Raw genomic sequence first — 144,179 nt, 5'->3', positions numbered from 1 at the left:
TTGTTTTAATTAATGCTTCCTTAGGTTCTCTTTGCGATGAAGGATGATCCAGTAGCAAAATAATTCAGTACAAAATGTCGAATTGTATCTCCTATTGGACTAAGTACTTTTCTTCTAGAGAGTATTAGTGAAAATCAGATTGTAAAGGAGTATTATTGAATTTTGGTTGCTCTTTTTTCTGATTTACAATTTCCTCAATTTGGTTTTCTTTAACTTTGTTGCCTTGAAAATGAAATAGTTATTGGTTACGTTAAGACTTTTAATCGTTTATTGAAAAATGCAGAATTTTCAATATGCTGATGTTATTTATAGCTACTTTGTATTCTTGTTTGAAAGGACTTCCTTCGTTCCTATTGTCATAAAGTTAGCTGTACTTTCACCTGTTTTTGATTTCTTATGACTGTAACCATTTGAAATTGCTGGATTATAATTTCTGTTTTGTTCGTATTATAATTGTGCCAGTGTATCTACTTAATTTTGTGGGAATTACGATGTGTCCATTAGAATCTTCACCTTTACGCTTTTTCCCATGAAGAGGTACCTTGATTAGTTTATTAAGTTGTTGTTTACTACAATTTATCTGACCATTATCCAATTTAGAATTGTCTGAATTCCTATTATTTCAACTATTTGCACAGTTGAGCTGTTGCAAAAGAGGAAGCCTAATTAGATGTATGCTGTATTTTGGCAATCAATCAGTTTGTTTTATTAAAAGATATACGTAAAGTGGCCTTTTTTTTTTTTTGGTATGATTTGTTTTTGTCTCATCCTTTCCGCAAGTTCCAATGAATTTACTTTTGTGTTGTTACCCGGAGTAATAGTGTTTGCTCTTATTCTTGCAAACTTCTACATTATGTTTTCCACTATATTTTTTTGACCCATTTATCCTTATATTTGCATTTGGAAAATGAATGATGTAGAAAAAAAAATTCTTGCATATTTTAATAGATGGTATATGTGGACTAACCGATAATTTTGACTAGTATAATTTGACATGTTTTGGCAACGATTGTGCAAGAGTTTGATTGTGACAAAATTTGCAAATGTACATTCTCTCATTGATTATTTTTCGATGATTTCATTCGATGTATTTTTTGAACCGAAATAATCAGTTTATCACATTCTAGATCTTGTACAAGGTCTTCCATGGATAGGTCCATGTCGATTATTGTAAAAGAAAGATCAGAATATTTTTTACTTTACTCATTTAGTTTTATTAAGGTTCAGACCAAGTTCTATTTACGCAGCTTACGTTGCTAATTGAAATCGTGGATACTTTGAATAGTTAAATTAACAAACATAATAGTATTCAAATAATAAACATTGAAACTCCAATAAACATTATAAAATGTGCGTTAACCCTTTAACGCTTGTCTAAATTGTTATGCTGACAGAAATGGTGGGGGCATTACGTTTTATTAACAAAATTTTCATATTTAGTAAAAAGTCTTTATATTCTGTACTTGTCGAAACTGTTTTCTAATTCCGTTGATATCAGCGACTTCGTAACACCTTCAAGAATAAGCGCATGTCTCTTGTCACATTCACAATGGGAGCTCCTTTACCAGATTAACAGCTATGGACCGAAGCCCACTTCCCAGTTATAGAATATCTATTGTTGGAGGGAACTGCCCTAGTAAATGATAGTGTACCAGCATCTCCAGTGTTGGAGGAGGAGCGTTTTAAGACACGCTAACATCCCCTTTTTTTGTGCCAGGAGTGTCCCATCACAAGGTACTGAAGCTCACGGTGTGACCACAACCTACCAAAAGTCCAACATATGTATCCCTGAAACTACGAAGGGCTACAATTTCAGGCCTACCTACCTCAGATTAGAGCTTAGGTACTACCTGCACTGTTGGAACCTATGACTCGTGCAATCCTTTCATTTGGGACTGGATCAAACTTCTCTACGGTATCTCTTCACATTTGGCCCACTTTACTGCATGAGGAAGATAATACCAGCGTAGGATTTATTTGTACCTACAACGTATTTAAATTTAAAAATTTTACTCTATTACATTTCACAAGGGACAGAACTCGTATGACGTTAACGTAAATCTGGGGAACTGAAGTGGTGATAGTTGAATATTTGTAGGTTTCTGTCCCTTTGTTATTCTCATTGTATCGTAGTGAAATTAAAATATTTTTTCGGTTTTACGTCCCACCTTTATGACCTGTAGGCTAAAGACGGATGATCAATGAAAATATATTATGAAAAATTGGAAAATGAGAATGTGGAAGGAAACGGGTAAACTTGGAAAATCCTACGGACACGACGATCTCCATCGTGAACTCCCATGGCTTGAGATCGAACCAGGAACCTCTAGTACCAGAGTTCAGAGCTCAATCACTAAGCTACTATTTTCCCTATGTATGTTATGCATCCTTTAAGGTATAGTGTAGATATTAAAACGCCTGTTGTTATTAGTGAGCTTTTATTATTGAACCTAGGAGCGTGTGTCCATTCTTCACATGGGAAAAATAAGATGTAATAAATATAAAACCGAAAACTGCTCCCTTTTCCTCCTGCAAAAGCAGAATTTTCGAACATTAAAACATACGTACGTTCGGTCATTTTTAACTCCTTCTGAATTCTCGATTCAACTTAAACGAATTCCACACTGGTCACTTCCTGACTAAAGAAACAAATTTAATTGTTATGGAAATTTTCTACTTCAGAAACAGAATTTCAGAATTCGATAAAATTTATGTTCTCTTTTCTAAAAGTAAGGGATATGATCGAATTTCACATCTCCAATTTAAGCAACTCGTCACCTCCGCCACTTTCTGAATAACGAAAAAGAAATTTGATTATAGAAACGATTCCCAGTTTTCTCTTTAGGAGGGAAATTTATGAAAACGTTTAATACGTATTCCCTTATTCATCGATTACAGTTCATATACTGAATTTCACACCCCCAACTTACGCAAACCCTCACATTCGGCATTTTATGAAAGGAGAAAGGGAAATGGGGATATTATAGATTAATTAAGAGTCTATACACAACATTTCACATCTCTAATTTAAGTAGATCCTCACATTTGGTACTTTCTAAGTAAAGAAAGGGAAAAAGTTCAGTATTATAGAAATGTCTTCCTTCCCCGCTCTACCCTTAGAAGGAAATTTTCGAAAATGCGCAAATATCTGCTCCCTTATTTTTAATTAAGAGTTAATGCATCGAATTTCATATATATAACAAATGAATCCTTATATTCAGCAGTTCTGAATAAAGAAAAAGGAATGTGAATATTATAGAAATTGTGTCCCTTAGGAGTGGGATTTTGGAAACGCTAAAATATGTATTTCCTTGGTTTTAATTTAGAGTCTATATGTTACACATCCAACTTAAGCGAACCTTTACATCGCACACTTTCTGAATAAAGAAAGGAAAATTTATTACCGAGTGTCCCAGAAGTACTGACTCACTTGTTGTTAGGTGCGGTAGGTTAGGCTGTATGATTGATGTTTGTTTCTTGTTTTGTTTGTGATGTGGTATATAATGTTTTTTCTTTGTTTGTTTGTTTGTTTGTTTTCTTTCTTTTTGATGGTGCTCCAACACACTTTGCCCGGATTGTCCACGACTTTTTGAACAACATTTTTCCCGGGCGATGGACTGGTCGTCGGGAACAGTGGAGTGGCCGTCACGGTCACCAGTTCTCACTCCTCCTGCTTCTTCCTGTGGGGACATTTGAAAGACAAGGTATATGCAACACCTATAAACAGTGTTGCAGAATTGACAGCGCGAATCACCGAGGAATTCAACATCATTCCGGTTCAGATGTGCCGACATGCGTGCAGAAATGTGCCGTCTCCGGATGCAGGCATGCATCGATGTTAATGGCCACCAGATGGACCTTCAAATGAAGAACAGGGATTAGATACTGTAAAGCACTTGACTTTTACATCATCCCTCTGTACCTAGAATTTTGTTTCATGCCATTCTTGTTTATAATAAAAATTTACTCATAACTTAAAAGTTAGTCACTACTTCTGGTATACCCCGTATTATAAATATATCACTTTACTCCACCTTAGAAGGTGAATTTCCGAAAATATTTACACACACTTACTTCATTTTTAATAGAGAGCTTATATGCCCAGTTTTCTCTAACTACAGGTCTTCGTGAGATACATCTTTCTTTGCAGAAAATCTGACCCCCCCCCCCTTTTAATTCCCTAGAATAATGTTTCAAAAAATGGCCAATCCATCTGAGGTGGTCCAAACAGGCACGTAACCAAGGGGTGGGTCCGGATCCCCCCCCCTTTAGAACCAGAAATTTAAAAAATTAAGGAAGGATGAAACAATAAGAAACGAGAAAAAGAAGAATCAGCGTTAAAAATATAAAGCTACAGCAAGCGTATGGTTACTCTTTCTTATGAGGAGCTTTGTGTAAAGGAAACTGTATGTGGGGGGGGGGATCAAGTTGAAAATTATTATTATTTTAACGGAGCATTCCAAATTCCATCTAGCTCCATGCTAACCCTGTGGACAACAAATGAGACCGAGAAACCGGTTCGATCAGATAGACTCTAAGAACAACTTAAGAAACTCGGAATACATCTTTTTCAATATTTTTTTTTAATATTCTTTTACTCGATAGATAGTTCGTTATTGAAATACTTACTAGCATATCCTCATTTTATTGTCCTAACAAACCAATATACGTGTTGCCACTAAAATAGTTTAGATTGATCGAGCCCCTGGTGTGTAACCAGAGTATTTCATGTTATCTCCCCCCCCCCCCCCCGCAGCATTAGGAAATCCTGGCTAAACGAACCAATATATGTTTACAGTAAAATAGTTCAGAGTGATCGAGCCCCTGGCGTGATAACCGCAATATTTCGTCACTGACTCCCCCCCCCCCTATTACGAAATCCTAGCTACGTGCCTGGTCCAAAGATGGCGAAAATGGTTGCTCGACCATCTCCGAAAATTACAGAAATTAGAGTGTGATGAACCTTATGTATGACAAGGTCAATAACATCATTCACATTATGTACAACTGTTCCTGAATGGCGGCCATCTTTGTTGTCGTTGGGGTGCCATTTTTTGTATTTGCAAGCGTTTACGAAAACTACATTTGCTGAGAACATACGAATCAAACAAACACCAAACAAACACGAATCTTTACAGGAGAGACAGAGGTATACGGAGAATATATACTTTTGCTTCTATATAAATATGCAGGGTTGCAGACCAATACATGAAATCACTAGAAAAATTACACAAAATTACACTTTTAAAGGGGCTGTATTTTGGAAAGGCATAAAGTGGGAGGTTCATAAGTTTTGTGTTGAATACTGTTGGATGTAAAGAGTCTGCAGAAGTATCCACACCTATGATACTACTGACACCAAAGATTTATAGGGATCCGAAACTTGAAGTTTGTGATTTTGATGCCATGTTTGGGGCGTAATATCTCAGGAGGGCAAAGTACTTAAAAAAGAGCTGCTCAGGCCACAAAGTAATTCTGTATGTGAATAAACTATTGCAAAAAATTCATGACTAATATTACATGGGGAAAAAAGTGAGGACATGTAAAAATGCGAAGAAAGTACGAGCATGACGATGGTCATAGTCCGGAAAAATTGAAATGTTTTGATATGTTTCATGCTAGATCTCAAAACCTACGCATGGTTCAGCAATTAGGTCCGCTTTTGTTTGTGTTCAGTTGTGCAAAAGCTTGCGAGTGGCCTTTGTTCCGTCTTTCTAGTTTTTTGATCATTGCCACGTCTAAATGGTAAGGGGGTTGGCTCCCCCTTGCACCCATGACACCCATTGTCGAACTGGACCGCGGTATTAAGACACTTAATGTATCAGCAAAGTATCATTGAAATCCAATCCCAGTTACGGAAGTTAATGTGTTCACAAGGTTGCTTTACATCTGTCTATCCTATCCTGCTGAAAATGGTGTATTTGTGGAAAATATTTAAAATGACTATTGTTTCCATTCTCTTCTATAGCATTAGGCTACAGCAATAGCTTTTAGTAGCTGTAATTACAACAAGTTCTCGCAATTACACGTTTTAAGCCGTGTTGCAAACTTCAGCAATGTTTATCATATCTCCGGAATGGTTTGAGATATCGAAGTGCTGTAAGCGGCAAAGTAATTTAGACGTCCATTACAAACCATACAAGTAACTATATATGATAGTTATCTCAGTATTTTTCGAAATAAAGGCTTTAAAGAACTAAAATTTTCAAGCCCTGGTAACTTCGATTCTATTCATTCAAAACAAGTCATACCATGACCATGGTATCCAACGCTAAGATACTTTAGATGTGCACTATTCTGTCCATCTCCGTTAGGCTTCCGAACTTTGGATGTTTGTGATACTATAACATCCTTAGTTTGCAACACTAAATAATAAAAGTGATACTTGAAGTTTACGTTTGACACGTTGATTTGAAGTATGTAATAATCTAACGTAGTGCCATTTGAAAAATATAACTTTATATTGGGTTGGCAACACTGTTTGTTGGGTTTTCCTGTTTCATACATATACAAACGTCCCCCTCCTTATATTTGCTTCGTGCAAACTTTCGCTTTTCTCTCTCTTTTGGTTTGTCCGTTATAGCGGATGGTCAAGATAAATTGTCCACCCGGTAGACGTGTCAATGATCATGGAGCTAGAAAGATGGAAAAACGCCAACCGCAAGCTTTTGCACAACTGAACACAAACAAAAGCGGACCTAATTGCTGAACCATGCGTAGGTTTTGAGATCTAGCATGAAACATTTAAATTTTTCCGGGCTATAACCATCGTCACACGCGTGCTTTCTTCGCATTTTTACCATGTCCTCACTTTTTTCTCCATTTAATATCAGTCATGATTTTTATGCAATAGTTTATTCACTGTCACAGCCGTACATCTTTTAATTGTATTTTTCTTTTTTTTTTTCTTTAACTGAATATTATGTGATTGTTATTGTTGGTCAATCATATTTAATTATGCTATGGGATGTTAAAAGGACGGCCGATCTCCCCTTCTTAATTGAGAAGTTACCATTTGTTTATATTGTATATATATGTCTGTTTCGTTTATTTCATCTGTTCAATATGTGTGTTTTGTGTGTTCTTAAATCCAAATGATAGGATATTCTCAATGGAAAATTCCTATTAACAGTGGATATTGTAGAAGAGACTTCAAGGGTGAGACAAAGTCAAAGGGGGAATTCAGAACAGGATATGAAAGGTTTTTGGAGATGTTTGTTAGAAAATGGTCACCAGGCCTTACACGTGATGAGGACTTAAGCACTGAATATTAATGTGTCAATTTTTTTTTAATATAACAAAAAATGTGTACGAAAAGGGAAAATACTTAGAGACTATGTGCGCACGCAGCTCTAGTGTTGGGTGCACAAAAGGGTGTATATGGAAAGTTAACATTGGTGACCAAAGTACAAAATAGTCATAAGATCTGATGTAAGTTGCAGAAACTTGTCACGTTTTTAGTATTTACTATAAAGGTGATGTGTCTCCAAAAACTGTTGTAACTTGGTACACACACGTCGTACTGTATAGCTCGGGAGTCCGTCGGTCAATCTCTTTTTCGGCAATTGTAACTCTAAATTAACCGACGGACTTCAACTGTAACTTTACTTTTTCTTTTTAACAATAAACTTGGCAAGATAATTCGTCTCTATTATTCAAAGTGTACTTGCACCCCCGGATCTGTCTGCAGCTAAAGATTAAGAGAGTTAATATGTTTGTTGTTTATTCACGTGTGACCACTCGCATACTGTTAATCCTGAAGTTGAAATTATAAAGTACGTTCCGCTCGCGTACTGGAGCTGCGACATCACATACAGAATTGCTTTATGCAATAAACAGCAATTTTTAGCACTTTGCTCTCCTGAGATATTACGCCCCAAAAATGGCATCAAAATCACAAACTTCAACTTTCGGACTCCCATAAATCTATGGTGCCAGTAGTACCATAGGTGTGGATATTTCTGCAGACTCTTTACATCTGGAGCTGCGACAGATCAATAATGGTGTCAGGTGTGGGGTCCACTTGTGGGGTGGCCTGTGTTGTCACTTATGGACTGGCCTGTTGTGGTAGTCCAGGGAACAACTCGTGAGTTGTTTGTGAAGTATTCCGACAGTCCTGAGAAGATCGAGATGCAAGTCCTGTGGCGTAAATGCAGGAGTCCAGTGGTTCAGATCCGAGCGGAGTACCGAGCAAGTGCGGAGACGAGAAAGCCAATGAATTAGTTGAACATCAGATGCTGAACTGTTACAAATTGGAGGAGAGTATGGAACACAGGAGACACATGCAGCGCAGAGCAGTAACTCCCACCTTGTGAGTTATTTCACAGTGCATCGAAGCAATAGACTGGATAGTGGTTAGTGTTTTGATTTTCACAACAAAGTTCTCTTGTGTGGAAGGAAATTCCTATAGGACTAACATCTCAGCGCCCTGCCACGGAGAGAACCATAGTACATCTTTCTACAGCGGACAGTTATGTGAGTACAATCTTTTTCAATTTACTGTTAGAAAGAAATCTCTGTGTGTGTCCCCGTAAGATTGAACTGTATTTCACCTCCCCGGGTATTAACGTACAGGTGAAACAATAGAAGCCATTTTATATCACGGATTGTGTATAAATTGGTCAGGAAAAATTTGTATCACAGATTGTGTACAAATTGGGAGTGTTTTTTAATCCATACAATTTATGCCTTATATAGGGGAAATAACGTTTTATTTCTGATTAAAGAACAATATTGAAAGGGCAACTTGTAATAGTTCACAAAGGTAGAGTCACGATTGAGGAGCAGTAAGATTGAAATTCTTTAAATGTGTAAAATTAGAATAACGAGCCGAGCTAAGTTAAAGATATTAATTGTGTGGCAAGTTAGATAGTTTAAAATATTATCACTACAGCCTATCTGTCGGCTATTATGTTTGTCAGTAGGAAAAAAGGCAAAAGTGTTGCCAACTGAGCATGTAGGAAATAACCTTTTTAAATTTGACGAGAAACAAGTAAAATTCAAAGGTAAAACATTAAATTGTTTGCATTACTTGAAAGGGCAAAAAGGCAAGGCCCTACATTAGAAATTAATTCATGATGCTCATTCCTACTAACATAGTTAACCATTAGATGTGTGTAAATAAGTTGCAGTAATGTAAGTGCTCGTTGTTGCACGTTGTGTTCTGTAGATGAATCCCAGGTTGACTCGGGAATAGGTTCACGAGTCGAAGGGTAGAAACCCTTGGTAATCACTTCTGTGACTAGACGGAGAGATAGGTCCGTAAGTCGAAGGGAAGAGCCCCTTAACGATCTCGTCATGAAATGTAGCCAGGTAGGAAGTGATTGCGGTAGTTGTTTGGCGAGAGACAACTAAGGAGGAGGGAACAGAGAACCCTCAGTAAGTTAAGAGATAGGTATACCTAGAGAAGAAAGTGGGGACAAAGATTGTGTCTCCGAGAGTAGTGAGTCGGGAGGAGGACTCACTGGGAAAACGGAATCTGTGGGGACGAAGGTATAGTGTCATCTTATACTAGGGAGTCTGCAAGAAGACTCGAGGCAAAAATGGCGCCAGATTCCGTTGAAAATGGGAAGTCAATGCCAAGTAGAGTAAAGAAGGTGGAAAGGCTACTGCCACCTCGGGACATGGTGATCCCATGCAGGAGGGAAAGACAGTGTCCTAATTATTTTTGAATACAAGAAAGTTAGTAAATAATTCGGGAAATTGTTTCAAAGTGTAGGTACAGTAGATGAGTACCTCAATTACTGGACGGCCTCGCCAAGAAAAAGGTTGAAAACACATACAGACAATTTATTTCGTCAAAGGAGGAGTTAAAACGTTTCTGCATTTTGTTATAGAAAGAAGTTCATTACACATGAGTGCATAGATACTTCGTTACTTGTGAAGAAAATGCATGTATAAATATCTCCATTGGTGGTCTGGGTTGCTGTCACGTAAGAAAAATAAAATTAGCAGAAACAACTTTTAAATTCAGTAGAATGGCCAATGCAGTAGTGACCAGTCGAAACGTGATTGAGCTTATTTTAAATATCAATATGTAAAGGTACGTTCAAAAGTATTGATAGGTGAAAGTAAATTCGAAAACTCTAAGTTTGTTAGGGACACACTTCCTTTTTACATACCAATGTGTCTTTAAAAATCTCTATCCTTCTTCTTCCTTCGTAGTTTGTAACCCTACTTCTCACTGTTAGAGAAAAAAAATCCGAAGAGAGTTCAGGGGAGGTCACAGATATCCTCTGACACTCCCATCCTTTCGTCCGTACACGGTCGTGTTGTAGACAAACATTGAGTTATATGTCTTAAAAAAAAAAAAAGAAAGAAAGAAAAAGAAAAACAGAGAGAGAGAGAAAGAGAGAAAAAAGAAAGAAACTATCGTCAAGTTTCCAGAAGTAATGCCCGTTAGGTCACAGGAAATTTGTTAACTTATGTATCTGTTTTAAAGGAAAAAGAGAAAGAAACAGTAAACAAACTTTTTCAAAAAAAGGAGTATTTTAGGAAATTGTGTCACTGGAGCAAATAGTTATCAGTGTCCTTGTCCTAATTTACAGATACACTTAAAAATATGTAATTCTTTAACCCTTGGCCTTAGTACCTTTAGAAGACTGAGATAATGTTCCTGAAAAATGATTTTGAAGTTTTGCAAAGGTATTCTGACAGTAGCAAGTAAAAGAGCTTCCTTTTTTGACTTAATACTTAAGTTAGAACAGTCACATCTCAGCGAAAAATAATTAACTATTGCCAGTAATAACTTAACGACTTGAGTTTCACTATCTGCTAGGCGATAAGTTAAATTGTATTAATAGCTAGCGCAGAAGACGAGCTGTTCGAGATTTCATCCAAACATGAACGCGAAGTGGTAGACCGTTTATGTAGGTTGTCATACTCACAGTAACAATATTTAAAGACAAGTTCGATAATTATTAGAGCAGTATATATAATTGAATTACACGCCAGTGTATCGAATACTCTTCTTTCTTTGTAAATGAGAATCTGGAGTGCCAAGTGTCGATAAGTATAGTCTTGTAATTTAGACCGTAAACGAACATTCAGTTCCTATACGGTTCCCATTAGTAAACATGTAAAAATTAATTACACAGTTGGGATACTACAATAGTTCATTATCTTAATGTCAGCGGTTCGACTTCCAGGTGCAATCAGGTCGACCAATAAAAGATATCAATTTAAGGTATAATAAATACCAATGTGTATATTTATTTGTTTGCAGTGAAAGTTAGTTTTCTTAAATTCATTTTTTAAGCATCTTCAAAATAAAATTGAATTTGTATCCTTGAAGTTCAATGACAACTAATTACTTAGTGCACAGAGAAAGTTATATTATAAAATAATATAATGCAAAAGTAACTCTGGTTGTACAAACAAAGAATCCGGATTGATTCAGTTTTTAGGTACATACCTTACAAGGTTTTATTGTAGAAATGTTTGTATTAAACTTCCAAGGCAGACGCTAGCGAAAATTTCAGTTCTGGTCTTCTAGTAAAACAAAGAAGCCGCTAGAAGCAAAATCATTTAGTATTAATGCAGATGACTGATTCATTTCAATTAATGAATCTGGAAGGCTCCAAAAATAAATAAAGTAATAGTAATAACATAAATTATAGACTTATAGCATGGTGCTTTCTACTTAGGCATTGAATGAGCAAAATTAGGGAAACTGATGTCCGATTAATTGAAATGATCCCCAACTACCCCTTTTCCTAAAGAAGAGACAAAAGCAACGATATTTAGAGTTGCCTCATAGTTATGGTTGTCTCATAAAAAAAGAAAGGTACAGTACCATTATAGTCCCTTTGAAAGAAAAAGATAAAATTTACATAAACTATAAACGTCAATTAGTTTTGTTACCTTAAAGTGAAAACTGACTTCTATTAAGGCCTGCACTGTTAAGATATGTATTGCAATTGCAATTTGCAATATAGTTTTGCGACAGCGTTCGGCATTACCGATGCTACTTAACCGGCATATTACCACAAGAAAAGAATAATAAATACCTCCCTGTTTATTACTTTAACAGAGTATTTAACTAGTGAATTAAAGCTACTGATAACAGTAAAAAGAAAATCGCCGTTGTATTTGCAATAAATAGATCTAGGCTGTGCACTATTATGATATTGCGTTCAAGTTGGTTAGAGACTTGTAGATATCTTACATACCTATATCAAATTGGAAATTCTATCTCTAAATTAGTAAAATTGAAATTACCTTTCTAAAAACAGACTTGATTGCATTATAGTATTTAAAGGAGATTAAATAATTACATAAATAAACACATAAACGTGTCTTGAATAAAATGTTCCCTATAAACAACGGCACAATAAGGAAGATATAATATGCACACTAGAGCATAGGTATTAGAGTGGACGATTAGAAGTAGATTAACCACAAGCTATTTTATATGAATTTCACACCAACCCCTTACATGATCGCTAGTTGGAGACAAATCACAATAAGATAAGTTTATTTACGATTCTTGGTAGCTCGAATTCTTGGTACAAACTAAAGAAAAATTGCAACAGTAAGAGATCCTCTTATTCTCGTCAGTGAAATAAAAACACTGATGATAAGTAAAAATGCGGATAGTTATATTCGATACTTCACCGCGCTATTTAAAAAGAATGTGTATCTTAAATATAATGGGAATTCTTTCCGACAATGTCAATGGAAACATGTTTATTCACAGGCAAAATCATTTGTCGTAGTGTCCTGTAGTAGTCACTCCCTTGTCTAAAGAGGACGGTGAGACTGTCGCTTGAGGTTTGAAGATCATGTAGTAAACTAATCTTTGACAAATGACTCAATAATTGTAATACAAATTACCATAATAAAATTAGAACGTAATAAATTACTAGGCATGGAGAAATAACCTGACTAGGAGTAAAGATGCTCTTGAATGTAGTTATACCTTTTTAGTTCAGTTTCGTTGACATTGCGTATTGGCGTACCAATGAATAAAGTATGCCGTATTTGTGCATGAAGTGATTATGCACAATCCCATTTCCTATATTCACTCGAAATATTGTTTGCGAGAGTTGCAAGTATTCCAGGATTATTGCAAATAATTCTTATTGGAAGAGCATTGCGCGTATGGAAATGTTATCAAGATTTTAGGGAGCAAAATATAAGAAATACACTCTAACGATTGAAAACCATTGGTTCAGTCCAGTGGAAGGATCATGTAATTCTTATCTGGTTCAACTTAATTGTTTTTAATGACATAGTACATGGAGTACTTAAAAACGTCAGGTTCTTTTGGCATGGTCCGTATACAGTTTTAGAATTTGAACTGCGTAATTTAAAGAAAAGGCAAGAAGCGAAAGGCTTAAATGATATAATAATAATAATACTGATTTAATGAGAATTTGAGTACTTTAAATAGATGAAAACTGTCTTTCTATTTCGTATAGTCGCCATTTTCGTGTGTTCTACAAAAAGGAATTTTAAGAGGGGAATTCAACTACAGAACTAGGACAATTTTGCAGAGATTTATTAAGATTGTAAGAAAAATATTCAGAATGTTCCTATGTAAATCTTACTGCCCTCGATCAAGTGTTTGAATTGGTGCAATACATGGTGCTTAAACTGAAATTGTCGTCCTTGTGAAATAAGCCTTGTTAATTAAACAAATCATAACATATATGGCAAGTAAATAATTATGTTGGCAAAATGGATAAGTGAAATTTGCCCAAATGAGGTAATTCTAGTAGTATCGACGGACTTGCAGTAAGAGAAAAACTGTTTAGTTTGAATGGAGATGTGAATAAGGTATTGTTTGATATCCTAGATAAAGGGGATGTTTAATAATACAATAGTAAAATAAGTAGTAGGACCAAAAAAGTTTGATTGTTAAAAACTGAGAAAAGAACAAGTGGTTCTAGTAAACTTATCTTGTTTACCTTAAATATCATTTTCGAATGTTGCTCAGAATAAAAAAATTTTGAAACAAAAATAGTTTCGAGAAGGTTGCTGATTTCTTTAATTTCAATTGAAACAGAATATTACAGATTAATCGAATTTGGAAACTAACTTAAAGATATTATTCTTTCCTTCAAAATGTATTTGAGAGAATTGTTTCTAAAGTACAAAGTTTGTTAAAAGCGGTTCTAAAGATAAAAGAAAGTAATTTAACAACAGATAACTAGCATTAAAGATGTATTGAAACAGTCCATGAATAATTATATTCCAGTATACTTAGAGTAGAATTATTGTTGCTATTTGCATCCAGATATGATTATGGATTTTTTTTTATGTTAAAGATATTGCATTTGGAGGTAGTAGCTTATTGTATGTAATTAAACTATCTTCAACTGCTTCGTTTTGTTTATTCTACCTTCAAAGTAATACGTGGTTTTGAAATCAGTTGAGGTAACCTTCTGCTGAGCTAGGTAAAAGTAATATGAATAGCGTGTTTCTACAACGTATTATCGGTTTGATAGTAAATTGAATCTTTCCTTTATAGTCAAACGTTTACATCAGATTGCGAAGCTAAATTACTAAAGAATTTGACAATTCACCAAGTTGTAACACAATGCGGTTAACTGATGAATTTTGTTTCACTCTGAAATATAATGAACTGTCATATGTTACTTCTAAAGTCGTAAAAGGAATCGCAGTTCATACAGCGTATGAACAGTACTATGTGATTGTAGTTAGTACTGGAATATTGAAATTAAATGTGGATCGTATAGTTTACGAAATGATTACTGTGCAAAAGGTTTCCAAATATTCCATACTACTAATATAACAGAAAGACAAATATATTCATAATATAGTAATCCGGCTTTAGACGTAAAGCTTACTAGTTACCAAAATATAACAAACAGAAAAATTAAGAAACTGATCAACAGTGTAAGATATTATACGCGGGTGTAATTATTCCACTTTTGGTGACTTACTGGTGGCTAGGAGTACTTTGATTGATTTTATTGTATTATTTTTGCCTCAATGGCGTCTTATTTGAAAAATTGTCGATTATTGCCATAGATATATATGCAATCATCCATAATAAGTGAGTTTAGTCCTCATAATGAGTTAAGGCATATCAGTGCATATGCGAAAAGTTAAGTACTGCATATAATTGAGTAAGATGCTTCAAACATTAATGTTGCACCATTTCAAACTGAAAAGGTAAATTATCAAGTATGAAAGGAAGAATAAACCTGAATAAAACGATATTGTCTACGGAAATTTGTACAGATAACAAATTTCCTCAATTAAGGGGGGAGGGAGATGTCAAAGCCGTACATCTTATTATTGTATTTTTCTTTTTTTTTCTTTAACTGAATATTATGTGATTGTTATTGTTGGTCAATCATATTTAATTATGCTATGGGATGTTAAAAGGACGGCCGATCTCCCCTTCTTAATTGAGAAGTTACCATTTGTTTATATTGTATATATATGTCTGTTTCGTTTATTTCATCTGTTCAATATGTGTGTTTTGTGTGTTCTTAAATCCAAATGATAGGATATTCTCAATGGAAAATTCCTATTAACAGTGGATATTGTAGAAGAGACTTCAAGGGTGAGACAAAGTCAAAGGGGGAATTCAGAACAGGATATGAAAGGTTTTTGGAGATGTTTGTTAGAAAATGGTCACCAGGCCTTACACGTGATGAGGACTTAAGCACTGAATATTAATGTGTCAATTTTTTTTTAATATAACAAAAAATGTGTACAAAAAGGGAAAATACTTAGAGACTATGTGCGCACGCAGCTCTAGTGTTGGGTGCACAAAAGCGTGTATATGGAAAGTTAACATTGGTGACCAAAGTACAAAATAGTCATAAGATCTGACGTAAGTTGCAGAAACTTGTCACGTTTTTAGTATTTACTATAAAAGTGATGTGTCTCCAAAAACTGTTGTAACTTGGTACACACACGTCGTACTGTATAGCTCGGGAGTCCGTCGGTCAATCTCTTTTTCGGCAATTGTAACTCTAAATTAACCGACGGACTTCAACTGTAACTTTACTTTTTCTTTTTAACAATAAACTTGGCAAGATAATTCGTCTCTATTATTCAAAGTGTACTTGCACCCCCGGATCTGTCTGCAGCTAAAGATTAAGAGAGTTAATATGTTTGTTGTTTATTCACGTGTGACCACTCGCATACTGTTAATCCTGAAGTTGAAATTATAAAGTACGTTCCGCTCGCGTACTGGAGCTGCGACATCACATACAGAATTGCTTTATGCAATAAACAGCAATTTTTAGCACTTTGCTCTCCTGAGATATTACGCCCCAAAAATGGCATCAAAATCACAAACTTCAACTTTCGGACTCCCATAAATCTATGGTGCCAGTAGTACCATAGGTGTGGATATTTCTGCAGACTCTTTACATCCAACTAAAATATTGAAAAAAAAAGCTAAAGCAAGATATATTAGGTTTTTAAAATAAAAATGAGTGGCCCCATTTAAAAATGCAAATTATTATTGATTTGTATAGAAGAAAATAAAATTTTTAAATTGCATGTATAGAAGAAAATAAAATTTTTAAATTTGCAAGTATAGCATAGTGGGTTGCGTGCCACTTAGGAGACTTACACCCACAATGATAAATGATTTGTTACATGCCAGATGGCAGAGTTTTTGCTGATTTTTTTTTATTTATTTATTTATTTTATTTTATTTTTTTTTTTTTTTTAAGTGGAAAGGGATATTGTAGTAAAGAAAGGATACTTATAAAGTACAAGCTCCAAGCTCAATGGCTGCTTTTTGAAGTTTTGACCCAAACAACCTTAACCATATTATTATTTTTTAATTACTGTGTACAAAAATGTACACTAAAATATAATTTTAATTTAAAAAAAAAAAATTATGCATTTTTAGGTGCCAAGTATTATATAACACAACAGTATTCAGCACAAAACTTATGAACCTCCCATTTTATGCCTTTCGAAAATACAGCACCTTTAAAAGTGTAATTTTCTGTACTTTTTAAAATGATTTCATGTATTGGTTTGCAACCTGCATATTTATTTAGAAGCAAGAGTGTATGTTCTCCGTGTACCTCTGTCTCTCCTGTAAACATTCATGTTTGTTTGGTGTTCGTCTGATACGTGTCCTCACCAACTGTAGTTTTCGTAAACGCTTGCAAATGTAAAAAAAAAAAAAAGATAGCACTCCACCGACAACAAGGATGGCCGTCTTCAGGAACACTTGTACGTACGACAACGTGAATGATATTATTGACCTTCTCATAACCACTTCGTATGGACTGACCCAAAAATCCTTTCTTATCTCTTGTTTACGTGACAAAACAAGCGTTCCAACTAAATTTCACGTTTCTACTTGTGGGCGAAGTCACTTCTACCCTTTTCTGTGTATAGTAATGTGTATATATATATATATATATATATATATATATATATATATATATATATATATATATATAGATATAGATAATGGTGTAAACCTACGCCTGATAAACTTGAAAAAGGTTAATGAATACATGAAATAAAAATTCGACGATATATAAAGTAACCATCTACAAACCATATCATTAACTTTTCATATTTTGGACTATAAATTTTCATATTTTCTTTTCTTCCTACTTTGCCTCTCCTTCGTTATTTTTTCTGACATCACTACGACTCCTTTATTTGAGGGCGATATCATTATTTGGACCTCTTTATCAAGATTCTACTTTAAATTCTGGTGAAACGAAGAAATACATCACATTTTAAATTCAATATTTCAAGTTTTACACTATCAGTAAAAAAACAGATTATTCTTCCACTCAGGGTTGGCAAAAACCATGGTTTTTCTTTAAAAACCAAGAAAAAAAGTTTTTTGGTTTAAACCAGTTTTTTTTGTTTGTTTGTTTGTTTTTGTTTAAATAATTTGGTCTATGTATTTATATCACATATGGATAGAAATAAGTTTGTTTCGGGTTGGTGTTATTATGCAACAACCGGGTTATGTTGGAAGGGGTTACATAACGCTTAAAGCGGAATCCAACCGCTTCTCGGCTTACATCCGAGGGAAATTGTCCTTCATTTGGACTCAAAACCGGGACTAATTGGCCACAACTGAGATACGTCTGCTGACTCACTCACGAAAGACTCCTGATAAAAATACGTTGTACTGATCTTTACATACTTGTTAACAGGGTTGGCTGGTTTAAACCAAGGTGGTTTAAACCAGGCTTTTTTTTTTTTTTTTTCAAAAAACGAACTGGTTTAAACCAAATAAAAATAAGAACGAAAAATGCTTTAAATCGTGTGAACTTCATGGTAACGTCTCCACATATGAAACCATCTGCATTACGTTTATATACTTTTCACCTTTTAATCAAGAGGTCCCGTGTTCAATTCTCGGTCGAACCACAATCCATCTTTCAAGTGTAAACCAAGTAGCGATTCGAGGTGTTCCTTTACGCGAAAGTCTTCTCCGTGATAACCTTGGTATTTCATAAGGATGTTAAGCCTAAACATACGAAACGAGTTTAAATATATTGATAGAAATTGGCAAAATTTATCAACTGCCTACGCAGCTTCAAACATCAGCTTGGATTTGACTTTGCTTTAATCTTATTGAATGATATCTACATACCAAATTTGTAATTTAATACCTCAGTTTTCGCGTAGTGATTATGATACATTGACCTTAAAATTTTATATACAAATACATTTAAAGTAATAACAGGATTTTCCCAATGGCTAAGGTGGGAGTTTCCCGATTTACATATAATTGTATAATGTTTTTACTTGTGTACCTGTTTATCTGTTTGTCCTTCTGAAATGACTCTTGACAATTATATTAACAACTAGGCCTATGTAAAGATCAGTACAACGTATTTTTATCACGAGTCCTTCGTGAGTGAGTCGGCAAACGCATTTGTGACCAATTAGTCCCGGTTTCGTGTCGAAATGGACAATTTTTCTTGGATGAAGCCGAGAAGCGGTTTGGATTCCGCTTTAAGCTTATGTGACCCCTTCCAGCATAACCTTGTTGTTACATAATAACACCAAGGCGAAACAAACTAATTTCTGTCCATATCTAATATAAATACATAGAGTAAATTATTTAAACCAAAAAAAAAAAAAAACGGGTTTAAACCAAAAAAAAATTAGTTTTTTGTTCTTTTCTCAATAAAAACCATGGTTTTGCCAACCCTGCTTGTTAATATAATAGTCAAGAATCATTTCAGAAGGACAAAAAGATAAAATAGTTGAACAAGTGAAACCATTATACAGATCTACATATGGACAATTTCAAAATACTGCAGAGTACAGAACTACTTTAGTCCAAGTTAGTTCACTACAACTTTTATTAGTCCGCGTTAAAGAACTACAACGACTTAATTGGCGTATCAGTACGAAAAGTGAATAAAGATACGAATTATTTGAGTCCACTTTGACCCATTTATACATAAATAGATATCAAAGATACTTATGATTTCAATAAATGCCTCTCTTGTCCCCCCCCCCCCCCCAAAAAAAAAAACGTACGGCATTTCGATGTTTTTTATCAATAGTAAACATTATTAGAACGAAACAATATTTAGAATTTTTCTTTGGTTGCAAATGCAAAAAGTTGCTTTTGTAGTATAATCCCTTTGAGTAATGAATGGGGAATTGAGGTATGAATATAATACGAATAATATACGGGAGTGAAACGTGATAACCGATAAATGTATGTCCATCAAGATTTTACGAACACACTTTTACGAACATTTTTCGCTTTTGGGTTTAAACTTTTTTTTTTTTTTTTTTTTTTTTTTTAACAGCTGGTTTAAACCAGCCTACTCTGCTTCCACTGTAAACAGACCCTAAGTGTAAAGTCTTATTTTCGTTGTAACGGCTAGTGTTGTAAAGTTCGCGTACGAATTGATTTTTTAACCGAACTAGTACAAAACATAATTTTCTGCTACATGTCCGCAGCCCCAATTATTATTCAGAAAAGGGGAAACGAACACAAATGTTCAACTGCAAACTAGACGCGCGCGAACTGAAAGTGCTTTTGTTCCGAGTGAAGAATTTTACAGAAAGTCAACTCACCTAAGAACTGTTATGAACACGCTAATACGTCCCTACGGAGTGCAAGGTACGTCTTGCGACCTTGCTGGTATAAGATTTAAATATTAGTGATAAAAATTAAATATTGCTTAATTAAATAATTGTGTTTATTTATAAGGTAGATATTTAGGCCTGGAGTATGTTAATTTATAGGTATATATCTATTCATATATTTTATTATCAATAGTGTAAGGTAATATTTATTCAATTTATGTTGTATATTTATGTATATATATTAGAGCAGTATTCCCCCATTACTTAAGAATTAATCATATTATTATTTACAGTTTAGCTAGTGCTAACATTGATTTTCCATGCTAACTTTTCTTTTTAGAAGCCTGTCGAGGAGGCTAGCAGTGAAATCCATTGTATTCAGTCTCCTTTGCTGGGAATTTTCCATTCGTGTAGTTGGCGCTAAAAAACCTTCAAAAGATTTTTTTTTTTTTTTTTTTTTTTTTTTTTTAGCAGGCCAAAACACATAAAAAGCTGCCTGCCCCATCTTCGGCGCTGTGCGTTTTAAGGAATCCTGAGTGTAGGATCTTGGCCAGCCAGTCCGCTGCACTGGAAGCGAATAGTGCAGTTTGGAGAGAGACACCTCTAGATAGTTACTGTATGTAGTCAGATTAGAGATTCTACTACAACACAGCTGTCCGCTAAAGCACCATGAATTTTTTGCAAGGTAAAGATCTATGTTTACTTCTGCGAGGAAATCAGCACCAAGCACTAATTCGATAGAAGCGTGAGAAAGTGCATAGCATTTATGCGTAAATCTTCTTCTTATAATGAAGAAAGTTGGCATAACCACAAGACTACAGTTAGCTTCACCTGTAGCTAACGAAATCTTTTCATCTAATTTTTCCGACTTCACTTCTTTCTCTTTCAATTTTTTTTTTTTTCGGTCTTAATATCAATTAATGAAATAACGATCCACTGTCCAAGTAACAGTCCTTAATCTGTCCGTAAAATCTCCCAAAAAGATAAGGAGGTGCATCTTTCCCTCTAGCAAATTTTCTAGGAAATCTAGTGACCGTAGCTGCAATATTTTCTCTTTTACCGTGGTTCTCAACCTTTTTTCTTGCTGGGGCAAACATAGCTTTTGTGCCCAAATCCTCAACATGCATGACATTTTATTTCAGCTTTACTTCTTCCCTCTTGCTTACTTTCTCTCTCTTCATTTGTTTGCCTACTAAAATATGCTAAATTTAATGCTTGCGGCCTAATCGGGGGACTGACTCAGTGCCTATTTCTCTACTACTCACTGCAGCCATTTGGATAGTTTCTTCCTTCCCTGCGCTATGTTGCTTACCTTTCCCCAATAACCAATGGAGAAAGGTAAGTAGGAAGCTTGAGTGCATATAGGGGCGGAGTGGCGTCCTGAGTTAAAGTTATTACCCTTCCTATTAATTAGAGTATTTATCTTTGTAAATAAACTATCAATCTCCAATTTGATTTCTCGATTCTTTCATTTAATATTCTTGATATGAGCCAAAAAAAAAAAAAAAAAAAAAAAACTAGACGTAACGAGCAGGTACTTATGAGAGGACGTATATAGGAAGATATATAAATATTATAGAGCTGATAGTTGTTATCACGAATTATACGTAAATAATATTCATACTTGGAAGAAAAATACGATAGAGCGAAAGCGAATAATAAGAATAACAAAATATTTTTTTTCTTCCAGGAGAATAATAGGGCCACTTAACTATTAATTACGAATTCATACCGTGTGCATCTTTGTTTGGGATATGGAGACGAGAGAGCAGGTTACTTCTTTCAGAAACTTGCTTTAAGTGCAGTGCATTCGTATCCTCGTTGCCTATCGAAAGATTTTTCTGTAGATCTACCAGTTTCCATTGCAATATGCATGTACATTAGGGTGATCCTTATTTCTACTATACTTTTTTAAGTCTCACTCCCGTAAAATAGTTCCATATCAGACCAAGGTAGGCTATGAAAGAAAATAGCTTAACTGAATATCTAATGGTGTTCCAAGCGACCTGAAGTTTTGACTGCATTTACAGTATACAATATGAGCAACAACACAGGGTGTCCACTCTCAAAACGTTTTGAAATTCCCGGTTAATTCCCGGTTTTCCCGGTTCTACTAGATAAATTCCCGGTTAATTCCCGGTTTTCCCGGCTCTACTAGATACATTCCCGGTTATAACGGGCACTAAAAGACGAATATTTTACGAAAGAGGCGGAAGGATTATTTTTAGTTCCCACCCGAACAACATAAAATTATGCTATCGAAATAAATTATATTTTCTTAACTGTTTTCGTTACTTCCCGATAAGTGCATTGATTTTTTCTTCTGGAAGAGCAGCTTCTTTTTTTGCCTCAGCAATTACCTTTGCTTTTTTAGCTTCCAATTCCAGTGTTTCTCGCGTTACACGTTTTCTCTCTCTCTTTCCCTTTTTTTTTTTTTTCCTTTTCACTCAAATCCTTCGCCTTTTTCTTCAAATGTTCAGTATATCGAGCATGTGTATTTCTGGCCGCATGTATCATATCTTCGCTGATTTTAATTGACTCCAATCCACCTAATGCACTCACCATCATACAATTGTCTCATGGCAATAAGGCTCTCCTGTTTGATTCTCAAAAATGCATTCAGAATTCACAGAAAATCTTCTCTCTACTTATGCATTTCCGTGTGACAGTATCAAAATACATTGTATAAAATCATTGAGTTCTTGTACACTGTCCTCACTGAATACGCTAAGTTTAACATAAAATGCATCCAGACGCTTCTCCTTTCTTTTAAACGTTTTGCAGTGATTAATAGATTCAGGTGACGAAAATACCTTCCGATATTGCCCCATAATTTTACCTGCTTTGCTTCCCGTAAACCATCGTTTAGCTACCATCTCCTCCAAAGATAATGTCAAACGCTTCTCCGCTAGTGTCAGGTTGTGACCAAAAGCACAGGATCGAGACACGAAATAGCTCGAGTAAGTTCGTATTTCAATGGTGACCTATCCATTATTTTACTAATCATCGCTGCGATAGCTTCTCTGCACGTTCGTCGCAGTGTTAACGTGTCTAGATCCGTTATTTCCTTGATTCCACGCATGGCATCCCTAATTGCAAAGCCTATGTCCACATCTTTAGCAGGAAGAAGATTGTTTGGATCTGATATCTATTTTTTGAATAGATGCACCTGCTGTATTAAGAACATCACCCTTCACTATTTTTTCCATTAATCTTTGTACGAGAGAAGTGAGCTCTTCATGCAAAAACCGTTCCATGGGTTGGTCTATTTGAAATTCGGTCAGAAATGGTTCCACCATTGAAGCAATAGTTGAGAAAAATGCTAATTTTGGTGCTAGCATTTTGTCGTGAATTTTTTTCTCTACAACTAAGAACGTTGTCGAGCTAAGTGTTTTCTTGTCCTTCTTGACACACGCAATATATTTTTTTAAAATGAGGTACATCATTAATAAGGCTCGAGATGCAACGTCACTGTAAAATAATAACTACTGCTAACTTATCTGGTGGTTAAAGATATCAGGAGATTGCAGAACCAGACCTACTACTAAACAAGCAATCATAACTGCCAACTAGACAATCTCATTCCCGCCATTTACTGCTCGCATTCATCTTTACATTGCTATTCATTTTAAACAGAAATAACACTAAAGAATGTATCAAAGAAACAATTCGTGCTATGAAATACTTAAAGTTGAATTATAGTTAAATAATTATCCATATTTTTTTCTTAAAAGACCAAGGCCAAAATAAAAGACCGCACACATGATTGTTGACTACAACATAACGCTCTTTCAGGTTTCAAACCCCCCCCCCCTCCCTTCCCTTTGACGCATCACTACTCTATTCTTTTTTCTAAATACAAAAATAACATGGTCGATAAGCGAACCTCAACATAGGATTCAAGCGATCGCCTGTTTTACGGTCGCCACGTTCACTTGCGATTCATCATTGATGCTGAATTCGGACGCCCCAAACGGTGGATACCGACAGGATGACGCTAGATCCGACCCACAGGATCATGAATTCAGAAGCGCCGAGTGACTTATCGGTAGAAAACAATTGAGCTAAGCCTTTCGTTTTTAACTTTCGGCCTTCTTCGGCTGTTATCGTTGTGTTTCCCGGTTCTTTGGAGAAATTCACGGCTTATTCCCGTTTTTTTTCCAGGTTCATGAAATTCCCGGCTATTTCTCGGTTTTTCCCGGTAGGTGGACATCCTGCAACAGGAAGCCAACAGCTCCTTCATTTAATTAAGCAGTAGGAACGTACGTGAAAATGCAAAGTCTCGTGAGTGATGTCATTTCGGTTTGTAGTTGGAACCAAACATTGAAACGAACTTTGATACTCATTAGTAAGTTAGGAAACAATTATTCTTAGAAATTACACTAACGTTTTCCTGAGTGAAACCCTTAGACTTACTTTCAGTATCCGTACTGCAGAAATGAAAAGTTAATATCCTGATGTTTGGCCTCATGCTCAGCAACACAACTAGGCTAGTTGTCGCCCGGTGCAAAAACTCTCTTCCCCCCCCCCCCTCGACCAACCAAACCAAAATGCTTCCCGACTACACTTGATATTAGCATCACATAGTAATTCTCCTATTTCATTTTTTTCTTCAAGCGGTAAAGCTTAATTTCAAAACTTAATTTAAGCTTGTAATTTAGCTTGTAAGCACGATTTAATTTTTAGTATTTGCCAAATAATCTGGGAGTAGCATGCTTGACACACTCTTATAGTCTTATCATAACTGCAAATCACGAAGTTTTAGGAATTATATCGGGATGTGCATGTGTGTAGAATGAATCAACAGCTCGGGATGCGTTAGAACATTTAATAATGAGAGTCAAGCTGTTGTCTTGAGTGTTATACTCGGACATTTTGCAAGTCTCATAAATCGAAATAAGTTAAATGAAAACAAAATCTGGAACTAAAATTTAACTTTGTGGGCTCTCTTGACTGTAAAGGTTTTTACAATGTCCTCAAAAGAGTTTTGAAGCTAACTTATGCTCTATGAATATGGTCCTAAGGTGAGTCCTTGTTGCCCTGTTAAGTTTCTGAAGTAATTTTATTGGTCTTTAGTTTTCTAAAACTCCTTTTCTTGCCTTATATTGAAAATAAATATTTGCCCAGTTTTGCATCCTCTTCAATCAGGCACCCGGGGCAATACTACAGGAGATGAACGATAAATATCTAGACTGGGAATACTATGAGATAAGTCTATACATAGCGTGTGTGTCAATTAAAACACACATTATTCTAAAAGGTTCGAACTCTTTTTGTCACTGTAGCACAACGAGAATCCATTTCCCCATATAAATAAATACAGTTAACGTAAAAACTGTGGAGTAAGTAGTAAACTATTTTATCAATGGGTCATAGACTAATTTTTTTCTATATTAAAGCAAAAGCAAATTAAATAGAAAACCATTTAGAATAATCAAATTTATTCCTCACACAATATCTTTTATCTGCGTTGTACTTCAGCATTCATCTAGTTATAATTGTACATTCATCATAAATGTGTGCAAAATGTTGAAATCACCTACACGAACAATATATATATACTTTTCTTTTAAAATATCTTGCTTATTTTTGTACAGTAGTTATCGCTATATTTTTCCTCTTGCTTGTTAAATGATCTGCTGAAATTTGTCACACTGAATTCATTCACGTAAGAAAATATATTCATTACAGAACAAATATTAATTAAATTCGAAAATGGACATCTGTTAACACAGAGAGATATTGAAAAGAAGTACATATAGAAAGTTGAAGAACATGAAAGAAAGCATACGGAATTCAGAAACTAAGTTCAACCAGTGGCATACAGAAAGAATCAGAAAATAACAGAAATTCTGTAATAAGACCAGTTTCGAGAATGTAGACAGACAACCTGAAGATTGTCAGAGTACACAATCAACGAAACAGGGAACTTAAGAACGATAGGATAACAGAAAAAGAGAAAAAATTTGGCACTAGAAGAATTGAGAGAACATGCAATAAAACCTGCATTTAAAGTGCGAGTTACAATAACAAAGAATAAATAACATAATACAAACTATCAACTGAACATAAGTTAGACTCACAGAAAAAAAAAAATTACTGACAGAATTACCCCCATTCCAGATTAATTTTTTTCTACATTAACATATAAAATTATTTTAAAAACTGGGGAACTGTTCATACACACACACGCACGCATACACACATACCACATTAAGTCAATGAATATAATGTTACTATCAATGACGTAAGAAATGAAAACTTGAGATCTGAGGTGCTGTAATGTCAACAGAAACTGCCGGCACCTCTGTATCTCATTTATCTCTAGTGTGTTTTCAAATCTTCCTGTCGCTGTTACAACTCACTGCATTCTAGAAAATAACTTCTCAAAACATTTTTTGCTTCTTTTTCTTCTTTTCTTTCAAAATTGAATAATATTCACCCACACTCTACTAACAAAAAATAACCTCCCTTCCTTATAAAAATTATTTAAAAGACTAGCATACATATAATTCACCTCTTTATATATTCTACTTATTATTATGAAATTATTTACTAGAAAACAGAAATGTCCTTTTTTTAAAAAACGCAGGGAAAAGAAACATATAAAATACCCTCTCGACCTTTATAATATATAAATATATAATGTCTGGTTTTACATTACGTATAACAAAGGTATTTAAAGAGAAGAAAGGAAAAGAAAACCTTCCAGCATAAATCAAGTTCAACAACTCAATTTTGTCGAGACGTGCTTGGAAAGTCCTTCATGCAGTTTTAAACTCTTTTTAATAGTTAATTGTGAACGAGTACGAAGAATATAGAACAACATCAAACGATATGCATACTCTAAAATTGCAACCACTTCCAACTTGAAACTTTATATAACTTAAAAAAACATTTTTAATGAAAATACAATGAGTGAAAAAGTGAGTGATTGAGCCGGGAATCGAACTCGGGTCCGCCTTATTGTGCCGGCGCGCTACTCAGTTCGATCTCTTCAAACACTCTCATCCTTCACTCTTGCAGGTGATCATACTTTTACGTTGAACTGGACTGGCAAGTTCCTTATTTCAATTATGATTTTCTGCCATCCTGATTAATGTCACGTTAAATACACAGGAAAATCTATATGCTACGTAAATGACTTAAGTAACTACTTGTGAGGGAGGTCGATTACGTTCGAGTTCTACCCAGTGTAGAAACGAGAGCAAAGATATTATATATATATATATATATATATATATATATATATATATATATATATATATATATATATATATATATATATATATATAATCGAGGCAGCTTCTGAGAGAAGTTTACTAAGTCATTTTAAGTAAAAGTTTATGTTAAGTTATTTATATAATTTCAAAAAAACTGTAAAACAAATAGCAGAGTAAAATTTAGAAAGTGCAGCACCTTAGGAAGCATCTTGAAGCAGAATGGTACCGAGTTTTGGAAATATCTGCAGAACTCATGATCATGTTTTCTCATCTCAATACAATCATGATTTATTCATCAACTGCAAATATAATCTAAGGAAATCTTAACCGCTTACTCGGTCATGCTTTCTAATCTCTAGAATGTGCTGTACTTCAAATTTTAATTCTGCCTTTTGTTTTATAATTATTTCAAGAAATACAATAAATTATAGGAATAACATATTAGCTGCACGAAAAGTTCAACCAGTCTACCTTTTTTTTACAATACGAACGCCAAGAAGTTTGCTAACAATGAAATCGGCGAATAGATTATGTGGAAGGCTAATGGTAAATTATTAAAGCTTAAAACTGTTCAAGGACTCTTCCAAAACACGTAAGAACTAAAGTACTGCCTTTCAGTGAAAGATGGCGAAAACAAAATAATTTAACACAAAAACTACAGCAGAATTATTTTAAACAACAATCCTCCTGATGACAAATTTTATTAAATATATAGCAAGAAAGAATTTTACAATCCACTGATTTACAATTCCTGCACACAACTGGTGACGCTGGGTAGAAACAAAGTGTGACAATTAAATGATGAAAAAAATGAAATACTGTGATCTTATGTACAACTACTTGCATATAACATTTCCTCTGAACATATTTCTTGATTCTTGTACCCCACCAAGCAAAGTTTGGTTTATATACAAACTGTCACGAAACTTACAAATAGGCATTCTATGCCAGCATTAGCCACATTAAGAATGTATTAGGTCTGTTCTGTAACAGTCAACGAAGTGATAACATCACATACCATCAACTACTCTCCTCATGTCGGGAAATAGATCTACATAAAAAAAATAAAGATACTTCGATCGGGATTGCATACATACGCTAAAGAGAGATTATTACACTGAATCTGTCAACTTTACACATATTTAAATGTTCACATTTTAACTTTTCCTCCAGAATCCTTTTTTCTTGCGTAACGGAACTTCTTCACATAAGCTTCCACTAACGCACGTATTTTGATAGGATTTATTTCTCCTGACTTGTTGTGACATATCTGTGAAGCAGAAATTAAAATCATAATTATGAATATGAATATGAAAAGATAACAGAGTAAAACCTTACTAAATAAATGCCATACACTACAGAAATACACACATATCTCGTAAAGAGAGGGAGGGAGAAATAATTTAAGCTCAAACAACATGGATAATTTTTACGGAACTTTCATGGAAAACTATTTTGTTATCAGGAGGCTATAATGAAAAGTAATGTCTTCTATTTGTTTCCTAGGACGTAAACACGTATTTGATAGCGAGTGCAATTATATTGAATTAATAACGTTTTTCTATAGATGTGTTGTTGTTTTCAAACTGGTTACTGCTGAGAATCAAGAACTATAACAAGAAATGATCGAATTTCTTACAGCAGGTGTGTCTCTCACTGACATGCCTCGGAGAAAGACGGTTGTTTGCAGGGAGAACTGTGTGAACATCAGTACGGTATGACATTGGGCTGTTTGTATTTGTACAGAGAAAACAACGGAAACGAACCTTGAGTTGGTCAACAAACAACGAAATGGGTGACCACGTACTGCAACGAATGAACCGTTTGCAAGTTCCTATAATTCCGCCTTTTAGGCTAAAGGAGACAGTGAGAATGAATAAGATGAATAAAATGAAATATGAAAGGAAATTACATAATACCTATGCCCTCAGCGGGATACAAACCACTAGTAAGACAAGTCATGCGATCGCTAGCCTAATGTCTTACACCATTCGACATGTCAGCCGACTGGGTGCTCGCAAGAAGAAACTATTGTAGTATGTGTTATACCATTTGATCATGTCAGCCGACACGACGCCAGCAAGAAACCATTTGTAGTACGTCTTGAATGAGTAATTTCCAACTGAATGCTTTGTAATCTCACACTTTGCTTCACCGAAGAAACCATATGTCGCATGTTTTGAATTAGTTATTTCCAATTAAACATTGTAATATGTCTTGAATTAATCATTCCCAACTGAATGCTTTGTGATGTCTCACTTTGCTTCTCGAAAGAAATCATTTGTAGTATGTCTTGAATCAGTAATTTCCAACTGACCATTTGTAGTGTTTTGAATAAGTCATTTCCAACTGACCATTTGTAGTATGTTTTGAATGAGTCATTTCCAACTGACCATTGTACTATGTTTTGAATGTGTCATTTCCAACTGAATGCTTTGTGATCTCACACTTTGCCTTTCGGAAGAAACGAATTGTAGTATGTCTTGAATTAGTCATTCCCAACTGAATGTTCTGTGATGTCCCACTTTGCTTCTCGAAAGAAATCATTTGTAGTATGCCTTGAATCAGTAATTTCCAACTGACCATTTGTAGTATGTCTTGAATGAGTCATTTCCAACTGACTATTGTACTATGTTTTGAATGAGTCATTTCCAACTGAGATGTCACACTTTACTTCTCGCCTTCTCAGTTTGAGCGGAAGGAACTGACAGGTAACCTGAAGCTGATTGAAGACAGTGGTGACAGGCCATCAAGAGCATCGATACGTTAGTCGATAATTCTGCATACGTATTTCTCGTAGATTCATGACTATGCGTTCCCTGCCAACACCTACTTTCCTACACACTCCTCAGGCATGTAGCCAGGATTTCGTAATAGGGAAGTCCGTGACATGAAATACTGTGGTCATCACACCAGGGAATCGATCATTCTAAACTATTTTACTGGCAACATATATTGGTTCGTTTAGCCAGGATTTTGTAATGAGGGGAGGGGGCCTGACATGAAATACTGTAGTTACACACCAGGGGTTCGATCAATCTAAACTATTTTACTGGCAACATACCCATATTAGTTTGTTAGGACAATAAAATGAGGATATGTTAATATTTTAATAAACTATAAAGAAATTTCGAGTAAAAGAATATTTAATTGTAGTCCATAGGATTAGCATGGAGCTAAATGGAATTCTGAACGGTCCGTTCTAATAATATCAAATTTTCGATTGAGCCCCTTCGTTTCATCCACACAAAGTTCCTCGTAAGAAAGAGTAACCAAACGTTTGCTGTAGTTTTATATTTTTAACGCTGATTCTTCTTTTTCTCGTTTCTTTTTGTTTCATCCTTCCTTCATTTTTCATTTATGGTTTCGAAGGGGAGGGTCCGGACCCTCCGGACCCACCCCTTGGTTACGGGCCTGACTCCTCTCTCCTCCCTTCCTCGTATTTCTCTGAGTTTCTCAGATTATAAAACCGTGCTACGTCATACATCGAAGATTTCGAAATGAATGTCTTAAATTCCTCGACGATGTCTGCCGACATGATGCTAGCCGGTAGCAACCTGCACATATCTAAAAGGAAGATGTATTTGAGTTTAACGTCCCGTTCAGCAGCGAGGCTATATGAGACGTTGACCTACTGATTAACATGGAATTCGAACCACATGAGCTCCTTTCCGGGAATCGAACCTAAGTCTCCCATGCCAAAAGCGCGAACGCTAACCGCTTAGCCACGAAGGAGCTCATCTAAAAGGAAGAAAAGGATTGTTCGACGTACTAATGAGAAATTCCTCAGTTCGTGCGTTCAACACGTCCTGTCACATAAACTGGAAAAGGAACAACTTGCATTTAATAAAAATAAATTTAAGCTCGTAATGAATAATTTAAATTAATCACTTGTCTAAGGTATTTAATGTCTAGAGTAATTACTTAATATACTGACATTCAATACCTAATTCTATGGGTTCTGCTTTAGCTTCAGGTTCATATCAAAGATATAAAACCACAACAATAGTAACTTCCTCTTAATAGCATTTTATTCAAGAAATTGAGCATCTATTAGAGATGATTCTTTAAACTGAATATTCGAGAGTTCTTAAACTAGGTACTCTCATCTCTAAATTCTCTAAGATATCCCCTACATTACATAAAGGACCTGTGAAAGATAGAACGGTTAGCTCTCATTAAGGGCGCCCTCTATCCTCCTTAATTTTCTAAAGGATTTCAATTCACTCATTATAATCCTGGCCTAATCCTATTCAATGAGTCCCTCATATTGGGAGAAGCAATTTTAAAGAAAATCGATCTAGGCATTAATCACGATAGGTTGCGTCAGGTAAAAGGTTTCGCTTTATATAGCGAGGATCTTTATATACATCCAATGGGTGAGGTAAACATAAACCAATTCTCCCTTATATACGAAACAGATTTAAAAACGACAAGCTATCCATAGTCTCCTAAATAAGACTATTTAAGGGGAATTGAACCCAGTACATTGAGTTCGAGATCTAAATAACCCACTTGGTTTCTCACTAATGGAACCAGAGAAAGCTTATATACTTTATCTCTCTTACAATCTCCGTCCTAGGCCGAATACTGCTTAGGATACTTAATTTGGTATATCTAATACATCTAAAAGTAAGAAGTTCCTGTATCTTAGTGCAATATCCACATAAACATGAAGAAGAAGAAAAAAAGGAGGAACTATTCCTATCGTATTTGCACTTACTACATGCAAAGTACAGAATAAAAATAAGTTTCCCTACTTCCTCTTCATCTACCATCAAGTCTCTTCACCTATAGTGTTCGAGCGTTGAGCTAACACTACGACTTCACGACTGAAAATCAAGTACTTTTACTTAGTCGGCCAGTCCACAAGGACTATATCTTAACGATTCCAACATTGTCCTATTATGAGAGAAAGCTCCCGTTCGGCTCAGTCAGCCGATCGTCTTATTCGATTACATCTTGAAGTCTTCTTTACTTGGAAAAAACTTACGTTTATATAGGAAAGCTATTCATCGAAGAAAAAGAATGTCATATCTTAAACTACGTAGAAAACACGAGCGGTGAAGAGGATGGCTCTCTCACCAACAAGAGGAAGCGTTCTCTGATACTTTAAACATACTGTTATACCCAGAACAGGGTTGCTATCTAACTATTCTTTTATCTGACAGGAAGATTTTTGTAAAGTAACTGCTGAAGTTCGAAATAATATAAATATACATAATGAATACAATCAAATACAGTTACATACAAATAATAATAATAATAATAATAATAATAATAATAATAATAATAATAATAATAAATCACATGAGCTTTCAGATCTGGATTTTTCAACCAAAGAACAATAACTTCTGATTCTAAAAATCAACAGCAATATTTAGATAACAATATATAAATTAAAGAAACATTATTTAACTATAAAAACCAGCAAGACTCAAAAGTGTCACTTGCAAACCATATTACTAGGAATTTACAAGACGCAATAATTATGATGATTACTTTGATTTTTTTTTTAATATAGCTATAATCAAAAGAAAAGCATACCTTAGGGACGGACCGGCGAAGAATTTCCTTATAATCATCTTTTGTAATGTGCTTTTTGGTATAATGTGGTTTCAGAGCTAGCTTCACTTCTTCCACTACACGTTCCTGTCGATTCAACTTCTTTAGGAACTAAAGGGGAAAACAAATGAAATATTAGAAATAAAAAATTCTCTTTAAGTTTCTTCCTAAGTTCAACCTCACTTTTCAAATTTTATTGAATATCTTCAGGAAAGGCAATGAACTTATCAAAAATATGGAAAATGATTTAGGTAATTCAGGGTATCACATAAATGTGTCACGATACTTTGAGAACAGATTCCTCACATCAAAATAAGAAAAACAAATCATATCGACCTGTGCTCAAAAGTGCAGTTTCGTAGTTACAGGATGCCTAAAACGTGAACGAATGAACTTCAAAGGTCTGTAGTTCCACTACTATCCCTTTCGGGATCCTGGGTTTTTGGGGTATATTTTAGACTTTCAGTCAAGCAGCTACTGCATCGGCACTATTTATCCTAGGATCATGGTTCATATACCTCATTCCCTTCAGAATAAAGCTGGCTTTCAAATGGTACCACTTGCATACCCATATCATATACCACAAGAGGGAAAATTGATGTCAAAGGGAAAATTTCGGAGGGAATTTTTTTCTCACACTTTGGGCTTCTCTGGAGCGGCCCTGTGTGAACGTAGAGATCTCAATAAAATCTGATAAATAGTACTTGGTATACTGAATGTGTGTGCCAAATTTCAAGTTTTTATCTTGATTACTAAGGGCGGGAGAAATTTTATCAAGAATTCCCACAATGCCCCAAATTACCGCAAAAGATCATGATCTTAGGTATAAAAAAAAAAAAAAATCCTGAGGCATCCCTAATTACCCTAGTCATGTTTCGCCCACTATTTTCTTCAGAATAGAACTGCCTTTCAGACGGTATGACTCACGTGTCTCCATCATGTATCTAAGGCGGGAAAATCCCGAAGAAAGGGATTTTTTGGTAAAAATATTTCTTTTTTTCTCTTTGCCCCTCTGGATCCCCCCTGTTTTAACGCAGAAATCTGAAAAAAAAAAATCTGGTAAATACTACTCGGTGGACTGAATGTTTGTGCAAAATTTCAATCTTCTACGTGCATCACCTCCTATGTCTGGACGCAGGAAGGTTTGAAACCATATGTAAAGTCTTCTACAATGCCTCTGGACTTGAAAAACAAAAACCGGACGAAAAAGCTCAAATAGAAGAGTTATAACGCAATGTAACATCAAACACCCGTATGGTACAAATTGTACCATAGGATCCCCAAAGGGCTATAGGACCGATCGTAGTCGGTCAAGACTTCACTGAGGAAGAAGTATGTGATCTATCCAAATATCCATGTTTCAGAACCTTCAGTACTTGCACAATCATTTTCAGAGAGGCTATTTGGGAGTACTTAATCACTCTCCACCTACCTCTCTAAAAATTGGTGTGCAAGTACTAGAGCATTCTTACAGATGGATATTTGGATAGCTCACATATCAGTTCCCGACTACGGTAGGTCCCATAGCGGTGGAGCTATGAACTTTCGAAGTTTACTTGTTTCATGTTTCCAGCAGCCTGTAACTCCGAAAGTATCTGCTTTTGAGCACAGGTTCATATGAACTTTTTTCCCTTATTTTGATATGCGGAATTTGTTCCCAAAATATTGTGACACATTTTTTGTAACACCCTGTAATCAGAAATTTGAGTGTGCAGCTTATTACAACATAATTGTTGGGCATTCAAATTCAGACACTATACGAAACGTCTTGAATACAATTAGTTCATAGAACAGCGTTTTATCGATGTTTTCTGGCTTACTTTCCATATTTTTTGTGTTTTTCATTGTCTTTAAATTATTCATTAAAGTTCAAAAACAGTTTGGGTGTGCTTAGCGACCGTTAACGCACACCATTGTGCAAGAGTTGTAGTCCAATGGTACCAGAGCTTCTGTACTAAAATAGTATTGCTACAAGATAACCTCCTACCCAGTCATTGAGAATTTTTGAAATGTAATTCTTGGAAGAATAAGTAATAACAAACGGTAGTTTAGATTTCTGGACAGTATGTTTATGATGTAGTCTCCTAACAAAGTAATGCCTACAAAAATTTCCCCGCTCCGATAACGGAAAATATCACCCTTAGAAATATTTGTAATAGTGAACTCAGCACTTCATTTTGGATAGTATGCATCTAATCTTTTCATTAAGTAGTAAGAATTTTGATGTCTTCGGAATTTTATTGATAATAAAATTACATACTTTGATTCACTCTGAGAATTTTACCATACAACCGGGTCCAAACAGTTTTGATACATCAGGTATTGATACGTATTAACTTTCGCACCCTTTAATTACTGTCTATAGTTTTAGGTTAACTGAATTGAAGTGTTGCATCCCTTTTAGTACCAAGGCAATATGAGACGTGGACCTACAGATTAAAGTGGGAAACGAACCGCGAGATCCAACCAGAAATCAAACCGTAGCCGAGTCCGCTAACCATATAGCTTGGGAAAGAGATGGAGTGACACAAATTTAAATCTTTCATGTGCTTAAAGAATAATGTTGCAACGTTAACAAGGTTTTGAAAATCAGTTTCATAACAGTGAAAAGTCCTACGAGATGCACATCAAAACTACATGTCGTTTTGCTCTAAAGATTTTCTTTCTTTCTTCTATTTCAGGAAAGCAAATGCGGCGTCGGAGACCTCCATCCTTCGTCTCTAAGCAGTGAAGGTTTTGCTTACCAGGTTGCAGCAAATGGGTAACACTGGCTGAACGACTAAGACGTTTCTGATACAGCCCGGGGACTTGAATTTTCGCTTGAAGAGCAACGAGTGATTGTGCAATTTTTCACCGTAGCTGGTTGTGCAACCGATATTCATCGCCAATTTAAGTGTGTGTGTGGTGAGAGTGCTTATACAGAAAACAGTGTTACGAAGTGGGTGCATGAGTTCGAAGCAGGACAGGCGTGTGTGAAAGATAAATTAAGGTCTGGATGTCCAAGGACGTCATCAACTGACGCTAACATTACCCGTGTTAAAAATTTAATCATGGAAGATATGCACGAGACTTGTGATACACTTGGACTAATAACGGGAACAGTAGAACTGGGTCTAATTAATGAACTGGGCCTAAGGAGAATTCCTTCTCGATGGATTTCACGAATGTTTAATGACGATCAAAACGAGGCATAGGATTCGATCACGTGTTGTAAATTTGACATGCTTCAGAAAAGAGGAATGCAATTTCTTGAAAATGTTGTCACAATGGATAAACAGAGATTCCATTAAACTCAAAAACAAAACAAAACAAAAAAAGTCAATGTAATTGAAACACACAAATTCACTACCCCACCCCCCCACCCACCCACACAAAAGGTGACATTCAATGAGAAGATGTTGTACCCTATCTTCTGGGATTCCCAGGGACTGATATTGCTCCACCATGTTTCGAAAGGTCATACAATTACAAACGAGTATTTTCGTACACTTTTGGATACATACTTTTATATATATTTTATTTTTACCAAAATTGACTGAGAAACGACCACAAATGGAAAATGGCAATTTCATCTTCCACATGGACAATGCACCGCAACACCGTGCTAATATTGCGACCTCATTCTTGAAGACCGTTTTTTTGCCAGTATATCATTTCTGAGAAGTGCTATTTTCCAGTATCTGAAACATACCACTAAAGATGACTATGTCACATGCTACAAAAAATGACGGAGCGATGGCAACTGCGTATATCATTAAAGAGGAATAGTTTGCTACACAGGTTAGTTCCTTGTACTTCCTTGTTCTCGGAAATTATGAAACGGCACTTGCTTTTGGTGTGTATCTTGTATTTCCCAATCAAAGAATAATGTGTTATCACGTAAGTTCTACAAATAATACAAATGTCGAAAACACTGTAAACGTAGAATCACGCCTAAGTAACGAAAGAAAATAGTTCGTTATCTTCTTCACACTACATCATTCCACCATTTACTTAAGAAATTCAGATGGAAGATAGATCAAGCTCTATATCTGAATTTACAATAAAAATTATCTTCCTTATCTACAGAATAAGTACACAAATTAATAAAATAAGTCTGATTTTGCCGAAATAAACAACATTATGACTGTGGTACTGTTACAATACTGATTGAAATAAAAGGCAACTTGTGTTGCTTTGCAAACACGGAAAGAAGAGCCACGATGCCAAAACTTCTCAATTAACGTTCAAAAACAGATGTCAGACAGAATTATACTTATGAACGAAACTAGAATAAAATGTTTTGTACTTAATATTTGTTCTCAACAACCTGTACTTTATTCTCTCTTTCTCTCACTCCACTTTGGTCTCTGTATCTACCAAAGCTACGCACGCTAACCATTTGCCCACACGAAAGTACTATTACGGTATATAACAGAAGCACTTCCTCCTGCCATCTCAATCTATCGACACTACTTCCTCACATTCTCCAGAACGTACAGGTCATTGCATTTTTGCTTAACATTAGGAAAAGAGATTTTCCCGGGATCCCTCTTGACAGAATTCTGTAGCCATACTGAATATGTTTAATTTGCAACTTTACGTGTTTGAGGCAATCCAACAAAAATGCCAAATTTTAATTTCATTAAATTTCTCTTAACATTCTAAAATGCATGTAATCATTAAAAAAAAAAATACGTTGCCAACACATTTAATGTACTCTGCAATAAAGAAAATTAGCATGCATATAATAGGTATTATATACAGAAAGCAAGTGAAGCTCTTGTTCTTTCAGCAAGCCATGAAAGAAACTAATAATCTTTAGCAAAGCATTAGCTAAAATAAGCAGTAAACATATTCACATTTTAGACAAATTATTAAGGATATAAGCATCGCTGTAAGGCAAAAATATTTCCAACTACAGAAACTAAGCACTGTGATATCACACACACATACAAACATATGAATACAAGTTATCCTTTACATTAACAATAAACATCACTAAATTCTGTTTATTAAACTCATTTAACACGGAAGGCACGGTGGCTCAATGGCAGAGCGCTCATCTCTGGTGTGGAGTCTCTGGTTCCACCCTAAGCCATGTAAATTTGTGGTGAACAACATCGTGTCCATGGGCTTTTTCGAGGTTCTAGTTTCTTCTTACTAATTCTTTCATTACCATTTACTCATTCCCACCAGTGAGTCAAATTCGTTCGTTATTCACTGCTACTTACGCGTACCAGACAGACAGCGTGCATTAAGAATCACCTGATGTCAATAGGACGGGAAAGGGATGGCAACCACGAAGGCTGTGCTACAGAATCATATTAACGACACACAGAGTAAGCAGTTGTATTGAATTTAGAACTCACACCATACTACTATGACATTACTCGGGAAAATAGTAAAATGCTGTGGCTGCTGGTGGAGAAATCTGTTGTGGGAGAGAAAGAAAGAGCAAACAAAAGAAAGAACGACATAAAAACTGTTTCGATATTTCATGTTTAGGAGCACGAAGCTCTCTTGGGAGAAAGTTATTTTCCACTACGCCCAAGGCGGGCAATCAAGTGCTACCGACAAAGACCTTTTGGGGTGGTATCTGTGATGAAGAGTGCCAGTATATACCAACTGGCGATGAGAGTACGAAATATTACAATTCATCGTAGTGTGATACCTTCATCAACTGGGTTTCTCCTCGCGACAGCACGAAGAGGTTTCCCAAGATTAAAGTGCAGCAGGCAGAAAGCGTCAACCTTTGTCGAAACTTGCATACTAATGCCCAACGAATAGGTTTTGGCGGTGGTTTGTAACAAGAGCTAAAACTGGATCTTCTTAATGGTAAGTTGATACGGTTAATCAGCAGTTGCACAGCTCGTGGTTCGAACAGGACGATTCGAGACAAAGATGCACACCTAGTGGAATATTGATGGATCGATATACTCAGAAATCGTATTAGATGTCTTGGTTGTTAACGGAAACCTTTGTGGAGCAAATCGTATCTATGGTGTTAAATGTCAAAAATACCCGGCATTGATGAACAGAAAGTGGGCATAGATCCTAGTCAATAACATTCCTTTCTGTCGGTCCAGAGTTATTGCTGAATTTCCATTTATAACAAAGGACCATCCCACAAAACAAGTTAGGGTTATACTTAGTACAATAAGGCTCTCTTTGATATTTGCTTTATGATTTCGATCTCTGCCACGAAGACCAAGTTTGTAACTCATTTCGGTACTGAAAGAGGAACGATTAAATTATTTCAATCTACGAAAACAGGAAATAAAAGGACGGATCTCTCCAAATCGTTACAAACCACGTATTATTTAGTTTCAAGCTTTGAGAATGATGTATAGAATATAAAGAAAATGTACATAAAACTTCGGAATACAATTTCTTTATGAAACAGAAACTTCGTTGGCAAAAATTTAACACTGAATTGATATACTAGCATTAGCTGGACATAAAGACAAACTGAAAAACAGTCCTCCCGCTGGTCTATTGGTTAATGCGTGCCCTTTTGGTGTATGTAGTCACGGGTTCGGTTCTCAGTGGGATAGCATTAAAATCTGAATGCATTACAGTGGTTCGAAACTATAGGTCTATGTTCCACATAACCTGGGTGTTGAAAACGGACGGTAAACTTCAATAAACATACATACAAAATAAACAAATTCCATGTGTCAATATATGGAGTGAATTAGTTCAGCATGTTAATTAGTGAACACCAGCATTTTCCCATGAAGGGATGAATACGTAATTACCAATACACTTCCAAATACCTTACTATTACGCATGAATATTTTCACATTACGAGTATTTAAGTACGTCTTTCAGTTAATTACGACGTATGTTTCGGTGATATGGTGCTCAACAAAGCGACATTTCTTGAAAACGTTCTATTACAGGTTATAGAACTAATATATTATGATGTGAAATACGAGTATTAAGTATTTTGAAAAATGTGGATATGTTTTGTAAAATTCAATTAACATCCTTAAACACATTCAGCGCCGCGTAGGTCACAGTGAAGTTTCTGAAGTGCCCGCATAGATCCCATGGAATCTATATGTCTATCCTGTTTCGTCTACATCGTTGTTCCTTCCATAGGAGGCCATCGATCGAATCTTAATGAGTCTTTCCCACAAGAACAGACTGACTATCGGTTTTCTGTTCACGGTCTACAATATAGCAGTTTATAATTGTTCTTTATTCGTTTATATTTTTTGCTTATGAATATAAAATCATTAACGACCTGATGGGGGGAAAAATCACAAAATTCATTGTGGCACTTAACGTGTTAACATTATGGATTTCCTTCATGTGTTGCCTGTCAGGCCTCAAAACGTTATTCAGTACATTTAGTGGAATCTCGAGTGTTCCTGACATACTGCCCACCAAAATACAAAAGTAAGTTCAGATCTAGATTTTGGGAAGTCCAGGAATTAAAGTTTTTCTAAATATATATATATATATATATATATATATATATATATATATCAATCTGAGAACGACGGCACTTTACGCACTTACTTGCAGACTGAAATTTAATGCTTGATACAACTCAACCATCAACTATGCACGTTCCAAACCTTCACGATGCGTTCTCGTGACTAATTGTACCACCTGATTCATTTCGACATCCTTCTACGCAACAACTTCATATAATTCCACGTCCCTTATCGGATTTTGTATTTAATCGTGTTCCTCATACATCTACTTCTTATATTAAAAAAAAAAAAAGTCAGATTTTTCTTCCGTGATTTTTCTTTTCTTTCTTCCTACTATATATATAATTAGTAACAATATGCACAATATTGGGAACAAATTCGCAAGAAAGAACTTAACAGCGTAGTTTCAAGTTATCTTGATCAGTGTTTTAAATAAACAATTTACTCAAGAACGAAGCTGTAATTTTAGGAAGGAAATTTGAATACTATATACCTTTTTTTTAAAAAAAAAAAATCTCCAGTGTATAAGGAAATTAGTCTAGCCGAGTGAGTTTCTGAAAAGACACTTTATTTTCAAACTTCTTTTCTTTTCATCATTTCTTTATTCCTCTGAGTTTCAAATTTCTTTTCATTACTTTATTTCTCTTTCTTTCTGCAGATTTGATTTTTTCCTCAAAGATTTAAGAAGTGCAATAACACTTTTCATATATTAATGATTTTCTATTTTCTACCAAACAAACCAGAACTGCTTCATGATTTAATAAAAGGAACGTATATGTATCCATAAAATGCAAATACATATACACTGACTACAATAAAATGCCTTTTTAAGGGACTCTCATTACAATAAAATGCTTAAGTAGAATATCCTTTAACAGAAAGACACTTGAAAAAATAAAGTACAAGTGAAAGAAATCGAACAGTTTCCACCCAAACTAAGCAATCGAATTTACAATTTTCACTGTCCGAAATGTTCAATTACACGGTCGAAACTGCACATTAACAAAAACCGTCCGGTGCGGTTTCTGATATATATATTTCTTTTTCATCACTTGAAAATTTTCAAGGTTCGATAATGAAAGTTATGGCTTATTTCTATTTTCTCATCGTATACGAAATCCACGGTTTTCACGGTTGGGTGGGTCTTTAAAGAAATCACTTTCTAAAAATAATAAAAAAAAATATCATCGAAAAAAAATTAGCAATAAAGAACAGTGGTAAAAGTAACATCACACATTTTCATATTTTTTTTTTTTTTTTTTTTTTTAAACGCTAAAAAGTACATTCCAGCTCTTTTCCTGGATTTTCGGTTTAGTAGACATCCTTCAAAAATGTTCACGAATTTTTTTTTAATTCTAGATTTTTCAAGTTTTCTACACTCAAAAGTACATTTTTTTTGTTTTGTTTTGTTTTTTTTAATCTTATTTTTATTTATTTTACGGATTTCTAGGTCAGTAGACACTCTCTTGATACATATTTTAGATTTTGTCACTCAGCGAGCATATGTAACCCGTTCGCGTTTTCGCTTTGTGATCGAGAGATCCCGATCTTGAATCACAGAAATTGATTAGGAGTTTTTCTTTGCCCTATTAGGAGGCGAATGCTGCGAGAGTAACTTTAAATACTAGCCCGGGTCGACTTTCTTTTCACTTTCATTCTTTTACTGTTAATTTTTTCTCTATAAAATGACTTTAGTAGTTTGTGTAGAAAGATGTTAGTAAATGAATGAATAAAAATATGCTTAAACAGGAAACCAGAAAAATAGACACTAACACACATCACTAATGAGACAAACTAGGGAAATAATGAAAATCGAACAAACGGAAACCCTCTAGAGAAAATGGATTTTCTAGAATTATTTCACTACTGGAACATACCGAAACCTAGACCTGAACATGAAGACCGTTCTAGTATGGAGCTCCAGAATATTAAATATTCCACTCAATGAAATTGAAAAGCAAACAATTCGTCCAGTAATAATGTATCTGGTATATCATCCAGATAACCAAGCGCTCAGCCTTACCAAGAACAAAATGATACATGAATGTTGGTTCAGTGGTACATTATTCAACCGTGGTGTCAGTAGTACCTGGTTCGATCCCAGGCCATGTAAGTTTGTGATATATAAACTTGTGTTCGTGAGTTTTATCGGTTTTGCCGTTTCCTCCCACATTCTCATTCCACTAATTATTTCGTATCATTCACTTTCACTAACTTATCCGTCTCCTTTAGCCTAAAGGATATATACGTGGGTTATTAATAAAAAAGTACAATACACTGAACACGCTATCAGAGATAGGAAGCCATACCACGTACGTGATAATTACAACAGTTCAACCGCTCTCTTATATAATATCAACAACGTTGTTTGCAAGTGTTCATCGAAATTCGAAACAACAACCTACTTCGGATCAAATTCCCACTATTCATGTTTCAAACTCTTGTGAAGATTGATCATCTAATTTGATTTCTGCAGTACTTTCTACCAAAATCCAGCTAACTTTTAATATATCAGTTAATACGAATAGAACTTACCGTTTAAAATGGGTTTCGACTAAAACTTCATTCGCTTGAAATTGTAGAAAATCAAGTTTGAAATCTTTCACCATATATAAATCACTTACTTAAAGCTTAATTGTTTAAAGATTCCTCCCACCTTATAAATCTTGGTACCAAAAAGCGCTTTGCTCATGTCATGATTATTTCGTCCTTAGGTAAGAATGCATGTAATCTAATGAAAATAAATGATCCACTTTTCTTTCAAGGCAGTGTCTGATCTATAGGTTACTAAATTCCAATATATAACAATCCTGTAGTTCATTGTTCGAAGTATTTTTATGTAGATGTGTATGATTTAAAAAAAATAACGCTTTTGGTTTTTCATAAATGATATTGGAATGAAATCTTTAAGTTTTAAGTCCCATGGTTATGCCAGCTAGGCTAGAGACAATGATGATGAGAAATGAAGAAAGTGGGAGGAAGCGGGAGAACCCTCAAGAAAGCCCACGCACACGGTGCTTGTCCACAACAAAGTTCACTTGGAGCGAGCTGGGATCGAACCAAGGACCCCATACACCAGAAGTGAACGTTCTACTACTGAGCCACCCGGCCCCATTCATAAATGATAGTTTTATTCTAGATCATGATTGTCCTACAATGTTTAGCTGTAAAAATGAAAACGTTAAACTAGTTTTCAAATGTAATGAATAAAATTAAACAATGTCTCAGATGAAAAATCAAAGACGTTATTTTTTTAAATTCATGACCTTGTTATATCTTTTTATTGTTATTATTTTAATATTTTCCACAGTATATTACACGCAAGCGAAGGCTTCTTTAGTTTTTTTAAAAAATCAACAGTTTATACATACACTTGCTGCTCGAAACTTCCTTATTTAACGTGCATTTTGATTTCTTTCATGCAATAATATTAGAACTATAGTTTCCATGAATAAAATCTACTGCTATCTTTTCTAACTAACTCAATTTTCAAATTTTAAAAACGCAGAAAAGTAATGTTTTCATAAACGGAATTACGTGACATTCTCTCCTTATACTTATTTTTTTAGTAAGAAATTAAGCTTTGAAAAGTCTATACTACAACCTCTCATAATAAATTCTTGTTTACGTTTGTTACAACGTAAACCTTATTTCTTGTACTTTTTGTGTATATTATGTACTTTTTTCTTAAAAGTTATTTAACACGTATTTTTATTGTGTTATACAGTAATGAACATCTCTTGTTTTATTTATGTAAATATATATTTAACCGGTTTAAAACAAAGTTTCCACTTAGAAAAAGAAATAAAGACAAAAACAAAACAATTAACAAAAGAAAGTGGTAACATATATCTACCTTGCTAACTTTTGAAGCCACCGAATTCTGAAGGATGTTCATTTGGCTCTGCAACTGAAAGGGGGTGACAAACATATGAGCAATTTCATAGAAACAAAGGTTTTGTGCATTAAAATGAACTATTTCTACTTCTTTCAAATATGTACTCGTGAATTATAAATCCCAATTCAATAGATTTACAAATTAAAATATTTCAATTAAATTAAGGCTGGGAGATTTTTTTCTGTAGCAGCAGAAGCATTCAATGTTTAATACAGCACGAGAAAGCAAGTGTAGGTAATTAACTGCCAATATATATATGTATATATATTTTAGAACTGGCTGAAAATAGAAAGCCAAAACTTAATATTTGCGCGAAACACACGACAGATTTTATGATTTCATATAAATTTGTTTAGTAGAGTTTTAAGGTTTTACGAAACGGAGCAAAACAAACCCTCAACAATCAAGACTCGCTTTTAAAGTCCTTCATAGACCTGTACTAGGGTAATACAACGATTACGTACCTAATCGTCTAAATTATATTTACCTTAATTTAATATATATTATCATAACGGTGTTAATGGAATTCAAGTATCTTTCAGAATCACATTTCTAATGAAGGTAGTTTTTATATTCAAATTAAACGGTATCAGCATTTAGTTCGACAGGCAAGTGATAGCCTTACAAAAGTATCCATAATCCATGCCTCCTATTTGGGACAGTCGCCGCAGCAATGAAGCTTATATTTCATAAGCAGATAATGTCTGCAACTTTATAGCTTGGCTGACATGACTTCACCTTTTCGCTCTGAACACTCGTGGAATCAACAATGAGTTTAACTGGTTGTATAGCACTTTGCATTTAAAATGTCCGTTACTGACCATGGTCCAATCAAATTCAAGACTCTGTTATGGTCATTTACCCTTCAAAAGCTATGCAACAGAGATTTCCATACGATTATAAATTCAAAATTGTTTACCACCTCAGTTTTAAAATATAAACTTTCATTTCTGTAGTTGTGGTGTGAAAAAGATGAGAAAATCAGCTTTGTCGAATGAAAAACCAATGAAAAAGTAGGAGAAAGGAAGAATATTATTCTAGTATATAATTAAAAAGGACAAAAATTGGTTGGAACATTAACTGTAATATAAATAAATAAATACATATATTCTAAGACACGGAATAAAGAGTACGATGGAAGTAAAAAGAACAAAACGAAAGAGGCTCCAATTAATGGACGTTATTAGAACATAATATGTTGGTCAAGACGAAGAGGTCAGCCGAGGACCTTACGACAAATGACCAGCCAATAATGGCAGAGTACCCATGACGATAAGGAAGAGAAAATTTATTGACAGATACATGAAGTCTGTAAAACCTTGGATAACTTCAAGCTCCAGGATATGTATCTTGATTCGTTAAGCGTGCTTCATGTAACAGACCAAACTAGCAAAAGTAAAAATTCCACAAATATTTTGCTAAAAATTTGCTGCTTAAGATGATCCATATAAAGTTTGAATTCTTGCAGTAAAATCCATATGAAACAAATAAACCAACCCGGAAAGTCAAACATGAGAGGCAAAAATATCTAACAAAATGGATAAGATACACTTCTCTTCGCAACTATCGATCTGTGTTGTCCAAGTAGTATCTAGGCAAGAGAACATCTTGAAATATCTACACAAGCATAATGAGAACATCTTAGAAGACGCGCATTATCTTCTTAATAACCAAATTTTATTTTTGCCCTTTAAATTAATTTTGAGAAAAACGACGGTTTTATGAAAAACTAGTAACATAATTTTCAAGGACAAGAACTTAAAATAGGCTTTAAAAACAATAGATTACAGCAACTTCACGAGATTAGCGCTTTTGGTACGAGCAGTCCCGCATTCAATTCCCAGTGGCGACACTCGGTCGGAAAGATGTCCGGAAAGGTTTTCAAGCTAGCTATCCTGAGTAAGATTTTCCTCATTTACACCAAGCAAATGCGAGATGGTACCTAACAAGAAGTTCCCAAGCTGCTTCCTTCTCCTTTTCTTTCTTACTTTCCCACGTAATGCGATCATCAAGGAACATCATTCCTCATACATAACTGGCTAAAATGGCCATAAATGTCGAGAGCCCAGAAATATAATACCTAATCCTAATGAGCGTTAACAAATTCGTGTAGTTGCCGAAAATAATTTAAGGAAATAATCACGTTTATTTCTTTAATTAGTTCCATTCAATAAACGGATTTCTCTGAAGCTACAACTTATGAACACATACATCTCTCTTTACAACAAGTTCTGAAATCCCACTAGCAAAAGGAATTATTAATTATTATCAAACTACCAACAGTCACATTAAAAAAAAAAAAAAAAAGAAAAAAATCATGTAGGTATCTTTACTGTTTTACAACACTTAATACATTACATGAAAAGCACATTATAATAATCTAATTGAATAATAAGAACACCAGACAAAACATTATGGGATATGGAAAAACTTCGAAAATGTAACAAATAAATGAATATTCTTGAAACAAATATTGAAACGATGAAATGATCAGGGTGAATATCTCAAATACTGAAACAATACATGTTGAATTTTCAAATTAAACTGTAACTCAGTGGCAAAAGGAAGCCGTTGTGTTTGGCTGAGAATATAATCATGGTCTGGGAACGCAGCGGCCTTTACTGAAGTGTCTGCTGAGTAAATATTTATTTACAGTGGAAGAAGCATTGATATAATCAATATCAGCAATGAACAGCAAGAGCAAGTCAATAGTTGAAATCAGACATTAGTAGTATTTAGCAGCCATTAATTTTTTTCCCGAACTCGTCAGCAACTTCAACAGTACATTAACGGACTTGGCCAAATGACATCAGAACGAATGCGTCAGTAGATATGTTTTGTGGCTGGATACTCCAAACATTAACGAACATGTAAAATAACATAGTAAAATCAGATGAATCCAGTTTAATTATATTCCAATTATGTCCGCTATAGATCAAGAAGAAAGCTGAGATGGTTTTGAGGCAAAATATGTGCAAAGGTTCTGCAGAAAGACAATGGAAATATCACTTTTTTCGTGAGTGTAGCTCTAGACCCTCAGATGAGGAACTCAATCGCATAAGAACAATGTGTGTTGACATTACTGGATGGCGAGTTTTTGTTAGTTGTCTAGTTTTTGAAAGACGTTGTGGATCAACAGTCTCAAGATTATAATTTTACTGTCTGTCGCGCTAAAATAGTTCAAAACTGAATATAATTGTTCTCGGGCAATCAGTAGGAACACTGGTTTGACGAACTGACGATTTACCTCTCACCTGTTCCACAAATTTGCCACATCTGGACCATCCACAGAAGGTTTGAAAAAAAAGAAAGAAAGAAACAAAGAAACGCAAAAATGTTTTGAATTTGATGAGATTGGAAGGATCAGTTAATCATAAAGTGATCTAACTCGACTAAGTGTATTTTTAAACTTACAATGTCAACAAAAGCAGGAAAAATATCACTTAATGATCTGTAACTTAATGCAAATGATGATCTAACTTCATACTCGACTTAAGTGACTATTCCATAATTTTCTGACCGGTGCTTATTTATAGATATGATTAGTACCAACATATTACTACATGTTATCGTAAAAATTCTCCAATAATTTAGTAGACTACAGAATGTTCTTGAATTGATTACCAGAACGCAGCAATTTGAACCCAAGCATTTACCTGTCTTATAAATGAAAACCAATGCTTTTGTTTTATTGGTGGAAACCACGACAAATCTACTAAATAAGTTATGAGGAAACAGTTCATTTACATTATTTCCCCAATGAGACAATGGTTAAAGACATCTTCTATTCATTACTGTTAATGTAACTGCATCTCTCTCTCTCCTTTGAATTATCTTAATGACTGCTTTCTGCTCTCTTTATTTTAAAATACATAAAACTCGAAAAGTGATGCTGCCAACATTATTTTTCAATGTCGATGCATTAATCTGAAAGCACTAGTTCTTTTTTTATTATTACCTCTCACAAAAAACAACTGTAGTATTAATTCCTACGGGGGTCATTCCAAAAGTAATGTTTCCCCATTAATAAATCCTGTAGTTTTTGTTTAATGCTATAAAATTGGATATAAATCTAACATGATGCACTGCTGATATCCACAACGTTTTGTTTTCAGATTGGTAAATAAGCAACATGGATGGAAGAAAACAAAGAGCTGTGACTGAGTTCTGAAGACAGGGGAAAGAAGGACTTGAGGCTCCAGAGATTCACGCAAGACGAAAGCTGTACGTAGGGATGCCACAATTGGCATCAATAATGTCCGAAGACAGGTGAAGAAGCTTTGGTATGGAGAAACCTCAACGGTGGACAAACAACTAGAGGAAGAGTACTAACAACAGCTGTGAACAAAAAGATGGGTAACGAATTCACTAATGGCATCGTCGTGTGATAATCCAAGGGGCAACAATCAACAGTATTTGATATACCAAGATATCCAGACATTGGAAACTCTTAAACAAGCCTCCAGACTAAAAGAATCGAATATTCCATTTGATAGTGTTGTGTTGCACAATGATAATACAAGTCCAAACACCTTAAGGAGACTTCATAAATGGAGTGGTCTGTGATGCCACAACCCTCTTCAACCAGAATTCGTTCCCTTTAGACTTCTATCTATTTAGCCTTTTATAAAAAAAACACTTCATTCGGTGATATAACAGGTGGAAGAATTTTTTTCGAAATAATGTCACACAGTAGATTCAAAAATTACACAAATGTACACAAAGCCAAAATATAAATACAATAATATAAAAATTTAAAAAAATAAATAGATCTAATTTACTCCCAATACTTCAAAGTTGTTAAAAGTTGTTCTGTAACAAATCTATTAACGACGAAGCATTACTTTTGGGATGATCAGTTTATAACTTGATTCGTACTAAATATCTTTCTCCTTAATATAGTTTATTTCGTAATTTCTAGTTTTAAAATACGGGCAAATTTCTGTAAAATACTGTTGTATGTATGTTTCACTCTTTTTTCCACGATAATTGGTATTTATACCCAACAAATTTTATAATAAGAGCATTACATATCAATTATGATTTGAAAGATGATCCCTACTCGATAATCTTCTGTTTTCTTGAAACTTACACAAAATGTACCCATGTTCTCCCTCTTTATAATATTATTAATGACTGAAAAACTGATCTGCTAACTCTGAGGTACATCGTGAATAAAATGAGTCCACTTTTCTCAATTCAATTTTGGAGACAACTTCCGAAGAAATAAACAAGCACATAAGCAGGAATCTACAAATGACCAGTGAAAAGCTACAAATTCTCAAAATCTTTGTAACGATGAAGCATGTTCGCTGCCATAAAATGGATCCATCAATCTTCATTTAAAAAATGATATAGTTATGTTCTACTTTCGCATCCTACATAAAAGCTGAACCAGAATACCCAAGTTTCAATGTTTTCGTTAAAATTGTTGAAGAGAAGTACAGGGTATTATGTCACACTTCATATTTTCTTCGTAAATGCTTCTGCTGCAAGGGAGTGATCTTCTTTATCCCACAATTATATATACGAAGCAGCAACGTTCCAGACGTTCATGCAGATCCAGGGAATTCGCAGTTGGTCGAGCAGAGATAATATTATAAAGTGGACTACATGACACAATTATCCTTCTGTCAAGAGTTTTAAAATCCTCTTCTAGTTGACTGATTTAATCAGGAGATATTGGGTGCATTCGACACTTAAACAATATACTATTACTAATTCAGAGTTTTCTTGCATGCATAACAAATAAATTTAAAAAATAAATATAATTTTTTAAAAATTAAGTTAAAAAAAGAGAAAGCTTTACAAAACGTAGACTAAGCTTGCGATTACCATTTACATGAAGAATTAACTGTTTTATGTTAAAAATAAAGACGCAAACTAAAAGCCAAAACTAACTTTCTTTCACAATAAATGTGGACAATTCATACCCAAACCTAAACACTTGAACACTTTCAACAATTAAGATAATTCCTTTAACTTGTAAGGGAATGCAAACTTTTCTTTTTTATTTTTTCGTCACTTATGTTTTAATCACTACAGCTGATTACACTTGTGACCTTGAACAATAGGTACAGAAACATTTCTCTGGTTCTTACACATTATTCTCATGCGAGCTTCGAAACCTCTTAGAGAAAGTTGACAACAGCCGCGAGAAGACTCATGCTGGCTGCTTACTTACTTTACTACAATATACCTAGGCACATGGCTGCTTTAAAACAATGCCCACTGCTATTTATGAAATATCAACACAAACTAACTTTACATATTAGAAAATGCAATACTTGACTCCAAGCAAACATCCCACCCTTGGTTCAACACCAGTTTTAGATCATTCATTTGCCAAGTTATATCCAATTCTTGGATTCCTAATCAATTTCTGCGAAATCTTATTTCTACGAACCCAAACTTAAATTTCCTTTGTTTCATTATTTATGAAGCGAAACTTGTTAAAATTGAAGGGTCTAGAATATCATATGCTAAGTTCAGTTTTTCACGTTTTGAGATACTAATATAGTAATATAAATCTGAGATCATGGTTTTAAACGATTCTTAATAACTTGAGAAAAATGTGCTAACAACTGGAAAAATAAAGATCAATAAACAAAATCGATACAGGGAAAGAACATGAGCGCTCATCTGAAACTGTTCTCTTGTAAAAGCTGATTAAAATTGCGACTTGGGGATTTCTTCCCTTGAACCCTTCAATTTCAAAAATAAATTTACGTGCAGCTAAGTACAAATGGTTAATTAAAGCAAGCAAGCAATTATGTCTCTCAACCAATTTATGCCAAACAGCCTTCCAAAAGACAAACACAACATGAAATGTGGAAACAACATGCAATAAATTAATGTTATATCTGTGGGCGCTGAACTCGAAATGTTTCGCCTTCCAATTTTAACATTCTATTACAAATTTTCATCGAAGTGATAATTGTGTGAGGAAAGATAAAACGATAGAACGCAAACAAAAGAAAACTTCTTACCAGAATATAGACATAAATACCTATTGAGATTACTTGTTCCTATAAGTATCAATTTAAGCTTATCAGATATATGAAGTAATACTTATAATGTTCATTATTTATTAATTTTTAGTGTGCATATCTTGGAAATGTTGCTCAATAGGGAGGTACTACCTAATACAGAGAGCGCCTCAATCTACACTATATTTAAATCAGATGTCACAGTTTTTAATAGAAAATGTTTCAAAACCTTTCGTTTCTGTGTCATTCTTAGTTTTACTTATTATTTTCACCTCACCTACTCAGCGCTGGGCCTTCCTCATACACCTGGAAAAACCTGTTCGGAAATTACATTAATAATATCTTAATGTGCTCCTTCACTTTATTATGGAAAATGAATTTACATTTTTAATTTTAGGCCCACCATTATGCTGTTTAGACTACAGGAGACGGATTATTAATAAAAATGAATGATCATGAATAAATAGTGGAATGATGACGGAGGAGGAAATGAAAATGAAATCTTTAAGTTTTACGTCCCGGTTAGGCTAAAGGAGATGATGATGATGAGGAATGAGTGAAATGGTGGAATGAAGAAAGTGGGAGGAAACGGGAGAACCCCGAGAAAACCCACGAGCACGGTGTTTGTCCACCACAAAGTCCACACGGCGCGAGCTGGGATCAAACCAGGGACTCCAAGCACCGGAGGTGAACGCTCTACCACTGAGCCACCGCGCCCCCCTGATGAGGGAGGAGGGAAACGGGAGGACCCCGAGAAGACCCACGGACAGGATGTTGTCCAGCACAAATTTGCATGGCCTGGGATCGACTCAGGAACCTCTCGAACCACAGATCAGCGTGCTACCACTGAACCACCATGCCCGCACTTTAGAGTGTACATTGAAGTTTGTCATGCCAACGTATTTTGATTTGTATTGGCAACGCACTTCATAATACTTCAGTGAACCAGTTATAAAATAGCTCTCTTATGCTGGCCGAACTTTTTTCTCCAATCTCCTTCGAGATCGGATACAAGTTCAAGATTCACTTAATTAATTACGTAATAAAAGGAACACCAATTATTCTTGACCTAAAGCATTTTTCCACTGCTTTTACAATTGCCTACTTTCATGAATTTGTTTACGTTGCTACGTCTATACCCATTGTTTTCCCCCTATGGTAATCAAGGCCTTAGGTTTCTCGTGTACTTCATTAATATTACTAGAACACAATATACGCCTCTACAAAAAGCAATAGGTTTAATTGCTTGAAAATAAATGGGCCCCGGTACAACGAACACTTGAAAATAAATGGACCCCGGTAAAACGAACATACTGAAGTTCAGAACAACCTAGTATAAAACCTATTAGGATCTTTTCTCGTACGAGGTTGTGCTTTTCTCTTGTAATATCCAAATATTTCATTAACATTTGTTTTTCCTTCAACGGTAGTGATATTTAGACAAACGAAACTGACCTTAGCCTCTAATAATGATACTCCCTATTCAAAACGAGAATACCGCCCATACAGAGTCCGATTTGATAAGAGCTCTTGAATTGCTTAGTTTGGTTTGAAAAAAAGTGTAAACAGCGGTCAGGAAAGATGAATGACCATTTCCCTTTACTAGTCCTTTGAAGGTCCACCTTTTCTTCTCCAGGCACTCAAATCAATAAGATTAGGAATTTATTTAATGTAAGAGAAGAAACACGGTATTCAGAATACGTTTGAATTTCAGAGTAAATGTAACGATACAGAAGTATGCACGTAAATGCCTGAAAACCATAATGGCGCAAGTAACATTTTGGTCGAAATTGAGGTAAGTTCATAAATGGCAAGTACTCACAAGAAAATTAATGTGGCAAGGATATCTTAAGCAGAATAATACTATATATCTTAAGGAGAATAATACTATTTGCCACAAAAATAGTTGTTAATAATCGCACTTTTCTAACGAAACTTATAGAATCAGCCAAACGTTAAACTAGTTTCTCTCGGAAACAAGATTTACGTAGTTACACCTTTATGCTTTCTTCCCATTTGATTCTTATATGTACAACGGAGCGATTTATAAACAATTAGTATTAACTATATTTGCTTCTTACCTGACAAATATTTTGCATTAAATGAACAGAGTATGATTTTAAGAAGTTTGGTAATAAATATCTTGGGTGATTCCTTACTAAAATAATAGAGATTTGTTCCAAAATAAGTAATATCTATACTAGGAAATCCAGTTCTGTTTACTACATGCGAGAATAAGAGATACTGACGTACCTAAAAACGTATTTTTAAAAAAATGAAAGTGGCAGATCTATCACTTCACACTGCAGAACTATGGAGGATTCAAAATTGAAACTGGAAGTAGATCTGTAACTTCACACGATGAAACTACGGGGGATTTAATACTAAAACTGGAAGTAGCATATCTATAACTTAAAATTTGGAACTATGGGGGATTCAAAATTGAAACTGGAAGTGGTAGATATTTAACTTCACACGATAGAACTACGGGGGATTCAACAGTACTAGATCTATTACTTCACGTGGTAAAACTATGGGATTCAATACTGAAACCGAAAGTATTAGATCTATCACTTCTCGCGGTAGAGCTATGGGAGATTCAATATTGAAATGGAAAGTAGTAAATCTATCACTTCACACTATGGAACTGAGGACGATTCAAATTTTAATCTGGAAGCAGTAGATCTATAACTTCACCCGATGAAACTATGGGAAATTCAATATTAAAACTGGAAATGGTAGATCTATCACTTCATACGGTGGAACTACGAGGGATTGAATACTGAAACTGGAAGATGTAAATCTATCACATCAATTCCAATTGAGCAACAAGATAGAAACTCTTGGGACACTGAATTCATATCAAAATGGTACATCGTTTCTTGTTTTCTCTTACAGTTTTGTTCTACGGTGATAAACATTGAAACTTGAACTGGTCCATTTTGGGATAAGGGAGATCGAACCTATTTTTCGGACGCTGAATATAAATATCAAAAGACCGTTTTTCACTACCTGTTACCGTTTTGATTTTGATATCTGTCCACAGACGGAGACAACCATTCAAAAAGACTTCCTATATTTACGCAGAGCATAGTTTAGTAGTGTGATATTAGCACAGAAATCACTGGAAGCAGGTTTCGCAACAACAACCAAAATATGCTCTAGGCTAAAATGTGGTGTCCTTTTGAATTTGTGACTTTTTTTTTTCTTTCTTCAACTTTAAACAGCTAATTTACAGACTTGGCCAAAAAGCACAATGTACCACTAAAGTGAAGGAACACATTATTAATGTGCATCATACGCATTAAATTGGGATAAAGAAGCTGTAACTTCAGTATCTGTTTCGCTCCGTATTGTTTAACTATGTTTAAGTGCAATGTTATGTTTTTGCATTGTCTCACTTGTCCTCGCAAAATTGAAATCCACTTGACAATTCTTTGAACAACACGATTATTGGTTACAGGAAAAGTGAAGATAAAGGACAAACTCGTAAAATTCTTTGCAGCTTATCCAATAAAGAAAAAAAATGAAATCTTTGAGTTTTACGTCCCACGCTTATGCCGGTTAGGCTAAAGGAGACGGTGATGATGAGTAATGAATCAAATGGTGGAATGAAGAAAGTGGGAGCAAACGGGAGAACCCCGAGAAAACCCACGCACACGGTGTTTGTCCACCACAAAGTTCACTTGGCGGGGGCTGGGATCGAACCCGAGACCCCAAGCACCAGGGGTGAACGCTCTACCACTGAGCCACCGCGGCCCCTTATCCAATAAAGAGTACCAACGCAAGAGAAAGACGCGAAAGTCAGTAATATTCTGCACTGATCTAGGTTAGCTACTGTATCCTGCCGAAACTATTGGTAACGAAATTAGTACTAATTTTTAAACTCACACTACGTTAGTATAAAACAAAAAATATGTAAGTATTAAATGATATCCAACACTTTGAAACTGTTAGATCATGTTACTTAAAAGCATGTAATTAGTACAAATAAATCCCAACAAATACATAAATCGGTCCAAAAATAATCGGGTTCTTTTAGAAATATATATTACACTTTGACAAAAATACACAAACAGTTAACTTATGAAGCTACATATTTCCCAGCCTTAATAACATGAGACGACAATATCAACAAGAACATTTAAAGAACAGAACATAATATGAAGAAAATAGGTTATTTCTGCTTTCTTATTACTACGTACTGGACCATTTCACTCTTTTATCTCATGTAATTTTCCCAGTATGGTAGCCAACTTTTCCGTGATATTCGATATTAACGAGTGTTACATTTCTACTGACACATGGACAGAGGACTTCTATCGATATACGACAATTACACGTGTGCCAACTACACTAACAGTCAAATATCCAACTCAAAAAAAAATCTTTAATGCTGAAAAATTATAATACTAAAATTGGTTTGTTAATGCAAATGAAAAATCACTGACATTTATTACAACTACCGTTCTCAGCTGTTCCACTACACAGAAATAGAACTTCTATTATCAACAAATATAAATGAAAGCAGTTTAATACAAGGTAAAAATGATACTAAAAATGGAAAATACGAAAACAAAAAATCTTTAGTTGGTTATCGTATGTTCTTATCTAGAAATATCACATTTAAATAGTCGATTTAAAATGGCCAATTACAATTTCGAAAGTATGTACTAACTGAAAATATGAGGAAAGATTTATTTGTGAAAGGCAATACATTTTTCTACTACTAACTAATGCGTGTCGTTTTCTTTTTTTCTTTCATTACATATTTCCATACAAATGTAAATTAAACATGAGCTTGAATAACGTTAATCAATCTCTTTAAAACATTTTTATAACTCGCCACGATTCTTTCATCGGCAATCTCTGATCAGAATACTAACTAACTAACTCGCACACATTATGGCGTTAAAAAGACTACTCCGAATTTTTATCATCATCATCATCCCTGCCCTCACTACCTACAGAAACTCATAGATCTTGCTTATTCTATTTCATCGCCTCACACGAAACCGAAAAGTCTTTTCTAACCTGCCCAAATCCTGTGCCAGAAGTCTCCAATTTCCACATATTCATTACGAGAACTTGCTTCTTGAAACACTACCAAAACCTTTACAGGGGCCCCCGACGCAATCTCCCACAAATTAACCCCCCCCCCCCCAGAAAATGTAGAGGAATAACTTGATTGTAGACTGCATTTTATGCAACTTCAGAATTTTTTCTTCGTTCGTAAAAGCCTTATTATGGTGTAATTAAAGTTTAATTGTGTAATTTTCAATGAAAAGTTATGTCCCCTCAAAAAAAAAAAAAAAAAACTCATAAATCCAACCTGCATTCTAAAACCCGCCTGTAAAGTACTCCTGCATCTTCACCGAAGGAATATACCAGAAATTCCTATAACTGATACAAGCTTTGACATGGAACATCCCAATACGAAGATTACACAAACATATCAGTATTTCGGTTCAATTTAATTTATATCCTTAATTGAACTCACTGTTGCAGCCTTCTATTTTGCTCTTTCTATCCGCTCCAACTTTCAATTACCGATACACTTGCAGTGTTTAAATTTCCCTCCGAGGACACACTTTCCGGTATCTACCTTCCGAGGACACAATCTATCAAGCACTACTTTAGAATGTACCTTCTCCGTATGTATTCTAAACCTTTCCACACTCTCTTCCACGTCCCTCAGAAAGAGAAAAGAAGACACATCGCAGCACTCTATCCACGAATCCTTTCTCACTACTAACTCTACCTTCTCTTCATACTTCCACTTCCACTTGTGCATTTTTTTTTTTTTTTACTATTACTTATTTTATTTCTTTCTACATAATTTTATTCTCGCTATTTTATAATTTTTATTTCTTATTTCATAATTTATATTTTTAATTCTTGTCTTCTTTCCTAGCATATTATATAGTTCCTGGAATTTTTTTATTATTTTACCCCTGTAATCTTATCAACCAACCCAACTCGCTATATTGACTTTCCTCCATTAAAGACTTCTAACCTAGCAACATCGTCGCTTTATCGTGTTTGTAATATGGTGCTCAACTAAATACTTCTCAGTTACGGTTTTCATCTTTAATATTTCATTCTTCTCTACTTCTTCGTGCTACTGATGAAGCCTTTAGCAAAGTTCAAATTAGTTATTATCACTTATACTTGTGAAATGGGAATAGGTTTGCCAATTCAAATTTAAAATAAATAAATAATTTTTAAAATAAATAAATAATTTTTAAAATAAATAAATAAATAAAAGCAGTAAATAGAACTATTCATGTACAAATGGAAATGTGGTATAAAGAGTCCATTAGCTTGTGATATAACGATCTTAACAACTGAAGAATGGGAACACTAAAATGCTTCATGGCAGAGTGCTCACCGTCTGGTTTAGGTGTTACCTGGGTCGATCCCAGGCCATATGAGTTTCTGGTAAACATCATGTCCAATATTTTTCTTTCGGGAAGCTCCTGTTTCCTCTCACATTTACATTCCATCAATTCTTTATAATCATTCACTTTCCGTAACTCTACATAGTATACGTAAGGTCAAACGTTATGCACTCGTGACGATATGCAGACGACAGAAATGAAAGGTCACGAGTTCATAACGTCTTACCTCCACGGAAGCGTCCGTGTAAATCCTTAATGGGGTCTTATAGGCCCCAGGTATACTATCTGGGGTTAACCATCAGTCTTCTTTAGCCTACACGTCACAACCGTGGGATATAAAACAAATACCTCAGTTTTCATTTACAACTGACGAAATAGGCACGCATTCTTTACCAACTTCTACATTTTATACGTTTAAAAGAAGTTTCTGTGCATTTGGTTTATAAAAATAAATATTTTTTCTACTTAGTTTTTAAACTTATTTATTATCATAAATTTTCGTTATGAACAAATTCAATTTACACCCGTCGTAAATAGACCTCGAACAGCAGTTTTACATAGTGCACAATATCTTTTAACCGATTACCCGCTTATCCAACGTATTGCTAAATATAGATGAGACTGGCAACACCATAACAGCCAAAATAGCGGAATATATATATATATTGGAAATCTCTGTCTTAAAAAGTCACCATGCAGTTGAAAATCTCATCTCCTAAACTTCACTTACTATTTTGAATCGCATGTTGGAGAAATCCAGATTCCGCTCAATATGAGCATCGAAATAGTAATACTCGGACTTGGAATTTACCTGTACGCGAACACACACTATTCACAACTCGATCTTTGATCTAACTTTTGCATGATGATACCTTTATAGTTCATATATACATTCAATTTAGTTCAGTTTCCTTAATCAACGTGTAATCTTTCCTCATTATTTTCTCTCTCGTTCCTTGTATTTTCTTCTTTTTCGAGTAATAATGATAATCAAGATCATAGTGGCAAAAGCTGTTGTTATCATGTACGTATAATGATTGGCAGTGACAAAGACCGAATTTCTGTCTTTAATATGCATTTCTTTTCTTTACTTCTTTTTGCACTCAGATGACGAAATTTCAGCTTCGAAAGCTAAGCGCTTTTATCTAGTTCCGTCAATATGCTTTTTGTGAGCATTGACTAAGCGTAAGTATACACCTTACTGTTTGTGTTTGTGGTACTTGATTTATCGTAAACTACTGACAGGATGTGAATGAAATTTGATGGGCAAGTAATTCATTGTATAAGGAATAAAGATCGTTACATTTGGTGACTGAACTCGGCCAGGGATAGGCTCGGTTAGGCTTGTCCTGCTGAACTAGGCTAGGCGAGTATGTGGTACTTTATTTCTTGTTAACTGCTAGCCGGATCTGAACCAAATTTGGTGGGCAAATAGCCTATTGCATTGGGAATAAAGATCGCTATATTTGGTGACCAAGTTCGGTCAGAGACACGGTCGACTAGGTTCTGCTCAGCTTGTATGTTGTACTTTATTTCTCGATAACTACTGGCCGGATGTAAAGCAAAGTTGGTAGACAAGTAGCCCATCATGTCGCTATATCTGGTGGCTCTGGGCTTGTACGTGGTACTTTATTTCTCGATAGATGACTGCCAAGTCTGAATGAAATTTGGTGGGCAAGTAGTCCTTCGTCTAAAGAACAAGGATCACTATATTTAATAGCTGAACTTAGGCCAGAGCTAGCAATAGACTCGGCTTAGGAATAGAGATATGTTTTACAACTTTGCACGCCGGAAGTATTTGAGTTCGGTTAACTTTGGCTTATTTTTAAGTAAGGTCTGTTTGTGAATACAGTTTGAAATTGCACGTGCCCTCGAGAAAAGTACATGCGCAGGCTCCCAGCATCCCTAAGGTCATTTGCATTTACAGGATCAGTGTGTACGCTTCGTAGTGTGAAAGAAAATACAGCAGTCTGTTGACTGTGAAATATGGTCAGTCATCAGGTTCGTAACAGTAAGATGTGGGAGATATGCGGTGACAACGTAATGGAGTAACAGTAAAATGCGAAAATGGGTAAGATTGTTTCAAGGAAGTCGAGAAAACATTCATGACTGATCGCGCTCTGATAGGTCATCTGTAATAACTGAGGATTTGATGTAGCTGTTGAAACCAAAATTCAAGAAAACAGAACAAGATTCACGAAGGTGTTATACAATCTTCCTGGTCAGCAAACGTTTAGACACTAATAAAGAAGTGAAAATAACTATGAAGAGTTAGTTAGCTGTCGTAACAGGCGGCGGAGTTCTATGAAGAGGGTATCTAAAAGCTCGTTATTTATTACGATAAATTGTTATGCGTTATTTATTGTTCCGCTCCCGCATTTTCTTGCCCACGTTACGATTTCATAGTTCTTATTATGTAATGAAAGAAGACAATGCTTACAGTAACTTTGTTTGTTTGTTTCTTTTTTCTGTTGTAGTTTGCAATGGTCTTAATTATTTCTTTCATTATTTTCTTGAAATTCATCTTACATACATACATATATCTAACTATATGATTCGGATTTCATTTCGAACTTGAGCACAAATTTCATATAGCCTCGCTGTTCAAAATAGACGTTCCGCTTCAAGCAAACACAGAATTACAAGTCATTACAAAATATACAAACGATGCTTAAAAAAAAGAAAAGTTTCTTCACGTTCAATCTTGTTAGTCACTGCTGGATTTTATTTATTTTGACTCAAAATTATGCTATTCATAATAACAAAACAATTAAGCAAACCATATATAACACATGTGAAGGCCTAGCGTTAGTTCTGTTTAAGCTACCATACCAAAGCGATTAAATTAACTACTAGTAAACCAAATACAGAAATGCATCGAAAATAATTATTAGAAGCGTGTAAAATATGAATTATCTGCAAACGAATACGCCTTGCAGTACTGGAAGTGCACTTACACAAACTGTTAATAGGTGTTCAAAAAGCAAAGAATATAATTAAAGAAATAATGTGACAAAACATTACAATATATCAAATGAAAACACTAATTTAATAATGTCGGAGAATAAAACATCAAGTAACATCATCATTTTACGAATAAGACCACCCAAAAGCCAGCATAGTGTGTAAATATTAAAATTAACTTCACGACTACATTTTCATGGTATAAGTTGTAGTACAAGAACTACTACATGTATCCGCCTCGTTACTTCTTATAGTTGAGTTGAGCTGATTTTAGTTTAGCGTCCCTTTCAGCAGCGAGGCTATATGAGACGTGGACCTACTGATTAACGTGGAATCTGAACCACATGAGCTCCCGCCGTTACTTCTTACAGTATTTGAAAGGGGGAAGGGAGGTACAATGGCTCAATGGAAGATCGCTCACCTCTTGTTTGTTCCCACGCCATGTGAATTTGTGGTGGACAACATCGTGTTCGCGGGTTTTCTCGAGGTTCACCGTTTCCTCCCACATCCTCATTCAACTAATTCTTTAATCAATCAGTGCCATTGCTGATCCATTATCTTCAACCTTAAATCAAAGATTTAGTTTGATTTCAGTTTCTCTTTAACATGTTCGCCTCCACCAACTATATCATACTTAATTAAATGTCCTAAGGTTTTAAAAAAAAATCTAAATTGAGTCCCACGTCACGAAATTCTATCCTTATGGCTTCCCGTGACAGCTTTTATAGTGTTCAGATCGAAAGCTCATGAATACCACTGTACTATTAATATCTCTACTTTGAATTTGACTAAACTTTTTTTCAACAACCTATGTTACTCGCTATTATTTTGCTAGAATCTTCTACACAAAATTTTAGTAAACTACCGTAGAATAAATTAACTCTGGTAAACAGTAAAAAGATCACGAACTAAAAGTTTTAATTCCGTCCGGTAGATGTCAACCGCTGGAGGATGTTTGATGCCATCTAACAAGACGTGTAACTTCTACTACATTTGTTTCAGTAGTTAGAAAATGGAATATGGATAACTACCGTTAAAATCACCGTTACCCGTGAAGATGTTAACGGACTGACTCTATTAACAAACTCCTCCGTGACAATTGCTTTAACCATCTATTACTAGAAAACTCTAGCTATCTATTACAAGAAAACGCAATTCAAGAATTCATCTTTGTCCACGATTTATCGTGTGGACTAACGGATGGATAGAAGTCGCAGTTACTCGTTAAGATGTTCATGAACTGACTCCATTAACGAATTCAACCAAGACAATCCCTCTACCTATCCATTGCAAAAAACAGAATTCGATTTCGTTCAAGATTTATCGTGTCGACTAATGGATGGACGTAAGTGGCCGTTGCCCGTTAAGATATTAAAGGAAGGACGTAAGTGGCTGTCACTCGTTAAGATGTTAACAGATTTTTAGTTCATTAACAAAGTCAACCGAGATAATCGCTCGAGTTTTCTATTTCAACTTGTTTAAGATTTATCGTGCAGACTAACAGATGGACTTAAGTAAGCGACACCTGTTAAGATGTTACCAGATTGATTCCATTACCGAACTAGGCCGAGACGAATCATCATTTTTGTGTTTTGCAAAAAAAAAAAAAAAAAAAAAAAAAAAATTAAAATTCACTTCCGTTGAAGTTATCATGCTAAGTAATGGACGCACTAACATTACAATATTGTCCCACTTGTGTGATACTAATAAATACATCACTTAATAAATTATAGTTAGCATCTTCTACTGGTGAACTGATGTATTAAAGTACAGTATTCAGTATTTTACAGAAAATTTCACTGTGTAAAAGCTTCAGAGACCTGTATGACAATAGATATAGGTATTCCGAATAATTAAGAATAAATATTACCCCACACGAACTCTTAAAATAAAATTTTACTGTCACATCTCGACGTATTGCTCTTCATGCTGAAGGGGCTAGTCATAAGGGTAAATTATGATAAAATATTTAACAAAAATGCTGTAATAAAATTTCTCTTTTTTGACATTATCCTACCACCTCTTAAGTTGCATTAATTTTTTTTCCAAAGTAACTCACTGAATTCACAGCGATTCTCTTGTTACATCATAAAGTTTCATTCTATCATCTCGATGCGAACTTTACTTGAATTCTATAATTTGAAATGATGTTCTTCCGTTACCCTGCTTTTAAACGAGAAAATTCTATCACTACAAAACCTTCTAAATCTGATTTCATTCCATTCTATAAATATGACTTAATATAGAAAAAAACTGATTAACGTTAATTTCAGCTCTATTTCGATGATCAAATTGCATGTAGTAAGTTCAAAACACAACATTAAAATCATCTGCATTATTACATAATCTACAGAAGAAACGTACAGATTTCAGTGTACAGATCATGGGGATATACACAGTAACAAGCATTATTAAGCGTTGTATTTTTCAAATTACGATATTCTAAAGTTTATCCGTGTACCTGCATTGAGAAAACTTAGAAGTCCTATCCTTTTCCGGAGCTATACAAATAACGAGACGATCCGGATTTCTTGTTTAAAAAAACACACCGATTAAAAATGGTATGCTTGTTATGCTGAACTGTTGTAGTATCTGACTGCGAATATTAACGGAACAAAATCATGTAAGGAAAATTACATGAGTATCCATCGAACGAACAGATTTTGCACGAACATATACATAGCTGAGACAAAGGAACCCTGATGCGGTAATGGAAAATGAATTACCAGAAAACAAAGAAAACATCATTACACACCCAAAAAATGAGATACACTATAAATATTTTCCCTTCTAAAATTTTTCACCAGATAGGATAAGGAAGGAAGAGAAAGAAAGGGAAAACTAAAATAAATAGCATAAAAGTAATTATGAAGCGTGCAGCTGGGTGGTGCAAACTTGGAATGCAGTGCCACGTGATAGTGTAGAATCAGGTTGGAGGTAGACTGCGTTAAGTAGCGAAAGATAAACCAAATGGAGTGGGTGAGTCGATGAGAATGCAGAAGGGCGAAGGAATAATAAAGAAAATGGAAAATCAGCAAAAAATTATATTAAAATACAAATTACAAAGAAAGGAAAAATTCCCAATGAAATTACAGAACGAAAAGTGTGTAGGAAAAAAAGAAAAAAATAGCAATGTTTAGATCAGATGTATAAGAAATGGAAAATGTAGAATAAGGTAATAAATGAAAACAAACGGTTGCAGATGGGACGATAATTAGGAGGTAGACGTTCAGTGATGGAGCGAATAACGAATAGGAAGTAATTTGTATCTTTCAAAATCTCACGTTTATGCCGGCTAGGCTAAAGGAAACGGTGATGATGACAAATGAATGGAATAGCGAAATGAAGTGGGAGGAAACAAGAGAGCCCCGAGAAAACAAACACATATGGTTTGTTCACCACGAAGCTCACTTGGTGCGAGCTGGGATCAAACCAAGGACCCCCATGCACCAGAGTGAACGCTCTACCAGAGTCACTGTGGCCCCAAATTGTATCTTTCAATCTTGATGAGAGAGCTTAGATGTGAGATTCGGGGTAGTAGTCAGGGAAAGCTTAGATGCATTCAGTGAAACTACCAATACTAAATTAATCGATCTTTCTGGGATCCTGGATTTGTGAATTTTTGGAAGAAGAAAGAATTTAGCAGTTTTGGGTATTTTTGGAGCAAGGTGTTGGAGACCCTCGAGTGAACCATGAGTACTAGGTAAAATTTGATTTTAGTGATGAAATCGTATGTGCGGCCTGTAATGGGCGCAATTAGAAAAAATGTTGTAGGGCTACGGACAACCACTGTGATGCAGCACGTACCTGTGGGCCGGATAATGGTAAGGTCAGAACATAGCGCCAGGACTGCCTTTCGTTCGGCAGGTATAATACAATGGTCGGGAAATGATGCTCAGTAATTTGTTTGGAATTGCTGTTAGGAAGGAGAGTGGAGTCTTTAGAGAAAGGTGGGAGAAATTTCTGGACACTGGAAGGCGTTTGCGTGAGTAAAGCGTTGTTAAGTCAGTCTGTGACTAGTACTTTTACCAAAGTGAGTTGCAAGCAAATGGAAAGAAGTTTGTATAGTGTTTTGCTTGATTAACTTCGAATGAGAGAAAGAAGGTTAGGCCATACAACATGGTTTTCTGTTTGGTTGCAGTGGGAGAATTTAGGAATTGATTGATGTATTGTGGTGTACTAAAGACAAAGGGATAGAGTAGTTTTGTTTTATCTTCCATTACTTACATTATTCTTTATTATCCATAATTTGTTTTTATTTTTAGTACTTTAATTTTCTTTTGTTAATTTATTCATTAAAAAACTTTTTTTTTTTTTTTTGGTCTTGTCTTGTCTTTCACTCTCCTGCACTCTTATCAACCATCCCGTCCCATTACTTTTCTCTTCCGCCATTAAACTCTCTGGAGAACACTGTGGCTCAGTGGTATAGAGTGCTCACTTCTGATGCAGTTCTGGTTTAATCGAATTTGTGGTGGACAACATCCTTCGTCCGTGGGTTTTCTCGGAGTTTTCCCGTTTCCTCCTACTCTCATACCACCAAGTTTTTCTTAATCACTCACATCATTCACTCAACTCTTTCCTAATCATTCATATCTCTCACTTTCATTATTCATTTCTCTCTTTTAGCTTAAAAGGCATATTCGTGGGCCACAAAACAGAAGAAAAAATAGTCTTCACCTTCGACGAGATTGTCATTTAATTTTAAACTCTACTATTTATTGTCTTCCTTCCTAGTTTTTCATCTCCGTATCTGATTAGACGTTTAGTGAAAACGCTTATGTGTATCTTTTTAGTGTGCGTGTAATTATGTTTTCCATATTGCATGGCAAGCAATTTATATTTATAGAAAGCAATCCATTAAGCACATGACATTTACAAACACAGTGAAGCAAGCCTATTCCACGCCTCAGGCACACCACGCACGCATACTCCCACACAACTGCAGCCACACAAAGTGCCTTAGATATACCTTTTCCTTCACCTGCATTTCTACTGCAGAACTTGGAAGTTCAGCCAATATCTTCAGCTGGTCATCGTCCATTTTGATAGCGATCTCCTTCTTACCACCTGCGAAAGGAAAACCAGTACATAATAAAGATTTCTTAGAGTCATTATAAAGGAGATAGAATCATAATTATATACTATAAAACTTAAGGCCTATATGATCTGCACCCATTTTAAGCTTGTAATTGCCCAATAGTTTGACATATGGACATACTTTGAGGTCCTGGAGCTTGTTTGCGAGATCAATCAAACATGAAAGAAAAAAAGATAAATAATATGAACTGAAACATTATCAAATCTGACTCATAGTACATTGTATGCGTTAGTTGGCTGTGAATCCAACACCTCTCGCATTCTATAACAAATACGGTAAATTACTAGTTCCGTTAAACACAATACCCTAACTTCTATCAGGATGATCATTTCCCAAACTGCTGCTACAATTGGTTTGTGAACTATTACAGTCTAGCTAATCTCTTGACACAGACAAACGTGAAACTTAAAAAACGTCCTGAAATAGGACTCGTATGCTAGGTCAAATTACGCTTTCCAGGGTATTTTTAGAACAATTATAACAGTACAGTAACGAATACTCTGTTGACAGACAAACGAAAGCGATGTTGTGACGGAATATATATGTTTTCAGCCTGCTTTCTATCTTTAGGATACTACAACCATGCACAGTACAGTGCGTCCATTTTAAAACCGGCCCCGGCACGTATTGTGTCTAATATTTTGTTTGCATACTTTTTTACACTCTTGTTGTTCCATTCTTGCATCTGGAGTGGAGTGGGATGGAGATTCTTTGTAGCTGTCGAAGCGGTAGGCAACGGGGAAGACCGGAAAGGACAGTGTAAATTAAGTTTCTGTATTTGTGCTCGGGGCTTGTTTTAAAATGGACTGTATGTGATAATCTTTACTAAACCAGGCCAAGCCGAAAACTATACGAAAGATTAGAAGAGAAACTTAACGGATTCCAATATTTGATGAGAAAAACCAGGTGTTCCTGGACAGTATGAACCCTGTAAATGTAACTGTCAGATACACGTTTGGTATTTGTAAGTTTGAATGAATAAATAAATACATAAATTAAGTTATAGTTTTATGTCTTAGGATTATTATTTTTTTTTTTTATGAAAAATAAGTTATTGGTAAAAAGACGAAATGTAAGAAACTAAAAACATGTAAACTGCACCGGTGCATCAGCAAAATCCATAAAGAATTGATTGCTTTACAACTGTCATCACAACCATTGGCATAAGCTTTCACTACTTTTACTAAGAAATATCCACAAGTTAATATGAAATATACGATTTGAATGAACTACGTAAGCATTACTTGCAATCGATCGAGTCTAAGCGGATTGTAGTGATAATTTCAAGACTATTCATTTTTTCTTCGACACTTCGTCGTCTTTTCCTTGCAAGGAAATGTCTTAAGTCATCACTATTAACAGAAACTATATATGTTTTCTATGTGTTCGTATTTTCTATATATTGTACTGTTTCTGTGCATATAGGACATATAATTCAACTATTTATAGAATAGCTATAACCTTACTTTGTGTGGAGTCTTTAAACTTTCAATATCCGTTCACAATGCAATCCGCAACTCATAATGGCTCACGACTATTTCTCCTTAAAATAATGTGTTAGTAATTAACAGGGAAACAGATATAGACAGCCTAGTTATTCCTTGGTGCAGTAAAGGTTACCCCTATACATCATCCGATTGGTGAGGCAAACACATAACAAACTAATATACCATATTCCAATTATAAAATCATCTTACATTAAAGTACCAAAACTTTTCAAGTGCAAGAATATTTTTCTATTGGGCATGATTTTGTTATTTCTTTACATTGAATCTGTTAACTTAAAAAGAGGCACAGTTACATAAAAAGCAATTAAGTATTTAGTACAGAAAATAAAAATATACATACTTTTCCCTTTGTCGTTTGCCGTATGTTTTCCTTGTAACTTCTGTAAGAGTGCAGCAGCTTTTGCCTTATCTCCTTTGTGAGACTTCACTTGATTTCCTCGATCATGACTTCCTTTGGTCACTTTTCGCATTGGCGACTGTCCGAAGAGAGCATCAAATTTGTCCACATTTTGCGCTTTGCTAGGAGATTTGTGTAACTTAAGTTTACTTAACGGCAAACCAGGAGTCCTTACTACTCTCTCCGTTATGTCATCAGGTGATTTATCAGGAGGATCGAAGAGATCATCACCTTCGCTGGATGCAGGAGAATAGGGGGATTCAAGGTCCATATCAATAACGTCCGTGGTGTCTTGTTGACGCTGTTCTCCATTTTGTGTCACTGTCGGAGCTACAGTAGTCGCTGCCGCTTTGGGTTGCTCTGGAACCGGTAAGTTTGCTGCAGTCGCGGCAGGCGGTGGACCGCGAAGAATATTGGTTGCAATTAACGGAGAGTTCAACAACCCACCAGTTAGATGTTGGGTGAGTAATGCAGTAGGCATTTGCGGAGCTGCACCTGGAATTGTGGCAGTGAACAATCCTTGAGCCATTGGCGCACACAGCACGTTCGCTACATTTGCAGGCATTCCAGTGAAAACTGGAGGATGAGAGGACATAGCAGGCGTTGGTGCAATGGCTGGAGGAGTGAGTTGTACATTAGGAAACACTGGTTGTGTCGCTGCTTGAGGAGTTGTTTGATTTTCTTGTGGTTTCCGAGCTTCTTCTGTTTCTGGAACAGGAGTCTTCTCACGAATAACTTCTTCCGGTTCAGGAGGCTTCTCTGCTGGTTCTAGTTCACACGGTAATGGTGGTAATTCTGGTTCTGGAGGTGGTTCAGGAGTCTCCTCCTCGTTTGTCTTTGGAATGCTGTCTTTTACAGTGTCTGCTTCCACAGACGCATCAATCACTTGCGTAACAGGAGACTCCCTTACGGGGCTTCTAACAGGTGACGATACAGGTGAAGGTGTTGGAGACTTCGTAGGGTCAAATGGATCATACGCATCCTGCTCTGGTGACGGCGGAGTCCTTGGTGTATGTGGTGAACTCGGTCTTTCTGTAGGAGTACTTGGACCACGTGGCTGTTTCGGGCAGGGTTCTGGTGGTGTATTTGGTCCTTTCACTGGTGACTTCCTTAGCCTACTATCCTCATCTTCTTCCTCTTCCCTGAGTGGGTTAGTAATTGATCGAAGTTGAGCTTTAGGAGCTATTGAGAATTTTATCTGAGGTTCAGGTGGTGTCTTAGGACCAGTAGTTGGAATACCAGGAGGTGATTTTGTAGACATGGGCGATTCTTCTAATCTATTTTGTTTCTCCAGTTTGTCCTCTTCACTGTCACTGAGAATAATGACATCTGTCGGTGTAGGAGTTCTTGCCACGAACGGCGACAAATCCAAATCTATTATCACGGTTGGTTTCCGTGTAATGACTGGTCTATCTCCTTCCTTGGCAGGGGTCTTCTTTTTCTCACTTTCAAAAGGAATCAAATTCTTTTCTATTGCTAAATTCGCTGGTGGAGGTAGCACTGTTACCTGTCTGTGTTTCGGAGACTTTTCTTTTAATTTTTCCTTTCGTTCTTCGCGTTTTACTTTCTTGTTATCCTTTCCTGATTCGTATGCATCGTCCAAATCTCGTTTACGCTTTTCTTTTTGAATATCTTTTGTTTTAGTTTTATTGAAATTGACGCTGACTAAGATATTATCACCAGAAGCAAACACTTCCTTTGATGGCGCTGGGGACTTCTCTCGCTTCTTTTTCTTCTTCTCTTTTTCAACATCTCTCTTTCGGTTCTCCTTTTCCTTCTTCTTTTTCTCTTTCTTCTCCTTCCGCCTCTCAGTTACGATTTCTTTGTTCTTTTTCGTCTTTTCCTTCACTTTTCGCTTCTCTTTCAGTCTATCGTACCTATCCCGAGACCTAGAACGGGAGAATGATCTTGAAAATGACCTGTAATAGCGTTGTCTGGGAGACAAACTATGTGATCTAGACTTTGTATATGACCTTGATCGACTTCTTGATCTTGACCACGAAGGTGTCCATGATCTTGACCAAGAGCGTGCTCTCTCTCGACTTCTGTACCTGTACACACGATCTCTGGACCTAGATTTTTCTCTTCGGTCTCGAGACCTTCGATCTCTTGATCTTCCCCTCGATCTGTCTCGTGATCTTCCGCGTGACCTCGATCTGTCTCGCGATCTACCACGAGATCTGGATCTTCCTCTCGACCTTGATCTCGTTCTTGTGTATGATCGATCCCTGGATATGTCGCGACCAAACTCATCCTTTCGGCGTCTTTCAGCTGCCTTCTTTGATCTTTCACTTACCACTTTTCGCACATCGTATCTCTCTAAGTCTTTCCGCTTCTCTTTCTTTTTTTTATCTTTCTTACTCTCTTTAGTAGGTCGCTTATCCTTAGAATCTTTCACTTTGTAACGAGAACTATCGTCTTTAGGTTTCCCATCACGATAATTTCTTTCTTTTGAACTTTTGGACAGTTTCTTCCACGAAATACTAACAGCTTCAGATCTATTTTTGTCACCTGAATCTTTAGTACTTTTATTCTTATTTTCACTACTTGAGAGAATAGATCTTTCGTTTCCACTTTTCTTCTTTTTCTCTTGATCTAACTTTGAAATGGTGATGTCAAAATTTTCATTAGTAGGCAAAGATTTCTTACGATCTTTGTCATGTTTCTTATCCTTTCTGTCCTTCTTGTCTTTCTTTTGTTTTGGTTTATCGTCTACTATTTCTCCTTCTTCGTAATCTATCTCTGTAGGAAGTCGAGTTCTTGTAGGAGATAAATCGTCCACTCTTTGTAAAGGAAGGATTCTAGCTTCTTTGCCACTGATAGACTTATCACGATTTCTTTTGCTCCGATTGAGGATTTCTCCTTCTTCTGCGTTTACTTCAGGTTCTTCCAAATCATCAAAGTTCGTTTCCTCTGTTTCAGATATTGTCTCCGTCTCTAGTCCTTCTAATCCTGGTACAGGCAACTGGGAATTTGGCTGAGAGTTTTCACGCGTTTCAGGAGCAGTAGCAGGTTTTTCTTTATTCGACTGATCCACTGAGCTCTCGTAATCACTATCAGATCCGAAGATTTCGACAAGTGCTGATTTCTTTGGAGAGTCTTTCTTCTGCTGATCGCTATCCTCATCTTGGTCTTTTCCTTCAACACTTTGCTGCTCTTCGGGAGGTATTGGTATATCTGTTGGTTCTATTGGTTCTACTGCTTCTAATGGCTCCTCAGGTTTTGCTACTTCTTCACCTTCCAAATCGGGTTCAGCTTCTATTTCTTCTCCATCTTTCTCAAGAGGTTCTGCAACATCCTCTTCGACAGCAGGTTCTTTATCTTCTATGTGCTCCTCATCCTCTTCCAAAGTGCTCTCATTCCTTGCTATATTTAAACTTGCTGCGGAATAGATAGATATATTTGGACACGAATCTTCTTCCATGGACTCATCATCTTTATTGGTGTCATGAATTTCTGGAAAGTCATTGGTTGACATTGTTCTGTTCAATTCATAATTCTTTGATTCAGATTCACTAATGCACAATTTATCATCCACCACAGTCGATTCCTGATTAAAACTTTCACTTTCCTCTTCATTGTTATCGTAACGCATACTTAATTCTGCTGAATCTTCTTGTGACTTTTCTTGATATCCTGGATCTTTACATTCCGAATTTACATCACTAATTCCACTATGTACATCTTCAATTTCTGCATTACCACTACTACTTACAGGTGAGGGTACACTATCTAGGTTATCTAGGTTATCAAGGTTATCATCATTGACTCCACTTGCACTATCCGGAGCGGCTGGTTCTATTACTTCAGCAGATTCATCTATTGCCATTTCTCTTTCTTCATCACTGTCATAAGAAGGATCCGCAGGATCGTACTTCTCGGAATCAGGAATTTCTCTAGGGACAGGATCTTTCGGAATAGGAATATTTTGAAGTTTCGGAGGACTGGGAATTCTTTGTGGAAGTGGGTTTCCCTCGGGAATAGGGATTTCAGAGGGATTTGGAGCCTCTGGAGAGACATAGCTTTTAGAAGCTGATGTGCTTTCTGGAATAATCGCTTCATCAATGAGAGGTTCACTGTCTCCAGGGTCATATTTTTCATCATCAGGTATTGAACATTCTTGTGGAACAATATTATCGTCTATCACCAACTCCGTATCACTATCCAATTCATCGTCGCTCGGCTGACCAGAATCCAGCTCCGGTCTTTCTTTGACAGCTGAATCCATCAGGAAGGTGCCCCCACCTGTATCACCGCAATTTTCGAAGTCCATTACTTCAGAACCAGGTTCAATGTCACTATAAATATCAACATCATCATCATCGGCTTCCTGTTTCTTATCTTTTTTGTTTTTCTTATTATTAACATCATCCCTTGAGGAGCCACAGTGTTCACTCACATCACTACCACTGTAGTTTGGGTCGGAACCCTGATTGCTATTTAGAAAATCAGCGTAAGCACGACTACCTCGCGGATCAAACGATGAAAAGGAATGGGAATAACTACCTTGATTTACAGGACTATACCTCGAGTTCCCTGAAACTCCACTACCAAGATTTGTATTATACACACCACTATTTGTTCGAGAATTTTCATCAGGATTTATAGGTCTATGGGAAATATTATTACGATAACCATCTAAACTTGAACTTTCACCCCGCTGATGCGGTTTCGATTCTGGTGTACCCGTACTACCTAGTACTGCACTAGCACCACCTACATCCTTGTCCACTACAATTTTATTTGGCGATAAAGGTGTAGCTGAGTTCCCTTGTCTTTCTCGTAGCAACGTTCCATCTGGCTTGATTGACACCTTCGCCGACTTCGAGTGTAGCAGCGACTGGCTATCCAATATACTGCCTAACACATCGAATGACGAACTACTGTTACTGTTGGTGGGTTCGTGAAACACACGACGTTGCGGCACAGAAATCGGAGCATGAGATCGTAGAGCCGATGCAGAAAGCAACTTGCGACGTGCAATATGCCGTGGCATAGGCAATCTACTTATTGGTCTCATAACAGCAACGTTACCGCTATCACCAGCACCACCGCTTTCAATATCAGATCTGTAAAAGAAGATACAGAGCTATGTACATAACCATAATAACACAAAATATCATAGTAACACAAGCACATAATTTATACATTTATCAATTAATTATATTTTACACGTGCGGCAGAAATAATGAACATTTTCAATTGTTGAAGGCTACTGCATGCTCACTCCCGGCAAGCCTGTTCTGGACTCTCTATCATTTTAGTAGACCACAGTGTGTTGAACAATGAGGGAATGGATCTGTGTTGTAGAATGACGATTACATGTTCATGCTACAGAGACTGAATGATCAGAATTTCTGACATTGGGCCTCTACTAACGCATGTACATTCCGCGTACGTTCTCTGCAAGCGCATAAAGATGAAGTTTAGTGTAACACGCTGTACCGGCCACCACCTGAGTAAATGAGTATACTGTTAATGCTCAACGCTACACTAATATGACTGCAACATGTCTTACACCTGCATTTGCAGGTCGTCGCGATCTGTGGTTCCAGCAAGATATCGTTACTCCACATATGTGGTCATCAGCATGTTAACTCTGGGCAAACTGTTTCCAAGTCGCCTTAATTTCATGCTTTGGAGAACAAGGTCCATGGTCAACACTTTCTACCGACTTTACCTAGTACCCATGACTTCTTTCTCTAAGAAACTTGAAGAGGTATTCAAAACCACTCAGCAAGAGCGGAGGAACTCAATGCTTCCATGGAACAACAAAAGGTATACAGCAGGAGATATTACACACGTAATGGTAGCCCTCCACCGGTATATACACAAGTGACAGTGACAATACGAAGAACGTGATTGCCAAGAACGGTTTTGTGTCTTCAAGCCATGTCACATGTAAATGTGATTATCTCTACGCTACGCATTACACGCTCATACGAACACAATATTCATATGTTGCAAAATTTAGAAGGTATTCCATACTCAAATATATTCATTGTTTCTGTACCACACCCTGTATGTCACATTTATTGCACGAATTTAATATATGATACATTTCTAAGTCACTTCCATTCCAGTGATTTCCTATAAAATCTGAAAACTTTTGTTTGTTGCATTAAGTTATTGTCATGATACTATATTAAAAGTTACGTCGCAACATGTCAAGAAGTTCTGAAACAAAAATTTCTTTTTCAGCACTTTAGAATTTGGAAGAACACTTACTGTAAAATCCTCTTTTCTAATGAAGTTTCAATCTAATTTTGTTCGCTGGCTATGACCAACAGCAGGGCTAGTTTTATAAGGGCGGTGGGGAAATGGTAGTGTGATTATACGTAAGATACAAACCTAATCTTTTTTTAAAAAATGTGAGAATCTTACACATTACTGTCGAGTTAATACCATCTTAATTCATACCGTAGTTAATGACTGTTAAAAGTAAAAACTAAACCTGTACAGTTTTGATGGGAAAGAAACAAATGGGATAAAATATAATTAATAGGTTTTGTAAAATTTTATTCAACTATGTTTACTATCTTCCACTTTGTCATATTTTAATTACCCATATCTAACTTCAGTTGGATACTGGTCAATTAAGGTTACCTATTCATAAGCTTGAAATGAAAAATGAAATGACATTTTTGAGTTTTACGTCCCACGGTTATGCCGGTTAGGCTAAAGGAGACGGTGATGATGAGTAATGAATCAAATGGTGGAATGAAGAAAGTGGGAGCAAACGGGAGAACCCCGAGAAAACCCACGCACACGGTGTTTGTCCACCACAAAGTTCACTTGGCAGGGGCTGGGATCGAATCCGGGACCCCTAGCACCAGAGGTCAACGCTCTACCACTGAGCCACCGCGGCCCAAGCTTGAAATGAAATTGGTACGTAGAACTAACTGTTAACACTTATTTTTACAAAAACTGCTTATAGTGAATATTTTTCTTCATTATTATGCCATGCTTCTTGCGTGTAAATACAAAGTTCTAGAATTTTAACAAAGTTTACTTTCTTGCTATTGGCATTTTGTATAGTAAATTTTTCGAAGCAAATTTCGAAGTTCTTCAAAAACAGGCGCAGCTCACATTCTGATATTACTATAATTCTGAACTCGTATATTTTACTGTTAAAAGTTTGATATATCAAATCAGAAAGCCGGTTGTTCAAGTGTAACACCTCACCACACTTTAGTAAATATAGCTATAAGCAATTATTTTATGTATAAAGAGCGACTAGTTATTTACCAATATTTTCTATTAGGTTCGTGTAACTTTTAAGTACTATTAGCTTAGCACCGCTATTCTCCATTAAATTAATGTACGTGAAATAATGAGAGAAAGAAAAAATGTTTTAGTAACATGTTATTTTACGATGAACAATTGTTAAATTTTGGGAAGCTTTATTTTCACTTTCTACTGTAGGAGTCACGGTGATTCAGTGGTAGAGCGCACACCTCTTGTGAGGGGGCTCCCAGGTTCGACCCCAGCCCACAAGAATTTGTGATGAACAACATCGTGCACGTGGGTTTTCTCACGACTCTCCCATTTACCCCTAGCCTTTCCCGCTGGTCTAGTGGCTTGATTTCCGGTGGGAGCGCACCGTGTCCTTTAGCCTAAGGGCTTAATCCTGAGACGTAAAATATTTCATTACTGTCTGTTCAAGTTTCAATCTTTTTCTTTCTTTTTTTCTTTCTTTTTTTTTTTTTTTTTTTTTTTTTTTCAGAAGTACAGCTTTAGAATTACAATACATGTATATATACAAGAAAAATGAGACATTCATTTAAGTGACACTTGAGAATCTCTTGGGAAACTATCTCTACAGAATTTTCTAAATAGAAGCTTGAAGAGCATTTACAGACTTTCACATTTGCTTACTGAACTAAATCATTGCAAATACTCTTGGAATTCGTTTGTTATTTAGTAATTACCGAAATTTCTAATGGGAACTCCCATATTCTTCAGCGGCATTTGCCCTGAAGACGGAGAGTTAGTTTCCAGTAAAAATGTCGGCAATTACTAAATAACTAATGAGTACCAAAATTTATTCAAATGAATATTTTAACTTGTTGTTCTTGTGCACATATTACCAAGGAAAGCGATTTTCGCCTTAAGGTGACTTCGTACTACTGACTAGAAGGAGAAAATTTTGAGTTAAATGAGTAACCCGATCAGGAATTCAATTTCAACACCTTTCAACTGGAAAATTTACACTTAAACTGATTTAGCGCATGAAAGTAATTAATTAATGTCCAAGGCTAATTGCTTTCCCTACCACCTCGTTCGTTTAGATCATTTGAAAAGTAAGCCAGGAAAGACAAAAATAAACTTTTACGGGGCGTAATTTGTAACTCTTCATCTACGTGTATAGTTACTGAAACCTCGAATACAAACATCACAAATATTTATATACCTCCAAAGTTGTCCAAACATTCGATGCCAAAAATATAATTCATCCATAAAACATACGCCCATGTTAACTGCAGCCATACTGTATAAATAATAGAGACAACTGCAGAGACGTTTAAAAAGATATAAATGGGCTCACCTCCGAAGATAGCCTGTATTAGGAGAAACGACTTTCCGAACAAATTATACATGAATCAAATTAATTTACTCTAAAACTATTTACCCGGAAGAAAAGTAGTCCAGTTCATTTCGTCGGCCAAACAAGTGTAGCGTTGGTATGCCAGCTTTTCTTCGTTGAAAATTTAAATTAGGAGCAGAAGGTGACGAACGAACATCTGGCATACTTTGTCCTGGCCTTTTCGGGGGAACCATTCCTAAATGTTCAGCCAGCCGACTCTTCACAGTCTGAGGAATTGCAGGGATTATTCTTGGTCTTGGCACAACCTGAAAATAAAACACCATGTAACGTATTCTACTTTTACGAAAAGGGTAGGAAACAACATGAAATATTCAAAGACTTTAGGCTCTTGTATTTGAACGAAATATTTTATACTAAATGCAGATTATTCAGACGGAAAAGTTCTTAGCATCAAAATCTATCTTGAAACTGCGACCAGATTCTAATCTGAACTCTATAAATGTGTATTCGATTTAATATGTTATTAGTAGAAACCTTCTTACTTGGGTTTGTAAAGATATAAGTCAGCTAATATCGGGTTTTATCCTATGGATTTAGTCCAATTAGACTGTGATAAAAGTTGGCCTATTATGTCATTAGTAATCAGTACCTTACTGGTGGTATTGGTTTTACTTTACGCTATTTAAAAGTCAAAAACTTTTTTGATGACAGTACGGATATGTACATTAACGAGTTTCTGTATTTCTGTATCTATCTGCAATTATGTATCTTCTAAATAATTCAACGGATGAGTCAAGTATGACGTACTTCCGCCAGTACTTTCGGCACCATTTGTTTCCGGTTTGTTCCAAAAATATGAAATACATATGAAACTTAGAATGGATATGTTTTGTGTTGATTTATAAATACTATAATGAGAGAGAGAATTGGACTTTTGTTTACATTCCCAAAAGAAGAAATTTCACAAAGCTCATATATGAAAGACAAGGAAACATGTTTATATGAAAGTAAAACGAAATACACAATAGCCTCATGCTTCCTTTGTGGAATATCCGTGACAAAATTATTTAACTCGTGAATTACAAGGCTAAAATACCAATATATGTATGTCCCAACTATAATTCTTTTGTTTCAACTGGAAATGTGCATAAGATCACTTGTTTCTTGTTAGGTTTAAGAATATTAGTTGGGGCGAGAAATGTTTTAAATTTGTAACATACTTACTAAAAAGAAAAAGAAGTGTGTTGCTAGGTAGATTGTTGTTGTTTATTGAAATTGGGATATACAATTTGAGATTGGAATATAGGACATGGATTATTTTTATTTATTTATTGAACAAATTCCCAGATACAGCATAACTTTGCCATTTTACACAGGGACATGCTAACAAAAGAAAGAAAAAAACAAGACAACAATAACAACAGCATAGAAAAAAAGAGTGTAAAAGTAAAACTATTCCGTCAAAGCTCGTTTAATTGCTCTTTCAAACACTGGGTAGCTCGAAAAAAATGTCCACATCAGTTGTTGCTTGATTATAACAGTTTGGTATTCTATAAAAAAGAGACCTCTGTATAATGTCAAGTGAGTTACGTGTAAATAAGTAGTAGAAGTTGATGGTGTTTTGTGTATTGGAAGATAACGACATTATGATTAAAGTGTATTATGAGTTGTAAAGAATAAAGGTATTTGAAGGAGGTAACAGGGTTGAAATATATGGAAGCTAGTGAATTTGAATACATCTATTGCTCTGCTAGTAAATGAAATAATTTAGTGGAAATTAATTTTAATAATTACAGTAAAAAAAAGTTTAACATTTCTGAGGAAAAACACTTAAACAAATGCACCAGCTAATCGTACGTATTCAATTTAACTTACATGCACTTTGTTGCAGATTAAAAAATCTTTCTTTTGATACACTGTTTAAAGCAAATTTTTAATACCACTGATCCCTATGATACATCAGATTTTATAATCACATTTTATAGTTTTTGTTTCCATACTATATGCATTAAACATCTTATATATCGTCCTGATAATATAGAAATACCTGAGCCTGACATAATATATTACTTTCAAAGTTGCAAGTGTCATATACACGCATTTGCTTGTATAGGTATGCTCATATTAAAATGTAATTAGGAAATTAGGCACACAAGGTCACATTACATACCGAGTAATAAGATAACCAGATTTGAAAAAAACATGATTTTTTTAAAAAAATCAAAAAGAACATTTTTTATGTTTAAAACATGTTTTTTTGTTTAAAACGTTTTTAACGTTTAAAACAAAGTACTTTGTTTAAAAAAAAAACATGTTTAAAATGTTTATTTTGTTTAAACAATAATCTAAATAGGCATATATAGTACATTTTTACACTCTTAGGTATTGTTTGTCATCTATATTCAACCGGTAGATCAAATTTCGGGAACTTCCCTAATCTCGATCCGCCCAAATGTTCAATTCCGGAGCAAGAAATCGGGATTTTCCCGATCTCCGTTCACAGAATATGTAGTTTAGTTTCTTTGTGTTACGTTCTATCAAGGCTTTAAACCTCAATGGCTCAGTTTTAAACCTCAAATTAAGCTGGAAGATGGTTTTGGTACCAATTTATTCCTGAAAGATGCCACTTTGCTGATGTGCATTTTATGTATGTGGAAGGGGGGTAAATATCGTCTTTTTTTGTTTTGTTTTGTTGTTTTATTTTTGTTTGTTTGTTTGTTTTGTTTTGTTTTTCAACAGTTTTTTGGGGGCCATTCCCCCTCTTGGGGGATAGATTCATAAAAATAGTTACGTGAAGTAATTAAGTAGGCCACTACATGGTAATATCGTGTATTTGTACTTCTTGCTTATATGGGGCAGCAGGAAGGGGGCAAAGTTAGCCAATGTTTGGAGGGTTTTTTTTTTGACGTAAATTACATTTATTTTTACAACAAACATCAATAGCTCAGTCCTTAATTAAGCTAGAACGATGATTTGGTACCAAAGTATTTTTCAGGGATGAAGCTTTCCGGCAGTTGCATTTTATGTATATAGGGGGTACGTATGTACGGCCGAGAGAGGGAGGATGAAGTTTTTTTTTAATTTTTCATCAGGTTTTGGAGGGTATTTCTCCCCCCTTTGTGGTACATCCCTAAAAATTGGTATGTGAAGCAATGAAGTAGTCCCCTACATGATAGTAACCTGTATGTGTACTTGTTGTTTATAGAGGAAGAGGGGGTCAAATTTGGTTAATTTACATTTATTTTCGGGACGGTTCCATATAACACAAGATATATATTTCACTGAAGTGGTTTAGAAGCATAATTCTTGTTCGTATACATGATATGTGCAGCAAAAATGATTTGCATATGGACGTGATACTATAATGGGGGAGAGAAGAGAATGTCTAATTCAATGAATGTTTTTCTGCGTATATTTTTTTTTTAAATATATCCTACATAAAACGAATTCATTACGCAATGACAGCAATGGCTACCATTTCTTATATTATTGTCACAAGTATGTGGCCTAAACATTAGCATCATTTTGTCAGCGTAGGGAGACTTCAAAGGTTGCCAGGGCCCCGCAAAGTCAATATTTTCATATTTTTAATGATCTTTTATGTCTGTTCTTTTTCTACGAATACGGCGGGAATTTCACGAATGTTACCTCGTTGGAATTTGTGGTCTATAAGCTTTCCAATGGTGTATAACTCATGACTCTGCGATAATTAGGGGGGTCACCAGAGCCCCGAACATGAGAGTCTACCGTTTTGTTAAAATCCCTGGCGGGTGTCTAGAGTTAATTGTGTTGTTATGCTGTAGACACTAATCATTATTAGCTAACCATGTTGCAGGTAGAGATGTATCTTGAAAACTGTTTAGTTAAAATGTCATTTGCTCCTTGTAGGCTAGTCACTGCTCTTTTCTATGAGTTGTATTGTATTTGTCAGAGCATTTCTTCTAGCTTATGATGTGAGAACTGTTCATTATTATGGAAATGATAGTGATCAAAAAATACCCAAGTTTTGAATTTGTGAATTTGGATCTTAGAATAGTGTATAGTGTGTTTAACCTCCATTATTATTAGAAATTAAGAAATGTTCAAATACTTCACTTGAATTTCTGTTGGTTTAGTTATACGCACATTGCTGTGCAGAATTTCGTTTCAGTAATTGCTGTTATAATAAGAATATAACTCTGCTTGTAATTTACTCCATGCACAAATCCTGCGGATGATGGGTTGTTTGTTAGAAAATTAAATTAGCTTCTTCAATCTGATATTTTAGTTGTTTTAAACATGTCCAACCAGCATCGAAAAAAAAACACGTTTAAAACAATTTGTTTAAAACGTTTAAAACAAACTGAATAAAACAACAGCCCTCGTTTTAAACATGTTTTAAACACTTGTTTTAAACATTTTGTTTTAAATATATCAACCCTGAAGATAACACACCGATAAACTGAAGGGGGTGACGTGAAAGCGACTTTGTAACCTTTTGACCCGACAACAATAGCTTCCTTCGTTCATGAGATATTCAACACTATATCAGCACCATGGCTACTTTTTGAAGTCCCCCACCCTAATTTCATGTTCACTATCACCTCCCGCGTCCGTCTTCATGAGATATTCAACACTATATCAGCGCCTTCGCTACTTTTTTCAATTACCTACCCTTAATATTATGTTCACTATCACCTCCTCCAGTTTGTCAGTGATATCCGGTATGATAAAAGGAAAGAAGTGGCTTAGTCCAGAATTACGGTTATTATGTACATTTATGTTCCGATCTCTTTCTCAGACGAAGGAAAACTGAGATGGAGACTTTTAAGATGCAAAATATTTCCGTATCTTTAATATGAACTAACTAGTTTTTCTTACCCTTCTCCTCCTGACCTTCCTCCTAATTTTTCTCTTTCTCCTTATCTTCCGCTTTCTTCTTTTCCCAGTTGACCCTGTCGTTTTCTTAGTTGTGCTCCTTGCTTTCCGCTTCTTTGTTCCAGTTGTTTTCCTTTTCTTTGTAGTCTTTCGTCTCTTTGTCACTTTTCTCTTCTTTCGTGACGTTTTGGAAGAAGTTTGCGATTTTCGTTTCCGACTCGCACTAGAACTATTATCACCTTGTGACTCGATGCCAGATGTAGACGGCTTAAAAAAACGAACAATAAAATTATTATTTATTCTCTTGCTGTTAACATTGATACACATTAAATATCTAAAGCTACTTGATTTAATGTTCCATTTTTGAAACAACTGGTCTTAGACGAATTGAAGGGCCTAGCTCACTCCTTCACAGAAACTGAAAAAAAATGAGATGAAATCTTAAAGTTTTACGTCCCACGATTATACCGGCTAGGCTAAAGGAGATGGTGATGATGAGAAATGACGGAAGATAGTGGACTAAAGTGGGAGGGAACGGGAGAACCCCGAGAAAACCCATGCACACGGTGTTTGTCCACCACAAAGTTCATTTGGTGCGAGCTGGGATCAAACCAAGGACCCCATGCACCACAGGTGAACGATCTACTACTGAATCACCGCGACCCTTCCACAGAAATTAATTTTTATGAATTATATGAAAGACACTGCTTCTATTTTCTGTGATTTGAATTTTTTGAGGTGTATCAAACCTTGTCTAATTTGCAGAATTATACAATGGTATCTTGCTAGAAAACGTTGACTATCTTCTGTCACGAAGTTGTGAATGTGGGATACGCATTCTCCCTGGAATATGTGGGATACTTGGGACATGATATAAACATATTATATACTAAATGGAAAAAGAAGTGTATCTTTCGTGCTTTTGTTTTTTAATTTTGGATTTAGGTAACTCACGAAACAAAAGAAGACTAGATGTATAATTATCAGGCATTGATGAGGTCGTGCTCAAAAACCCAAAAATTAAGCTTGGTTTCATAATTTAACCTTACAAGCATTAGGACAACAATGCCAGTTTGAAAATCAATTAAGACAGTCAGCCTGGTACAAGCTCAGACTCGCAAACAATCTCCAATAAAGTCCTTCAGTGAATTGTGAAATGGAATGCATAAAACAAAGATTGATAGCTGAATAATAGAGATATCATAAAATACCATTTTCATGGAAATACCAGTCACTGGAACATGCAAATTAGTTCAATATAATTTAATATGAATCATGAAAACCTCCAAAAGCGTCCCCGCATTTTTTAAACTTGAAGAAAAATATAGCTCAAGTTGATTGTTTCTCACTACGACAGGGAAAGACTGAACAGCGATATGCACGTCTCATACATAATAGTGGTAGCGACGTACAGAAAAAATTTCACTTAGAAGCGATAAGCAAAGCAAACATTATTAAATTCTCCCACCGTTTCAAATTACATGTTATATAATATTCTTAATTGTCTCACATCCCGATGTTGCTAAATTACATTCTCACTAATCACTAGAAGAAAAAAAAATCTCCCAAACATAAATAGAACACTAAATTGTATATTTTCTACAAAATTAATGCTGTTACTTTCTACTAACAAGAACCCAGAAGGATTATGGAACTATTTGTCCATGCCTGTACATAGTCTCAAATTATATTCTTTATTTGGCTTTTAACTACCCTGAATACATTCAGTCATATTAAAGAGATCGATTAACTGGAGTTTAACTTCTTTTCTCAGGATTGATGATACAGTATATAAAATAGGATCTACTCCTTTAAGTAGGATTCGAACTATTACTAGACTTTTTACCCGAGTTCTAGTTTTCCGCCAGGAATCAACGATGTATCTTATTTTCTAAAATTTTATCTATATCTTCTTTAAACCTTGAACAATACTGTGAATAGTGTGTTTCGATGGATCATGAAGATATAATGGTTGGACATAGTCACTGTCTGTAACATTACATGCACTTGTAAGTTAAATCTTAATATCTAATTTCCTTCCGAAACTAAACACAGAACCTTCGAGCGTCAATTTTTGAAAAGGAGCATTTTGACAAAATTACTGACTTAAATTAAAGAATCTCTTGTGCTTTTGATTTCTATTTATTTAATTGATAAATGAATATCAGTGTCCGTCAAATTTCTCCGTGTTCCTATATCAGAATAAATAAATAAATAAATAAATAAATAAATAATAATAATAATAACAATAATACGTTATGTAAACCGCTATTGAAGATCATATCGACAAGTACTAGTATGAATGAAACAAACGCCGTAAAAACTAGTTATGGCCATAAAATTTAATGAGAATGCAAACGTGCTATCGCTTATTTTATCTCGTTTTCTAAGAAGATAATACAGAAGTTCTTAACGACTTATAATGACGATTTCGAGAGACCTTCGGAAATTTCGTAACGCCATCACCGTTGATGCTTTATTGGTGACTGCGTTTTAGCTCCCACCCGGCATCAAAGTTTGCAGTGGAGGAAATGGACATGCAGTGTAATCATGTCTATCACAGACTGTCAACGGTGGGAGTTCTCCACTGTGCCAAGGCAATCTGAAGAGACCGAAGGCAAATAGTCCACGGTGGGCATTCGGAGATTTCACTGGAATGTAGATGACGGTAAGGACACGGATACCAGTCACTTTTGCCATTTGTAGAAGGAAGAGACCGTCGAATGAGAGGTATGGCTGTATGCCTTGTTTTGAAGCAACCATACCCAATTTGTCTCCCTTCCATACAGACGAAGAATGCCATGGCGATAAATTGGTGTCAGAATGCTAGTCTTGATTAAAAATTAGAATTAACTTTGGTATTTTTGAAGACTCTGTATATCTTTAACTTCCTTGTAAAAGAAACTATCAAAAAAAAAAAAAATCCTTTGGCAATTTTCTATCTGCAAAGTACCGTCTTCGAAAAGCTTTTTGACACAACGTTGTCTGGAGAAAGAAAAAAAAATTGTTAACAGTTACTAAGACACAAACATGCCTCATCCAGTGTGACAACATATTTCCACCTGTTGCTCCTACTCGTAGATGGTACATTCAGTTGTCGATAATTGGTGTGATGTTCTGCAGTGTGTTTTGGCAAGGGTTTCTAAATATGTTTCTTCCGACGCTTATCCAACATAGAATCGTTATGAATAATGGTGAATATTCCAACGCAATTTATAATATCTGTATGGGTACCTGGTTCTTCTTGTGGCGAGAGCATGCACTTCGCACATAATGCCTAGCGCACGTCTTGCATCATGAGAGGTTGGTTTGTTTCTGCCCCATACGAATCGCCCAACTCATACTCTTTTCTGAGGCTTCTAATATACATGCTATGCCATTCTTCCACACAATTAATCCACGTTCCCTACACGTCTTGATGATTTCTTACACATCGGAAAGCGCAGTTATGTAACATTCCCAGTAGCGGTTGATATTCGGTGGCATTTTTCAACAAGAACGCTCCGAACACCTGTTACGGATAAACTGAAGTCAAATGTATCTCTACTAGAAACGTCATTTACTTCATGCTACGCGATCTACTATTGCTTGTGAAACTCACCGTTATAGATCAGAAACAACCTCAGTAATAGTAAATGACACATTTCTCATGAAAATTACCGCAGTACCATTGTGAAAATTTGCGACTGCACGAAGAGAAATCGATGGATAAATATTATGAATATACTAGAACTGCATATATTTGAAGTGAGTATTTTATAAGCTACAGTATCCTGCTTAATTTTACTTCATTTGAACTTGAATTCTCAGTGTTAATAAGATTCCCATGTATTTTCTTCAATGTAGTCAACATTTCAAGCTACTTGTATTTGATCTGCTTATTGATTGGTTGATTTTAATTTTAAAGTCCCTTTTTAGGACGGGGCCACATGAGACGTGAACTTCCAGTTTAACATGAGATCCAAACAACGTAAACAACCCCCGGGAATCGAACAAGTCTCTTCAACGAAAGTGACAGTGCTGATCATATAGCCACAAGACATTTTGATCTCTTTAATGTTGACGATTTAGCTATTGCACGTGAAATTTTAAAAAAAATAAATAAATAAATTTATAAACATTTTTTACGCAAACACTAAGGACTACATGCTAAACAAATATTACTGAAACGCAGAAAAAGAAAACTAAAAATTCAATATCTAACATACTCATACCATTAGCATCACCACAAAAATACCTGTGGAGATGGATCAATTGTCTCTCGTATTAGGCGCCGGGTCCTTATTCGTGCACGGACTCTCTCACTTTGCCTTGTTCGCGGAAGCAAACGTGTTGTTCCAAAACGAGGCCTCAATGTGGGCAGTCCCATTGGAGGTGCATCGTCTAACAGTTCCAGGAGCTCATTTTCTTCAAAATCAATCTGAAATAACAACAAAAAGGTTTAAAATTAAATCTAAATAATAATTAAAATACGAATAGTTGCATTGTCTATTTTTCTCATACACAAAATGTGTTCTGCAATTAATTTTCAGAATTACACACACAAATAGCAGTGTAACGTTAATTAGAGCTAAAAAGTTTAACTGCAGAAGTTTGATAAAAAGATGCAACAAAAAAGGCGCAAAATTCTGGTAAAAAAATTTAAAAAAAATTGCAAATTTCAAATGTAAATATTCACCTAAACAGCACCAAAACCAAATTACATCATATACAAGGACTCAAAATTCTATTAAAAAAAAAAAACTCATTAGTCCCAGGACCTGCCAAAAGGCAGAATAATAATAATCTAACTCTACTAATAATGCACAATAGATAGTAGAGGTTTCAGTACAAGATACAATAAACCAAGCCGTGTTATCATTGTTAGGAAATCGTGGTGAAACGCTAACGGACACGTTACACCGAAATACAAAATATGAATTCCTCACCGTTCCCGTGGTTATGTTTAATTTTGGTTAAATACGTAGCGCACAGTAAAGATAACAAAGTAGTTAGAAAAAGGATTAGGATTAGGATTAGGATTTAGATTTCGGAGCTGTCGGCATCTAAGGCCATTTAGCCCGTCTTGAGGAATGACGTCCCCCGGCGAGCACACTATCCGATGAAAGGAAAGGAAGAAAGGATGGGAGAAAGAAGGAAGCGGCTTGGGACCTGTAAGTTAGGTACCACCCCGACATGTGCCTGGTGTGAATGAGGAATACTCAGGAAAACCTCATTCAGGGTGGCTGGCCTGAAAAAGGACCCACCGGGAATCGAACCCGGGACCGCTCGTATCGAAGGCGAGAGCGTTAGTGACTACGCTACACGGGGTCACCAGTTAGAAAAAGGAATGCGACCGTTACGAAGAGTATAGTGTAATATAATAATAATTCAGTTTAACGTCCCACTATTATACTCCAAGACTAAATATAATGGTGACGATGATAATGGACAAAATTGTGGAATCAGGAGAGTGGGAAGAAGCGGGAAAGCTCCGAGAAGACTCATGCACATCGTCTTTTTTCCGCCACAAAGCCTACTTGGTCAGACTTGAACGAAACTAGGGACCACACGAAAGAGTGATGAGTGTTCTATCATTGAACTACTGCGGCGCCGGTGGTAGTGGTGTGATTGTATCAGTACTATCTACGTCCTCTTAACTTCTTCTTCCTTTTCTTTTCTTTTTATCAGATACTAAGGCGCATTTTTGCAGTAACTTCATGTATGTTGACTAAATGGCGTACGTGGGAAATCCTAATCATATAATCCGTTAGAACGGAAGTCACTGCTAGGTAATGTTCAGTAAAATTCGTTTCTTCCTTTCTAGTAGTAAGAGGGAAAATTTCATTCAGCAGTATTATTCCATACTCTTACATAAGACAGCAAACATTATTTCTGTAACAGTGGATTTTTAAAGTATTTCTTCTAGATTTAGTTCGAATTGACGTTTTTCAGAGACCGACATTATCACAAGCCTAGAAAAACCAAGTCTTTTACAAAGACCTAACTTGTACATTAGGGTGAGCCGATTTTTTTTTTTTTGGGGGGGGGGAGGGGGGCGGAAATTTCAATTGGCTGGTTGCGGAAAAGTTGCCTTGTGTTAGTAGTAGTCATCACAGAAAATTTGGACTTTCTCGGTCAACCCCTTCCTTTGCCTCATGGGACTTGAATATTTTTATAGCTCCGGCTATACAACCCGCACGACACTACGAAGAAAATTGTCCTGCACACCTTTTTCTTTTTTAATTTTGATTGGCCGGGTTGCGGAAAAGTTACTTCGTGTTAGTGGTAGTCTACACAGAAAATGTGTATTTGTTTGGTCAACCCCTTCCTTTGCCTCATGAGACCTGAATATTTTTATAGCTCCGGCTATACAACCCGCACGACACTACGAAGAAAATTGTGTTCCATAGCTATAACCTTTGGTTCTTTTTTACACTGAAGCATTCTGTGGCTGAAAATAAAACGGAGGAGGAAAGTGAGATTCGATATTGTTCCTATGTGGTTAAAAATGATAATCAATTAGATAAAAAACTGTATTTTTATGCTTCAATTCATGTTCTTCATATATAGTATGAAAAATATGTTTGTCAACTTTACATTGCAGCTTGCTTCACGTATATCGTGAACACTTTCTTTTAGTCCCGTTTATATTACAAAGAAAATTTTAATTAAGTGCTCTGATATCAGTAATTTTGAAATCGGCTGTGCAATAATAGAAAATATACATTTACATACAACATTGTACATGACATGTAAAACATTGTTTTATAAGTTGGAAACATTTTAATTTTGTATACAGTCTAGTAACGGTCAGCAATACCTTTTGGACATCCCGAGCCGTTTCAGAAGGTTTGTGTCCGTCAGACCTTCTGAAGAAAAAGCCTGGACCAACTGTCATGTCGCGATTGTTGACTATTGCTTCTCGCATTCTTAGCACCAAAATTCCGAAGATGCACTTAGTTGGCTTGCAAATTATGTTAGGAAAAAAGTTTGATTTGAAGTAAAGCGAAAAATCTTCTCTTAACAACGGGGCGCGACACTTGTGACTACTCACTCAATCTGCATCCATTTTCCCTGACGAATTTAGAAGAATCATGTATAGTGTGATTAGTTCCAACGTTACTTTGCCCATCCTTGAAAACTAGTTGTTGGCAATGATCACCGACAGTAGCTAGGTCATCCGAGTTTTAGGATGGAGAAGAATAAAGAAGCATTCGCAGAGAAAGAGATCAAGTCTACGTAAATTCGTTGTTCCAAAAGTAAATTTAGACGCAAGTAAATATCATGAAATGATCGATTGATTCTCAACGGATGTCACAGAGTCACCATCGAGCCAACAGAAGAAAATATTAGAACGACGGCTACAGCTTCTGAGGAAATTCGATGTTTTCCGTGCCATACTCAAGCGGTGGAGAGGATGATAAAAGTAGTAAAAGAAGGCCAGTATCGGTGTATGGAGCGGATCAAAGAGATGGTGTTATCAGGGCAAAATTAATAAAAAAAAAAAAAAAGTTTGACTCCAAGTAGGACTATCAAATAGAAATGAGCAACAAAAAAAAAAAAAAAAAAAAAAAAAAACGGAAGCAAGTGAGTGGGCGGGTGGAACTCGATTTGCAGCTACCTCCTCGGATGGGTTCCGGTGAGTTTCGGAATGTATGTGCCGAAACGAGCTACGAGCTGCAAAGGAAAGTTTATCAACAGTTTTTCATTACAAATATTTATAATGTGTTTTGAAATCAATATAATTTCTTCGTCTAATTGATTATATTTTTAACCACATAGGAAGACTGTATCTCATAGGAACCACATATGAACCACATGCATCTCACTTTTCTCTTGCGTTTTATTTTCAGCCTCAGAATGCTTCAGTGTAAAAAAGAACCAAAGGTTATAGCTGTGCAGCACAATTTTCTTCGTAGTGTTATGCGGGTTGTATAGCCGCAGCTATAAAAATATTCAAGTCTCATGAGACAAAGGAAGGGGTTGATCCAAAAAATCAAAATTTTCTGTGTTAACTATCACTAACACAAAGCAACTTTTCTGCAACCCGGCCAATCGAAATTCCAAAAAATTCGGCCCACTCTATTGTACACGAATCTAAGATGATCACATGTTTAATTCAGATATTTATTATTATTATCATTACTAGGTATACTCCGCAAATAACATTTTATACTTCCCCTTCTATCTAACCGCGATAAACTCTATTCAATGGAAATGAAATGAAAATGAAATGAAATCTTTAAGTTTTACGTCCCACGGTTATGCGGGTTAGGCTAAAGGAGACGGTGATGATGAGTAATGAATGAAATGGTGGAATGAAGAAAGTGGGAGGAAACGGGAGAACCCCGAGAAAACCCACGCACACGGTGTTTGTCCACCACAAAGCGAGCTGGGATCGAACCAAGGACCTCAGGCACTAAAGGTGAACACTCTACCACTGAGCCACCGCGTCTACTCAATGGAATTGTAACAGCGGAAGAATTAACCTTGTTATCCTAAACCAAATGATAACCTGACCTTGAAGCCATTCAACTGCTTAAGATTTCAAACATTGTTCATACATACCTATATACGAAGTTTGAAAGATCAGCTTTTTTCAGATATACATATAAAACAAGTATATACAGTTCTCTAACGACTACTTACAAAAAGGAACGTTCTTGATCTTATTGCGTGAAAGAAAGCTACTGGTATTCCTAATACTTTACACTCCAGACCATTTCTTAAAATTACCATAAATGCACTTACAGAAAATTAGAAGGGGCTGCGGTGGCTCAGTGGTAGATCACCCAAATCTAGCGCGTGGGAGCTCTGGTCACATTCCAGCCAAGTAACTTTGTGATGGACGAACACCGTCTGCGTGGGTTTTCTCGGGATTTTTCCCATTCCCTCCCATTTTCGTCACTTCACCATTATCATCGATCTCATCATTACCATCTCCCTTAGCCTCGGAACATAATCGTACAACATTAAACTCAAAACGCTAGAAATATCAAAACTTTCCTACAGCACCATAAAAGAACTAACTTAGAGTTTATCTTATTTAATCTTAACCCTTAACGACTGTTCTTACATTAAACATGTTTAGCTTCAAATATATATATATATATATGTCAAAAAATGAAGAGTTACGTTTCTGCTGTTACGTAAGAAAAACACTTACTTCTTCTGCTATATTTGATGTGTTTGCTTGGGCACAGTCTGTACAGAACCATTCTTCGACTGGAACTGTATCTAAAGGAGGATCTAAGCATTCTAGATGGTATCCAAGATCACAGCCATCACAAAGCAACATTCTGTCTTCTCTATCACATTGTCCACATACCTACAGAAACACATAACTGCTGTTAGGAGCGCGTACAACAAATAAAAATAAAGATAAGTTCACAACATAAAACAGTGAAGCCTATGCAAAAAAATAAAAAAAATTCTTTATGAATATAGTTATACACATGCATGAAATTTTACGTAACTCGATTCAATTCCACATTAAAATATTTGCTTACGAGTCGTGCGCTTCGTGAACACTTTGCTTTAGAGGTAAAGTCTGTGTTAGCTTTCGATGAAATTTCTACTTAATATGAAAATGAAATAAAACCAATAATTCAGCTTTGTAAGATAAAGGAAGTATACGATAAAAACAAATAAATGAGTCGAAGTGCAGGAACAAAACTGTTACAATGGAATGAATCGGAGGAAAAAATCATATCAAAAAATCGACGGACACTGTCCCTTACGAACTTACAAGGATTTGGACGAACAAGTAAACTTCGCAGGAAGCAGATGTGAGTAATACAGATTTTTTCACTGAGAAACATACTCATATGAAAACTAATTATTTCGACATAGAGGATATATACATACTTGTTGAACATCTTGCATGTGACCGGAAGTTATATATATAGAGAGAGAGTTAGATATATATATATATATAGAGAGAGAGAGAGAAAGAGAAAGAGAAAGAGAGAGAGAGAGAGAGAGAGAGAGAATTAGTAGTAAGTCAGGGGATCCAAACTAACAACCTACGATCTACGGAACCCGAAGGTTCAATACCGCATTTACAAAAACTGCATTCTTTCCTTAGCCAAATGGATACAGATTCTACTTTGTATTGCTATTTCTGCGAAATTCATCTTAATATTGTCCACCCACCTACGCCTAGGTCTTAATGATAGTCTTTTTTTTAACTGGGTTTCCAGCTAAAATTTTGAGTGTTGCTACTTTCTTCCATTCTGCCTACATGATCTGCCCACTTGAGCCTCCTAGACTTAATGACCATAACAATATTAGGTAAACCGTATAAATTATGGTTCCTCGTTATCAAGTTTCCGCTATCCCTTAATCTTGTTCCTCTTGGGTCCGAATATTCGCTTCAGGATTTTATTTTTAAATAATTTCAGTCTGTGTCCTTCTCTTGAAGTAAATGACCATGTTTCGCAACCGTACAGTATAACAGGGAAGGGATCCAAACATCTTCTCGAATCTTAGCCCCAAATTTCTTATTTAAATGCACATATTGATATCTTACTACATGAGAAATATTGAGATATAGTTATATTACTGGATCATTCTATCAGTTACTTAGTAAATTTTGATTTTGATTCAATTTGTAGAAAATAAGTCAAATAAATTAATAAAAATCCAAGTGTTTTGCTGAGTAGCAATTACCCAAAAAGTCCATAGTTAGGTAAACAGGATAAAAATAATAACTCGCTCAGTTTTCTGCTCTAAAGAGAGAACATTTCCAAGTATATTCGGTGAGTTTAGCGATTTGAACGTAAAGAACGATTTCCTCTTGATTTAGTAAGGATTTTTTTTTTTTTTTTTTTAATAACAAATGCTTGTTCTACTTATTATCAATTTTTCCTATAAACATCGATGACGTTTTAATGATAATTTTTAAATAACTACAACAAACATTTGCTTCAGTACCGAAGAGGGTCCCCACTAAAGAGAACTCACAACTTCTCAACTTCTGAACAAACAGTCACGAAAGGTGTATGATACGTTCTTTTATTCTTAAAAGCATTATTAATCTCCCCAACGGCGATATGTCACAATACTCGTATGAAGTTCATTTACCTGCATGGTGAGTAATAAAATCCGCTATGAATCAACATTACAACCTTTCATCTTTAATATGATTCCTTTGGTTTTAATTACACTTCATACTGTATAGCCAAATACTGAATACTTACTTCACAGTATGTAGGGTCCTCAACGACTTCCTCTTCCTCGGATACCTTCCTAACTTCAACAGGGATCTTCCGAACAATCTTCCCTGCTAGTCTTCTACGAACCAGAATTAATGTAAATAGTTGCCTATCAACAGGACACGTGTTCACGTTCTGAAATTCAGAAGTCACGAAACATATATAATAATTACAAAATAGCATATCTTTCTTTAACCCTTCTTACAAGAATCTTTCAACATTATTATATTTTTATGAATAAAAGCAACTTTAATTAGCTTATATTTTAACGCATCTGAAAAAAGTTGAGAAATACTCAACATTAGACTTAAGAACGAGAGTGCCCTACACCTGGCCTATGATGTACTCCTTAACTCTTGACATTAACATTTTACTATTTACCTAATTATATCATAAATACTGTCACAAAGTTTGGAGTGGCACAGTACTGCCATCTGTGTATAAAGCGGAAGATGCATGTAGTGTGTGTTTGACTGTTCATGACATACGTTGATATGGTACTGAGTTTTGATGTAGTGGGCGATTACGAAAATCGTATAGCAGTAATTGCACTACAGAAGATCGGGAAGACAGCAGGTGAGATTTTCATCCTCCTGAAACCCCTACAAATCAGCAAGAGGTTCGTGTTTCGCGCCATACAGCGATACACCGAGACTGGAACTGCAGCTGACTGCACAAGGAGACCACGAACGGTACGAGCCCCGCAGGTTCAGAAAGTAGTCGCAGCAAGAATTCGAAGAAATTCTGTTCGAACACAAAGTGTGATGACTGCTGAGATGAACATCAGCAGAAATTCCATGTCTCGTGTAGTCAGGAGTGACCTACATCTACGGGCGTATAAGAGGCGGACTGGTCACTTTCTGACCCAAACATTAACGTCGCAGAGGGCCCTTAAATCAAAGAGACTGTTGCGGCGTTACGCCAACAATCTGCACAACAAGATTCCGTTCACTGACGAAAAGGTGTTCACAATTGAGCAAGCCTACAACGCCCAAAATGACCGTGTGTATGCCACGTCACCTACTCAGCTGCTGAGGCAGCTCCAAGGGTTCAGAGGGCACATTATCCTGCCTCAGTAATGGTTTTGGTGGGGAGTGAGCTACTCAGGCACAACCCAGCTGCATTTTTCCGAAAAAGGTGTTAAAACATCTGCCAAGGTGTACCAGGACACAGTGCTAACACCTATAGTGAAAACACTGTCTGCTACCATGTTCCCTGGAGAAAGGTGGACCTTCCAGCAGGATTCCGCTTCAGACCACAAAGCGAAAAAACCGAGGAGTGGCTGGCACGGAACGTCCCCGACTTCGTTTCTACCGCTAATTGGCCTTCTAGCAGCCCGGACCTTCACTCGATGGACTACAAAATTTGGGCAGTCCTTCAGGCAAAGATCTGCCACAAACGGCATCCATCTGTTGACAGTCTGAAACAATCCTTGACCCGAGCAGTGAACAATTATCCCATGGACGTGGTGCGTAATGCCATTGACCAGTGGCCGGACAGACTTCGTGCCTGCATCAAGGCCAGAGGGGACATTTCGAAAAATGATTCGTGTATCAGGTGTACAACATATCAATGTAAAACATGACCACAATAAATTGCCTTGGTGTTAATACTCTCTGTGTTATTCACATTCAAACTTGTGACAGTATTTATGATATAACAAGGTAGATGCTTCTCACAAAATACAAAGTACCTCGAAAGTGAATATTCTACGTGTCTTTGCTTCATTTTCTAAATTCAAACCATATTTTCTTGCCAATTATACTAAGATAAACTGACTTTTCCGAAAACATTACACCGCTAATACAAATAAAATTTTACACATATGTTAACTTGCACGTAAAGCTAAAATTTAGGAGATCTAAATAAGGAAATGTAGTGATACAAATACAACCAACGATACGTTTATAATACTGGCTTTAGTTCAAAAAAAGATAACCTCAAGACTAACCTCGACAATTTGTTTATGTTCTTAAAAGTTTTGATTTTCACGTTAATATTTCAATTTAATTCTAAAAGCATTGTCAAGCTGATTTAAAAAAGCAAGGACCTGAGATGTTACAGGGATAGAAGACAAATAAGTAAAAACATTTACAAGTTCGATAGGCAAGATATCTGAACACATCGAATGTAAGAAGCTATTCTTATTTATTTCTATCCTATTCCTGTTATTTTTCAATTCCTCATCCTTTATCGTCTTGACAATCCTTTTAAAATTAAGGCAAAACTATAAACCTAAATTTTCACACTTAAAGCGTATCAAATTTTCAAGGTTAACACATATCAAATTTTCAAGGTTAACACATCTGAATTAACTATTGCAAAAATTATTACCTAAGCTAATATATCATGTTAGTGATACTTTATTTTTTATTTTATTTATTTATTTATTTAATAATTAACTAATAGCCTCCAGTTCTGAACTATTAACAAGTGAGAATGACAGTGGACTGTACTGAGTAAAACTCCAACTTTCTTTAGTATACCGATATTTACCTATCTTCAATATAATTTAAAAAGCTAAAAACAATCTAATACTATAATATTAGAATTTTAGCGTTCATATAACTCAGAAAAAAAGTTTTTACTTAAAATATATTTATACGATATACTTTCAAAAATAGTTCTTCTTCATATACACACTTTCGCTTACGAAAAAGAACACAGACCTATTTTAAAGAATGTAGGTAGCCAGGACCTTTTTTAAAAAGACTATACATCATTATCATCATCATTTGGTAATAATATATAAAATACTAAACACACTAATTACATAACAAGTATTTTAGTCTCTGAAACATTTTTATCACCAAATCCTAAACTAGTAAATTTGTGTTTCCACCACCGAACCCTCTAATTAGTAAATTTGTGTTTATTATTGTTTATTTCTCAAAATTAATATGTGTTTCCAAGCATTTTCACCTTACAATTTGAAGAAATTATATATAAATGTAATTTGCACTGATTTTTGAAATGATATAACAAAAGGTATCACACTCAAATTAATCTTGGACAACACTAACTAACAGTATCGTTACAGAAATCACAAATTTGATAATTCCGGGCCCTCTTTTCTTCCACTGACTATATTTATCTGCACAGAATTGGACTTAAGGGAGATATCCTCTCTACTGTATTAATATTCTCACGCCTCCATCAGATTTCACAACAAAACTATTTTTTTTTCTAATATTAACTTCAATCATAATTTAATTTTTACTTACATAAATGACTTACACTCCTTATCCAGCCTAAAGTAAAAGTGCATATAAATAAAGCGAGTGGTTGACAGACATATGGCTATCAAACTTATCACTAGATTACAGCCAAAAACACATATCTGAAAACCAATCTTCTCACATTTGTCTTTCATATATTCAATAAACTACCCTAATCACGTAATTTCTTCATTTCTTTCCCACTAGCGCCTTTAAATCCTTAATTGCTGCTATGCTGTTTTTTCTCGGTGGCTTTTTAGTCTTATTTCTGACATTATTTTCCCGTTACGTTCTTCAGTTCCCTTAATTATGGCACAAGCATTTTTCGTAGAGAGTATTGTCTGTTTCGGAAAAGACAGGGATTCCAGGCACCTCCTTCATTTACAGTTACTAATGACGCATCACTAAAGAATGTTCTTTTAAATTTTTACCCAATGTTAACGGAATATTCTCACTCTCTACTTGCATTTGCACGTCAACGAGAGAGAATCAGGTGCACTTTTACAATGTTATAATTGTTTACTTAAAATATATATATATATATTTCTTCGAAGAGATGATAAGTAAGTATTCTGGCTACAAATAAGCTCTTAAAACAGCCAAAGAAGATTTACACTTATCACTATATGAAAATACAAAAAAGCTTAAACCACACAAAATACGTGACAGGTTTCCACATACCCCTCATCTCTTTCTCAGCACATCTAAAGAAAACTTGTTGCTACATAAAAAATACTACCTATTATGTTCTCTGTTTGCCCATCAGAAGTTATGCATCCCATCGTATCAATTAAAAATTAAGATCTACTTTTGTTCCGTACACTTGTGCTTATCGATCATATAACAAAGCATTTAAAAAAAACTGACGTTAGTCATGATTTTTTTTGAACAAGACTGTACACTATATCATTTGGTAAATCATGTCCATCCGAAATTCATCAAGTGTGTATTCTCTTCTTTTGCACGTACACCTAAACTACCAGAAACTTGTTTTCTATATCGAACACTGTAACAAAAATAAGTCGTAACAAAAAACTAATTTGCTGAAAGGGTTCTTCCTTTGAATGACCACCATGTACAAGACTGATATATGTCAATGCCTTTGTATTAAGTAAGTACTAAAACAGACATCATCAGTAGCCTGATGATCAAGCGCTACATATCATGCTCTATTACATTTCTGTCAACTATCTTGATACTCACTTTTGCTGCATACCTACAATCCATTTCTGTAATTTTATTTAACAGACATCTTTTACATTTTTCCATTAAAATCATTCTCTTGAACTCTTTCTCCCTTCATTAAATTTATTTCTTTCTTTTCTCTAACGAAGTGTAACACGACTGAGTGAGTGAGACTACTATGCAATAATGCTGCTCATCATGATTTTGTCTTGAACTGCCATATCAGGTAGTACAAAAACTAGTGAGCCTTTTGCGCACGAGATGATGATGGTGTCCCAAACCTCAGGATTTATGAGTCGCAGCGGGTAAGGCACAATGTCATTTAACACCTAATAGGTAGTGTTGAAATTCTTACATTCAGACATGAGGTATTGCACCGTGAAGATGAGTGAACTTTTCGCAAAACTGCACTATATTTTACAATTTTAGTTTGATAAAGGCTTAAATACTACGCAGCCCTATGAACAAATTTATGCTGTATATGGGCAAAAATACGTTATCAAAACTATGAGCAAAACCAGTGGCGGCGATTGGACGTTAAAAGTAAGGGGGGAGGGGCAAGGCATTATATGTTCCTGTAGCTTTCTTAACTCTACGGGAAGACAAATAACCAATGTGTACTCACGCAACGACAAATATTATATGGCACCATTTTTTCTATGAACCAGTAAACAAAAACTTTACATTTCCAAATGAAACTATATACATTACGGGGTCACTTCAAAAAGTGGGGGGACAACTGCCCCTTCTTGCCCCCCGAATCGCCGCCCCTGAGCAAAACTATGGTTCAGTGGCTCTAACTCTGGAAATTTTGATGTCGACGATACTCCTAACAATGGAAGAAGGCAAGTCATAGTAAAAGTGGAGGACAGTCGAGTACGACCGGCAATCCATTTATGCAATCATGACATCACCAAACAATCATTTGGAGAAAGCTAGCTACAAAAAGAAGTTCGACATTTGGGTGCCACGTGATCTGACTCAAAAACATTTACTCGATCGAACTTCTATCTGCGAATCTCTAATGAAACGTAACGGAATCGAGCCACTTCTGAAGCGGTTGATTGAGAATGATGAAATGTGGATAACCTAGAACAACAATGTACGAAAAGGATTGTCGTGAAAGCGGGGAGAAATTGCACAATATATGGCAAAGCCCATACTAACACCCAAGAAACTTATGCTATGCGTTTGGTGGGTTTGGAAGAGAATCATGCATCACGAGTTACTGGCGCCAAGTAGAATGATAGTTCCGGGCATGCACAGTCAACAATTAATGAGAGTGCACCTAGCAATTCTTTATAAAAAAAAATAAATAAATAAAAAATAAAAAAAAAAAAAATTGTATAACACGCTGGCAATGCCAAGATCACATACGGTACTACATACCGACCTGTCGAAATTGAGAGAATTGGTTCAAAGGTTTTGATGCCTTCACCGTACAGTGCGGACCAGGCAGCGGAAGACTATCATTTGTTTCGGTCTCTGCGAAAGTATCTAAATGATGTTAAGTTAGTTTTGAAAGAGGCGTGTGAAAACTGTTCAATTTTTTGGCAGTGGTAGAATGCCTGGACACGAAGCAACTAAGCAAGAAGTATTAGCTACTACAATGATAGAATGTATAGGTGCACACAAAGCGATTAGGTAGATAGCGTTAGGTGAATACCACCTTTAACAGTGATAGAGTGTATGGCTATACACGAAGCAACTAGGAGGTAGAGTTGGCTAAACAATAACCTCAACAACAGTACACGAAGCGACTAGGTAGTATTAAGTGAATACTAACTTCCAAGAGTGATAAAAAGTATGACTGTTCAGGAAGCGACTAGATGTAAGTGTGAAAATTATTACTATTATTTTTTAGTTTAACGTTCCATTAAGGTATGATAGTGCTTAACGCATTTACATGGTTACGCTGGAGACCCTAGTTCGATACTCAATCCAGTCGTGCACTTTTTCACTTTTTGTATATCATTGAATTCCCACCTATGGTGAAACTGATACGACTGAAAATCGGTGTTTAACTGAATTCACAAAGGACATTCATGGAATCCATTACAATGGTCAGTTTATATCCTCTCTGACGGATTGAAGAAGTATTTCAATTTGCAACATGGTTTATAATGTTCTCATAAAAAATCTAGACGAGTTGCTAGCAAATCTCAGCTGCAAAGTATTCTTAAAACATAATTTGGTCAGCTTAACGAAAAGAGCACTTTTAAAATCCTGTAGCCATTTTGACTCGTAACTACACTTAAGTGCCTCAAACTTTCTACTGGCATTACCTATCAACTTCTGCCAATAATTATATGCGTCTTATATAGTCTGTTAGAATATTTGCAACTTTTCTGATTCATCCATTTAAAACAGTTGTTGATTTCTTAGTACGAACGACGTGAAGCTTTTAAGTTGAGAGTAGCATTATTCAACAATTCATTTCTACTTCGTAATCGACTGACATTTTTAACAAACAAATGACTGTAACCTTAAATGCAAACCGACTATGGTCTGTTAAATCTCAAGCTTTTGTATTGGAACACCAGAAATTTAATTATTTACATATTTTACCTTAGGCTGGATACAATGTACTTACGATTACTTGTCTCAAGCCGTGTGATGCTTGCAAATAAGAACGACACATATAGATACGATAAATTTGCTTTTACTGATTTCCCTTATTCCTTCTTTTCATGCTCTTGGATAGTTCATTCGAAAGTTCTTCGAGAGTTCATTCGAAAAACAGAACACGAAAGTGCATAATTTTCCCGTATCTAAGACTGTGAATCATATTCCTCTCATCCTCGCAAATTATTCTAAACACAGCATAAGAAACAATCAATAATATAAAATTAATTATATTGCCCAGAGCTCTGATACCTGATGATGATTTGTACTTAATAAGTAGTGACAAACAAGACTGATCAACTAGCATAATTACGTAGTATGTGAAACACTGCCAAAATATCATTATTTTTATCAACACAATATGATTTCACGTATATGTAACGGTCATGAGAAATTTTCTGTTATGGATTGTCTTTTATTACTACCAACATTTTTTTAAACACTAATTCTACAATTAAGTTACTTGCGTTTATATGTATTTCAAATATTTCTGCCTAACCTGCCTTCAGTTTCATTGTTATATTTTTATTTGTCAATTATCAATTATCATTATAGCTAATGGTGTTATACATTTCAGTGTAAGATAGTCACATGCTATATATATATATAGTAAAGATCGTCAAGAAAGAACTCCATTTTGTCAGTTGGTAGGCGTTTAAACATGCAAAATATGTTACTACCTTAAAATGTGATCTTAATTTAACCCATCAACTTCTGACACTACTTTGAGCGTATGTAACTTATTCTCGTTTTGTTGACATTAAGTTTTGAACGTCAAAAAGTGAAGAACTATCAAACAAACTGAATTACATTAGTAAAAGAAGACTATCTAGTTGGAGGGTCTGCACTTACGTTTTGAAGATAGCTGCGACAAAAGTCAACATGAAGAGCAGGTGCACCAGCAATTGTGCTTCTAAGAGTCACCGAAGATGAGTGTGTGCACTTTAAATATTACTATTTCTTAGTTGATTTATCAGTTAGTAATAACTCTTAATTTTGTGTAGTACAAATCTCAACTGTTGTTATTCCATGGCCAGTTCAATTTTCGCTATAACCTACAGGAGACACCGGGATATAGACAAATACATTTAGCATTCCGAAATGGAGAAAATAACACTTCTAACCTGAAATATTACTGCTGGTTTCTGTCCCATTTCCCAGATATCTCTATAATTTCAAAGCTTATTAATTTGGAAACGTTTTTGTGTTTACATGTATGATCATTTGGTTCCATGTGGCTGTGAGCAGTGGATTGTTTAGGTAGCTTGCGACCCCAAGCAACTGATGACTTGAAGCCCCTAACCCGCCACTGCACACACCCCGCGACAAGCTATCCACTAATGAAATCGTCCTAAAATATCTTTTAACAGTTTTACTTTAGCCACAGACTGTTCTACAGTGGATTTACTTTTAGTACATAAAGAGTCACAAGTTTAGTAGGTGACGTCATGCAAAACTTTTTGACCAATGTCGAGTGTGGAATACGAAGTCGGTTTAACATAATTTTGGTTCGTTATCTTACAGCAATAATGAAATGTATCAAACCAAAGAAAACATAAAACGTTATACTAGTTTAGGAAAAAAAAGTTCCAAATACTGTTTTTTTTTTTTTCCTCTTCTTCTTTCGTTTATGGCTTCCGAGTTTGGTGGCCCTAGTCAGTCTGCCTTGTTTAACTAGTCGGAAATCCGGCACTGGCTATGAGAGCAAATACTTTCAAATGTATGACAGGTTTGTGTACAAATACTTTTCCTGCTTTTTCCTTCTTTTTAAATAGGTATCTGGTTATTGATATGGTATAGTATATATATATAAATGTATGTGTATGCTTCCATGCCGGTTTCAAAAGCGATGCAAAGCAAATTTATATGCAATAAATAAGCAAATAGTTTGTGTTTGGTATGCACAAAATTTCTCTTCTGGGAGCCCGGATGTTTTGTAGGATTCCTTTTAAGTTTCATTTATTTCTTTGTTTTATATCCTCGTCCAGAACAGTTGTCAAGCCTCTGCCACCCTGATATCGAGTCGGGTCATGACCACATTACCTACTATTGCTTAGGTCAAGAGAGATGCCTATCCCTGTATTTGTAGGGAAACGTTTTTATATAAAATAATTATTGATATTTCATTGATTCCTGAAAGTTAAGTTACTGAAAAAACAAAAAAATCTTTCTATAGCTTGAAACTCCATGAAATTTTCGCGCGATAGTAAGACAAGTCTGATCTTACCATACAGGAAATCATTCCTACTCTTCCTGAAGATGACTCTAACTGAAGAAGACAACGGACACACAGACGAAATTGATCTGAATCGACTACGTCCAAGACTTTATGATTTTTCTGTTGAAATGAACATTATTTCTCAAAAATTTGACGATGATAGTTTCGAATGTTAGCCATCAACGTCATATAGATCCTAAATTTTATATGGATCACAAGAAATTTATTCTACCGCTTACACTCTTAAAATTGTAAATCTCAACTAGATATTTTCTGTAATATGTATTATTAATTTTGTAGTTTGCTTGCTAAATGTATTACGTATATATTACATGAAAAAAATTCAGTTATAATAATATATCGTAAAATTTCACATTCATTAAATTTACATATATGAGTTATTTTATACACACAACGTCCAGTATCACATATGTAGAGGTCTGCGCGGATGCGGATATATATCTCTTATCTGTGCGGATAGCGGATAAAGTTGCGAATAATGTTTCCTACATTTGTTCTACCTAAAAAAATGCTGTGAATTTTCTGATAATGGTGGAAAGAACACTAGAAACGTTCGTTTTGAAACCAGTTGAAAAATACTAAAATCAAAATACAAGTGTGTTTGAAGTTTGTGACTCAGTGACAACAAAAGGACAAAAAATGACACGAGAGAGTTGTCCTTTTATTGCTGTTTTCAATATTTTTAGCAGCCGTTTTGTAGGTGAATGACATCTCTGACCTAAACAGAAAGAAACGACAGGCCCCATCGCTATTCCTCAAGTACCGCTATTTGCTGTAAAAAAAAAAAAAAAAAAAAAAAAAAAGTAATTGCCGCCAAAGCCCCTGACAAAGCTGAAAATTTTCAGACCATTCGCCTTGAAGAGGAAGAAATGTCTTCAAATAAAGTTCTTCTAGCCTGAGAGGTCAGGAACCAATACCCTAATTTAAAACACCGCATCCCCTTCCATAAACTGAAAACTGGTCAGCAGAATTATCTTTGCTTTTTGTGACAAACTGGAGAAGCGCGTAGGTTACCGAAATAGTAAACAAATCACATCATACGCTCATCTTTCTCTCTCTCTTAACAAAAAAAAAAAAAAAAAAAAAAAACTTCACTGTTTCCTTTGAAGTATAGCAGATACTGAATACACATTTGCGACCCCACAGATTTCTCGCTTCGGAGAGGTGCCACGGGCCTCAATGAACATTCCGAGGGATTGGAGTTTTATAACAGCAATTGTTTCTCCTACCCTAAATGTGTCCAACAATGAGTCGGGGCTGCAAAGAAAAGCAGTAAATTCTAAACTACCTCTATTGCTTCTTCCCAAAATTAACGGTAGGGTCTTTATTCCTATCTGCATTCGAAGTTATTTTCACTCCTAGTTTCAGTAAAAGCGTGATCGTGAAAGCTTGAGTTGATTTTAAGTTTAACGTCCCGTTCAGCAGCGAGGCTATATGACACGTGGACCTACTGATTAACATGGAATCCGAACCACATGAGCTCACGCCGAGAATTGAACCCGGGTCTCCCACGCCAAAGGCGCGTACGCTAACCGCTTAGCCACGAATGAACTTGGTCGTGAAAGCATGCATTGCATTGCGTTGTTAGTTTCGTCACTTATTTATTTTTTTTAATTTAGTGCAATTACTGGTTCTAGTGTCAGTTCGGGATATGTGGATGTGTTTGCGGTCCTGTGATTAATTTTTATTTATTAATAAACATTATTTCTATTTCGCCTTTGTGTTTTGAACAAATGCCCCCTTTTTTATGAGTAATGATGAAGTTTAAAAACTTAGTGACGTGCTCTAAAACTAGTCGATTGAGGGGATATTACCTACGTGGCATTATTTTGGTCCGATATCTACATTTGAATATCTCAGGTAAGTATATAAAAAGTTCATTAATTTTTAATTTGTATCTGCACGGTTTATATTGCATTTTACTTATCGTATTTGGTATTTGATCACGAGGAAACTGATATAATATATTATTTCGTTTGATTCAGAAAACTACGTGTACTATAGAATATGTAAGTTGTATATATTTGCTACCTCATTATCTGCGGATGCGGATGCGGGTGCGGATAGAGATGTTGCGGATGCGGGTGCGGATGCGGATAGAGATGCTGCGGATGCGGTACGGATGCGGATGCGATATTTTGTATCCGCGCAGACCTCTACACATATGGTACCTTAATTACGGAGTACGAATTTTCCACAATAATAAATATGTATTCAAGAGACCCTAAATGAACGCTTTTATTCGTAAGAACTTCTTTTCTTAATAAATATATCTATGGGAACTGAAATGTTAACAACAAAAATTTTGTTACATGCAACTGACTTCAGCAAAATATAAATTGGACATCTCAACAGTTTGAATTCTTTCATTTTAGAAAATGCATAATGTGATTAATCCGAATTAGAATTTGATAAACATATATAAACATTCACTTTCCGAAAATACGAAATCCGGTATTACGAAGGTTTACGTCAGTCGGTTTAATTATGCAAACGGTAATACAGCTTGCAACGCATATAAAGTGATCAGGAACTCTGAAAAATTATTGTGGCAATAACAATATACAGGTATTTGCAATCTAAATACGTTAAGTTATTATGGAACAAATACCGAAAAGGGTTTCCATCTATGACCATATGATTATAAACAGAAAGCTCTACCTTGGACCATTCCAATATACAGTCCACACAGAAGCTATGATCACAGGCTTCTGGGCTGCCGATTTCTTGATTGCTAAAACTTCGCAAACAAATAGGACACTTTTCCGATTCGCCATCACTACTGTCTGACAGAAGAGCTTCTGCCGCAGCATCATTACTTTTCACTGTTTCTTTCTGTTCCTTCACAGTTGCACTATCAGCGCCTTTCTTCTCCGTCGTTTCACCTTCTCCACCTTCCTCTTCTTCCTCCTCCTCCTCTTCTTCACTTTCCCATTCAGAACTCTCTCCATCTTCCTCTTCTTCCTCCGCTTCTTCCTCTGTGCCTTCTTCCTCCGCTTCTTCCTCTGTGCCTTCTTCCTCCTCTTCTTCGCTTCCACTAAAGTCACTCTCACTACCCGTTACATCACCTGTAATCAAGAATACATAGGTTCTCAACAATGTACAATTTTAGTTTCATATTCTCGTACAACTGAAAATTAATACAGAATATCAATAGTTAACAGGTCTAGAAAGCTCGTGATACGCCTGTGGGAGACAGGACGACGCAGTGCGCTGATCGCATGTTAGTCGGTAGCCTAGATGTAATACAGCCGGTCGCTAACAGATGGAGTTGAAACACCTCAGGCCCAAAGTGATTGGTTGGTTACTAATGGATAAGCAAAATTTGAACTGTGAAATATTCTCCTATACAGTGTCCGAGAAGTCCCTCACCGAAGGCAAAACAGTAACAATATATTTTTCCGTTCTTTTGTCGTAGTAATGCTGTCGCAGGACAAAGATATGGAAATAATAATGTTGTATTGCCAGTGAGTTCACTTGAAGCCATCCCGAACGATAACTAATATCCCATGCCACTATAGAACGATTAATTTTTTTTAAAAAAGTACGGGTTGAAACGCGAATTTGAGAACACTATATACCCTCTCCATGTGCTCAGCAATTTCCAATTCTGTCTAAAAATATGTATAGAACTCAACGGAGAGCACACTTGAACAAATAATGTGCTTTTGCCTACCGTCGAGGATTCTCGGACACTCAGCACGTAAGATGAAATCAAATGATCAAAAGAAAATAAATATAAATTAAGCATATAAACCAAGTTTTATATATAATGCTTTTCAACAGCATCAAAACTGATATAAAGATGTATGATGGTCTATGCTGAAACGAACAAAATAAGCAATACTAAATCGACCAACCAAAATTTTACCTTAAGAGCCTGCCTTACTAAAAATAATGCAAAATTTGCCATTTTTCTTTTGCTTGTTTATTCATAAGTGAAAGGAGATAATGACATGCAACTTACCACAATCATATATAATGTTGTTCTACAACAGAAAATATGAACCTGAAGAATTTTCAGTGTTGCCATCCATAGAAATTACAATGTTGCCAGAATAACAATTTCCCTAAAATCTAAGTTAAGGCAGCGACTAGAGGAACGATCTCAACTGCATTTGGTTACGTATTGTGTTGTTTCGGTTTACTGTGAACTACTTTTTAAATAGCATTATTATTTAGTTTTAATAACTGTATGTTAAAACTATTTTGTTTATTACAAACTAAATACAACTATTATTTAAAAAGTAGTTCACAGGAAACCAAAACAACATGATACGTAATCAAATGCAGTTGAGTTCGTTCCTCAAGTCGCTGCCTTAACTTAGATTTTAGGGAAATTGTTATTCTGGCAACACTGTAATTTCTATGGATGGCAACACTGAAAATTCATCGGGTTCATATTTTCTGTTGTAGTACAACGTTATCTATGATTGTGGTAAGTTGCATGTCATTATCTCCTTTCATTTATGAATAAACAAGCAAAAGAAAAATGGTAAATTTTGCATTATTTCTAGTAAGGCAGGCTCTTAATAAATGAGAAATGGATTCTTAATCACAGCGTAGAAAGTCTTCCTTGTTTTACTCCTGCAAACAATTGCTACAACCTTCACAATGGTTGACATAATTTTAAAAAAAAAGAAGCTGAAATACCCGTTCTTTGCCATGGGAGAACAGGTTTATGAACAATATTTAAACACTCTACAGCCCCTAGAATACGCCCTTTAAAATAGCAATATAAACATTAAGTTTGAGGTAAGTAGCATCTATATTCCAAACTAATATAAATCTAATTCCAAAAGTCATTTCAAACTAATTACCCAATTTCCCGACCCCAAATCCTATGGATTCAACATTAACCTAGATCATTTTGGATATTTTTTCACCTCTTCTCAATCGTCACGCCGATGGGATCTACTTGGGACTTAAACGTCAATACGAGGAATGGATTCGACACTAATATTGCACGTTTTCGATTTTTACATGTCTCCCATTTTCCTAGAGTAGGGCGGGACAGAACTGGTTCCTGAAATAAAAGGGTTCCGGGTAATAATGAATCCAGGTACCTGATTCTCAGTTCTAGATCCGAGTATCCGATTCACGGTCCCGGATCCTGGTACTCGAACTGAGTCCCTAATTTTCAGTTACAGATCCGGATACCCGGTTCTAAGTTCTACAACCGAGTACTTATTCTAGATTCTAGAAAGGGTGGGTACTAGATTCAAGGTTATGGAACCAGGTACTGAATTCTAGGTTCTGGATTCGGGTACCACTTTTTCGGATCCCGATGCATACTGCATTGTTATATTAAGTATGATTATAGTATTAAAACTCAACAGAAGTCTTCAATTCTACAATGAAAGTCGGATCAGAGAGCATACAAAATTACTTATTATTATTCAGATTCAACTCTTGCTTAGCTGACTATCGGACACTTCTCTTTTCTGTTCAGTAGTTTGTATTACAAGTTCAAAAAAAGTAGCGAAACAGAGTATGATAGATAGATTCATATTCTAAACTTCTGTGCCAAGTGCCACGTTTTATACATATATTTTTAAACTACACCACAAATTGCTGATAAACAGCTAGCTAATTTGCTGATAAACAGCTAGCTAATTTGTAACCCTATGACAAAATGAGATGCAAGACTACATGGCAAGAGATGTAATGACACGTCGGTGGTCGTCATCTGGTACAGTCAAACAAGCTGTGTGTAATGCGGCATTCAATGTCGAGATAGAGAGAGTCTCAAGAGATTGGATGTACAGTTACACAACATCAAACAGGTGCTCAAGGAGACTGAGATGAGAGGTTCCGGAGGCTATGAAAGGCACTCTAAGTCTGTAATGTGTTTCGAACCGATATTTCACACGAAGTGTGGAACTGTTAGATATGCTGACACGATGCACGAAGAGTCCAACGTTTCCTGAGGTTTCCGCCACACACGCATGCATACACATCCGCGGAGTGAGGTAAAATTTATGACTTATAGATTATCAGATTTTCTTCCACTCCTCTGTCGTCCAATTCGCCCGTTCCAGACGCTGAATGCAACACTCATCCCAACAATCAACTTTACACCATCCTGTGCAATTTCGCCATCAGGTTTATGTTTGTTCATTTTATTAGGCTGCTCTCGAACGTTCGATTAGCATAGCTCTCTGCGCGATCGTGAAACCAGTCCCTCGGAACCCCATGACATGTCCTTTCTCAAGCAGAGATAAATCTTAGTGTTTATCCACACAGACGAATTATCATTACTGCATGACTAGTTAGGTCCGTAACTATACTTTGCCAGTCTGCAAGATGCGTCATCACGAAACTCAAGTGACAATTCATTATGGACAGATTGTCATAATTCAGTGGCACACGTTTAAAAAATTGGCCCAAAGTTGGAAGAAGGTAACAGTAAGCGGTAATAGTCCTAACATGGAATTTATGGGACACAGCGAATATGTGAACAATATTCCAAAACATTCACCTTAATAAAGCGTGTAACCATCCTAAGCGATTTCAGGAAAAACGCTTCCGGCAGGTAATGAGTCATACAGACATGTATGGTATCAACGCTCACTATAGATTTTGGCATAGTTATGCGATGGCCGTTCCCGAATCCCCGCTGGCGATGAAGTACCATACCTCCATGACCCCAAAGTGCTTGATAGTGCGCACTTTATGATAGTACTCGATAAGGAGATAAGAGATAGTACGAGAACGCAATTATCTTACTGGAATATCTCAAATTGCCCAGACAGGGTTGGGAGTCAGGACTGACGACACACTAATACTCTCTGAATGAAAGTCAGAGTTGATCGAGATGTTTAACTTATTGTCCTTCATACCAGAATGCCAAATGTAAATACTGTATGTGAACACTTGCTAAAAATTTACGCACACCTACACTTCTACACAAAAGAATAGTGACAGAAACGATTCTGATCGCTCAATACTCCTTCCTTATTCGTCACGCAACTGTAGTCTGTCTTTCTTCCGACATACACGAAAGTGTTTTTGGCAATGAGCAAGTTTCAAGGAGAATCGCACGAAAAAAAAAAAAAAAAAGTCCCGCCAACAATAGACTGTTTACTATTCATATACTTATAGGTACGGGAAGAGACGGAACGGTGACATTAACGGTTGCATTCTGTCAGGGCAACCCAACGATCCTTCTGCCCATGCGCTCCCGGTGCATTGCAGAGATACGTCGACTATAAGAACGCTGAGTCACCCATTGTGTACACCACTGATAGACTGGTGACACACCATGTCTCACATGAGGAGGTGATTCCGCAGAATGGCCATCTGGGCTCTCGAAGCCCTACTATAGGGCCACGATTGAAGTCACTTAAATGCGTAATAGATGTTCACTGGTGGCGTTCTAGCATTATACACACACAGGCTGTGATCCATACAAAATTGCTTCTCCAACCCAACTACACTCGCTATGTTCTGCGTCGACTTTCAAGACCGAGATGACGCTCCTACACCCGTTAAGTGCAACCTATTCCCATTCCCCATATTGAAGATATTGCCCATTCCTAACAACTGTTTTTGACATTTTAAAAATGTATAAGATTTTTGCCTGTACAGTAGTAGCGAGATATATGTATTTTCCACATCATATTACTTTGACATCCTACGTCTTGCAGGCTAAGTCACAGCCCTTCAAGCAATTCTGGTTCGTCTGCCAATTATAGTCAAGATATCCCATCTTCCTTTGCAAGACACATCTGATTTATCTCTTTCGAATGTTTAATTCAAAATCTATGTATCAAATGAATCCTGTTCATGAATGTAAACAAACATTATAAATTAAAATGAATAGTCGCCGTTTTCAACAGAACAATAATTGTACACATGAAGAACAGTGCAAATAAAGCTAGTCCATGTTAAAAAAGCAATTTCATGTAAGTAATAATTTTCTATGAATATAAAACTAAGAATATTACCACTATCCTCCGCATCACTTCCTTCTACTGATTCTTCGTTCTCACTACATTCTTCAGACTCTTCACTGCCACTGACAACTCTCTATAAATAGAAAGGATACAGTCAAGATTAAGTAACAGACCTAAGCTGAACATCATTTTAATTTTTATTCTATACCAAAATAATAATAATAAAAAAAAACTAAATTTGTTATAGTGTACTTGATAGAGAAAATCAATGTTATATAAATTCGAAATAAAATATGCACACCATAATTATCACTACCTTTCTGTGGCTTATAAAGGGGGGTAAGAAAGATGATCGTAACACTGGTAAACAATCCTCTATAATGCAACTGCAACATATCAGTGTAGAAAAAAATAAAATAAAATGAAAAGGAGTACACCTGCTAAACTAAAATTTCAAAACAATACTTCCAATACATTAAAACTGATATTTTCATTATTATTATTATTTTTAATGACCAAAATGTCCAGCTGTGTTTGTGTCAGTGTGCTTCTCAAGAAGTTCTTAAGACTTTTAAATAATTTCTAATTTAATCGGTTAAAATTATCTCCATAGCTTGTCAATTATATATGCACCTTATTTATTTCCTTATCAGTTAAATAACGAAATTCGTAATTGATAATTACATGTTTGCCTATAATCTACTTAAGTAAATACAGGATTATTAAATGAAATAATAATCGGGTAATGTCGTAGGAGGACTGATGACTTAACGTTCCTTTATATGTGCAACTAGTTACAACTTTCTGACGGTAAACAATTGCGCACATGAGTACAGTAACGGTCTAACCAATATCCATACATCTAGGTCCACAAACAATAATAATAATAATAATAATAATAATAATAATAATAATAATAATAATAATAATAATAATAATAATAATAATAATAATAATAAATTGCACAATAAATCTCAACTTCTAATACAGTCTGTTGGTAATAGAAAAGTTGAGAATTTCGTGGTACTAACTGCCAAATATAAGCTCTGTAAAATAATTTTCAGGAGAGAATAGGTAACTTTAATGAGAAAAAGCAGAAAGACTACTACTCAACGCAAAAAATATGTAGCAGAATTTTCTTCTACAAGCAACAGGTAGCACTTTCGGAAGATGTTACTTCCTTCTTCAGCCTGTGGTGGAGAAAATAAAATACATGAAGAAAGGTTTAAAAGTGGTTAAAAGGTTGAGGAATGTAAAAAACAAATCCTCTGTCAACCGTTAAAACACACGGGAATGTTTCTTTTGTTTTAATGTTTGACAGAGAATTTGTTTTTTTACATACCTTAACCTTTTAACCATTTTTTAACCTTTCTTCATGTTTTTTTAGTTTCTTTGGAGTCTACCACAGGCTGAAGAAGGAAGTAGCATCTTCCGAAAGCGCTACCTGTTGCATGTAGAAGAAAATTCTGCTACATATTTTTTGCGGTGAGTAGTAGCCTTTTTGCTTTCTCTCATTGAAAATAATCACTGCTCGCAATATCTGATAGGTAACTTTAAGCCTATGATTCTCACTTTTAAATTGTCTTCCATATTAATAGACACATTATGCTGATTTGTATTACGTTTTATTGGATCTTCAAACGAGAGAAAAAAGTGAAACATGAAATCGCTTTCACTTAAAGAGTTTCGTAAAATATATATATATATATATATATATATATATATATATATATATATATATATATATATATATATATATATATATATATATATATAATGTCGTAGCTCCTATGACAATTTCTACATACCTTTGCACAAATATTATACTTGCTGATTCATTTGGGACCTTCACAGTCCACGTAGTAAACTTAACTGAGTATGCTGTATTTTTAAAAAATCGTATCTCGCACAGAAAACTTTTCTAGTAAAAATTGTAACGATATTATTTATAAATATGTATGTTGATAAAGACAACAGTCCGTAACGTATGATATCATTTATGGCCAGAACTGAACAGTTAACCTGTGAAGTTTTGTGAGCAGACACGTATAAACATTTTTTTTTCTATACACCAAATGAAAGGAAACCATTGGATAGTGGATGTATTTGCAATTATAAAGAAAAAAAATTGTGAAAAATTTGGTAAATGCGGAAAATCTCCGGAAAATACATCAGTTTAAATATACTTTATCTTGGGTATTATCATTGAACATTTGGTGAGTAAACTAAGTTTTAATTAGTTACAGAAATTCTAATATAATGAACTTAAAGCAAAGCAGATGTTATATAGTCCTTATATATTTTAGACCTCATTTACTCGTTTCAGTGTGTTTAAGTTGAATTTCTTGTATTACATTTGCTAACAAAAATGGAGTAAACATACTTGTTTTGTATGTAACTTTAAATGGTTCGAGAGAGAGAGAGCGGTTCGTGTACTATTTCAAAGACTAAATTCAGTTTTCAGTTGTGTTTCACGTTTTTATGCAACACCACGGTTATGGAAGTCAGGACTCACTATTAACGTGGGCTCCGAACCGGATTTTGAATGCGGTGCAGTTCGCTGGAGCAATCACGCAAGATCACGCTTCATTCTATAGGCCGTTCCCCACGATACTGTCCCGCCTCCAAACAGCTGAATCACAGAGCCAGGAACGACTAAACTAAAGATACCCGGTATAATATGTATGTATAAAGAAGTAAAAGTAATTTAACTCTTCTAACGCATTAACCCTTTCGAGACAGGGTCATTTTTGGCGTTTTCGTAGACTTTCAGTTAATGAATTATAACTCAAGGGCTATTTACTCGATTAATACGGTTAATACATTTTTTTTTTTTTTAAAAAAAAAAGGAGGATGTGGCACTATTGTGGCGTAAGTTTGATTGCAATGTTGCCAACGGGAGGAAAATTATGAAGGAAAATGTAGGGATGAAAATTCACAAAATATTCCCTAACCGAATTTTAAGATTTTTTGCAGCTGGCACCACTATGGCCACATGGGTTCAAATCATCTCAAAAAAAATTCTTTGGTGTGTCGACAACGCACAGTGAAAACGGGAAGACGTTGGCTGCAATACAAAGACAGAAAGAAAAAATTCTCTCTCATCGTACACACGAAATTTTTACACTATTTCCGCCTCATAAGCAAAAATTAACAGTTATGCAGATGCTGCAGCTTCCCTGCTTCCCATGTCACTTATTCATTTCAGTGGCACCAAAAACTATAAAGTGAATATACTATATCGGTCGTTTTTGATTGATTTTCCAACATACCACTTCTCACACTCATCCCCAAATTAATTTGAATTTATACACCATTGAGAGTGTTACTATTAATCTCGGCAATCCCGAATACTAAGTAAGGACTGTACACTAATATCGATTGTTTTCGGTTATTTTTACATATTGTTTCGTTACTACCCATTCTCCTTCCCCCTTCTCAGTCCCCTTGCCGAAAATAGGATAAAAACCTGTTAGGCCAGAGTCAAATGCACCAAAATTCATCAAACTGGTCTAGGAGGAGTTTGAGGGTGAACTTTGTTACACTCATTTTTATTTATACAGATAGATATGGATTAAAAAAATTGCTCGCTTCACTCCTCAGAACGAAAATTTCAAATACACAGGGATATGAGTCTCCTTATTTTTAATAATATGTTTATATACTCACGTTTCATCTTTCTAACTTGACAGCAACGTGAGATACTCTCTTTCTGCCATAAATTTTTAACCCCTCTACCCTGAGGATACACCTGAGTGAAAGGGCACCAAAGAGTGGTAGAATGTATGGCTGTTCTGCAAAAAGACTGGGTAGTGTAGTGGTTAACGTATTGTTACGGTACGCCGAAGATCTTGGGTTCAAGTCCCGGTCCAGTCATGCACTTTTTCACTCTTTATGCATTAATGTGATAGAAACCTAAGATAGGCCAGGGTCAGCTAATGTATCAAGAATATCAAGAATCATCAAAATCAGTTCACCGATCTAGGAATTCACGAACAAACTGCACTATATATATATATACATTCAGAAAGTACGTCCATTGTTAGCTATGCCAGGTCCAAGGGCCTAACGGCATGAGCAAGCAGTTCCTGCAATTTTCCTCTCCTTATTGCACACCACTGTCACGGAGTTCCTGTTGATCAAGAAGTTTTGTGTTGAAGCAACTGACCCTAGAGCACAAAGCAAGGCGCACAGGGTCAGCATTGACATTTTTGCAACGATAAAGCTGGCGATGGATTTCAATCGGTGCTATGCCCTCTACATTCAAAAACTTTATCACTGCTCGCACTTCACACGCGGCGGGAGCTGAAATAGGAACGCCAATCTTCAACCACTGCCAGGACGCTACTGAGAGCACTAGGGAAGTTCCGCTAGTGCATGTGCCATGCTAGGACCTCACTCTCTCACGTACACGCAGTCGCTTCGCGCAATATACGGTTTCCTAGCTATGGGACGCGTGGGAAACTTACTTTCTGGATGCCCTCGTATATATATATATATATATATAAGGTGGACAATTTATCTTGATCATCATCCAGTATAACGGAGAAACCAAGAGAGAGAAAAGCGAAACTGTGCACGAAGCAACTATAAGGGGGAACATTTTTTAAGTATTAAACAGAAGCACCCAAAAGATGCAAAGTTTAGAAGCTCCTAATGCACACACAGCACAACGAAGATGGACAGGATAATGCAATCTAAAGTACCTTAGCATTGGATACCATGGTCATGGTAAAACTTGTTTCGAATGAATACGACGTTACAAGGGCTTGAAATCTTTAATTTTTTTGAAAGGCTTTATTTCGAAGAAATGCTTAGATAGGTATCATATCTAGTTACTTGTATGGTTTGTAATTGAAGTGTAAATTACTTTGCCGTTTACAGCACTTCAATATCTCAAACCGTTCCGGAGATATGGGTCGATTATTTAAAAATGTGACTCGTTCCCATCATACCGCCACGGATATTTCCCAACATTAAGATTGGCTGAAATTGATCCAGGCGTTCCAGAGTTATGTTGGAATACATACGTGTAAATATATTATTTACTCATTTTTTCTCACCCCTATACCGATGGGGACTGAAACTGACCTAAAGAACATTAGAAGTGTCACTATTCATCTGAGCAACCCCAAAACTATGACTCAGACACTAACATCGGTAGTTTTTTTACTGTCTCTCCTTCCCCATTCCTACAAGTATAAAAGTAGCTTACATGATTCTGGAAAGGATACACAAGCGTTGAAAGCGAACCTCAAGCCAGAAACTGCCATGAGCAGGAACCTCTTAGGTTCATCTAAAACACCATGTGTCGTTATGTTCGTTAACTAATGTTTCTCTGGGGAAGGCCTCGGTTTATGCTCTACGAGGCAAAGACTCTGTCAACAATGGCTACAGAATCACCGTGAAACACATGTTTTGGCGTCAGATCATCATAGGTAATGAAAAATTTATCTTTATACAATATTCTGCAGGTGATCATCACTGATTACAATCAGGCCAAGAGACAAACTGTTCAAAGGGGGAAGCTAGTACCAAAAGGTCACGTTGTATATATAGTAAAATATCGTTAGTCCAGTAATATGGAAAATTGTTCACGGCCGTGTTATCAATGGGAACCTTTAAACTCGACAATTACAGCGGATCCTTAATGTTACGCAACCAACATACGCAGCTTTAATTAATAGGAAAAGACTTCTGTTTACGATTGATAATGTCCCGTTCCACAAATCACTGGTACCTGTTCAAAAATTGCAGGGGTTCAAATTAGTACAATATCTTGCATATAGTTCAGAGTTCGTCCCTTCTGATTATCATGTTCGCTTCCACGCGCATTTCCTACATGGATGATAGTCTGAAACAGTTTACGATGTAGAAAAACAGGATGTGTGAATTTTTGGCCAGCAAGTCCGCTGAATGGTATCCCCTGGAATTGTCACATGACCACTAAACATAATGGATTTTACTTTGCAGAATAAGGTAGTCTTTACGCTTTTTATGACTGATCATTAATATAACTTGTTAATATCAGAAGACGAACCCAATTTATGACTAATCATATTAACTTCATCATATCCACTAAAACCTACTTACTGAACTGAAACAGTTATATTAGATAATGTATGTGCTTCCTGTGCCTGAATGGTTACTGTCCACTCCGTATTTTATTGGAAACTCAGAGAAGCACATGCTAACTTCTCGGTTCATTTCAAGTTCTGCCGTTACTCATCTTAGCGCTCGAATTTTGTACGCATAGAGATTTACGAGGTCTATCCACAAACGTAAGTTTCGGAATAAAAGAAGACAAATGAAAGAAGAAATTTCTTATGCATTTTGAAACGACACTCTTACACTGCTTTTCGATATAATCGCCGTACAAGTCCAGGGCCTTATTATAGTAACGAACACGCTTACAAAGTCCATTGCCATAAAAAGTTGACCCTGCGACTTCAACCATTCCTGCACGAGTACGGGCGGGCGTTGGCGTAACGAAAGAGTAGGACTTTTGCACTCAGTTTTCCTCGATGCTTATTTTGAATTGCTCTTTACAATTTCCGTAATTTTTCACAATATTTTTCAATGCATCACGCTCCAAAAAGTCGACAAGCAGTACACCTTCCCTATTCCGAAACAGTTAGCCACAGGTTTCCTTTCAGACATTATTTGCACACATTTTGCTTGTTTTTTTTTTTTTTTTTTGGTGAACTGGTGTGTCCCCATTCTATGGAATGTTTTTCCGTTTCACAATTAACGTGCTCAAGCTAAATCTCGTTCCCCGTAACGACACGATCAATAAAGAAATCCCCGTCTTTGTTATAGACCTCCAGAAATTTCAAGGCGGCTGCCATCTGTTGAGTTTTGTGTTCCTTTGTTAAAATTTTCGGAACCCATCTTGCACAAAACTTACGGTAGACTAACTTCTGAGTCATCACTTTATGCAATAAGTTTCGCGGAATTTGCGAAGACTTCTGTTATCGTAAAACGGCAATTTTCCCGAATCTTATCACTGATTTACGCGACTAGCTCATCTGACACAATGCTCCGTCGCCCACTTCGGTCTTCATCGTGAGCGTTGATGCGTCCATCTTTGAACATGAGGCACCAACGCTCACTCTACTTTCATTCATCACATCTTTACTATAAACTCCATACAGGTGTCGATGACTGTCAATTGATCTCATGTTTTTCGAAATCGAAAATCGTATGACCAACCTCACTTCACAACCAGCGGGATTTTCAATCGGAGCATTCATGTTAGCAATGTATTATGAACAAAGCAGAAGCAAAACCAACTTCGCACGTCCACAGTTGGATGCGCACTGAATGGGCAGAGCCGCCCTTAGCGCCACCCCACCGAAACCTTACTTTCTGAATAGCTCTCGCATTTGTTTCTAGATTGCACGTAAAATGGAACTATCGTACAAATACAGAAAGTGTCTTAACAATTCTCCACGCTGTCATCAGCTACGTATAATTGTCAATTAACTACTATGCACATCTTGCTAATAGAACATTATCTTACGCCTCCCAGATACGATATACTTCCTTATCTTTATAATTATATATACTGAGGTAATGAATTGTGTAATGAATTAGGAATTATGTAACTGAAATATTCTTTTAAAATATGGAAGTGTTATAATAAACTCATTAACAATGATCGAAAGTTGATAGTGTAAGAGGAAAAGTAAAATAGAAAAAGACGCTTACCAAACCTCAACTGAGAGTATAACGGGAAAGAAATCTTCTTTTGATCTCTCATTAGGTAAGTTTGAATGAAGAAAATATTACAATAATTAAAGAAACAATCAAAAGCGGAATATTTTGTACAATACGTGCATAGATAAAAAAAAAAAAAAAATGAAGTGAAATCTTTGCTTTACGTCCTACGTTTATGCCTGCTAGGCTAAAGGAGAGGGTGATGATGAGAAATGAATGAATTGGTGGAATGAAGAAAGCGGAAGGAAACGGGGGAACCCCGAGAAAACTCGCGCACACGGCGTTTGTCCACCACAAAGTTCACGTGCTGCGGGGCATAGATCGAACGATTAAACTTAGCAATAATGACCCTTCCTTCTCTAAATCTCGATCAAAAGAAAAATTTTTCAGAAAGAAAAAAACTATATGCAGTCATAAATTTTCTGAACGTCCTCACTTTTAATTAGTTACATTAATACGCAATTAAATGGTATAGATAAATGATCATAGTCAGAAACACGCTTTCTGACTTTAAAAAAAAAAAATAAACTGTTTAAGCTTACCTTAGTAGATCAAAATCTGGAAAATTTACAAACAAGTGAGTTCCATTTCACAGTGTGAAACTAAATAGACTTCCAAACTATGAATTGAAGCTGGACGTAGTACATCTATAATTTCTACTTGCCATAGAAGGATCATATCAAAGATAAGTCCTACTCCTAGGACGCTTATTCCGTATCATAAAGCCAATACTAGATATGTCAATAGGAGATCAATGCCGAAGCCAGAAGAAGTAGTAAATTGGTTTTACTGGAGAGATGTGGCTGAAAATAGTTTCGTTTTTTTCTCTCTCTCTCTTTTTTTAATTTCTAAAAGGAAACTGCTTTTTGCTATCTATTACAGTATTTGTCCAATGGCGATCAATGTCGAAACTGACAGAAATTAATTTATACCACTTCTGGTTGAACATGCAGTTAACAGGTGATGTGAAACCTATACTTGGGGCGCTGAATCGAATGGGAAAAAAATGCTTCTTGATATCTCTTATCATTTTTTTTTTTCTGATACTTGTTGACAGACTAACAGGACGGACAAAGCCGTTCAGCTGTATGTAGTTTATAGTAAAGATGTGATGAATGAAAGTAGAATGAGCGTTGGTGCCTCATGTTTAAAGATGGCCGCATCAACGCTCACGATGAAGACCGAAGTGGGCGACGAAGCATTCTGAGTAGCTCAAAATACACAACCTATTCTATGCTGTTATACTATACTCTATGCACAAACACGTAAAATGTTTCAGTGTTTAATTGTTCAGGAAGTTTCTCATTTGACTTCAAAAAGTAAGTAAACATGTAGTTCTCGCGTTGGTCAATTAGTGATTACGCATTACTGAAGCACACAGAAGTAAAATCAAGCAAAATTAGAATTTTAAAAACTGTGCTTCAGTGCTTTCATTCAAGTTTGCACGGTATATAATCATTCTGAATAACTCAGCACCGATGTGGCTGGTCAGGGGCAGAGAGGGTAATGGTGAGCACACCAACACGTTGATCTGCAGGCACAGATTTGATTCCTAATTAAATAGGACACTTTTCATTCTTTCAATCTTTTTGAGTTCGTATTTGTGAAAAATATACCAATTGTATATTACATTTAAGTTTTATATTTAGTTATATTTCCGGTTATAACATCCCAAATACAAGCGATTATATCAAACTTTCAAACAGAAATAGTACTTTAGTTCACCATATTCTGCTTTGTTAACATGCACGGTTGTGCTCCTTCGTGACATCGCACATGCTTTCTGGCCGCATGATCCCGGGTGCTAGTCTTAACAAAAAAGATAATTTAATACTTCTCTATAAGCGGTAGTCGTTGATATAAATTTTTATGTATATATATAATCAGCTTATTTCTCGTTGCTTTTCGTCACATAGAACACAGTCTGTGCGTAGACTTTACCGTCACTCTACGACAAATAATACGGCTAGTATCTTTTAAAAATTTAGAATATATAAAATTATATATTCAGGCTCGTTTGTTTTATAATAATTAGTAATCGTCTATTGGAAATTACTTATACTTTTAATACAACACACAATAACTCAAATCAGCAGGTATTGTAAAGCGTCAGGTTCATCTCTACATATATAAAATCGTAACAACAGTTTACCTCTTGACTTCATTTTATTCTGAGTAACCGAGCGTCAAAATAACTATCTAAGGAAATGTTATGAGAGACACCAATTTGGTACTCTCGCCTCTAATTTAATTAATCATACTCTGCGTGCTGGATCCCTAAATCATCTACGAATTCTCTAAAGTTGGGCCTGCGAAGACTGGAGGGTTAGACTCAGTAAAAGCGACCTCTATCCTCCCTAATTTTCTAAAGCACTATTGACTCATTAAATCAAAATCCTGCCCTATTCCTAATGACATGTCTCCATTATACAGGGTGTTTCAAAACACCGACAACGTTTGAGAGGTGATTCCTGACACCAAGACAAAAAGTATAGACCAACCTGGGTGCACAAATGCTTCCTTTCGGAGTTATAGGCTGCCGAAAACATGTAAAAATGAACTTTAAAGGTCCACAGCTCCAATACTAAGGAACCTACCGTAATCGCGTCAAGACTTCTCATAGGAATTAATGTGTACTCTATCCAAAAATGCATGTTTCAGAATCCTAAGGTACTCACGCAATAATTTTTAAAGAGGCAGTTTGGCTACATGCATATAATTTGAAGTACTCACCAACTACCTCTATAAAAATGGGTGCAGAAGTACCGCAGGATCGTGAAACTTGGATATTTCGATAGAGCACATACTAGTTCCTATGTGAAGTCTTGACCCGACTACGGTAGGTTCCATAATTTGGAGCTATGGACTTTTAAAGTTCATTTTCTCGTTTTCGGCAGCCTATAACTCTGAAAGAAAGCACTTGTGCACCCAGGTTGGTCATATTTTTGTCCAATCTTGGTGTCAGGAATCACTTCCCAAACGTTGTAGGTGTTATTTTGAAACACTCTGTATAGGAGAAGCACTTCAAAGGAAAACTAGCTGAACATTTTAATACGATAGGTAGGATAGTTAAAGATTTGCACCTTAAATAGTGAAGGTTCCGCAATTAGATCCAAAAGATAAGGTAAGAAACGAACTTTACTCCCGTATAAAAGCAATAAGTTCAAAATAAAATTAACTCTATCAGTAGTCTCGTAAAGAACTTATGTCAGGGGATCGAACCCAGTACACTGGATTCAAGTATTAAAAATTCTTATTATGTTCCTCATTATAAGAATAAGAAGCGTCTGAATTCCGACCTAAACCGAACACGGCTTAGCTTAAATCTTTCGGTATTCTAAATTTCTAACATTCATGGAATTCCTATTTGTAAGTGCTATATCCAAGCAATCAAGGAAAATAGCACTTACTTACATATCCAATTCCCTATACTAAGAGAGGAACTTATTCCTTATTTATCTTTCTGCACTCACTATGTGCATTCGAAGAGAAAATTGACCCATCTCTCTTCCCTTTCAAGACCTAACTTAGTCTATGAAAGTCTCTCTGTAAGTACACCCTTCCGAGCAAAATCCACTCGCGCTTATATAGGAATGAGAACAAACGAAGAGCAACGAAGAAAAAAACAGAAACTGTAGAGAAGAAACTCCCCGAAAGAATTACACGCCGTTACAAGACGAAGTGTAGCCATCTAGCTAATTAGCTATTTTAAGAGGTAAAAGGTATTTTCAGAATTATATGAGTTGATTCTAAAACTAAGATACCTAGATAAATAAATAACAAATTCTAAATATAGATACAAGGATATATATACAGTAGTACATATATATACATATACAGTTTGAGTCAGCTAAAAGTACCACCTGAAACAGCGAAGAAACTAGAAACACTAGCGATGTAAGGTTTGAGAGAAACAATAATAGCAGTAGGGGCTCGTAAAATGAAGTTATGGGGTGGTTATGGGTTCGAAAAAGAGCGACAAATGGGGCATCTGGAGCAAAGTTATATTTTGTTAAATGGAACGATATACATTAACATGCATAATATGAAAGAGCACACGCAGAGAAACACAACGCCGTTGGTCCCATGTGTGTACTGCACATAGGAACGAAGAGATGGCCATGTGAATAGATGTAAACAAAATAATAAGTGGTCCACTTGACCGTCAGTACCACGGCATGTAAGACGTTTGAGGTGCCTGACAGAACTGTCTAGACGCAGAGCAAGTTTTGATTGCAGAGTCACGAAATCGTGTTAGTTCATAGCAGGCAGTGGTAGTGGTAAGAGCAAAGAGTATGGTGTTTACGAACATAGAAAAAGTGGACATGATCCTGATTTATGGAGAATGCCGAAAGAATGCCTCAGAAGCCTACCGCGTGTACGCAGAGACATATCCGGACAGACGACAGCCATCTCCACGTCTGTTCGATAAGTTATTTAGTAAATTAAGAGAAACCGGAAGTGTAACACCACGACAACGTGTGCGGAACAAGCCAATTATAGGTGAGGCAGGTGCAACAATTGTTCTCGCCGCTGTTGCCGTGAATCTGTACGTTAGCTCCCGTGAAATTGCCAAGGATGGTGGGATGAGTCAGCGAAGTGTATTACGCATTCTGCACATACACAAGTTTCACCCATATCATATCTCTCTCCATCAGGAACTGCACGGGAATGATTTTGTGGACCGTGTTCAGTTTTGCACATGGATGTTACGACACGACGCACCAGATTTGCCACGTATCCTGTTCACCGACGAGGCAACTTTTACCAATCATGGAAATGTCAACCTAAGGAACATGCACTATTGGTCTGTGACAAATCCACATTGGCTTCGCCACGCGGAACGCCAGCGCCCATGGAGCGTGAACGTGTGGTGTGGTATGGAGGGTGAACATCTCATTGGCCCTTTTTTTCATACAAGAGAGACTGAATGCTGATCGATACGTACAGTTTTTACAATATGACCTGCCCGTACTATCAGAGGACATACCACTTCAGACGAGGGAAATATGGTGCCAACATGAAGGGTGCCCTCTCATAGTGCACGACGCGCTACAGCATATGTGGAAAATATTTTTCACAATCGGTGGATTGGACGTGCCGGTCCTGTCAAATGGCCGGCTCGTTCCCCAGATTTAACCTTTAGACTTTTTCCTGTGGGGAACGCTGAAGGACACTGTCTACCGAAATGTGCCAATAACACCAGAGGATATGCTACACCGCATTACTGCTGCTTGTAGGGACACTCCCTCGGCGATGCTACATTCTGTGCAACGATCTTTGCGTGGGCGCCTCGATGCCTATATCGCAGCTGACGGTCAACATTAGGAATTTTGAGCATACATTTTGACAGGTTTTCGCTTATTACGCAGTGGTTCTGCCACATACTGTAATGACCATTGTCATTATGCTGTAACACTGTCACATAAATGGTGATGATGTCTCTATTTTTTTTTCCCTTGTTATCACGCCCTTTCATTTTGTCCGATTTGTTCTGACAGCTCATACATACATGCCGTGGTACTGACGGTCAAGTAGACACTTGTTATTTTGTTTACACCTATTTTTACATGGTCATATCTTCGTTCCTATATGCAGTACACACATGGGACCAACGGCGTAGTGTTTCTTTGCGTGTGTTTTTTTTATATTATGCATGTTAATATATATTGTATCATTTGTATCATTTAACGAAATATAACTTTGCTCCAGATGCCCCACTTGTCGCTCTTTTTCGAACCACCCCATAAATTCCATTTTACGAGCACTGCCATTATTGTTTCTCGCAAACCTTACATCAATAGTGTTTCTAGTTTCTCCGCTATTTCAGGTCGTACTTTTAGCTGCCTCACGTTGTATATACTAAATTTTTATATATATATTAAAATATTCTTAATTCTAGTCGACTACATGAATAAGCTTAATTAATTAAGGAACCAAATCTGGTCATTATTCCCAACAAATATACGAGGGTCGTTCAATATGTGTTTCCCTAAGCTGTATATAAAAAAAGTTAAGATACATTTGTAAACTGTACATACATGTGTAGGTGGGTTCTTCCTCACCTCTGCACAGAGTCCCCATTGAGATTCAGGCAAAAAAAAAAAAAAATCACGGCTCTGGCTATTTAACACTTTCCTCAGATTCCGCTTAACTTCTTCATCACTAGTTGACAGGAGACGAGGTCGCTTATCTCGAAACTGAACTCTTCTTCAGGGAAACACAATTCGACATAAGCGACCTGGTCGGAGATGCAGGTGGAGTTATTGAAAGGTCTCCATGAAACTGACTGTCAATGAACTTTTAGAAAGATACTTGTAAAAGTTGGATTTAGTCATGTAATTCGTAGCTCACTCTAAAGGAGAAACTGCAAATGATAGTGACGTTGGGTTTTCCATCACATCACGGTAGTATGCGACGAAGTTTGCCAATTGTCGAAAATATGCTTTGCGAGTTACTTTCGCTGGCCTCGGTTCAGCAGCTTGCCACTGAGAGCGAATCCGTTAGAGGGAACAGTTACTCCGATCCAAGCACGAGAAAGAGTACTGCAATGCAACCTCTGCCAACGCGGCATACTTGGTTGCTGTGCCGGGTAAGCTTAAGTGCCCAAATGCCAACATGTTCCGGCACCTAACAACAACATAGCCTTGCTGCTGTAGCTGATGCTATTTCACCAGAATATATATATACGTATAAATAAAGTTTCTGCTGCTTCTCTTTCTTTACCATTATACTAGGGAACCTATTAAAAAAATCTTCACCTTCTTGAGCACTGTAAGTTTATCTCAAATAGATCTTTCTAAAAGGCATGAACACCTTTCTAAAGGAGATCGCTTCACGTACAGCATATTTATAATTCGAATGTAAATACATTGTAATAGATAGACTACGATTAACTTGTTCAATATTACTGGTTTATTACATAACCAAATGACATCACAAATAATTGATGTTGAAATTTAATTTTGAGAAGTTTCTAAAAGATTTATATAACCTGAGAAAGGAATGTACGTTGGTAATAATTCACATGATTCCAATGGAAATATATAGAACGTTCTTTTGCTTCATATTTTCATTGTTAAGAGAGTTGTTATATTATCAGTTCACATATGAGTATTAACTCAGATCAATGTGATGTTCTATTGCATTCATTTTACCCATACACTTGCCTGATCATTTCTTCTTTTCCTAGGTTTCTGAATGGCGCCCTCGCTGTCACTACTGCTATCATCATTGATTCGTGCTTTCAATCTACCCTTTGAAGGAAGTCTACCAATCTCATGGTCGCTATCTTCCTCCATTCTCACATTAAAGTAGATCTGAAACAAACAAAACGAAAAAGTGCTTTACTGTCAGAAGATAACAATTGTTCAATATAAAATTAGTAAAAAGAAATAAAACATTGAACACACACATGTATATGAGTATGTGGATTTGGCAACTATCACAAGTATAACAATACATACGGAACAACGTTGGATACACACGAATCTGACTGCTCAATGGACGATGATCAGATCTTTCTGTGTTATTTTTATATTTCATTCTTATTTTCAACAATGCACGCTGGCTTTCCAAGTTCATTTAAAAAAATATTCTAACATTATCCAATAAACTCAACTGTACATTAATGTACTTATACAACTTAAAAGAATAGGCGGAGCAAACTCTGCTCATTGAAAGGACATATAACCTAAAACATTCGAATTCTTGCATCTATAAAACGATTCACCCCATTCTACGACCTTTTACGAGTTTTGCCGAAATAAAGATTTACCTAAATCACTCTCTCGCGCCCCAAATCGGTAGAAATGAGTTCGTTGGTAACTCTTCCACACCTAAGTTTTTAAGGTCTCATACTATAGTACTACATGAAACTGTGTAATTTCATAAGTTCTTTGTTCTGATGGGATAATAAAACATGAAAATAATAAGAGGTTACGTGTAAAAAGCATTTAAACGGGGAATGTTTCTAAATACTGAAAAACCGTAACTCTTCAAAAGCTTTTATATTTAGTTCCTGGTTGATATTTACTGTGTAGTTCTTTGTAGAAAAAAGTAGTCATTGGAAAATTATTTTGGTAAATTTACTAATAAGGTGGATTCCAAATGCAGACAGGCAGGGGGTGTCAAGATGATGTCACAAATATCCATCATACTGAAATATAATGTTCTAGATACAAAATGATGAGACCCATATTTTTTTGTTTCGGAGAAAAAAAGTGTTGAGCCGACTTAGGCTGCTTCAAAGTTCGAGGGCCATTTTGTCATAAGTTTTGGCGCCAAAAAATATAAATGCCTGTTTCTCAGGAACTATGAAAGATATTTTAGTCGGGTTTTTTGTATTTGAAAGGTAATGTAAAGGCCTTTCAAATGCATGTACAACAAACCTCATATGCAGCGTTTGGGATGTGCTATTAATGAAAATACAAAAAAATAGCCCCCTTTTGGAGCCCCAAAATCTCGAAAAGGCCACCCTCAAAAATTATGTAATTTGCAGGACAGTTACAGCAATACCTCGCGTTGAACATATGTAAATTACAGAGGGTGTATATTCCTGGTTTCAGTTTTACAAATGATCTGCGTAAGCAAATTTACAAGCTGAAACGTAAACAGAATCACAATTTGTCAGCACGCGATTGCAGCAGATTGTTAATGGATAAACAATACCCGAAGTGTAAATTCAAACCAAACAAAACGTAAAGAACAACATTATATAGATTATAAGAACCTATAACGAAAAATAAAATATTAATAGTTGGTGGAAAAATAATTGTGGTTTCCTGGTGAATGTGGCGAATGTACCAGGAGTGCTGGAATCACGTTAGAGTCTTTGGGATTACCTGATGAAGAGGACAGTGAAGAGAAAATATCGTTTGCAATCTGGGAGAATGGGGACCTAATCAAAAAGACAGTTCCAGTAGGTCTGTTCATTCGCGACATTGCTAAATGGACAGTCAAAGCTATTCCACACTTGCATGTGAAAGACATTCAAAGAAAAGCAGTGACAGAAGGAAAAAGACAGAGCAAAGAGAGACAGTCAACATAGTGCTCCATGTTGATTTCGCTGAAAACTGGGCAGTTCTCCTACAAAATGACATTCAAAGCTACCACTGGAAAAACGACCAGGTGTCTATATTCACTGCAGTAGCATATAAGGGAGACTGTACAAAAAGTTTTGCTATTGTCAGTGATGACAGCACCCATGACTCTGTGCATGCTTTTCTGGCTATTAAGGAAATCATTAGTTGCATTACTGAGAATGGAGGTGCAATTGCAGCACTAACGGGTATATCAGATGGAGCTGCAAGTCACTTTAAAAATCAGGGGGCGCGGTGGCTCAGTGGTAGAGCGTTCCCCTCCGAAGCTTGGGGTCCCTGGTTCGATCCCAGCTCGCGCTGTGTGGACTTTGTGGTGGACAAACACCGTGCTCGTGGGTTTTCTCGGGGTTCTCCCGTTTCCTCCCACTTTCTTCATTCCCCCATTTCTCATTATCACCGTCTCCTTTAGCCTAACCGGCATAAGCGTGGGACGTTAAACTTAAAGATTTCATTTCATTTTTTTCACTTTAAAAATCGTTATCAACTCCATGAACTTGGAACATTCAACATTCCAATCAGGAAATGGATTTTCACAGCCACTGGGCATGGGAAATCAGCATGTAACGGTGTTGGCGGTACAGTTAAGCATCTTGGTACACGACACAATTTATCAACTGGGCATATGAAGTGCATTCAGACTGCAGCAGAATTTCAGACTGTTGTTCAGACATATACATCAGGTATTACACTGCTCTACATTCCATTTGCAGAGATTCAAACATTCCGTGACGAAAAACACATAGAGTGGGAACAGGTTCCGCCAATGAAAATGATTTTAAAAAGTCCTGTATGGCATGCATAGGGAACTGACAATGATGTTGTGGTTTCCGTTGCAAGAACTGCCCATCATGAGAAACAACAGGTGAAAGTTACTATTGGGAAGAGCACTCGTGTTGTGCGGCACTGTCGACTTCGCGACATAAACGTGGGAACGTTTCTGGCTGTTATTTATGACGACTGCTGGTGGGTTGCAAAAGCAAATGCAATTTACTTCGAGACACAGGAAGTGCATGTAAATTTTATGCTTCCACATGGACTCGCAAAGGGTTATAAATTTCCTGATACGAGGATCACTACGAAAGTTTGGAGATGTGAAATAACTTACATACTTAAAATCAATTTAACACTTACATTTCTCAAAGTATTCACAATTATACTGTACACACTTTTGCATCCTGAAAACCACTTTTGGAAGCAGTGTTGCCAGTCTTTTTCTTCAAGTATTGAAAGTTCATTCTCGTAAGCCAGTACAGCTTCTTCAGGGCTGCAAAATCTCTTCCCACGCATGCGATCTTTGATCCTAGAGAACAGAAAAAATCACACGGGGCTAGGTCAGGGCTATACGGCGGATGAGCCATAAGTTTGACGTCCGTAGATTCTAAAAACTGAATTGTGATGTTGGCCGTGTGTGCGGACGCGTTGTCATTGTGAAGCAGGATCCCACGCAATCCAGTTCTTGGACGCCGTTCCCGAAGCTTCTGGAACACTTTTGTTAGGCAAACAGAGGTGTACCACTGAGTAGTAACAGTCCTTTGTTCTTCAAGTAAAACAGTTGCAACATGGCCAGATTTGGAGAAGAAAGTTGCGACCATCTTCTTCCCCACACTTGGCCGTCGCTTCACTTTCGTGGGTGGATTTTCGTCTGGAAAGATCCAAACTGTAAACTGGCGTTTATTTTCAGGGTCAAATTAATACATCCAAGTCTCATCACCAGTAACAATGTCAGAGACGCGTCGAGAATTGCCTCATCAAATCTTGCAAGAATTTCTTCACACCATTCCACACGCATGCGCTTCTGCTGTTCAGTCAAAGTGTGAGGCACCCAACGAGATGAAACCTTTCTGAGCCGAAGATGATCATAAAGCATTTTTGTTACTGCTGGCGACCCAATGTTCACTGTAGATTCAATGTCCTTGAAAGTTGTTCGAGGATTTTCTCGAATCATTTGTTCCACAGCGGCAATGTTTTCATCTGACACAGCTGTTGCCGGACGTCCAGCTCTCTCTTCATCTTTAAGCGATGCCCGGCCTCTTCTGAATTCACCAAACCACCGAAAAATTGCAGCACGGGAAGGAGCAAGTTCCCAAATGCCCCCTGTAAACGGTCAAGGCTTTGTGTTCCACTTTTGAAACCGTAAAGGATCAATGCCCGAAAATGTTCCCTTTCGAGCTCCATTCTAGACAGCCGATTACTGCTCACATCAACAAACAAGTGAAGGCGATACGGCCACGCCGATACGCGAGGCGAGTTGAAACTTGCTTCGCTTCTTCGCTCTGGATACCACTACCGAACGCAATTGTTGGAATTCAAATACTGTGTCACAACAATGCGTATCTCAAAACTTTCGTAGTGACCCTCGTAGAATTCAGCAACATGAACATCAGTGCGTCATACCTTTGCGAAATATTCTGCAAGTTCTTTCTCCACCACATCCTCTTGAACAATCTGGAAGACTTCATGCTATCCGTGATACTGAAACAGCCAGTGTAGAAGAAGCTTTCATGCACAGAACACACATAAGAAATACCGATACTGCTAGTTTACACTGTCTATCTTGCACATCAAATGTGAGGATCACGTTTTCAGCTTGTAAATTTGCTTACGAAGATCATTTGTAAAATTGAAACCAGGAATATACACCCTCTGTAATTTCAACGCGAGGTATTGCTGTAACTGTCCTGCAAATTACATAATTTTTGAGGGTGGCCTTTTCGAGATTTTGGGGCTCCAAAAGGGGGCTATTTTTTTGTATTTTCATTAATAGCACATCCCAAACGCTGCATATGAGGTTTGTTGTACATGCATTTGAAAGGCCTTTACATTACCTTTCAAATACAAAAAAACCGACTAAAATATCTTTCATAGTTCCTGAGAAACAGGCATTTATATTTTTTGGCGCCAAAACTTATGACAAAATGGCCCTCGAACTTTGAAGCAGTCTAAGTCGGCTCAACATTTTTTTTCTCCGAAACAAAAAAATATGGGTCTCATCATTTTGTATCTAGAACATTATATTACAGTATAATGGATATCTGTGACATCACCCTGACAGATTTTCTAAAATCTGCCTGAATTGAAATGGACAGGGCCATAATGTAAATTTTTAAACCTACCCTAGAAGCTCAAAGACAAATGTAATCAGAAAATAATAGTTTTTTTTTTAATATCCTTTTTTTTCGTTACTGAAGATTAGACTATTGAAAGTATGCTGTTAATGTGCAAAATACAATGCTATCAATGATGAATGATAGAAAATAATTAAAAAAGAGCACGGATTATTGATCCGTTTCTTCCTTGAACGACCATATTCCTCTTAAATTCAACTAAATTATTGTCACTTCATAAAAATATATTGGAAATATAAGATACACTTAATGTCATCTATTGGTGATTGAACCCCACTTAAGATAAGACGTAGTAGGTCAATGAGTACTGTAAATTTATTTATGTAATATAAAAATTTTCCTTAGATGCTTTTGGAACAACCACATCACATACATTCTGAGATTTATTTCAAATTCAAGTTAAGAATCTTTCCGCATATACAGCAAGGTAAGTAAAATGTGTTACAATATTTCGGTTACTTATGTACTTGACACGTCAAGTCACAACGAAAGCTGCCTAATATTCGAAGCAGAGGCCATCGTATAGCACCATCTGAAGCCATTTTTGCCTAATTCTTCAAGTCCACACTGATACCAATTCTTGTACTTTGAGACGAAGAACTAAAGCTCTAAGCTTCTACCTCCCCCCTCTTGGCTGTTGAAGCATCGCGAGCGCAGGAGGTCAGTCATGGACAGGAACAAATAATAATCCCAAAGTACGAGATCTGAGCTATATGCTGGATGTAACATCAATTCGATTCCCTCAAATTCCTGGTGTTCACTCCGGGTCGTTTGATGGGTATGAAGTTTTGTATTGTCTTGCTGATGAATGTTTGCAAGTGCAGATTATTTTTGATACACAATGACGCTTCAACTAATCGGAGTAACAAATTCGACTTCCAAAACAAACTCTTAGTAAGTTACGTCTCCCAATTCCATTTGATGCATAACATCACCTTGTGTTCCAAACGCTTATATATATGACGACAGTTTCTAAGAACTGGTTTTTGTTGGACCGCTAGCAATGTGCGTTATGAATTTCGAAAAAATATCCACTTTTATTCCTCGCAGATTACATGTGTTTTCCATTAGTTTCTTGCACACATCCACTGCACTCCACTAGGTCAATTTGTGAAACAAATTCGGCAGCTTCGGATGATTTTGCCAAGGTCAAGTTGATGTCGAGTAACAATGGACTGTGAAATCCGAGCTCCCCTAATAACCTCCGACTTTCTGACGTTCGGCTCAAAATCTTCTATACAGCTCAATACCATTGGATTCTGTAAACAGTCGTATTTAATCTTGTTATTTTTAGCATATTTTTCTTTCTATTAATATACACGGTTCAACGATTTTAAAACTTCTGTTCCATCACGAAGGTGAGATTTTTCCACGCCCACAAAATAATTTCTACTATATCAGCTAATATTAATATAACAAACTGATTTCCGCTATTGCAATGACATGTAAATGAAGCCAAATATTGTTTTAATACACAGTCTGGTCAAAAGTTGTGTCCAAAATATGTACGAGAAATCCAATAGTTAGAAATGATGCATGAAATTAACCTGGTATTGTTGTAAAAGACTAATATTGTCAACACCATTACTGTCCTTTGTTTCTTGTAGAGTGAAGATGGAGTGGGGAGAGAAAGATCCTATTGAAGTTTTGGCCCTACGTAAGTGCGGACACCCTCCGACAATCATTTTTAAGTTACTACAGAAACTAAGCATTAATTACACAAAAATCCATCTATCGCACCATATAGCGGTATAATGAATCATCATCTGTCGAGGATAAGCCCCACACTGGTAGATCTCGCTGAGTTAGAACACCAGGTGTCATTAAGGCAGTGAAGTTTTGTCCGCTCGAAATTCGATCCGTAAACAGAAACTCATGGCCCTCCAAACGAATATATCGCGATCATCAATGAAGACCTAGAACTGTATGCCTACCACAGGACAGGTCAGCGTTAGATCAGAGCTTGATGAAAATGTGACCTAACAGATCAAAGTTGCTCCTGCAGTAGTACGAGGATGAAGTAGATAGGATGAAAACCATCGACAAATTTTGTTCACAGATGAGAAAATTTTTAGTTGTAAGAACACCTCAACAGACAGAATGATGAGGTATATACTACAACCAGTGATACAGCACGTCAACAAGTTCCCCGAGTCCAGCGAGGCCATTACCGGAGTACAGCGAGGCATCAGTGATGGTTTGGCTGGGTGTGTCATACCTCGGTCCCACTGACGTCCGTTTTTGCCTGGGGCCACCAAAGTATACTAGGAGGATATTCTCGGCTAGACGATAAAGCCTCTTGGCACCACTATGTTCAAAAATAAGCCTTGGGTGTTCCAACAGCACCAGCTCACAAGGCAAAGATGACGCAGTAGTAGTTCCGTCGCAAGAAACTTTGCGTTCACCATCACTGAAGAATGGCCCTGGTCCAGTCCAGATTTAAATCCTCTTGACTACAAGATCTGGTCCTATTTGGAGGAGCAGGTGTGTGCTCAACTTCTTGTAAGTGTCGACCGATTCAAGTCTGCTATCGTGAAAGCAGTAGTTGCTATACACACGAATGTGGTGCGTGCTGCTATTGATGATTGTCCTCGTCGTTTACAAGCCTGTGTCCAGGCATTGGGATGATATTCTCAATAACTGCTATATCCACTGATTTGTCACTTATCCTTGTATATATTCAATTGCACATTTCTTTCCATACTTCGTTTCATTTTTATGGTCTGCTAACCTTAATACAGAACTTTTAATCAGGCTGTGTAGAGGATTATCTTCTTTGACGTAAATTTAACACGGCATGTTCCTGTAAATGTTCCGGTTGGATAATCAATCAGCAGATATCTTCAGTATTTCTTAACTGACGCCCTATTTTTTTCATCGTGATTTCACCCATTGACCTTCTTATTGACAGTTAATTATAATGTGTCCACTTTTGTTTGTTTCTGGAAAATAGCAGTTCACCCACATTTCATCAGTGGTTACATATCAACCTACAAAACGACTTAATCACTAATCCCGCAGTACTATAAAATGCACTTGACAAAGCCGAGTCTTGGTCCTCATGTTGATTTGATTTTTTGTTGTTTTCATAACCTTCTTCATAAGATACAAAATTGATGCTCCACATTCGAAATTTGGAGATTTCCAACACACACCCAGAACCACAACTATTAGCTGTAACATACTCATCCAAGCCGTAATACATGTATTATATTATATATAATAATTAGTTACCGTTATTTGCTTGGAACCAGTACTGCCAAGCCATTTCGAGAACTTTCCAAATGTCTTTGTAGTATGTCAAGCCAACCTTATTAAAATTACCATCCACCTTTCTAACATCTTGTTTTCAAACTTTTCCATCTTATTCTTGGCCAGCCCTAAAGCCTCTTCCGAAGTTTACTAATTGGGACCATATTTTAGACAAATTTCACATTTGCAAAACGTATCCTACTCATCTTTTTATCAGTGTTCTCTTGATAATCCCCCGTCCTTCCCTTCTTGTATCTATTACGAAGTTCGGGGTGCCTCACCATTAGAGCGTTCACCACTGGTGTGTGGGATTCCTGGTTCGATCCTAGCTCGCGCCAAGTGAGCTTAGTGGTGAACAAACACAGTGTGAGTGGGATTTCTCGGAATTCTTCCGTTTCCTCCCACTTTCTTCATTATCGCAATTATAGTGTCTTTTCGCCTCAGAGCATAAATATGGAACGTCCATTTATATATATATATATATATATATATATATATATATATATATATATATATATTCTTCATCCGTTCGTCTGTTTTGCGCCAAATATCTTTACAATCTTTTATACTCTAAAACTTTTCATGAGAAACCCATGTTCGATTCCCGATGAGAATACATATGGTTCGAATCCCACGTTGATCTGCTGATCAGTGCCTCTTATTAGCTTTGGTGCTAGGAAAAAGGACGGAAAAAATGTTAATTCTAAACCAATCAACCAATGACAAGTCGTAAAATTTCAATCGTACCATCACATTCATGTGGAAGACAGTAAAAATTGGATTTTGTACTCTTCCCTTTCAAGTTTAATATTAACAGAGATTTTTTCTCAGACTAGTAGACTAATTCCCGTCATTACCCCGGTTCTTCGTACGGTTAGAATAAGGCTTAATGAAAACCGGAAATTTGAATATTATAAAAAAATACTTCCCTTTTCCACTCTAGAAGAGGATTTTCGAAAATGCTGCAATCGCGTCTTCGTTCATTTTTAATGGAGAATTTATATAATTAATTTCACATCTTCAAGTAAAGCTATCCCTACCCTTGGCACTAGAATTTAAAATTCCGAATTTGACACTTCTAATTTAATTGATTCCTACATTTGGCACTTATTGAACAAAGAACCTCAAATTTGATTATAGAAATTTACCCTCTTTTTCCCTTTAGCTGTGGAATATTCAAAACTCTGAAACATATGTTGAATTATTTTTAATAGTAAGTTTATATGCACAGTTTCACTTTCATACGAACAGGAATTTGTGAGTTACTCTATTCTCGGGGAAAAAAAGAACATCAATTTTATCACCGTTAGGCCATTTTTAAAAAAAAAAAACTTTATTATCCCTTGCTTTCGTTATCAAAATGAGTTTTCTGTCGAAATTTTACATTTCTACCTTTACTCTTTTATATAATAGTATAAAATAATTTAGTTTTTATTTGTTCTGTAACTATTTAAACACATTATTATTATACGTATTTTCACTCAATCGCGTAGTTCCTTTCTAATTTATCACTACAATGTTAATACAAATTTTGTTAAAATCAGCTAACCTTTTCATAAATGATGGTAAACATGCTGTAGCTGCTTGACTGAAGTCTATAATTTACCTTTAAAAGAGCCATAATTTAAAAGAGTTAAAAAACATTGTTGGGATTGATATAGGTTAACGATTGGGGATAATTCAAAATTCAATACCAATACTTTCACTTAAATGGCATAATTAGCATTTAATACTAATTCCTAATGCTTTTTCTTCAGTTCGCGACTTGTATTATACGAGGAGAAAGATTTGATTTAAATCCAAAAAAATCAACAAAAATGAGTTTTTTTTAAAAAAAAAATCATGATTTTTTCCACCCTGATTATGACAATATTTGCTACGATTATGGCAACCTGCTATAATATTATTGTATCATAGGCATTTAAAAAAACGACTCTCGCTTATTTGATTGAGTCGGTGAAATATGCATTTTTCAATAGTTTTATTTTTTTAATATTTTTAAAAATTGTCGCCCCTCAACATTTGTCGACCTGGTCCCGGGCCCATGTGGCCCATGCCTAAATCCAGCCCTAACGATATATATTAACATTGTATTTCAATGGTTGAAATATTTCACAAGTGTTTCTACGACAGCCAATAGCATTCCAAATAAGCTAATAGGAGATCAAAATAAGTTTTTTCTCCCAGCATGCCCAAACACGTGGTCTGATAAACGTAAAATTTGGTGTTCCTTTTTCCACTATTAACTCCCGTATGTGGAGGTACAGAATTACGTAAAAACGAAAATGAAAAATTTCAGTTTTACACCCCACGATATTAAGATACGTATCCAGTACGATAATTCGCTAAATGCTTTATTCGATACAAAGAAACAGAAAGGAAGAAAATTAGAACTACAGTCAATGTATGAATGAGAATGATGCTAAAAGAACAAGTGAGACAATAAGAGTAAACACAGCTTGAAATCAAATTAGACATCCTTCACAAAAACAAACGATCCACCACTAAGTCACGTAGACCTTTTCATAAATAGAGGCACTACGATCATTATCACCAATTATCACCACAGTTTAGCATTGATCAGCATTTTCATATACAAAACGAGATGAACATACCATGGTTAAATTAGGTTTCTACGATAAAAGTCTTTTGTAAGGTCAAAGACCTACAATATTTACCCTCACATTTATTATCAGAGATTTTTTTGGTCTATATGTAGATTTCATTCACATAGTGACAATCGGGGTTTAAAAATCATTTCTTTTTAAAAACATTTTTGTTCATATTTAAATTGATTTTTTAAATTAAATCATTTTTACTTAATTTTTTAAATGGAATATAATTTAAATTATATTCCTTCTTTTAAACTATAGAGTAGATCTATTTTTAATTTACAATATCCTAGAAACTAGCATCAGCTCTAGCTGGTGTGTAATACTATTTACTAATGTGAAGCTGATCTAGTGAAAACCACAAAATGACTGGTGTATACAGCGTAGAAAACTGAGATAAGATCGCCGCCAGGCATGTTATGAAGTTTGGAAGTCGTTGGTGCAAGTGCAGGGTTGGTGGACGCAAGAGCAAGGTAGGAATGCAACAATTAACCTTAAGACAATAAAAAAAATGCAGTAACAAATTAATGACAACGGATAGTGTGTTACATGCAAGTCGATCTGCATGGCCCTCAACATCGGAATCGGAAGACAATGTGCATGTTGTTCAGGACATGTTTGAACGTAGGCCTTCAAAGTCCACAAGACAAACTGCTAGGGAAACGGGACTGTCACGTCACATGGTATTGGCCATTTTAAATAGTGCGTTTTCACCTTGGAAGCCACATTACGTTTATGAACTTTTTGATGAGGACTGCGACAGGAAAATGGAATTTTGTGGAATGAAGATTATGCTTGGTTCGGAAGATAATTATCCAGATTTGTACGACAATATCCTGTGATCTGATAAAGCGGTGTTTCACGTCGGAAGTTTAGTGAACCGTCACAATTGTCATTATTGGTCACATTTCGATCCAAATGTAACGGTGGAAAAACTGCACTCACGACTAAAGGTAACCGTCTAGTATGGAATGACGTTTACCAAATTCATTGGTTCATACGTGCTATGCAACACCATGAAATTGAACGACACTTGGAGATGCTTCGAACATATCTATGTTCTGTGATTCAGGAATGGGAAAATGGAAGGGAACTGTTGCTCATGCAGGATGGAGCTCCGCCCCACTACGCAATGCCAGTGAGAGCATGGTTTGATGACAATTTCACTGGCAGACGGACTGGCCACCGGGGACCGCAGCCCCGATCTAGCCCCATGTGACTTCTTCCTTTGCGGTTGGGCTAAGGAACAAGTGTACAAGTTAAATCCAAGGAATATTAAGTCTTGAACAAAATATACATGGCAGGCAGGTTTCCTGATATTTATCTTATGTTCTTCCCAATGTGTTTCTCACACGAGACAGTTACTCAGCGGCAGTACATTATTGTTCTCCCAACATACAAAAGTTGAACGGTCACAATAATCCGAGGAATTTATTTCGCAATAATTGGACGCGAAAGATAATTAAAATAATCTTAGTACGTATTTCTTTTTTCAACCCTTTTACGATCTCGGCTTTTTGAGGTATATTTTAGACTTTCAGTCAAGCAGATATTGCTTCATTGCTATTTATCGTAGGATCATGGTTCATACTTCATTTTTTCACAATAAACCAACCTTTTCAGTGATATCACTCCATTCTCCGTATCATACACCTGAAACGGGAAAATCGGGAGTTTTTTTTCGATTTCTTTTTAATTTTGTGCTCTATCGGCCCGGGCCTGGATTGACGTAAGGATCTCAAAATCACTGGAGAAATATGTCATTACGTATACAATACGAGTGCAAAATTTCTATGTGATATCTTGAAAACTAAGGATGGGAATTTTTTGAAAATCACAGATTTTTTTTTATATAAATAAAAATATACCAATCTTTTTTAAATATAAAATATACATATATTTATACGACGTGATGTAAAAATAAATTCTAAAACAAGATTATTTGTCACTGGACCATGGTTCATACCTCATTCTCATCAGAATGAAGCAAACTTTCAAAGACAATGAAATGAAATCTAAGTTTTACGTCCCACAATTATGCCGGTTAGGCTAAAGGAGACGGTGATTATGAGAAATGAATGAAATGGTGGAATGAAGAAAGTGAGAGGAAACGGGAGAACCCCGAGAAAACCCACGAGCACGATGTTTGTCCACCACAAAGTCCACACGGCGCGAGCTGGGATCGAACCAGGGACCCCAAGCACCGGAGGTGAACGCTCTACCACTGAGCCACCGCGCTCCCCATAAACTTTTAAAGAGTATCACTTGCATGTCCTTATCATACACCAGAAACGGGAAATTAGAGAAACTCCGGGAAAATTTCCGAAGAAATCCCTTTTTCGAACACTCTGAGCCCCCCCAGGCCCGTGCCTAGGTTGACGTAGATATATCAAAAAAAAAAAAAAAAAAAAAGTAAAGGTGTAGACACTGTACAAAATCCCAAACTGATATACTGAAAACCAAGGTCGGGGAAAAAATTTTAAATCTGGCACAAGGTCAAAAGTATATATATTAGATTTATACACAGCACACAATGTAAAAATTTACTGCGTCCTTACTATTTGTCCTATGATCATGGTTCATACCTTCTCTTCAGAATAAAGCAATCTTTTAAAGGGTACCACTTACATGCCTATAGGGACTACCGTACACCAGAAACGGAAAATTAGGGAAAATCCGGAAAATTTTTCGAAAAATCCCCTTTTTGAAACATTTAAGTCTCTCGGGCTCGAGTTGACGTAGAGATCTCACAAAAATTGATAAACATTCAGAGGTGCACACAATGCATACGTAAATTTTTAATATGACAGCTTGACAGCCAAGAGTGAGAAAAAGAAATTGAAAATTGCCTTAAGAAAAATGTGATGTCACGCCCCCCTCAGCCCCCTTTGGCGCCACCAAGTTGACTGGTTCCAAAACGCATCGGAGTGTTCTTTGGTCCATGTCTCACTTGACCAACAAAATAATCGGTTTAAATATCTTTTACAGGACCTAAATAAGCGTTGGACCTTTAAAGACAACATTGCAATATGGTACGAAAACGTACCATGGATCGTAAAAAGGTTAATCATCTTAATCAGTAAATAACCAAGGTAAAATACGCGCACGCTACCATTTTGCAAACTGCAAAAATTTTGCATTGGTTGCACAGTACCTCTATTTATAAACTGAATACATTTTCCTTTATACTTTCATCATAGTTTTCACATAATGAATATCAATAACTTTTCCTTTAATATTGTAAAATTACTCAAGGAAACCTTGCGTATCAATATAAATATTTGATTTCAAGTTATTTGAACTCAGTATGACAAAAATAATACCATAATAAGTAAAAATCTTTTAGTAGTACAGAGTTTCTGACCAAGAATGCCGTTTTCTTTTCAAATATATATTTAATTTTTTCGTATCTACATTATTGATAGCCGAAATGCTTATCCTTAGCATGCAAAGAATAAGTTTCTGACAAATATATAGAAGGTATACTTTACCCTTTTTTCCACTTCCTTAGGATGGGTATTTGAATCGAAATGAAAAGACAGAAACCGAACTTGACCCAGGTGCTATCCATCTTCAAAAAATCCTTTCAAATGGTGTGGCTGTTACGGTTTGCAAAAATCCTGCTTCCTCCCCTCCCCCCCTTAGAATACGCATACTAAACCACGTATATGATTAGTGATAAACAACCAAGTAAATTCTAGTTATGTTTAAAAATTCATTTTAAACGGTTTAACCGTCCTCAGTTTCGCCATTTTATGAATATAAAACATGAAATTTAAGATATTATAAAAATATTTCTCCTTTAGAGACAGAATTTTTGAAAGCCCTGGAACACTTTTCGACTAATTTTCAATAAGGATTTTATACACCGAGTTCTTATATGCTTAACTTAAAGGCTCGTGAGATACATATTTTTGTCATATTTTGAACCTCTTCCCTGTTAGGACATGCGTTTTGGTGGAAGTGACAAGGTAAAATCTCGGATCGAGTCAAGTTCTAACTGTGCGCAAAAATTCATTAAAAACGGTTCACCCGTTTTCCCGCGAAGATGAAAACAGACAACGTCGATGTTATTTTTATATACTGAGAATAACATAGAACTATGTTCAAACATTCATTGCAAACTGTTCAATGGTTCCGTCTAGCGTAGTCTCTAACGCTCTCGCCTTTGGTGCGAGCGGTCCCGGGTACAATTCCCGATGGGAACACTCGACCGAAAAAGCGTAAAAGGTTTTCCAGGTCAGCCATTCTGGGTGAGGTTTTTCTCATTCACACCACAAAAATCCCGGGAAAATACCTAACATAATAGTTTCAGGCTTCTTCCCCTGCAATTTCCCGGGCAGTATGTTCGAGGAGGGACGTCATCCCTCATACGTGAAGGGTTATAATGGCCACAGAAGCCGAAAGTCCAGAAGTCTAATTCCTAATCTTCGTCCTAGCAAACTGTTTAGCTGTTTTTCCGTGACGATGAGAGACAACATCGATTCGAATATAGAGGAAAAATTATAGAAACCTTTTCCTTAGAAGATGAATTTTTGAGAATACTGGAATATGTGTCCACTTATTTTTAATGAGGAGTTTGTATACGAAGTTTTATTCTCGTAACTTAAAAGACTCCTGAGACAGACATGTGAGGACTGCGTTATAAAAACGACTTATGTCATGACCCCTGAAGAACAGTGACCGAAGGGTCTCACTCGAAATATCAACGGAAAGATTGATGATGTACACTACGAGTGACTTGAGGTAACTTATATCATCATTACTGTACACCGTAGAAGTCACTTATAAGGTACACAGCTATGCAGGTGTACTAGTAATATTATTGTAGTATTCCTCCGCAACCTTTCAAAAATAAATTACTCATTTCTGTTGTGTATGTCCAATTCTTTAACCTTTCCACACACAACCGTACATCTGTGACTAAAATCTAGACATTAGATCGAAAATGTGTGAAGGGCAAATATAGTTAACTTAAAATTATATTCTAAAGTTATCTTGAGAAACAGCTTTAATAATACTGAAAAGGGTTATCTTTATCTTCTCTTTGTTAAGAGGTTATAATTAGCTACTAAATACGAATGAACATGCTTCCACTGGTAATATAATCTAAATTTAAATATCTGAAGCGCATATTTTCGATCGACTGCGAACCCGAGTAACAGTAATTCTAACCTCAATACCAAGTGAAGCTTACGGAATTAACGACCACCACAAATCACGCCTAATACGCCTACTCCTTTTCTTCACATTAAGTTGTAGTACTAAAATAAATCACGGTCAATGTTATATTTGAATAAAAAATAAGAGATTTGATGTCTTGTACTTCCCTAGGTGAAAATGAGTTTTATCCTATACAGTACGCTACATAGAACCTCTATACAGATGACAGATATGAAACTGAGAATCCAATTTTAAGAATTCTCTTATTACTTTCTTTGCATGGAAGTTTAATACACAATACAGAAGGTATCTTCGGCGCTACATTTTTTGTAATGTTTCCAAAATTAAGACACTTGATGTAGTGTTTTAAACATTCCTTCTTTCTTAGCGTCACATTTCAAGTAAAATGATTTTATCTTATTAATTAAATTTAACAACCTAATCCTCTTTCCTTCTATTTTTGTTTAACGTCCCACGTTTTGCACCGAGGCTAAAGGGTGATGATGAAACGGATGATAATGGTGGAAAGACGAAATAGAGAGAAAACAGGAAAACGCGGAGAAAACCCATGCACATAGTGTCTGTTCACCACAAAGCTCACTTCGCGGGAGCTGGAATTGCGCCTGAGGGGACCCCACGCACCTGAGGTGATCTCTTTATCTCTGAGACACCACAGCAGGGCTGTGCTATATCCAGATTTGAATATAGTAAGTATCTGAATATTAAAAAATATCGAAACTACTAAAACATTGTGCTCTGAAAATATCTAAGAAAAACAAGGTTCGTCTTTTCACAACCCTATACAATAATAATAATAATAGAAAAAATGAAATCATTCGCTTTAACGTCTCACGTTTATGCTGTTTAGACTAAGGAAGACGGATTATTAAGAGAATAATGATGGAAGAATCGGTGGAATGGGAATGTGGGAGGAAACAGGGATACTCCGAGAAAATCAGGGACACCATGAACTTACTTGGCCGGGAATTGAACCAGGACACACACACCTGATACAAGCACTCTATCACAGAGCCACTATGGCTCAATAACAATGATAATAATAGAGAGAAAAACCGAGAGGAAGATGTTATTCGACGGCATTATGATCCATTGAAAACTACCTAAATAATTGGATGTAATACTTATCTAAATACTTTTTCGGAAGAGGTCTTTGAAAAAAGTCAACTTTTTAATTTGTTGTACACTCATATCCAAAATGATTGTCGCATACCTATAAATGTCTTCTTGTAATAATGTAATTTGATAATGATTTTGCAGGGTACATTTAATACTGATACTATGTGTATAATCAGAAAGTGTATATTTGAGGTAAATTTCGTAGGAAAAGAATTATAAATACGATTTATCTTGATACACTCTTGTACGAGGAAAGATCAGAAACTAAGATTGCACGGCTGATATTTCTGGAGTTTCGTCTGTTATAAAGAAATGAGGAGTGTGCAGTAATTTTAATACTGCTCACAGATGACGAGAACCCTAAAACAGGGGAAGCGGGGAAAGGTCAACGACACGGTCAAGTCCATTTTCGGTTTTTGAGGTGTGGACTATACTTAGATGTCGTCTGCTACTCCGGGTAGTTATCTGTGTGCTATTCCGTGGTGCCATTTGAAACCCCCGTGCGAAAAGTGGGCGAGCCCATACCTACGTCACACTACTTCTGCTAGGGTTCTTCTCGTCATCTGTGAGCTGTACATTGAGTTTGCAACTGTGCAGTTTCAGCCATCCGCCACCTACGGCGCTAGTTGTAGATAAACACACACGGCGACTCGTTCGGAAAACTAGTCTCACGAAGAAGTCCGCTCAGTTATTCGATTTCTGTGGACGAAACATGTAACCGCGGCTGAAATTCACCGGCAACTGCTAGAGGTTTAAGAAGAGACTGTAGTGTTTCGTCAGCATGTCGCAGAATGTCGAAAGTTTGCGGCTGGTAGAGAAAACGTCAATGACGAGGAGTGCAGTGGTCAACCCAGCATATCATCAGATATGAACACAGCTTGCGTGGAAAAACTGATTGAAGACAACAGGAGGATCACGTTATGGCATCTATAGTATTCGCGCCCAGTCATGAAGCCTTACCTAGATCTATCGATTTCACCACCCAATAGAACGCGAGGGTGTGTTCCGGTCGTCAACCCCCACCCATCAAATTTTGTCAGTGTAGTCTCTCGCGCTACACAGAAAACATCTCCCGAGAGTACAGTGTTGTCGGTTTGGCACCAAGTTTCGTTTTGTTAACTGTCTTTTGTTGCGTTATATTTTTGTTGTTACTATTCGTGTTATTATTGGTATTTTTTAAATGCTTTTTTTTAAAATACTCATTTATTATCTCTTCAAAGTTTGGCAACATTGTTGGTTAATTTTCAGCTGTTTGACGTTTCCCCAAGTGTGCGCTCGGGAAGCGACTCCACGAATTGTACCGAAGTTTTCCGATGCATCAGAGTTCAAATAAAATATTGCTGTGATTGGTTTAGAGCCCAAGCTTCACGACTGAGCGCGAGTACTATAATAAGCAGAATTGGAAATGTCGTTCGGAAGCGTTCGTCACCTATAGGCCGTCACTTCACTTCAGACGAGGAAGTGAAACACTTTGTGACAACGTAGCTGAACACGCAAGGACAGGATTTTTACCAGGAGAGAATCTTCAAACTCATCCCATGATGCGACAAATGCCTCAACCGATAGGGAGAGTATGTCGAAAACTAACCTAATATAAGTACATCGTACTATCTGTTGCCTGCATTGGTTGTATGAAACAATACACGTTTCACTGCAGGCTTAGTAACCTTACTTTCTGATCAACCCTCCTAACTTTGAAATTAATGAATTAAAAAAAGTTCAAATTTTGTATCATGCAAGTATCGACAGATGGACATTCTTTAACATACTCTGCAATATTACAAAGTTGAAAGTGTTTCCATTCCAATATAAAGTTACATGTTTCAAATGACACTAAGTCAGATTATTGTATATTTTAAATTCACACCTCAAACGAAAACCTACATTGTATCATTATTCAGTGTTGCAAACTAAGAACGCTACAGTATCACAAATATTCAAATTTTAAAAGTCTCTACAGCAGTAATAACGCAAATGAGACTGATGGGGTAATGCACATCCATACTCGTAACATAAAGGACTTCAATGAATAGGGTCAAAGTTACGAAAGACTGAAAATTAGACTTTCTCCTAAGCCTTTATTTGGAAAAACTGCTTACAAGAGAAGGTGCCACGAGTTGTCGCTCAAATCTTGCCACATAGCACATCTGATAGTGCATCATGAGAAATAAAGTTGAGCAAAATAACAGATACTTTGGACCAGAAGGATAAGACTTCTGTATGGGGCTTCAACATCTGAATATCCAAAAAATATATATCATAGAAATATGTACGTTTTAAGTAAATATCTTGGAAACCGTTAGATAAGTGTCTTCCCTTGTTAGATAAGTATCGCATCGAATCGCATAGTTTTCAATAGATGTGAATATCGTAAGAGTTTACAGCAATACAGTATCTCAAATCGTTCTTAAGATATGATAAGCATTTACAAAGTTTGCAACACTGCTTAAAATTATCTGATTACGAGAACTTGCTTTATATTATCTGATTCCGAGAAGTTGTTAGAATTACAGCTACCAAAAAGTTTTCCTATAATGTCATAGACAGAAAGGAAATTAAAAATTAGATTCTTAAAAGCTCACAAATACGCCATTTTAAGTAATATACCAATTTTCACTTTTTTTTTTTCATATCTCCGGAACAGTTTAAGATATCTAATTGATGTAAACAGCATAATAATCTTTACGACTATTAAAAATCAACTACGTAATTTGATGTGATACTTAATTAAGCATTTTTGAAATAAAGTTCTTTGAAGAAACTCAAAACTTCGTTTCTACTCGTTCGAAATACACCATATA

General features: G+C 36.1%; 1 protein-coding gene across 1 annotated transcript; it reads right to left on the bottom strand.

Annotated features, from left to right (window-relative positions):
* Positions 1-27,920: 27,920 nt before the first annotated feature.
* On the bottom strand, positions 27,921-113,993 carry LOC145682178 (uncharacterized). Its single transcript, XM_081753765.1, has 13 exons — positions 113,976-113,993; positions 109,321-109,402; positions 104,033-104,439; positions 92,090-92,239; positions 90,055-90,216; positions 85,144-85,326; positions 80,910-81,173; positions 76,134-76,354; positions 67,445-72,570; positions 65,468-65,565; positions 44,103-44,156; positions 32,802-32,930; positions 27,921-28,524 (listed from the first exon to the last, which is right to left on the bottom strand). Exons 1-13 carry the CDS (start codon positions 113,991-113,993, stop codon positions 28,405-28,407), a joined length of 7,014 nt encoding a protein of 2,337 aa, XP_081609891.1. The 3' UTR covers positions 27,921-28,404.
* Between the last annotated feature and the right edge of the window lie 30,186 nt (positions 113,994-144,179).

This window comes from Thermobia domestica, chromosome 3 (genome assembly GCF_964235325.1).
Source record: "Thermobia domestica chromosome 3, izTheDome1.hap1.1, whole genome shotgun sequence".
Lineage (NCBI taxonomy): Eukaryota > Metazoa > Arthropoda > Insecta > Zygentoma > Lepismatidae > Thermobia > Thermobia domestica.
The sequence above is the reverse complement of the archived record's forward strand: the minus strand, read 5'-3'. Positions and strand labels throughout refer to the sequence as shown.

Coding starts and splice junctions, on each gene's coding strand:
- LOC145682178 (XM_081753765.1), bottom strand. Junction 90,217..92,089: donor AGGACCCTACATACTGTGAA/GTAAGTATTCAG, acceptor GTGTTTCTGTAG/GTATGTGGACAATGTGATAG. Junction 44,157..65,467: donor AAATGCAGGTGAAGGAAAAG/GTATATCTAAGG, acceptor ACCCCCTTTCAG/TTGCAGAGCCAAATGAACAT.